This window comes from Uloborus diversus, chromosome 10, assembly GCF_026930045.1.
Source record: "Uloborus diversus isolate 005 chromosome 10, Udiv.v.3.1, whole genome shotgun sequence".
In the NCBI taxonomy this organism is placed as follows: Eukaryota; Metazoa; Arthropoda; class Arachnida; order Araneae; family Uloboridae; genus Uloborus; species Uloborus diversus.
The window spans coordinates 32,135,103-32,279,281 of record NC_072740.1 but is presented as its reverse complement, the minus strand read 5'-3'; the positions used below and the strand labels follow the sequence as shown (position 1 = coordinate 32,279,281).

The window sequence follows — 144,179 nt, the reverse complement described above, 5'->3', positions numbered from 1 at the left end:
TAATTGCTTTATACATCTACCTGAATAAAGATTTTTTTCATTCATTTTTCATAGGCATATTTTCTTATTTTTAGATCGTTTTAGTTTTCTTTCCTTCAAAGGATGTTACTGAACTATTGAATCATTTCGAATGCAGGGGTGTCCATCCCCTCTAAGATCAAGGGCGCACCCTCCCCCCCTAAATATCGCAAAGACTCCCCCAAAAGCAAGAGCCCCCTCCTAAAAATGAGAAAAATACCCCTCAATACAACTCCCCTAAAAATTTCAATGGCGTCGTCTGCGCCATGACCCCCCTGTAGAATGCACGTGAGTAGAGGGAAAAGGCCGGTTCTGCGGCAGGAGGGGCAATCGGGCAATGCATTGCCCCTCCACCCCCTGCCGCCCCCCCCCCTCCACCCCCTGCCGCCCCCCCCCCTCCACCCCCTCCCGACCTTGGGGTTGACCCTCCCCACGACCGGGGCCGCCGCGAGAACCCGTAGAAGGTGACGAGGGTTTTTCCCGCGTTTTAGATATTTTTCCCGCGTTTTCGGACTTAGAATATTTTGAACTTGTTGTCATGGTATCCACAAAGTTTTTACTTTTTGGATGGCAACACTTGTTTGAGTTTCGGTTTTGGAATGGCAACACTTGTTGTCATGACAACCAGAGTTTTTAGTTTTCGGTTGGCAACACCTGTTGCTATGCTTTAACTTATGCGGTGTTTAACGTTCATGGCGCCATCTATTGAGAGGTTTATTTTTATTTTTTTATTTCTACGAATTTAATTATTTTTATTTTTACAGAGTGTTGAAGTTGGGAATCGAACACCCAAACTTTGAGTTAGCAAAAACATATGCTAACCACTATGCTATATTTTTCATTACTCTTTCAGTCTTAATGTGAATCTGTACCATGACAACGAATATTACAATTAAATTAATTTTAAAACCATCAGTTAATTTACTCTTTAGTACTAATCATGGCATATCATTAACTGAATTTCAGCTCATAATTGAAACTATCATCATTATTATTATTATTTTTCATAATAACAAAGTTTTCACTTAAGTAAAGATTTATTTAAATACAACCCATTCGAGATTTTAGATTTATTTCAATGCTTTGTGGACTTGAAATATATTTTAAACTTTGATTTTCTTTTTCATGCATTTCAAACTTTATCCTTTTTATTTTTTCTAACTTGTTAAATTTTCTTTTTTCTTTGTCAAATTGACAAATATTTTTTCTAACTTGTAAAAATTTCGAAGAAATAATTTTCTTAACTAATTTTTTTTTGACTTTCATACAACAAAATATTTTTTCTTATTTGTTAAATTTTCTAAGAAATAATTAACTTAAATATTCTTTCATACATTTTGAACTTTAACGTTTTTTCCTGTCATTTAGCACTTTGATTTTTTTTTCACTATTTTAGCGTTTTTCAATTATTTTCAGTCTTTAACTATTTTCTTAACTTTTTAGTCTTTAACTAATTTCAAGCATTTCAGACTTAGATTATTTTTTCGTGATTTCGATTTTTTTTTAGTATATTTTAGAGTTTGATCATTTTCTCGCTTGTTTTTACTTTATCGTTTTTTTTTTTCCCGATATTTTTAAACTTAGAAATTTTTCACAAGTAGTGACAGGAATCGAACCTTCAAATTTTTCAAAACGTTATCATGTCTTCAATTTTTGCAATCATGTCAAACTTGCAATCAATTTACTCGTAGTAGTAATTAACACTTATCATTAACAAATTTTCTCAGATTTTAAAAAATCAACTTAATTAATTTTTTCCAGTAAGCAAATTGCGCACTCAAGTTACATTCCAACACTGCATATATGTTTCAAGAGTTTCATTGAATTTATCACATTCCATTTAATTAACTCTAATAATTACTTTTTCATTAATACTTAACTTAATCATTTTATCATACATTTATTCCAGTTACAAAATTATGCTTAAAAGTTATTTATTTTTCTTAGCACAAGAGATTTTAACATGTTCCTACTAAAATGCTTTTCACTCTAGTTTGAGTTTACTAAAATAGCAACTCATTTACGATTTAGATTCATTTAATCGTCTTTTGATTCTTTTTTCATTGTTAATATTTTACATTATCACATACGTTATTATTTTTATACATTTATCCATTTAATTTTCCAAAATCTACAATCAATTTACTCTTCGTATTAATTAACACTTATCACTATCAAATATTTTCATGAATTTTAAAAAATTTTCATAGTGATTTTCATGAATTTTATCTTCTTAAATAATTTTTTACTGTAACCAAATTTCCCACTCAAGTTATATTTTATCACTACATATGCTTTTCATGAGTTTCACTTAATTTATCGCATTTCATTTAATTAACTCTAATAATTATTTTTTTATCATCGATATTTAAGTTAATCATATTTTCCTTTCTTTATTTTTCATGCAAACACTCTTGATGGAATAAAACAAAATTTTCAACTTTCATGAATTAAATCCCCTCTGACTATTTTATTTTACTTTACCATACTTTACTATTTTACTTACTGCGTTTTACTATTTATCATTCATTACAGCTTTTCCAAAATATTACTTTACAACCAACTAATTTCATTAACAGAATTTTCATTACAATTTATAAATTTCACTTTTATTTAATTATTTTTACCTACGCTAAAATAAAACACATCACATAAAAAAGTTAAACATCAATGAAGTACCCAAGAAATGTTAAAATTATAAGTCGAGTATCAAAACTTCATGTCAGCAAATTTTAAAAATAGACTTACCGAAAAATAACTTCTACTGAAATTCATTTCAAAACTTGGAATCAATTTACTCTTAGCATTAATAAACACTTATCATTAAGAAATTTTCATGGATTTTAAAAATCAACTTATTTAATTTTTTTTCCAGTAAGCAAATTTCGCACTCAAGTTACATTTCATCACTTTATATGCTTTTCAAGAGTTTCATTTAATTTATCACATTTTATTTAATCAACTCTATTAATTATTTTTTTTGATTAGTATTTAACTTAGTCATTTTATCGCATAGTGTTTTACTTTATTATTTTTTTTTTTCATACAAGCACTCTTGTTAGAATAAAACAAAATTTTCAACCTTCATGAATTAGAATCACTTTGGCTATTTCATTTTCCCAATAATATTTTACTTTAACAACTAATTTCTTTAACAAAATCGATATCATTTATTTTAGTCTTTATCCTTTTCGAACGATACATTCAAATGGACAGCTATACGTTAAATTAAGAAACTTAATCTAAATTTTGACAAATTAAGTTATAGCTAAATACTGACTAAAATTAAGTACAAAAGACTAACCTTTTTGGGGTGAAATCCCTCAAGTACCAGCTATCGCGAAGTTATTTAAAAACAGTGAATGAAATTGTAATAAGTGGATTGTTAATTATAACTCAATCTCACAAAATTACAATTACACGCATGTTTTATTTGAAATCACTGCATACGGCTGGCTGCCCATCGTCGATTTGCAGAACGCATGCCGTGATATCGCAAATCAACTCGGCTGTTGAAAAAAACTACCGTAATCCCACAGCACTTCGGATCGTCCACACTCACCGAGACGAATTGAGAAAATGACTTTATCAATATTGCTATCTACCCCTTTACCGATAACAGATAACAAACCCCACGTGCGAGTATTATTCACCACCTGGCCTACGTCTTTCAAGTGATGTCACTGTTTCTGACCAATTAAAATTAGTTCACGTTTCTCAAATATCAAGCATATAGATCGGCAATAGCCTGATGTCTGGTTTTCCAAACAAAATTTTAGATTTTAATTCGTAGTTTCGAATTAATTTCTTTTTCATTTCAAACTTATAAAAAAAAATTTCCAGCTTGTAAGAATATTTCTTTCAAAAACAGATTTTTGATTCAAAACAGTATTTTTTCAAACTTGTAATATTTTTCTACTTAGAAAATGAAATCAAAAATTTTTGTTTTCTTTAATCATATAAAATGTTTTTAAGAAATAATTTCTCAAACTTGTAATATTTTTCCACTAATTAAAAAAAAATCAATTTTTTTTTTCAATCATATAAAAATAAATTTTAAATCTTACAACAGTAAATTTTTCCGCAAAAATATTTTTTTCAAATCAAAATAATAATAATATTTTTGTAACATATTGTTTTTTTTCCTTTCAATCTTTTTTTTTTTTCAAAAATTTTCAAACTTACAAAATAAAATTTTTTCAACTGAATCTTCAAACGAAATGCTTTAATTAAATTTAAAACTCAATATCACTTTACTCTTAGTATTAATAACCAATAGCACTTAACCATTTACTCTTTGCACACTAAGTATTAATTAACACACACGCATTACAAATAATAATAATAATGTTTAAGATACTTACAAATCATCTACTCAAGCTTTCAAATATCCATCTAGCATGTTATTGTTCATTCGTGTGAGGGAACTTGTAATAAAACTTTACTTATCAACCGAAATTATAAGCGAAAATATCGCATTTTTTAGCACTTAATATAATCCTACAATTAACAAATTGGTTTTAACTTTGAATTTAAGAAAAATAAAAACTATTACACACTTAGTAACATATCTATCGATGTATATTATTTCATGACAAATCACAAATAGGTGAGGATCTTTTATCGATCATGTGACCAACTAAGTTAAGAAAGAGCGTTCTTATCTCATATGAGAATTTATAAGTCTTTAATATTTCTCTTTAATGTAAGTGTATTGATACGTACGAGTTTGTGTATGTGAATATAACTGTGTATTGTTTTCAAACCATTGTCATGTTTAAGCTTTACGGTTCTAATTTTGACTTTCCACTTAGCATTATTTGAAGTCCTTCGCATGTATTAAACTATAGAAATATCACAAAAATTATATTTTCATTCAGTCTTAATTACAAAACCATACAATAAGATGAAGACAACACCGATAGTATAAAGATTACTTACAAGAAAGTGCATATAAAAAATATATGTAAGAGTGATTTCAAAGTATAATCCATCAACCATATTCAACAACTCAATAAAAACACAAGTCTCTTTTAAAATGATAAACACAATTTATTCACACACACACAGTAAAAGACAATTAAATAAACTTACATCTTTAAGTAAAACTCTTCAAAACTTTCAAGCATATTTTTAACATCGATTGCATCAAATAAATCAGACACATGACATTTTAAACATGGACTATCAACATTCAAAGTAACGAAGTCACGAGTCAAGTTTTCCCAATTAACATTAAAAAGAGCCTGTTCGAAAAAAGTGTCGAACTTTCGACCCCTTGTTAATGATTCACATTCATGCACTCTCATGTAAAAAATGAATCCATTTTTACAACCCACACATTCTTTTTAGAAAGGTACTTTATGTTGCATATGAGCTCATCAAATAATCACTTACGTAGAGAATCAGCCAGTTTACCAACTTCTTGTGATGTATATGTGCTGATTTTATCACATCGACAATCACAGGGATATTTTTTCTCAATTTCCGAAAGGATGTACTCTTTTAGAGTATAAGTCATAAGTTTGTCTTTGACACTACGTGAGATACAAGGGGACGCGTAACACAATTTGTCAATCTGGCTTTTCCAAAAGTAGAACTCTATCAGGCATCAACTGGAACACTTCTCGTTTCAGTTTGAACAATCTTTGCACACTAACACAGATGTTACCATTCGCACTCGACTCTCCTTTTTTATAACAAAAGCGAAATCACGGTCTTCGATTAATTTTTGATTTATATTTTTACGTAGGCTTGAAATAAGTGATCTCCACACATCTGGTTCTAAGGAAATACCATCCATAGTTGGTCGAAAAATACCATCTTTCCCACACGTATATCTTCTAATATGCACGCGTGTACGTTTCCGAAAAGTATTCACCAAAAGTGAAAATACAATCACCCAAGTGTATCATATCATCAGGCTGTGGAGAAGCCTCAATGTTCATTTTCATGTTCGTTGCATCCCATCTGTTCATCTTCAGGCTTCAAAGTTTCAGAATGATTTTCACCAGCGTTAGTCATTCTTAACTCTCATAGGATTAGGAGTCACAATACTAAAACAACTTCCTGTGAACTTAAAAAATAAATCAAACTAGGTTTTAACACTAGCTGGTGAAGAAAAATCCTAAGTACATAGAATAAAATTTCACGATCTCTTTCAAAGCTCAGAATCACCCTGAAAATGATTCTCCAAACATCCACTATAAACCAATGAATATTCACTTTAACCAATGAGAAGTGTACATAAGTCTCTTGCTACTGACGTCATAGAATATCACACGAACTTTTGAGCAGAGTTGAGTTGTTTTCCTCAGTATTCAGATTTTTAGAAATGCCAACACTTTGACTTCCAACTTCACCCTGACCTACTACGAGTAATTTTAAGATGGTAGCAGGTTTTCACATCACATCGAATGCCGATGACATGATCAATCACGTGTAATTGATCATGTCAATTTGCATGAGATGCGAAAACGTTCGTGTGATATTCTATGACGTCAGTAGCAAGAGACTTATGTACACTTCTCATTGGTTAAAGTGAATATTCATTGGTTTATAGTGGATGTTTGGAGAATCATTTTCAGGGTGATTCTGAGCTTTGAAAGAGATCGTGAAATTTTATTCTATGTACTTAGGATTTTTCTTCACCAGCTAGTGTTAAAACCTAGTTTGATTTATTTTTTAAGTTCACAGGAAGTTGTTTTAGTATTGTGACTCCTAATCCTATGAGAGTTAAGAATGACTAACGCTGGTGAAAATCATTCTGAAACTTTGAAGCCTGAAGATGAACAGATGGGATGCAACGAACATGAAAATGAACATTGAGGCTTCTCCACAGCCTGATGATATGATACACTTGGGTGATTGTATTTTCACTTTTGGTGAATACTTTTCGGAAACGTACACGCGTGCATATTAGAAGATATAGTGGGAAAGATGGTATTTTTCGACCAACTATGGATGGTATTTCCTTAGAACCAGATGTGTGGAGATCACTTATTTCAAGCCTACGTAAAAATATAAATCAAAAATTAATCGAAGACCGTGATTTCGCTTTTGTTATAAAAAAGGAGAGTCGAGTGCGAATGGTAACATCTGTGTTAGTGTGCAAAGATTGTTCAAACTGAAACGAGAAGTGTTCCAGTTGATGCCTGATAGAGTTCTACTTTTGGAAAAGCCAGATTGACAAATTGTGTTACGCGTCCCCTTGTATCTCACGTAGTGTCAAAGACAAACTTATGACTTATACTCTAAAAGAGTACATCCTTTCGGAAATTGAGAAAAAATATCCCTGTGATTGTCGATGTGATAAAATCAGCACATATACATCACAAGAAGTTGGTAAACTGGCTGATTCTCTACGTAAGTGATTATTTGATGAGCTCATATGCAACATAAAGTACCTTTCTAAAAAGAATGTGTGGGTTGTAAAAATGGATTCATTTTTTACATGAGAGTGCATGAATGTGAATCATTAACAAGGGGTCGAAAGTTCGACACTTTTTTCGAACAGGCTCTTTTTAATGTTAATTGGGAAAACTTGACTCGTGACTTCGTTACTTTGAATGTTGATAGTCCATGTTTAAAATGTCATGTGTCTGATTTATTTGATGCAATCGATGTTAAAAATATGCTTGAAAGTTTTGAAGAGTTTTACTTAAAGATGTAAGTTTATTTAATTGTCTTTTACTGTGTGTGTGTGAATAAATTGTGTTTATCATTTTAAAAGAGACTTGTGTTTTTATTGAGTTGTTGAATATGGTTGATGGATTATACTTTGAAATCACTCTTACATATATTTTTTATATGCACTTTCTTGTAAGTAATCTTTATACTATCGGTGTTGTCTTCATCTTATTGTATGGTTTTGTAATTAAGACTGAATGAAAATATAATTTTTGTGATATTTCTATAGTTTAATACATGCGAAGGACTTCAAATAATGCTAAGTGGAAAGTCAAAATTAGAACCGTAAAGCTTAAACATGACAATGGTTTGAAAACAATACACAGTTATATTCACATACACAAACTCGTACGTATCAATACACTTACATTAAAGAGAAATATTAAAGACTTATAAATTCTCATATGAGATAAGAACGCTCTTTCTTAACTTAGTTGGTCACATGATCGATAAAAGATCCTCACCTATTTGTGATTTGTCATGAAATAATATACATCGATAGATATGTTACTAAGTGTGTAATAGTTTTTATTTTTCTTAAATTCAAAGTTAAAACCAATTTGTTAATTGTAGGATTATATTAAGTGCTAAAAAATGCGATATTTTCGCTTATAATTTCGGTTGATAAGTAAAGTTTTATTACAAGTTCCCTCACACGAATGAACAATAACATGCTAGATGGATATTTGAAAGCTTGAGTAGATGATTTGTAAGTATCTTAAACATTATTATTATTATTTGTAATGCGTGTGTGTTAATTAATACTTAGAGTGCAAAGAGTAAATGGTTAAGTGCTATTGGTTATTAATACTAAGAGTAAAGTGATATTGAGTTTTAAATTTAATTAAAGCATTTCGTTTGAAGATTCAGTTGAAAAAATTTTATTTTGTAAGTTTGAAAATTTTTGAAAAAAAAAAAAGATTGAAAGGAAAAAAAACAATATGTTACAAAAATATTATTATTATTTTGATTTGAAAAAAATATTTTTGCGGAAAAATTTACTGTTGTAAGATTTAAAATTTATTTTTATATGATTGAAAAAAAAAAATTGATTTTTTTTTAATTAGTGGAAAAATATTACAAGTTTGAGAAATTATTTCTTAAAAACATTTTATATGATTAAAGAAAACAAAAATTTTTGATTTCATTTTCTAAGTAGAAAAATATTACAAGTTTGAAAAAATACTGTTTTGAATCAAAAATCTGTTTTTGAAAGAAATATTCTTACAAGCTGGAAATTTTTTTTTATAAGTTTGAAATGAAAAAGAAATTAATTCGAAACTACGAATTAAAATCTAAAATTTTGTTTGGAAAACCAGACATCAGGCTATTGCCGATCTATATGCTTGATATTTGAGAAACGTGAACTAATTTTAATTGGTCAGAAACAGTGACATCACTTGAAAGACGTAGGCCAGGTGGTGAATAATACTAGCACGTGGGGTTTGTTATCTGTTATCGGTAAAGGGGTAGATAGCAATATTGATAAAGTCATTTTCTCAATTCGCCTCGATGCGTGTGTGTGGACGATCCGAAGTGCTGTGGGATTACGGTAGTTTCTTTCAACAGCCGAGTTGATTTGCGATATCACGGCATGCGTTCTGCAAATCGACGATGGGCAGCCAGCCGTATGCAGCGATTTCAAATAAAACATGCGTGTAATTGTAATTTTGTGAGATTGAGTTATAATTAACAATCCACTTATTACAATTTCATTCACTGTTTTTAAATAACTTCGCGATAGCTGGTACTTGAGGGATTTCACCCCAAAAAGGTTAGTCTTTTGTACTTAATTTTAGTCAGTATTTAGCTATAACTTAATTTGTCAAAATTTAGATTAAGTTTCTTAATTTAACGTATAGCTGTCCATTTGAATGTATCGTTCGAAAAGGATAAAGACTAAAATAAATGATATCGATTTTGTTAAAGAAATTAGTTGTTAAAGTAAAATATTATTGGGAAAATGAAATAGCCAAAGTGATTCTAATTCATGAAGGTTGAAAATTTTGTTTTATTCTAACAAGAGTGCTTGTATGAAAAAAAAAAATAATAAAGTAAAACACTATGCGATAAAATGACTAAGTTAAATACTAATCAAAAAAAATAATTAATAGAGTTGATTAAATAAAATGTGATAAATTAAATGAAACTCTTGAAAAGCATATAAAGTGATGAAATGTAACTTGAGTGCGAAATTTGCTTACTGGAAAAAAAATTAAATAAGTTGATTTTTAAAATCCATGAAAATTTCTTAATGATAAGTGTTTATTAATGCTAAGAGTAAATTGATTCCAAGTTTTGAAATGAATTTCAGTAGAAGTTATTTTTCGGTAAGTCTATTTTTAAAATTTGCTGACATGAAGTTTTGATACTCGACTTATAATTTTAACATTTCTTGGGTACTTCATTGATGTTTAACTTTTTTATGTGATGTGTTTTATTTTAGCGTAGGTAAAAATAATTAAATAAAAGTGAAATTTATAAATTGTAATGAAAATTCTGTTAATGAAATTAGTTGGTTGTAAAGTAATATTTTGGAAAAGCTGTAATGAATGATAAATAGTAAAACGCAGTAAGTAAAATAGTAAAGTATGGTAAAGTAAAATAAAATAGTCAGAGGGGATTTAATTCATGAAAGTTGAAAATTTTGTTTTATTCCATCAAGAGTGTTTGCATGAAAAATAAAGAAAGGAAAATATGATTAACTTAAATATCGATGATAAAAAAATAATTATTAGAGTTAATTAAATGAAATGCGATAAATTAAGTGAAACTCATGAAAAGCATATGTAGTGATAAAATATAACTTGAGTGGGAAATTTGGTTACAGTAAAAAATTATTTAAGAAGATAATTTTTAAAATTCATGAAAATATTTGATAGTGATAAGTGTTAATTAATACGAAGAGTAAATTGATTGTAGATTTTGGAAAATTAAATGGATAAATGTATAAAAATAATAACGTATGTGATAATGTAAAATATTAACAATGAAAAAAGAATCAAAAGACGATTAAATGAATCTAAATCGTAAATGAGTTGCTATTTTAGTAAACTCAAACTAGAGTGAAAAGCATTTTAGTAGGAACATGTTAAAATCTCTTGTGCTAAGAAAAATAAATAACTTTTAAGCATAATTTTGTAACTGGAATAAATGTATGATAAAATGATTAAGTTAAGTATTAATGAAAAAGTAATTATTAGAGTTAATTAAATGGAATGTGATAAATTCAATGAAACTCTTGAAACATATATGCAGTGTTGGAATGTAACTTGAGTGCGCAATTTGCTTACTGGAAAAAATTAATTAAGTTGATTTTTTAAAATCTGAGAAAATTTGTTAATGATAAGTGTTAATTACTACTACGAGTAAATTGATTGCAAGTTTGACATGATTGCAAAAATTGAAGACATGATAACGTTTTGAAAAATTTGAAGGTTCGATTCCTGTCACTACTTGTGAAAAATTTCTAAGTTTAAAAATATCGGGAAAAAAAAAAAAACGATAAAGTAAAAACAAGCGAGAAAATGATCAAACTCTAAAATATACTAAAAAAAAATCGAAATCACGAAAAAATAATCTAAGTCTGAAATGCTTGAAATTAGTTAAAGACTAAAAAGTTAAGAAAATAGTTAAAGACTGAAAATAATTGAAAAACGCTAAAATAGTGAAAAAAAAATCAAAGTGCTAAATGACAGGAAAAAACGTTAAAGTTCAAAATGTATGAAAGAATATTTAAGTTAATTATTTCTTAGAAAATTTAACAAATAAGAAAAAATATTTTGTTGTATGAAAGTCAAAAAAAATTAGTTAAGAAAATTATTTCTTCGAAATTTTTACAAGTTAGAAAAAATATTTGTCAATTTGACAAAGAAAAAAGAAAATTTAACAAGTTAGAAAAAATAAAAAGGATAAAGTTTGAAATGCATGAAAAAGAAAATCAAAGTTTAAAATATATTTCAAGTCCACAAAGCATTGAAATAAATCTAAAATCTCGAATGGGTTGTATTTAAATAAATCTTTACTTAAGTGAAAACTTTGTTATTATGAAAAATAATAATAATAATGATGATAGTTTCAATTATGAGCTGAAATTCAGTTAATGATATGCCATGATTAGTACTAAAGAGTAAATTAACTGATGGTTTTAAAATTAATTTAATTGTAATATTCGTTGTCATGGTACAGATTCACATTAAGACTGAAAGAGTAATGAAAAATATAGCATAGTGGTTAGCATATGTTTTTGCTAACTCAAAGTTTGGGTGTTCGATTCCCAACTTCAACACTCTGTAAAAATAAAAATAATTAAATTCGTAGAAATAAAAAAAATAAAAATAAACCTCTCAATAGATGGCGCCATGAACGTTAAACACCGCATAAGTTAAAGCATAGCAACAGGTGTTGCCAACCGAAAACTAAAAACTCTGGTTGTCATGACAACAAGTGTTGCCATTCCAAAACCGAAACTCAAACAAGTGTTGCCATCCAAAAAGTAAAAACTTTGTGGATACCATGACAACAAGTTCAAAATATTCTAAGTCCGAAAACGCGGGAAAAATATCTAAAACGCGGGAAAAACCCTCGTCACCTTCTACGGGTTCTCGCGGCGGCCCCGGTCGTGGGGAGGGTCAACCCCAAGGTCGGGAGGGGGTGGAGGGGGGGGCGGCAGGGGGTGGAGGGGCAATGCATTGCCCGATTGCCCCTCCTGCCGCAGAACCGGCCTTTTCCCTCTACTCACGTGAGTACGTCCTGCAGAGAGATCATCTGGAACTTTTTTAAATGAACGAAGTCGTTCAAATGAAGGAGTTGAATGAACGGATCAAAAAAAATGAACGATCCTTTGATGAACGGATCATTAAAAAGAACGACTTGCCCACCTCTAATTACCATGGTTAAATTTGTGAAGAAGGCTAATAATCTTCAAATTCAAACAAGAGGCAGGCATTGCTTTACCTGAAAAAATGGTTTTGTATTTTTTGAAATTGTGAAGAGCTGAGAGTTAAAGGCACTAATAATTAGGATTGCGGCCATATTACTTATACTTCGCCCCTCATTACCTCCTCATAAACTATTTCCTCAGCATTTGACCCCAACCGGTATAAATAGAATACAAAAATGAATGCGAAAAAAGCATTATGTGTATGGCTTACTAAACGCACTCACTTTCTGTCCTGCGGAAATGGGTCTCTAAATTTCAAAAACTTCATATTAAAAATTTAATTCATTAATTTCACATCATTAAAATTTCAAAATTTAGATAAATATTTTTAAACTTTTATTAATTTACAGAACAGAAACTAACCAGTAAACATCACTTTTGTGCATATTTGAAAGATTTGAAACTAAATCGATGAAAATCTACTATTATATAAAATCTTTATTTTCCCAATACTATTTTTTTTTTTTTAATTTTTTAGAGTTGGGTCACTTTCCTTGCCGGGGTGCGATATATTTGCAAGCGAGCCATGATGAATCATGGTTTTCGTTAATTATCTCCATTCTTTATTATCACAGCTATTGAAAGGGCATCTTGAATCAATGCCAAGCCCTAGCCCCACTTATGGTTCATCGAGATAACATGATACGGTAAAGAAGTATAATATACATAAAGATTTTGTATAGAATAGCGATTGAAGAAAATGTGCTCATTTTTGGCTTTGTATTTATTCGGCTTTTGGTAATATAACTTCTCACGAATTGTTTATTTTTCCAAGTTTACTTTTCAGGATACGAAATGAAAGAAATAATACCATTTTGCAGTGAAATTCAACTCTAATTTCTCGTAAGCTACGAAAATAGAAAGACGAATTTAATGTATATCTACTCCAAGATGTCATCTTGCGCTGATTGATTCCCGGAGAGTTTCCTTTGTAAGACAATATTACCGACTATTTGCGAGAAATGTAGTTGATGCTTAGAAATAATGTGACCGAAAGCTATATTTCCATTAGAAAAAAAAATCACCTAAAAATATTTCTCTTGTTTTTTAGCCTCTAGATTTAGCTGGAGTGTTTTCATTTCTATATACAGGGGAATGTGAGGCAAAATGAAATAGGGAAATATTTATTCTGCTTTTAGTGCCACCTATCTGGTGTCATTTTAACTACGTAGTTGCACATAAAGTCTATTCCAGTCAGGAAAAAAATACCGCCGAAGATAATACAGGCAGTGGCGTACCTAGCATGGGTGACACCCGGGGCGGAAATTTGGGGTATCAACCCCCCCCCCCCCCTCCTAAAAACGCAAAAGGAAAAAAATATTTTATGCAAACATGAAAACATGAAATTCATGGAATTTTTAGAAAAAACTACATTTGTGTAAAATGAAATTTGAAATTGGCTAATGTACAGAAGAAAAACAAAAGTGGGGGGGGGGGGGGTCAGGGGACTTCCTCGGAAATTTTTCAAATTTTTAATCTGAAAAATGTATTTTAGCTTCATATTTTTCGCCAACTTGCAACTCCACGTTGGATGTCACCCCCCCCCCCCCCAACGAGTGACACCCGGGACAGACCCCCCCGCTCCCGTAGCAACGCCACTGATACAGGCAACTTTCAGAAATTGATACTCGTATAGTAATATTTTGTTGTAAGTCAAAAATTATTTTTGTCTTTATAAAATGATAAAGTTCTTGTCATTAACATTTTAAATTTTTTGTTGAGACCTTGTAATATTCGGTGCAGTATTTATTTAGTTAATATTAAGCTTATTTGTGTTTTAAATTTTTTACGATTAGACAAGTACATGCGGGCAAAGTGGATGGGGTAAAATGAAAAATTTTATTTTCTTTACTCATTCAAATATTTACTAAATTACTTACGCATTCATTTATTAATTAATTCATTTACATTACTTCATAGAGTAATTCACTTATTTATTTATTCATTCGCTTATTTTCTTATTCATTCACTATTTTACTCACTCATTTATTTTTCTTCATAGATTAATTATTTTATTTATATTGTATTTCGTTAATTGTTTCATTAACTTTTTATATATTCATTCAACCTTTTATTTACTGATTCATTTGATCAAAAACATTTTTATACTCGAATAGAAATTATTAAATTAGAAAAGTATTTTGTAGTCAACCTCATGGGGAAAACAATTTTAAAAATTTCCACTTTTTTTTTTTTTTTTTTTTTGAAGGCACAAATTTACTGCCAAAAATTAAAAATAATGTTTCAGTGGAAGTTTTATTATAAAATACTTTGTTCTTTCTTTATGTATTGTAATTTTCTAAACAAACTTCCAATTTAAGATAAATAAATACCTTTGTGCTGGAAAGTAAAGTACGAAATAGCAACTTCAAAAAGCCCGAAATGCAGATTACTGCAGACACGTGTTTCGGCGTTATAAGGAATGCCTTTTTCAATGCAAACGAAATGGATTGAAGTTTATGGATGAAAAGTCTTTTCATCCATAAGCTCATTTCGTTTGCATTGAAAAAGGCGTTCCTTGTAACGCCGAACCACGTGTCTGCAGTAATATGAAGTTTGTGTTTTTTGACGTTGTTATTTCTTACTTTAAAATTTCAATTTGTTTATTTTGGAAAAGCTCAGTGATTTTAGCTACGTATTTCAGTTTGCCTCGCATTCCCCTACTTTTTTTGTGCTGATGTCTTCATTTCTTTTAAAATATAGTTTTTATAACCTTAGAAATTTAGTGAAGAGAAGCTTATTCCTTATTTTTTTCCAAACTTTCGCTCTCCTTTAAACAGCAGCAAATTTGATTTTAAAAAGGCATTGTTATCATCCCTTCCTAGAAACTTGTAATTTCGTTATTTCATGAACTAAATTTCTTCCTTCAACCAGTTTTATAAACTGAATTACAAACTGTATTACGATACATGTTTTTTCTCACCCTATTCAAACAAATGGAATCGTTCTTTATTTTGCCAGTAGGAGTTCATCTAATGAGAGCCACTCTATAAAAACACTCAAACTTGGTCCTAAACAGAAAGTATGCTTTGTTATTCTTGACATTGTTCAATCACTTACCTGTAGTTCTTTCAGAAGGAAGAATTACCATTTTGTACCGAAACTCATAACGTGTGAAATAATTGGGTGAAGTTATGCGCCAGGGTGCAATTTCTGTTATGGTTAAATTTATGATTCATTCCATAGTGACTAACGTAACATTCGCAGTTGATTTTCAAACTCTTTTTACTCACACCGGGAGTAAAAATGAATGTGTTTTCGTTTAATATACAGATTTAAAATGTACAAGGTGACTATTTTTCATTTCTACCAAGAATTTGAAGCAAAATAAGCGCTGGCAGGTGTTTTTTCACCAAAAAAGGCATCGTGACTAATGTAACATTTTTGCAAACCTGAGAAACAATGCTTATGTTACGAGGCAATTTTTTCTGAAACTTGCGCAGACATTTAAAATTGGCCGATATATTTGTATGAGGTAAACAATCTATTTTTTAAATCGTACTACAGATTTGTTACAGACGAATCTTTTTTGGCCCTAAATGGTACTTTTCCGAAAAACTGTGTGTGACTAACGTAACGTGACTAACGTAACCATCGAATAACAAGCAATGAATGCATATAAAAAACTTTTTATAATTAATTTCTTGCTCGTATATTACTTTTACACTTTTTAGGAACCTTCTTTGTGTTGTATTATGGTTCTTTCTTTACTTTTTTTCTATATTAGTGTAAGAAATTAAATGGAAGGATTCAGTTCAATTAACTCAATTTGAATGTGCGAAAAAAAATAAACAAATAAAAAAACCTGCTTTTACAAACTGAATAACATCATTCTTGGACTAATTAAATCCTAAATATCTATCCTTTAAAAAATTAACTTTTTGCAAGTTGGTAGTTTCACTGAATTCTAGTTTTCTGCTGATATACTAGTTATCGTTATAAGAAACTCCGTAGTACTTTTCAACGGCATATTATTTTTTAAGGTTTACTGTTTCATCGAACGAATAGTGTTGTGCATCCTTTTGAATTAAAATATAATATTGAGAAAAAAATATTTGAACGTTTTTGCAGAATGCATTTGAATTCCAGATATCACCGCAAATGTTTGAATTTCTAAATTCAAATCATTCTTGTATTTTCTGCAATATATGGCAGCAGCGCTTATCGTCACTGTATCATGTAACATCTTCAAAAGTTTTCCGACGAGCAGCCGTTACTTCATTTTAATAATAAGTGGAGATGTATTTTCTAAAAAATAGAGACATTCTCCTTTGTTAAGACTGTATTTCTATTATCTTAATTCTTAAGCTTGGATTCTTGTGTTGAATGCACATTCAACAGAGTACTCATTTTGCTTTACTCACTTTTTTTTCTTTTTTAATAATTCTTTAAATTGGAAGTATCTTTATAAAGACCTTTAAAAAAGTATTTTTCTAAGCAAACAGAAGGTCTACAATGTAATATTACTGGCATTTTTCACCCTTTATATTTTGAATCAATATAGAATGACTACATATTCAAAATTGTCATGAAAATTTACATTAAATTAAATAAGTTTTAAATATTAGCAGTCATTTTTAAAATGTTACGTTAGTCACATGCAAACTGTTACGTTAGTCACAGCTCAAATGTTACGTTAGTCACACTAATTATTTTATATCTACTGATACTAAAATAAATATTTTGCACTTTTTAAGTAGATATGGCACAGATGTAAGAAAATAAAAAGTGCTGTTTGGTTCAATCATCTGGTTTAGTTTTTAAGCAGAAATTAGTACATTTTCGTGACTAACGTAACGTAAATATTTTCATTGAAATAACCAAACTAATTAAAAGACTTATCTTATAATGTATGCAAAAAGAACAGTCAATTTTATTGGGCCAACATCTATTCATTTAGAATAAACATAGTTCTTTTAAAAATTTGCAAAATTTTTTACATTACACTAGAAAACGTTGACGCATGTTTTTTGCATATGCTAAGCCTTTTCTACAACCTGGCACGTTTAGAGCCAGAAGAAAAACACCGAATAAAATTTTTGCAAACTGTTATTGGATTTATGTACTAGAAAGTATGCTGAATGAAATGATAGGTCACAATTAAGGCTTTGTGAAAAAAATTTTCGGAGGTTGAGGTTGACATTTCTATGGACCTTACATAGAATGCCAAATTCATTACAGTTTCAAAGAAAAAGATTTGTATCGCAATCATTACTGCCAATATTCCTTTGATTTAAATTATCAAGTGTTTGACATTCGATAAAATGAAGGGGGGAGGGAGAGAAAAACAACATTAATTCAAATGCATCTTTAAATTTATTTAGGAAATGGTCTGCAAATGGCCATAGTAACGTTGATTTGTTTTCCCGCGTTTCATATCTATTCAGTTTAAAAATGAATAAATGAATATTTACTTCTGCAAAAGTAAATTAAACGTCGTTATAAAACGTACAAATTTGAAAAAAAAAAAATGCAGACACGTGTTTTGGTGTTAAAAGGAAACCCTGTTTTTAGTGCAAAAGAAGTTAGCGTGTAAAAAAAAAGGTGTCCGCCTGCAATGTTCTGAAAATTAGTGTATTTCATGTGTTGTTCAACTATCTTTTACATTTCGGCGCAAAAAAAAATTAACCCTGAAAAGTGAGGGAGCCATTCCCCCAGAACTTTTGGAAGTGAGGGAGCATTTCCCCCTGAACTTTTTGAAGCGGGGGAGCCATTCCCCCACAACTTTTTTAAGTGAGGGGACAGATTTTACTAATAAGATCTCAAAATGTTTATCTTAACCTTATGAAAGCATTTACAGGTATTAAGAACTATTCTATCTAACAATTTAATCTTAGAAAATTTCTCTAACTTTAAAGTGATATAAAATCAAAACACTCAAAGTTATAATGAGTATAGTCAAAAAATATTTTAGTTGAGAAAGTAAAACTACTTCGAATGTTTGAATGAGATTCGCCGAATATTTCTTCTGGGGGAATGGCTACACTTGGGGGCAAATTTTGTTCGAAATTGCCAAAAAGCTCATTTTTAGGAAATGAACAGACACAAATAAGCAATATATTTCTCCTTTTTTTTTCTACATTTTACTTAAAAGTAAAATTTAAGCATGCTTATTAATTTCAACTTTCTTCGACACCTCTTGCTGATTTGGTTTGATATGTTCATGTAAACTTTATAGGTAGCTTCGGGTGTGACAGTTCTCTCATGTGTTCATAATTGGATTCTGAAGTTCTCAGCCTTTGTTTTTATTAAGAAAAGAAAAACAAAATAGCTCGACGTTTTTATCACAGCAAAGGGTTACGCTTGATTAAAAAAAGCTATTTTCCAGAGCCTGATTTGCAGGGGCAAGCGGGACAAACAACCAGGGCCCTCTATCAAAAAGGGGGTTGTACTATTAATATATTAGCCTTTATTTGTTCATATATTTTCATTATTTCATTTAGAAATACTTTTATTCTTCCTTATTGTCAAAATAATATAAAAGAAGGCCCCGATGAAATGTCTCCCCCATTTATATCACAATCGTGCCCAGTTATTTTCAATAGATTTTATACAAGAATCAATAGACAATTGTAATAGAATTTATGATCAAATATTTATTGATTCCAGTAATACAAATCCATTGATATCAATAGCCTTTATTGATTCATCCAATATACACTCCATAACGATCTTTTAATGGAAATATAGGGGATTTCCATAGACTTATTTTGTCTATGATAAATACATTCCTTCTGGACTGGAATCATGTCTGAAAACATGCAAATTTCCAAGAGCCGCATTTCAGAGCCTGAAGGGACAGGCTCTGAAAACATGTTCTCTAAACCTTCTCCAGAGAAACATGAAAAATAAATAATTTCCATTTTGTTTATACAAACAATTTCCATAGATTTTGTCGACATATTTCTAGATTTAAGTAATTTACAGATTTTATAACTAGCTATTTGTTATAAGGGTCACTCTTCAGAAAACGTAACTTTTGAACGCAAACATTTTTCAATTTCGAAATCTTTTGTTTTCTTTTCCTTTTTTTAATTTTTATTCTTACATGCAAGTGTTACCTACTAGAAGTAACCATAAACCAATTACCCAGAAAAGTTCCAACTATTTTACTCATAAATTTAAAAAAATGCCTTGTTCACGGAAATAAAAAAAAAAAAAAAATACTTTAAATATTTAAAAATCGGGGCCTATTTAATATCAAAGTAGTAATTTTATTAACTGTGCAAACAATCAGTTATTTTAATGATTAGTGGGAATATAATATTAAGTTCTCTTAATTAAAGTACAGCTTAGTTAGTTGTTTCAAATGCATGTTAAAATATAGTATTAGGTACATTTGAGGATATACTGGCAATTTATAATTTTGATAGAATGCCTATTATTGATGTATTTCTCCACCATCAGTCATTTTCACGTCAGAAATAATGACATTGATAAGATCTGTCACGGAGGTGAGGATCTTTCCATTAATATAGGCCTAATAGATACATTTTTCAAGGATTTTTTTTTTCTTCGTTGCTACAATCTGCACATGTTAAGCATATGAAAACATGTTCACTTCTTTTTTTACAGTAATTTACAGCCCTGAAATTCAAGTTCACGGAAGTGAGAAGTCAGAATAACCACACTAATTTTTTAAAGCAAAGTCTATATTCTTGTTTTTAACTTCAAGTACGGCTGAAAATAAACAAGGGGGCTCCCTTGTATCATGGGAAATAAAATTTGATGTCATTACTGCCACGTGTTGATGAGGAATGGCATTTTGAGTTTAGGTAACGGAGGTGAGAGTTTATTGTGTGACATGACTCCTTGTCCTTCTAAAACGAACTAAAACACAATATTAAAAAATTAAATATACTTAAACAATTAGTATTTGTGACACTCGTGAAAGAAATAATAAATAAATAAGTATATACTTTTAATTAAGAAAGTTATTAAGCAACATAAACAGCCACACCAGATGTGTGACATGCCACGGAGGTGAGAATTCACACGCTGTGAACCAAAAATATACTAAAATAAAAATTATTATTAAAAGATTGTTGGCATGTTTAAATAGATACATTTTTGATGAAATTGAAAATCATTGTTAAATGAATTGTTCCTTAAAGTTTTTACTGTTAAAGGCGTGTGACAGAAAAGCTACACTTTTTGAAGAATGACCCATAAGCATTCTCTATAAATGTACAAATGTTCTGCATAACTGGAAAAAATCTAAGGTATTTTCCAAGAAAGAACACGTAATAACTGAAAGCACATGCTGTCTTCGGCAGAAGTTTATCAAGTAGGGGAATATGGGGCAGAGTTAAATAGCGGGACAAATTGAAATGGTGAAATATTTACTCCGCTTTTAGTGCCACTTACCTAGAAATATTTTAACTTTGTACTAACATATGTAGTCTATACCAGACAAAAAAATATTTCCTCTGAAGATCAAAGCATAGGATAATACAAGCAATTTTCAAAAACTGATACTAACATTGTAATGTTTTGTAGTAAGTCAAAATTATTTTGACATTATCAAATGATAAAGTTCTTGTTATTAACTATAACAACATTATTTAAATGTTAATCGGGACCTTCTAATATTCGGTGCAGTACTTATTTACTTAACATTTGGCTTATTTGTATTTTTAATATTTTTCACAATTAGTCCAGTGCATGCGGGGCAAAGTGGATGGGGCAAACTGGAATACTTCATTTCGTTTACTCGATCAATCATTTACTGAATCATTTATGTATTCATTTATTAACTAATTTATGTATATTCTTTCATTTAATGATTAACCTATTTATTAATTCCTTTCACTTATTTACTTATGTATTTACTATTTTATTCATTCATTTATTTTTTCTCATGTATTAGTTAATAAATTAATTAATGTATTGTTTCATTATCTTTTCATTTATTAAATATTCATTTTGTTTCCTCATTATTTTATTCAAAAATATTTTTCGCAATCGAATAGAAATTAATTTCACTCGAAAAAAATTTTATTTTTAACTTCGCCCTATGAAAAGAAAAAAGTGCAAAGTTTTCTACCTTTTTTTAAAGGCACAATTTTACTGCCAACAATTAAAAGAATGTTTCAATGCAAGTTTTATTATAAAAATACAATGTTCTTTCTTGATGTACAATAATTTTCAAAACAAATTTCCAATTTGTTCATTTTGAAAAAGCTCAGTCATTTTAACCATTTCACTTTGCTCCACATTCCCCTACTAACCAAGGACTTATTGTTTTCTCAGCGTGAACACTGCATTGGCAGAGAAAACCCTTTCACAGAATTCAGTTATTTTTATTGAGAATTTACATGTAAAGGGACTTGGCAAAACGAAATAGGTCTCCAAGTTGGCGACTTGGTGATATTTCGCAACAAATTTGGCAAAAGAAGGTAATTATCGGGAACTCTCTCAGTCCAAGATGCGTATTGTTCTCCAAGTAATTATCGCTAAGGCTGCTTGATGTTAAGAGATAGAAGCAAGGTGCATGAGAGGGAGATCGGATGACATTGCCCACATTCCCCCTACTTACCAAGGACTTATTGTTTTCTCTGCGTGGACACTGCATTGGCAGAGAAAACCCTTTCACAGAATTCAGTTATTTTTATTGAGAATTTACATGTAAAGGACTTGGCAAAACGAAATAGGTCTCCAAGTTGGCGACTTGGTGATATTTCGCAACAAATTTGGCAAAAGAAGATAATTGTCGGGAACTCTCTCAGTTCAAGATGCGTATTGTTCTCCTAGTAATTATCGCTAAGGCTGCTTGATGTTAAGAGATAGAAGAAGGTTCATGAGAGGGAGATCAGATGACATTGCTCACATTCCCCTACTAAACCAAGGGACTTATTGTTTTCCTCAGCGTGAACACTGCATTGGCAGAGAAAACCCTTTCACAGAATTCAGTTATTTTTATTGAGAATTTACATGTAAAGGACTTGGCAAAACGAAATAGGTCTCCAAGTTGGCGACTTGGTGATATTTCGCAACAAATTTGGCAAAAGAAGGTAATTATCGGGAACTCTCTCAGTCCAAGATGCGTATTGTTTCTCCAAGTAATTATCGCTAAGGCTGCTTGATGTTAAGAGATAGAAGCAAGGTGCATGAGAGGGAGATCGGATGACATTGCCCACATTCCCCTACTTACCAAGGACTTATTGTTTTCTCTGCGTGGACACTGCATTGGCAGAGAAAACCCTTTCACAGAATTCAGTTATTTTTATTGAGAATTTACATGTAAAGGACTTGGCAAAACGAAATAGGTCTCCAAGTTGGCGACTTGGTGATATTTCGCAACAAATTTGGCAAAAGAAGATAATTGTCGGGAACTCCTCTCAGTTCAAGATGCGTATTGTTCTCCTAGTAATTATCGCTAAGGCTGCTTGATGTTAAGAGATAGAAGAAGGTTCATGAGAGGGAGATCAGATGACATTGCTCACATTCCCCTACTAACCAAGGACTTATTGTTTTCTCTGCGTGAACACTGCATTGGCAGAGAAAACCCTTTCACAGAATTCAGTTCTGCGTGAACACTGCATTGGCAGAGAAAACCCTTTCACAGAATTCAGTTATTTTTATTGAGAATTTACATGTAAAGGACTTGGCAAAACGAAATAGGTCTCCAAGTTGGCGACTTGGTGATATTTCGCAACAAATTTGGCAAAAGAAGGTAATTATCGGGAACTCTCTCAGTCCAAGATGCGTATTGTTCTCCAAGTAATTATCGCTAAGGCTGCTTGATGTTAAGAGATAGAAGCAAGGTCTATGAGAGGGAGTTTGGATGACTTTGATTTGCGATTACCTTACGTTTGACAACAAAGTATTGCGATTATATGAAGAGCAATTAACATTCATTTGAAAAATTAGCAGTGAAAATGTACACATACATTTTTAAATTTGGATGCAAATCGAATGAGCAAATTTTTATGCTTAAGATGGAGTTTGTTTGGTGTTTTTAAATTATAACTCGAACTGAAGTTACAAGTGTTTTAGTTTGAAATGAAATGACTTTTTTCAAGTAAAATTATTAAGTACTAGACAATAATCCGTCAAGTTATGACGGGTGATAATTGCTTCTTTATTTAAGTGCAGCAACTGCCTGTTTAGGGATATTTTAATAGTTGAAATTTTGGGTCGCCAAATGTTGGACAATTTATTGCTCTTTTCCTGGCAAAATCAGCGAAGTCGAAGTACATTAGCTCTTTTTGGTGCTAAAAAAAAACCTGTGGCGACATTTTAGTTTGTGCTCCAGGAAGCATTCCATCTTGCAACTCATCTTTTTATGTTGTTTCCTTTTAAACTACAATAAGGAGGAAACATGCTAGAAGTGAAATAGTTTCTCCTTTTGCTCCAAATTTTATTAATACCACCCATTTTTTAGATTCTTTAATGACCACCACTTCGCCGGGTTTATTATTCAACTTTAAAACAGTTTCAAAACCTGATTAAAACGATACTGTTGGGACCTTAAAAAATATCGTAATAGACAGGTTATCGTTATAGACAGTTTGATTATTCATGCTGACATTTTGCTGGGGCCAAAAAAAATATATTGTTATAGACAGGTTATCGTTATAGACAGTATCGTTGAACACAGGTTTTCACTGTATCTTAAAGATACAAAGGAGCTTTTCAAAAAAAAAAAATATTCCTTAACTAAACCTTCGAACACTCATATTCTTTTCTTCAACGACTTAAGAAAATTGATATTTTAAGAAAAATCAAGGTTGTATTCAAGGTCCATCTCTCCAGTATAGACGTGGTCCATCTCTCCGGATTGTCTGGGAGAGAAGTTCAATACCCCTCCCCACCCCCTCGTAACCTTTCACTGTGGATTTCACGTCGCCATTTTAGGTTATTAGGAAGTCGACATGTACCCAAACATTACAACATCAAAAGCAGTTAGATTACATTTAATACAATAGCTTAGATTGCATAGTGATAATTATGTTCAAAAAATATTCGACTTACAGAGAGAAACAATGGTTTTTAGCTAAAAAAAATATATTGGTTTTTTTTTTTTTTTTTTTGAGAAGCTAACAGCAGCATGTCATAACAAAATGTATTTGCATGCCTAACTGAAATCACGTAATGAGAGGCGCAGTAACGAAATTTTTGATTGGTCCATCTCACACTGTGGTCCATCTCTCCCGGAATTATCCTATATGAGGATATGAGGATAGTTTAGGGCAAACATAACTTGGCAGAACCGTAATGCTGTGGTTAAGATCTGTGTAGCCTGCACAATGCCACGAGGTTAGGTTTGCCCCAACTATAGATCATTTATTTTGCCCCCCCCCCCATTTTCTGTCAACGATATTTTTTTTCAAATCCAACTGATTCTTTTTTTCCCCGTGAACATTATTTGCAGGGATTTTGTTGAGTTCACAGACAATCAAAAAAGAGATACCTTATACTACAACTCATTAATGATTTAAATGTTTTTACAAATAAATGTTTTGATTGTTTTAGATATATATTTTATTAAATATTACAATTATGTACTTATTTCTTACTGCGTAGATAATGTCTTTTTTAATGATTACTCTACGTATTATAGTAAAACTTTTAAAGTGTTTCGATTTATTAGTATTCTTTTCACATGATATCAGGCATGAAAAAAAAAATCTGAAATTCATACAGAACTGCATACAGTATCGTACAGAAATGTATGGAATATTACCTTTTAGAATTATAGAACCGTCAATTATACTATAGAGCAAAAGTTTTTAATCTAGGTTTCGCGGAACCCTGGGGGTTCCCTGTAACCTTGACAGAGGTTCCGAAAATGATCAATATTTGTTTAGTCAAAGGGCCAAAATTTTCGTAAAACTTCATTTCTGGAAAAGATCGAATTTGAAGTAAGTCGGATCTGTATGATAGATTTGTTCCTTAATATTTTTTGGCATGTGAAATGCATTGAAATTAGAAATAAGGCACAGTACCTTCTTTCTAATGTCACCGCCCACAACGTAAGAAATGTGATTATTTTTTCACACCGTGAATTTGAATTAGATCACTTTTCATTCAAATAAAATGTGTATTTATAAAACTTTTCGTGTTAACAAAGCTGGTCTATTTTGTTTACACTTTAAACGACACTGACTGGCGAAGCATAAATGGTAAGTCTAGCCTATGAACCGTGTGGCGTTTGACGTTTTAGGAATTTTATCTAAAATTTAGATTAGAAACTTATTAAATGTGCTGAGCACTATTTTGACATGTATGAAGTAACAGAATTTTATTTGTTAATTTTATTTATCATTTTACTACCTTTTACATATAATTAGCATTAATTATATGTAGAAGAATATTTTAACACCCCGAGTTTGTTGCTTAAACTGACAGAATATAAACCCAGAAAACAGAAATCGTCAATTGTTAGTTAGAAAAGAAAATGTATTCAGAAAGAATTCCAAAATCCAAAAAATGTTTTTAATATCATGTTAAACGAGAACTTTATCTAAAATTAAACAAATATCAAAAGCAGATTCTCTGTTTTACAAAAAACACATATTCTCATCTTAAAAAATGTAGATCTCCTCATCGGTTTAGTATCGTAACTTCAACTTTCCATTGAAGCATGATAGTTCTTTCAGGTGTGTGTGTGTGTGATTCTCCTGTTTTCATTTCTATCTTCTAATTCAATCGAGACACTCATTTCTTCGACATTATTAACACTGCTGCCATCTATTAAGGAATTCAGAAAGTAAACATCAACTTACGCGCACATAACTTCATAATCAGTTGGATTTTTCAGAGAAACAGTAAGCGTTCGGGGAAGTATTAAAAATTCAGTTTATTAATTTAGTCCTATTTGTAAGAATGTTTTTTAAGAAATACTTTTAAAAGGTAAACAACTCTTATTTTACAGCAATAAGTTGATTTAAAAGCATGCCCGGATATGTGAACCGCGGATTCCGCAGTGCGGAGGGGGGGGCACACCACTGAGGGTCATACGGCCCGAGAATCTATGGAATCTTTTAAAAAATAAATAAACAAACGAAAAGATAAATTTTCAAATTTGAAAATATTTTTATGTTTTGGCAAACATTTAAAGAAAAAATGAAACTCAACGCATGTAATTTAAGAACGTCAGTGAACCTTAATTAATAGAAATAACTTACCAGGAGTCACCAAACTATGAGTTGTTTGGACATTTTTCCTAAATTTAAAAAAAAAAAAAAAAAATATATATATATATATATATATATATATATATATATATATATATATATATATATATATATATATATATATATATATATATATATATATATATATATATATATATACACACACACACACACGGAAAGCATGAAAAATCCTCAGTGTTTCAAATATCTTTATGAAAGTCATATCAGCTCTAAAAATTTGAAGCGGGAAAACAAAAAATTTAACTTGATCAAAAGATTTATGTTCATGTTTTGTATCTCAACGAATGTAAAAAGCACACTACACCTAAAAATTAACAACAGTTAATACACGAATTATATGAAACTCAAAAAAACGGATTCAAAGCATTCACAAATTACCAGAAATGCTGTGAAAACTGGTTGAAGCTTTTTAAGAAAAAATGTTGCGACCAGATAAGATGAACAAAAATCCTGTGTGTTTCGGTTCACCACAGAACAAAATCTAAAATGACATTAACACAAATTAAATAAAATTAATTAATGAGGTGAAAAATGAATTAGTAAAAAAATTTCAAGCAGTTGAAGAGCAGGCAACAACCGAGAAAATATTTAAAAGAAAACCCGCATATCATAAAAACATATCCGAACTTTTCAAGAAATTCGGAACGAAAGCTGAATCATTTACAAAGTAAGCCGATTCCATATAATATGGAAACCCTTTTTTAAACCAAAATCTACAAGGAAGAGCAGTTTTGGATATTTTTTTTTTTTTTTTTTTGACTTAAATTGAATTGAGAGAGTGAATGAAATTTGAACACTATGAAGTCATGAGAAACGTGTTTATTTGCTGACATAGCTTATAAATAAAATAAGTAGCGAAATATCAGGTTTAAAAGGTCCACATTACTCGAAAACTTAAAATTATAGTTATAAGAAATAAATAAAAACATTTCAATAAATGAATTCAAAATTAAGGTAGAAATATTGCAGCAATTAAAAATAAACAACAAACACTCGGGTAAAAAATTAGTTGCTTAGGGAGAGGGGGGGAAGGGGGTTGATCCAGTTTCAGGTTAAGGACCAAAAATGAAAAACGCACTCAAAATCCACTTCAGTGTGTTGAATCAAATGAGGAAATACTCTTTGTAACGGGAAATTAGTTTTAAAGCAGTTTTAAAACAAAATTTTCAGAAGTTGAAGTGAAGGAACACTACCATTTGACTTTTATCGGAATATTTAATGCTATATGTGGAACAAGCAATCTGAGAATATTAAAAGTATTTACTGTCAATTTCGAGGTAACGTGTTGAATTAGTAAATAAAATTATGTATTGTAATTGAATTTCTACAGGTTTTTAATATTCTACACTATACTTGTACCTATATTTAACATTTTAGAGAGTTTTAGCGGTGTTAGTGTGAATAAACGGTAAATATCGCGCAGATATTCCAAAAAGCAGCATCTCAGAAATTTTGTATGTCTTCATCATTGTACGATCCCTTTTTTACTTCCTATTACCAAAAAAGAAGTATTGTATTCGCGAAAAAAATTTCACTCAAAGTCGACCTTAATTTCCATTTTACTCACCCCCAAATGAATGTTGAGTTTTTTTTTTTTTTTTCGACTCGACCACACATGGACAAGTGCCTAAGAACGTATAGACACGCGAAATATCCATTTTGATGATTCCCGAGTTAATTACTACGAGTTTTCTCGTGACGTCTGTATGTACGTATGTATGTATGTGCGTGTGTGCGGATGCCCGTATGTTCGTATGTATGTTGCATAACTCAAGAACGGTATGTCCTAGAAAGTTGAAATTTGGTACGTTGACTCCTAGTGGGGTCTAGTTCTGCACCTCCCCTTTTGGTTGCATTCGGGTGTTTCTAAAGGGGGCTTTTGCCCCCTTTTTGGGGAGAAATCATTGTTAATTTCGATGTAAACTCAAATGGTGTTATAATTTGGTGGACACTTAGCGATATATCGCCAGTATTTTGGTCGCCAAGTTTTGTCGCCAACTTGGCGACAAATTTGGCGGGGGGTTTTTTATTTTTATAATCTGGTTTTAATTTGACCACTAGTGGTGATATTTAGAGAGTAAACTATTGAATCACATTAAAAATGCTAATAATGGTGAAATGACATTAAAGTGAAGTAAAAGGAATTCATGTGATGCACACATCAGCTCGTTTCCTCTAATTTTCACTGACTGTCCATAAAAACCGAATATAAATTGTTTCGATTATGTATTAAGACTAGCTGGCTTCTTTGTTTATCTAACTTTCACTTTCTATAATAGCTTTTCTTCCGTCTACTCTTTCATTAACTATGAGCAACTGTCAGTAAAAGGTTTTGTTCCCTAATATTGTGTAAGTGGAAGCAGTTTTTTAATTGGAAGTAATTACTTTCAAATAATAATAATAATAATATAATTTTTTTCTATGATCTCAGTTTTAAATTTGTAAAGGAAATGTGTCCCAGGAGCAAGTCGAGGCCCATAGCCTGGATGGAAACTTCTGAGGGGGCGAGAAATTGAAATAAGTTTTGGCGCAAAAGCACTAATCCAAAGGATCCAATAAAATGTAGCACATGTTTTTTAAATCTAAAGACTATTCTATAATATTACTTGACCGATGCATCGACGCCGATGGTTCAAAAATTTAGCCATTGGCTTCGGCGGCCGAAGCCAATTTAGCATCGGCTTCGGCGGCTGGGGGAACTTGGATAAGCCAATAACATGGATAAGCCGATAAGCAGCTAACTTGGATAAAACATCGGACCATCGGCCTTAAAAAAACATCTAAATGCCGATGTTTTCCAGGGGGGGGGAGAAAAAATTCTAACTTTTAGTTATCTATTTTTTACTGTATAGTTAAAAGTAAGTACAGCATAGGGTCTGAAATCGGACAGCAACGGAACCAACACCAGTTTTGGACTTCGGAAATATGCCGAGTTTCGGATCACTACCGAAATTTTCACAACATTGCAGACACTTATTAAACACTTATTAGAGCAAAAAACGAGGCTCAAATTTGGGAGATCAACCAATGTCGTGGGACAAAATTTTCGAATTATTTTCTTTCCGAACAAAAATCAAAAACCTTGATATTTTCCTGATTTTAGCTCACCTTTTTTAGTTAAACACTGAACAAATAAATACTCGCATATTCTAACGTATAATCTGGCCCTTAATTGAAGATTAAACTGGTGCAAAAGATCAATCATAAGAATAGGGGGGGACGCCGATTTCAGGGTTTGTATCGTGATTAAAATCCCTAAAAAGTCAATATTTTTATTTCTCGCTTTTAAGACCTAAAAAGAGTAGTTTTTTTCACTTAAATCCTTATTTATAATTTTATAGCTCGTCGCCTTAGAAAAATGGTTGCATGCTGTAATTTTACCTTCAGTTTTTTTTTTTTTTTTTAATTTTTTTAGAAATGAAAAATGAAAAAAAAATTACATTTTCTTAAATTCTTCATTCAGCTTTCCCCTCGAGTGTATTGCCATGAACTACTTAAGAAAATTATTTCTCCTCAGCTATTAAAGTGAGCGACTAAAGAAGGCGAAATCAAGAAATTTAATGTAGGGAATCCTAAAATTGTGAAATGTTAAAAAAATTACATAAATGCTTTTATTATTTCAAGCCAATTATATCTATCAGATAACTCTCACTCATTTAACCAAAAAATAATCATCCACAATAGGGAAGTTGCAACCTATTAAATATTTCTATTTTGACTGTTACATATTGTTAACAGACCCTCAAAACCCCGAAATTCACCGACGCCGTATTTTAAAACACAACGACTGATTTTTAATGAGTTTTTTAAAATCCCACGCGCAAAAAAAGCGCGCCTTGAGGTGACGTCACATGGCAGTAGGGAAACTCACTCCGAGGGAGGTTCCGTGTTAAAACTACGAGCACAGAATACGCTCCGCATTTAAAGCCTTGAAATTAATTAATTAATCCGTTAAATACACAATAGAGGCTGGATTCGTGAGAGGACAGTCCAATAATCACCCTGAAGCGACTTCGATGATGATATTTTACTTCTTCAGGGAGGACGAGAGATTCAAAGTTTAAGAAACGCGAGAAGTTAAACGAGCAACGTTACTTGCAAGCGGGGTGTGTGGTAACAATCAGTTTTCGCTTGAAAGTTTTCCGCTTTATTGGCAATAAATCTCTCTTTCTTTCTTTCGTTCTTTTCCGTTCCTTTTCTCTCTTATTATTTTCTGTTGTTTAAATTCCATTTAATTTTATTCCTTATTAAAATTTTGTGTTTTAACTTTGCAAAAAAAAAAAAAAAAAGGAAAATATTTTTTATAGTTTCGATATAAAAAGTGCTTTAATTTATTTTTGAAGGAAAGGAAGGTTATAGAAATGTATTTTGCAGCTAAACTGAAAATGTATTTTTTAAGTATCACTTAGTATTAGTTAAAGTTTCAAGATATTTTTTCATATTTATAAAGAAGTATTAATAATGTTCTTTATTATGATTAAATGTAAATAGTGATGTTTTTACCCCTTTCTATTTAAATTTAATGCGTGGGATTTCAGTTCCTCTGCAATTTTTTTAAATGTCTTATATTCTTATTCAATACGTATTTTTGAAAGTATTATGAATTTTTTTTTATCTTTTTCGACATAATACGCAATAATGAGCAAGCCGGGGGGAAAAACACTGGCCCCGCTCATTTTCTTTCTTTTTTCAAATTAATTCGCAGACGTTAAATTAGCAGTTACTATTTATTTTTGACATGTATTAATTTTTTGAAGGGGGGGGGGTTCGGGCACAAAGTTTGTATGCACCAATTAATGACGCTACGAAATCGTATCCAAAACTTACGATTTTTCTTTCTTTTTACAGTCCAAATAAATAAATTAATTAATTAAACATTACAGATAATATTCATATTAAAATAAATTACAAAATATTACTTTTGTGTTTAGTAATGTTCCAAACATTTGTTTCAAAATAAAAAATAAACAAACTTTTTGTAATAGATGATTAAAAAAACTAAATTATTTTTTTTCAAAATACACTGTTACTTGTCCTACTGACAGGGTTGCCATTGAGTTCCGCTGCTAAAAATAGTTGCAAAATGTATTTTTTAAGTATCACTTAGTATTAGTTAAAGTTTCAAGATATTTTTTCATATTTATAAAGAAAGTATTAATAATGTTTTTATTATGATTAAATGTAAATAGTGATGTTTTTTACCCCTTTCTATTTAAATTTAATGCGTGGGATTTCAGTTCCTCTGCAATTTTTTTAAATGTCTTATATTCTTATTCAATACGTATTTTTGAAAGTATTATGAATTTTTTTTTATCTTTTTTCGACATAATACGCAATAATGAGCAAGCCGGGGGGAAAAACACTGGCCCCGCTCATTTTCTTTCTTTTTTCAAATTAATTCGCAGACGTTAAATTAGCAGTTACTATTTATTTTTGACATGTATTAATTTTTTGAAGGGGGGGGGGTTCGGGCACAAAGTTTGTATGCACCAATTAATGACGCTACGAAATCGTATCCAAAACTTACGATTTTTCTTTCTTTTTACAGTCCAAATAAATAAATTAATTAATTAAACATTACAGATAATATTCATATTAAAATAAATTACAAAATATTACTTTTGTGTTTAGTAATGTTCCAAACATTTGTTTCAAAATAAAAAATAAACAAACTTTTTGTAATAGATGATTAAAAAAACTAAATTATTTTTTTTCAAAATACACTGTTACTTGTCCTACTGACAGGGTTGCCATTGAGTTCCGCTGCTAAAAATAGTTGCTTTAGTAGCCTGTAATATGAAAAAATCTCTAAATAGTCGCCAGATGCAGAAAAGAGTTTCCTGACTTGGGTCAAATCCTTTTTAAAGAAACTTTCTAGTATGATTTCTTGAGTCTTACTGTTAATTAAAAACATAAGACTGACAACATAAAAATAAATAGAAATGCAGTATTCGCGATATTTCCAATCGCGTGAAAACTAACCCTCGTTTATAAAAAAATTTCTCTCAAAAAGCTAAAAAAATTAAAAAGCAACATTTTACTGACATTCATTCAGAATGCAAACAATAGTTTGTAAAAATAGTAGCAGCGGAAACAAACTTTTATAAAGAAACCACAATCGAAAAAAACAAAACTTTTCGTTTAAAAATATGAAAATCAAATTTTTAATCGTAAATATGTTTATTACATTAATTTTTTCTAGTTTTTACAGCGCTTATTTTCAAAAAAAAAAAAAAAAAAGAAAGAAAGAAAGAAAGAAAGCGGTAAAATGTTCCTGTTTTTTATTTTCTTTTCCACCCGGAAACTGGGAGGTGAATTTGTAAGCGAATGTTCATCTCTTTTGCTGTAAGGGAAAAAGAGAAGAGTTTTTATGTATTTTAATCGCTTTTTCACTAAAGAAATCGCCGTGTTTTACATTTGATGTCAAAATAGTGGTTTTTGGCAATATTTTGGGTGAAATAGTCGACATAGTCACCTTTGCTTCAAAATAGTAGCTTTAGTCGCCATTGGCAGAATTGCAAATTTAATCTTAAATTGTTCAATGCGGCTGCTACATTTGTTAATAAATATTTCGCCCCCCCCCCCTCCCCCGTGGGTGCGCAAAACTATGCTAAGATAAAGGTTGACAGCTCTGCAATAGTACCAGGTTGTCCCAAAAGTTCTGCACCATACAAGCATCGAAATAAAAAGCAATGGTATCAGAAACGCAAAGTATTTTATTCAGAAAAATACAGGACATTGTGATTCAGGACAGCTAGCCATCGTTGTGCCAAAATTTCAATTTGGTGATAATACCATGAGACAGGTTTCGAATCGAAAAATTGTTGACAAGCGTGTGTCACCTCGTCATAGTCATTGAATTGTTTACCGCACAGGAAGTGCGTCATGGAACGAAACAAACCGTAGTCGGAAGGGGCAATATCAGGGCTATATGCGGAAGAACCTCCATGCATTCGAGTTCCTCGAGTTTCGCTTGCACTGTTCTGGAGCGACGAGCTGGTGCGTTGTCATGTTGCAGCAATACTCTCTTTCTGTTTGTCAGAGCGGGGTATTTCTGTACAAGTACAGCGTGAACACGCTCCAGTTGTTCGGCATAGAGGTCCCCTGTGACGGCACGGCCCGCAGGAACCAATTCGAAGTGAATAATGCCATGGATATTCCACCAAACACACAGCATGACCTTTTTGGCGAATCTGTCCTGTTTCGCGTGGGCCTGGGTATCTCGAAATGGGAAGATTGGACGCCGACTATTGGGCGCCGGGAACTTTGGGCGCCGAGCATTTTGGGCGCCGGGAACTTTGGACGCCGAGCATTTTGGGCGCCGGGAACTTTGGACGCCGAGCATTTTGGGCGCCGGGAACTTTGGGCGCCGAGCATTTTGGGCGCTGGGAACTTTGGCCGCCGAGCATTTTGGGCGCCAGGAACTTTGGCCGCCGAGCACTTTGGGCGCCGGGAACTTTGGGCGCCGAGCATATTGAGCCCAGTATTCCCGGGGCCTAAAATGCTCGGCGCCCAATGTTCCCGGCGGCGAATTTTGAAACGCTCTCAATGCTTACGTTACGGTAGCTACCAGTTAGTTAACCACGTGACAGCTAATGATCACGTGCTCCAATCAACTGCTTAGAATGGTAACCGGTTGATCATAGAACGCTGCGGTTAGTAACCGGTCGACCGGTGAGGTTCGTCGAACGCAAGGAATGCTTGCGTTCGCCGAGCTCAACTGGTAGCTACCGGTTAATCGATCACGTGACATCTAATGATCACGCAGAGGTTAGCAACCGATTACTCAGTGGTCGACCGGTTAGGATCGCCGAACAAAACCAATTACAGTACATTGGCGAAATGAGAAATAAAAACGAGCGCGTTCTATTAAACAGCATGGTGACCTGGATACATTAAAGCAACCCCGAGTAAAATGTAAACAGAGCCGCACCTTTAAATTGTGAGGTAGAAATTGCAATGCGAAATATTGCTGTTTAAAGTTTAAGTTCGTTTTAATATCACGATTTACTGTTTTTTTGTGTTGTGAAATATTTCCGTTTTCGTAGGGTTTCTTCTGAATCTTAATTTACGTCTGTATTGTTGTTATGTTTATGCCCTTTCCCCCGACTACCAATCACTTCTGAAGTGCTCCAAATTCAAAGTTAATTACAATACAGTATGAATAGCAACCCCCTTCTGCAAGTTTTCCGGATTTTTTCACATGCCATGAATGTAAGGGAAAAAACGGAAACGAACAAGTTCAAAGGGTGCAAGAATGCACTAGCCAAGGGCACTCACTTTGGCTCCCCTCCCCCCTCTAACTTAACTATCACAGATGCTATGAATTCAAAGTCAATTATACAATATTTGCTGTAAACTCCTTAGATAGGGAACATTTTAATATAATTAAGATTTTGGTGCAATCTGCAAATTGTTATCAATTATCAGTTCATTCAGGCAAAATTAACAAGGCCAAAAAAAAAAAAAAAAAAAAATTTTTTTAGAGCTCTGAATAGATTATTATCATTAGCATACAAATGAACTCACACCTATTAGACTATAATGATTTAGTACAGTTAAGGAGTGACACAAGCTCGGAGCATAAAACAATCGAAATGGAACAGCTTACAGTTCCAGGGGCCAATGACTACTGATTGCGAGTAATTGGTGGTAGCCAAACGTGTCATTTTAATTTTTTCTAGGAAATGGGGGGGGGGAGTGTGCAAAGGGCTGACACTGGTCGCTCAAATTGTCACGAGCCCCACAGAGCATAGGAGCAGTGACTCAACATCTTCCCACCCATCCTTTCTCCTTTTTATTTTTTTTTTATAAAACTAAAAACTGAGACAGATGAAGGTGAAATTAAATTAAATGAAAAGGATTATATTCTTTCCTTAGATAAAATGTATTTCTTAGATCATTAAATGGTGGTATTTTTTACAGATTTTCTCACGACATTTTTATTGTTAAATAACTTTATGAACTAACTAAAATCTGCAACATATTGTTCAGAAAAAACCAATAAATTAAAACATCAACAACATAAGAGAAGCACACTCAGATTGTATTTCAGTTACTATTCTCAAGAATATAAAAAAAAATCAACAGTCAAAAAGAAACTCATTTTGAAACAGCGTGTATTATCAACCATGTTAAAATCTGTTCTGCGTCTCTTTCAATGTGAGTTTATTGCGAATGTTTACAGCAAGCAGAATTTTCCAAACATAACAACAATACAGACGTAAATTAAGATTCAGAAGAAACCCTAAGAAAACGGAAATATTTCACAACACAAGAAACAGTAAATCGTGAATTTAAAAAGAACTAAAACTTTAAACAGCAATATTTCGCATTGCAATTTCTACCTCACAATTTAAGGGGGCGGCTCTGTTTACATTTTACTCGGGGTTGCTTTAATGTATCCAGTTTACCATGCTGTTTAATAGAACGCGCTCGTTTTTATTTCTCATTTCGCCAATGTACTGTAATTGGTTTTGTTCGGCGATCCTAACCGGTCGACCACTGAATAACCGGTTGCTAGACGCTGCGTTCTATCATCAACCGGTTACCGTATTAATATGAAGCAAGTGATCATTAGATGTCACGTGATCGATTAACCGGTAGCTACCAGTTGAGCTCGGCGAACGCAAGCATTCCTTGCGTTCGAGGAACCTCACCGGTCGACCGGTTACTAACCGCAGCGTTCTATGATCAACCGGTTACCATTCTAAGCAGTTGATTGGAGCACGTGATCATTAGCTGTCACGTGGTTAACTAACCGGTAGCTACCGTAACGTAAGCATTGAGAGCGTTTCAAAATTCGCCGCCGGGAACATTGAGCGCCTAGCATTTTGGACGCCGGAAACATTAGGCGCCGAGCATTTTAGGCCCCGGGAATACTGGGCACAATATGCTCGGCGCCCAAAATGCTCGGCGCCCAAAGTGCTCGGCACCCAAAGTTCCCGGCGCCCAAAGTGCTCGGCGCCCAAAGTTCCCGGCGTCCAAAATGCTCGGCGCCCAAAGTTCCCGGCGCCCAACATGCGGCGCCCAATCTTCCTAGACCGGGGTATCTTGACCTCGTGGTACCCACTGTTTGCGTGTGTCTGGATATCGGAGAAACACTCACTTCTCATCCCCAGTAACGATTCGTTTCCAGAATCGATCATCCCTTGGGTTTTTCAAAAGTTCTTGACAGAGTTTCACTCTGTTATCGGCCTGCAGTTGGGTCAGCTCATGTGGACTTTGTCTCGGTTGCTTATTCCTGAAGTCTTGTTCAAGGAGCCTCCGGTGCACTGTATTTTTGGATACTCCTATCCTGTGTGCTATCGAACGTGTGCTGGTTTGAGGTTCGGCCAGGACAACAGCTGCCACAGCGGTCCCAATATCCAATTTTGGCCGTCCACTTCGAGGCTGCTCTTCCAGGCTCAAATCGCCAGACGAAAAACGTTTGAACCACCGGGATGCTGTGGATCGATTGATCGTATCAGGTCCTTCAACTGCACAGATTTCCTCGATAGCAACTTTCGCACTTAGCCCTTTTTTCCAGAGAAAACGAAGCACGGCACGTGTCGCAGTTTTTGAATCACACATCTTTCGCGATGTCACACTACTACTAAGGACGCTATTCTCCTCAATAAACATCCACACTATTCTATGACCTCTACTTGTTCCCCTGGTGGCAGTTTTGAGCGCACGCGCATCTTACTGTGTTGTCCGATCCACGTCGCAATCTGCATACCATTGATGGTGCAGAACTTTTGGGACAACCTGGTATATCGCTTTTTCCTAAGATTATTTCGTGGAACGCTAACAAAACGTTTTCCGAGATTTCTCCTCGAACTTGAAGTGCATTGGGGAACAAAACAATACTTGTAAGTACCAGTGCTTGCCATCTTTAATCATAGAAAGAAAGGCAACTTGAAGTCAAAAATCGCAGACAAAGAAAGTCGCTCCTCCTAGGCGCGCTATTGTTAAAACTCTTGCCGCGCTTTCTGTAGATTATCGCCAAACTGTCAAGTGCGTCTTATGCACCACTGCACTGCACTTCAGTCGGTTTCTCCTTGTCAGCTGAAGCCGAGCCCTCCGTGCGGAAGAGCGGATGACGTCACTTCCTATGCCATTTGACGTCACATGCGTTTGAACTTTAAAAATTATTTAAAGAAAAAAAAACTATCTATCGTATCGCAAAAATTTTTTCACCCATGATGTTCTTACATGTTATTCTATCATATAAAAATGAAATTGAAAAATCGAAAACTTCCCTATTAATGATGTTTAATACTCAGTATGTATATTCACGTTCAGCGTGCTGCTAAAAAAAAGCTCTGCACTTGGTGTTAAAGCAGTTGTGTTATAGTGTGTTAAATAGAACTGATTTTTGTGTTGTAATGAATATTAGTTAAAGAGAGATTTATTTGAAAGTTTTACTTGAACTTTTGATTTATTACTATTATTATAATTTAACATCCAGTTTGTCTTTAAAACACGATTGGAAATCATCTTTGGAAGCGTTAGGGGAAGGGATAGGATTTAGGCACTCTTCTGCGATTATTTTTCGAAAGGAAAAATTCCAAATGTGCAATTTTAGGAAATATTTGATGATATTGGGGGGGGGGGGGGTGAGGGTAAAAAGACCCATCAGCAGAAATTTTAAAAAAATGAAGTCTTAAAAAGAAGGTTAAGAAGGCCTTCAATGATGTAGGTGGCGGTAGAGGTTCAGGGGGTGCCTCTCCCCCGAAAGTCTTAAATACCCCAGCTTTGGTAGCAAAAGCAGAGGGGTGGGGTTCAGGGACTCGCCCGAAGCAATTTTCGGAAATTGAAGTTCTAAAAACGCAGTGTTATAAGGATCTTCGATGATATTAGTAGGGCTCTTCCTCCATAGGAAGTTTTTCAAAATAGAAGTTTTAAAAACGCAATTGTAAGCTGTTCTGGCAACGTCAAAGGAAAATATTGGGTTCAAAATATGGCTCTTGCGTAACAATCTTTCAGAACAGAAGCTTCAAAACACAATTTTAGACGGTATACAGACATGTATTGAACTCCTAAAATAATTTTTGAAAAACTTGAATGATGTTGAAAGGGGGAATTTTTGGGGACGCTCCCCGGATTTTTTTTTTTTTTTTTTTTTTAATTGTGGGCCATCTTTTAGTAGGCGTTTGACGAAAAGGAGTTCAGGGACTCTCCTATGCCAGTTTTTAGAAATTTAAGTTCCAAAAACGCAATTTTAGACGATTTTCTTAAGTGTTGCATAGAAAGGGCTATATGGGGATTTGTCCCGGAATTTTTCCGGAACACGCGATTGCAGGTTATTGATGGTAACTTCAGAGGAAGGGGTGGTGCTTAAGTACTTAACCGCAGCAATTTTTCAAAACTGAAGTTCCAAAAATGTAATTTCAGGCCAGGGTTGGGGCCACTAAGGAAAGGATTGAGTTCAAGAACCGCCTCTCTGGGCCCTTCTTGGCTGCGGTCCTATTTTTATTTATTTTCAATAAACATTTTGTGGGAAAACTTCCTAGAGTTTGTTCGGCTTCGAAACTTCCTAGATGTTGTTAATAAAAACGAAGCACTAAACGAATTTTTCCACTAAACGAAGAATGTGGCCCCTAAATAAAGTGCTTTGTTGTACAAGAATTGACTTCCCTGCTACACTAGTCGATGTCTTTTCATACAAATATGAAAAAACCACAGCTAACTCAATTTAAAAAAAAATGCGATATATGCCCTTTCTGAAATAATCGATTCAAATGGCGAACAAACTTGTTCATTGCACACTTTGAAACCTCATAGTTTTATTTTTTCATACTTTTTAAAGCTTTTTAGGAGTTGCAAATCATTTTTTGGGACAAAACAAGCAGTTGCTGCTTGAAACCAACTCTTTACATAGCATTTTACTACAAACGAGCATATGTTGTGAATGCCAGCTTTTTCTTGTTCAAAAAGTTAAAATTGATCTCTGAATAAATATATTTTAACAGTGTAAAGAAGATATTTGCCTTCTTGGATATGGATCATATTAAGAGCGTTAGCATGAGCTATGAGCAATATCAAGCAGTTCCGGTAAAGCCAGCCTCCAGTTGTCATTTTTCTGTTTCAAACCTTCTGAGCGCTTGCTTTATTTTCTTTGCTCTTGTTGAGCTTTTGCCATTCTTGTTCTGTCTGATGTATCAATCTGCTTTCAGAACAGGATATTTTTCTGTTTCTATCATATTTAATTTTCGAAAGAACTTTTAAAAAGAGAATTAAAAAACTATTTCTGACTAATAACAGTAGCTGTTATTCAGTTTGTCTGTAAACCTGTTAGTTTCCACGGCATTCGGCCATCTTAATTTATTGTAGAACGAGATTTTCTCGCTATCGACAAACAGTATTTCAAGCTCATTTTTTCACGCTTATCCGAAAGAATACCATCAGAAAGAAAAACTATTTTTATAGGAAAAAATATGTTCTTTCTGCTGGTAACAACGATAAGAGGCAAGGTGATAAACTTGAGCTACAGCGTATTAAAAATAGGCTTCTTTTTTTCATGTGAACGATTTTGAAAGCCACTTTGGATGCCAAATATCTGTTAGAAAATCAATATTTACGCTTATATACAGTTATAGCCTCTTAAAAACATGTATATTGACAATAGAACTACAAAGTACGAGCTTTTCAATCATTTTTATTTAGAATTTATGACATTCTAAAATCCAGGAAAGTTTCTCCACTGCGTTTTTCTTGCGACTTTGCATGCATGCTACACAAAAGTTAATGAATTCAAATTCATAAAAATACTAGAACATGTTCACAACCAAAAGTACTTTAAGCATCTAAACTTTCAGGCTTTCAGTGTGATAAAATTTTCCACAACCTGCTCTTAAACATGGCAATTCGTTACGAGAGACAGAATTTCGACCTCAATTTTTTATCCTTAAACGAAAGAACACCATTGAAAAAAAAACTTATTTTGAAAGAAAAAAATCTGTTCTTTTTCTAATGGTTTTAACAAAAAGAAGATGCGAGGTGACAATAAACTTGAGCTATAGCACTTTGAAAATAGGCTATTTTCCACTTGAACGGTTTTGATAGCCACTTTGACTCTTTTAGAAAATACATATTTAAGCTCTGCAACTGTAAGCCATTAAAAACAAGTATTTTTACAATAGAATCACGAAGAACGAGCTTTTGAATTATTTTTGTTTAGATTTTTTGACAACTTAAAATCTAGGAAAAAGTTTCCATATCGCGCTTTTTCACAAGTTTACGCGCATGCTACACAAAATCTAACGAGTTCAAATTCACAAAAATACTTGAATAGATTAACGACCAATTGTACTTCAGGTGCCTAAAATTTCAGGCTTCCAGCGTGATAAAATTTTGTGTAAACTGAGTCTGAACTTAGCAATTTGACACAAAAGGCTGATCCGCCATTTTGGATCACATTTTTCGGAGATCCTAGATCCTCAGGATTTTGATCTAGGAAGTTGAAAATTTGCGTAGGTTAGTTTCAAAGACGTCTCTACACCTCTATGAAGTTTCATCCAAATCGGAGATGGTGGAGTGGGGATCCCTAGGTCATTTGACATGAAATGACTCCATTAGGTTTTTGTAATGCTTGGACTTAAACTTGAATTTTCAGCTCAAAATCAGAACCATTGGGAGTGTTTAAGTGTCGCGCAAACTGAACTGTGTTCAGTAGTTGAAATACACTCTGTCACAAAAAAAAAAAAAAAATACAATGACCCAGAAGGAAACGAGCGATCTTAACGAAACTTAAAATGGATGTGACCTATGACAAGGTAAGGAAATGATTACTAATTCAGAACAAAAGATTGTTTTATTAAGAAGTTATGGCACAATAAAGGTTACAAAACCGTAAGTTGTATAGCCTCCTCTAGCAGCTATACACAAGGTCGTAGCCAAAATTCTGTTTCGGGGGGGGGGGGGTCATAAATTTTCGACAAAAGACGAAAAAGTCACCTGTTGGTATGATTTTTGAAGCATATTGCACATTGGTAGACATATGGCAAATGGGGAGGGGGGATCAAAGCAGAAAAAAATTTAAAAATTAGGAAGAAGACGGGGGGAAGGCGCAGGCGGTATCATTGGTCGACTTTTTTTTTGGAATTTTTTCTTTAGAACAGTAATTTTACTGAATTACCAAGAGTTAAAGCTACTTTATCAAAATGAGAGGAAATGTTTTCTCAGATAATTTAAATACATCATTTAGTCAAAATTAAATAATGTACAAGCTTTGTTGGTTCAAAAAAGATGTGTGGTGTCGTAAATGTCGCAATTGTGAACGATTACAATGACATAAGGACCTTTAACTGGCCCTGAAGTTGGATATGAAATTGTAATGTGTACCAACCAATCACTTTTCATGAGCTCTAAAGGGCCCAAATGATTGTTTGTAAGGGAGGTACAGAACTAGGAGTATTTTTAATATTTTGAAACACATGCCGAACTGACATTGGGTTCGGTATCTCATTTTTGACGCACTTTCAAAAGACATTTTTTTTTTTTTTTTTTTGAAAAACAATTTCAGGCTATATTTGGTAGTAAAACAAGTGAAAGGGTTTGATTTGCACGGCGGGCGCTCCCCTGAAAATGTTTGAAGCCGTAAAGCCGCATTTGGGACTGTCCCCCGGAAAATTTTGTTATTGAATTTTTAAAAACGCAATTTTGAGATACATGTTGACATGTTAGGGGAAAAGGTGGTTGCTCTTACTCGGAAATTTTATTGAAGTTATGAGGTCTACACTTGATGACGCTGGGGGAGAAGAGAAGGTTCGAGGGTTTTCAAATTAAAAGTGGTTTTGGAGCTCGCCAACGATTTTTTTTTTTTTTAAATTCTGGCTCTAAAAAGGCAGTTTTAGAAGATTTCTGGTGATATTAAGGGGAGGAGAGATTCTAAGACTCAACACCGGAAATTTTCTTAATTTGTAGTTTTAAACATGAATTTTAGGCAACTTTATTAAAGGGAGGGGGGCTCCCTTTACGAAATTGAATCTTTTTAAATGCAATTGTTTATTATCATCTATTATGCTATGGAAAGGGGGAGGGGTTTGGAGGCTCTCCCCCGAAATTTTTGGAAATTATAGTTGCAAAAACGCAGTTTTAGACGAAATTTGGTAATGATAAGGGGAAGAGAGATTCGGGGCCAATCCCCAGGAATTTTTTGAAGTTGAAGTCTTCAAAAACACGGTTGTAGGACCATCTTCGATGACGCTAAGGGAACCGGCAATCCTTCCCAACTGAAGCTCCAAAAACGTAATTTTGATTGACTTTCAATGAGATGTTGTGGGAGGAGTTTTCGGAAGCTCTCCTCCGAAAATTTTTTGAAATTCAAGCCCTGAAAACTAAATTTACGACATTATTTAATGATAATGGCGAGAGGGGGGGTGGAGAGACCACCCCCCTTGATGTGTATGCTTCTTATACAAATTTACAGTCTACGTCAGATCTTTGCCAAAATTGGCACAAAGGTCTTTTGATCTTCAGGAATTCGTATAGATGAGGGGGGGGGTCGACAAAAAATCCGGGAAACGGAATGTTTACGCATATGGAATAACAATGACTAAATTTTGGAATTAAAAAAAAAAAAAAACCTGAGGTCTAAATTTAAATTTTGATTCATTAAATTTCTCTTTTCTACAAGTTGATGGGAAATAGTTCACTATTTTTTTTCTTTATTTTATCTTGAAAGTTTGATTGTTGAACATGCGTCACTACTTTCAAGGTAGACTGTGCAACGTCACGCAACTCATCTAGTACTTTTATAAATGTAAAATAAAAGAGGAATATTATATTATTGCATCATATAAATGATTGAAATATAAATTAATATATTATACACAAATATTATATTACTTTTGATTATTTTTAATAATAAATGAATAATATCAATATGATTAACACATATAGCTTTTTTTCTACAAATATTGTGGTTTGAAAAATAAATATAAAAAATATCATGATATATATCGGCGGACCCTGATTTTTTTGACACTTCAAGCTAATCTCCATATTCATTCAAGAGAAAATCTGCCATTGGAAGGTAATGGGCAGTACCGTCATTTTTTTGTCATTTATTGTACTTAAGGTTATTGTACAAACTTACTTATTTAGTTTACACTGAAAATACAGCACGAAAAAAAAAAAAGCTTAAATTTCCAACATTTCACTATTTTTAGTAAGAAATCCAAACTTCAAACATCTCAATATTAATTTCGGCAGATACTGCACTTTACCTTCCCATGGCAGAAATGTTAGACATGCCTCATGGCTAGGCTTGCCAGACGTCCTGGTTTTTAGACAAAATTCCGGTGTCCCGGCCGGTTTACTTCACGTCCCGGAAAATGATAAATCTGATTATAGATGACCAAAAACGTCTAAAAATAATTAACTGTGAAGCATCATTTTGGTTAATTACTTTGTCATTTGTAACATTAATATGTAAAATTAATATTGAATTAGCTTGTGAAGGTTTTTACAACAATATTAAAACCAAAATAGTTCTAACCAATGAAAAAGTAGATGCATATTGTTTGTTCAATTAATTTTCTTTATTCAAAGTGTTTCTACTTACTTAAGTAACTTGAAAATATTAACATGTAAGAAATAAAATGTTTAGATTTATCTGCTTGGGTCATGTATTATTACTCCTGGTTTCGGTTCATAATTTAGTTACCGTTAATTCATAGCATTGAGAATGAACTACCCTCTAAAACTCTAAAAACACGCCATAGGTGAGAACCCTTTTGAATACCAACGACACTGAGGGTGGGGGTGGGGGGTTCTCCTCCAGTGTCCCTGTTGAACATTTCAGAAATCTGACAAGCCATGGCTTATGTGGCCACCGTTTTTTTTTTTTTTTTTCTCCAGATATCCATGCAAGAATCGAGACAGCTCACGCCATGTCTGACACAATCTGACGGGAATTTGGTATCTTTAGGTGAGGGTTTACTTTATTTATAAAGTTGACATATTCGACTGAGATGTTTTAGGAGCAATGTCTAAGTTTTAATGGGGTCTTTTGGCGCTGTTGTTATTATTCTGATATGAAATGTTACTTTTTTTCTTTTCTTTTATTTTTTAAGCTTGATTGTTGAATGTATGTTACATGACATAATTTTTATTTTTAACGTAAACCATGAAACGCTGCGCGAAGCAGCTAGTACTAAATAAATATCAGAATTATTCATCCTCAAAAATTCATTCCTTTAAACTGTAATCAAAAATTAAACGTTAGCATTTTTTTTTTTTAATTCACTAACGGGCTGTCCATAACTCATGTCAGTTTATTTTATTCAACAAATTCGCCCCCCCCCCCCATTCTTTGTCCCAAAGTCACCCTTTATCTTACCCCCCTCCCCAGCTCTGCGTGGTGACCGGAGCAGAATAGTCCCAACGTAGTTCGTGCGCATCGTAAAAGGCGGTTAAAATCGTTACCCAATCGAAAGTGTGTGGCACTGTGCTGATGGATGGCATCGGGGTTGCATGATGTGTTAAACGGTCCCCTCGAGGAACCGGGCCAAACCTCGTTGTACTTAGCCTTGCGCTCGTACAGGGTGGCTGTGCGGATGTTGACCGTTTACCATCTCCCAGTTCCCAGACTCTATGGAGCTGGATACTGGCTTAAAGGAGAGAACCAGCACAACCTTGCTGCTGGAGGAGGTGAGGGTGCAGGTTTGCAAACCACCGACAGGAGGGAATGAGGCTGCATGTCTGCGATCCCGCTGACTCTGCAGTAGGGGGCAGGGGTTACTCATTTATGCACCAAAATGCAAAAGGCGCAGGCAGGAGAGGGGAGGCTGTTACATGCATTGAGCTGCAACACTAGAGGAGAGCGAACTTATCGGTCCGTTTTTTGCCCAAGCGAGTATGGCAAAAGAATCGCACTTTTAATATTTAAACTCAAGTTTTATCATGTAAAGTCTTTTGCCATGTATTTTTCAAATCCTTAATATGTTCAAATTGTTGTGGCAAAAGAAGCGGTCTTTTGCCATTAAACAAGATGTTTTATAATGCAATTGGTTTTGCCAAACTCGCTCGAAATTCGGACCGTGAGCCTCAGTGTAGAAGAATGGAAAGTTCTCTCTCCTCTTAGTGTTATAGCTCAATGGTTACATGAGGCAAGTGGGCGAAAGCCACTGGGCCAGCCATTCCTGAGAAGGTAGGAGAAACCAAACCTCATAGACCGGAGGTTTAAATTCCTTCCCCTGCACAAACTGCTGCATCTTATAAGAGTAAGGACAGGTCAACCACAGTCCTATCTCGGTGTGTATGCTTAAGATGGCTGTTGTTAGAGAAACCTTCCCGCAGGAGAGGTTATCTCACGATGACATTGAACATATTCAGCTTGTCTTTCTAAGGAGGACGGACCTGCCGAGGATCACATGCCGAAAATGTAATAGGCTTCTTCATTGCGTCGTCAGCTGAAATTTATTGGGGGGACCATTCTGACTCTGTCATTTTCAAGTTGTGTTAAGAAAAAAATTCGTATATATATATATATATATATATATATATATATATATATATATATATATATATATATATATGAGACAAAAACTTGACATCAAATAGAAATGGGTTTACATTTAATACAATACTTTTAAACGATTACATCTTGATTTACATAATTACACAATAAGAAAAAAAAATTAAATACCAACAAATACATTTTTTCTAGGCTGCACACGGCATACGAATATCCGTGCTATTTTTTGTGATCAATTTCGTCCAAGATGTTTTTGTGAACGTAACATAAAGCAACATGATTCAATCGCTTTCATGTCATAGTCGACCTTAGATACAATTTCAGCTTTCTCAGCGCACTGAAGCTTCTTTCAACTTTAGTGACGAAGGGCGGCACACCAAGAGTAGCCGCACCAAATTTTCAACATTTTGAAACAGTGGACAACTGAATTAACCGTTCTTAATGAAATGAAATCATCAAAACGAAATCCAACTTTATTGAATCAGCCGCTTTATGGAATCAAAGCTGTTTAGAACAAATGATGGTGATGCTATGGGAGGAAAAATTCGGAAGGCCTTCTAAGGAAATTTTTAGAAATGGAAATCTTAAAAACGCCATTATAGGCTATATTTGTCGACGTTAGTGTAATCAAAGGAATGAGACTTTAAGTTGCTTCCGATGGCTTTTTTTTTTTTAATAGAGCGAAATCCATCACTCCTCCGCCCAGTTTTTCGAAACTGAAGTTCTAAAAACGGTTTTAGACTAACTTCGATGATTCGATGATGTTACGGGCAGAGCGATTCTGGAGCTCTCCCCAAAACTATTTTGAAATTAAAGTCCTAAAAAGCGAAGTTTTAAGGAGGTATTCAGTTGTATTAGGTGGAGGGATTTAAACGTTCTCCACCTTAAATTTTTCGAAAATGTAGTTTTTGATTTTTCAGATTTCATATGGGAGCAGTCGGAACCTCGTCCAAAATTTTTTCGTAATTGAAGTCTTAAAAGTGCGACTGTGGACCATATTTGGTGACGTTTTGAGTTCGTCCGTTTTTTCAAAATTGAAGTTCCACAAAAGCAATCTTAAACTATTTTCGATGCTTTCAGAAGGCAAGGCGTTTGGTAATTGTTCCCTGGAAATTTTTCGACATTGAAGCCCTAAAAACGAGGTTCGAGAACAGGAGCGGATCCAGGATTTGTCTCTGGAGGGGGCAAATTTTTTTCCAATTTTGGCGCCCCACCCACCTGGCGCACCCCCCCCCCCCCCGGGCCGAATGAATTCATAAGGAGGAAAAATCGCATTTTTGTTTGTTATCCACATCGTCTTTACTTTTGAACATTCAGCCATTTTTTTCGTTAGGGGAAAAAAATACAATAAAACCCCTCTAATGCAGACACTAACGGGACAATATTTTTTGCCCTCAATAGAGGGGCTTAATAATGTTACTTGCCTTGGAATCGGGGAATTAAAAATTGTCCGCATAAGAGGGGTGTCCGCATTTGAGGGGTGACCGTTAAGAGGGGTTTTACTGTATTTAGTAAAAATGCATTGCGACTGCAAGGTAAAAAATGTTTAAATAAACTAAGGGTACATAATACGATTGTGTATGTAGGACATAATACGATTGGATAGTGGAGTTTCCCAGAACGTGTGACACCTCGGATGTTAATTTGTGCCCCCCTCCCAACTCGCCCAGCCAAAAAAAAAGTAGGAACAAGGTATTGTGATTTATTATTGCAATAAAGTTTCAAACGTTTTCAATGTAAACAATTGTTAAAGTATAGCCATAATAACAAAATGCAAAAATGCATGCGCGGATGCAAGGGAGAGGCGATAGGGGTGATCCTTTGAGGAACTGTCCACCAGCCATAAACGCAATTTCAGTCGATTTTCGATGAAGTTAGCGGAAGAGGTAATGGGGATTCTTCAAACATGTTTCAAAATTGTAGTCTTAAAAAGGTGATTGCACTCAATCGTTATTGACGTAAGGGAAAGTAGAGGGTTCAGAACTCTCTCCGGAAAGTTGAAGTTCCAAAAAGAGCAGGTGCACAACTTGAAATTTTTTTTTTTTTTTCATTTTAAAGGAGGGAAGGGGGGAGAGCATTTTTGAAAATTTTCCCTCAGACATATAGTATATGTAATATATACACACACATACAAAAACTAACAGGACCGTTCGGAGGTCAAAACTGGGAGATGATCTTTGGTTATGTTAAAGGAAGCAACTGTTCGGGAAGTTTTTGCAAATTTATGTCGAAAAACGGGATTATAGAATGCATTTGTGGACGTTTAAGAAAGAACTGGGGTTCAGGAAATGTCGCCTATGCAAATAGACTATTATCAAACTGTAAAAAACACTAGAATACCCAGAATTCTTGAACTACTAGAATACCGATTTTTTTAGTCGATTTACGACACTCACCCAATGTTTCAAAATTGAAGCTCCAAAACGAAATTTTTGACAATCTGAAGATATTAAGGAGAGGAGAGTTCCGCGAAAGGGGGGGGGGGCGCTCTCCTCTGGAAGTTTTTTGAAAGTCCTTAAAACAAAGGTTTTAGACTTTCTTCAATGATGTTAGAGAAAAATTCAGAGGTTCGTCCCCTTAAAACTAGCGAAATTGCAGCTTTAAAAACACAATTTTCTTCATTCTTTATTGATATTAGAGGGACGGATTTCGAAAGCCCCTTTCCAGGAACTTTTCGAAATTGAACTCTTAAAAATGCGGTTGTAGGCTATATTTAATAAGATTAAAGGCCTGGTACTTTTTCGAAATTGAAGATTCTAAATCGCTACTTAGACGATCTTCGGTGCTGTTAGATGGCAAGGTGTTCGGGGCTCTTCCACCTGAATAATCTACAAAATTAAAGACCAGGAAACAAAATTTGAGACATCTGCAATAATTTTCGATGGGGGCTGGGGGGGGGGGGCGGCTTCGCACACAGCATTGTTTTTTTTTTTCAGAAGGGAGGCGGAACAATTTAGCTGACCAAGAGTCTGCAACTGTTAAAGGTTTTTAACTTAAAGATTTGGGGCCGTGGTAGCCCGATTGGTAGAGTGTCGGATTCGGGGCCGGAGGGTCCTGAGTTCGAACCTCGATGGTCGTCATTAAAGGGGACTGGGCGACGTTAAATATGCTCGTAGTCTCAATGTCCTCCAAGTGAAACGATACCTCTGGGGGTGCTAGCACCAGGTAGCTATTAGCTCCTGAACTAGTTCTAAATCCTCATTAACTGTTCGATCCAGTGATGGTGCTGCCATCTATCGGTATATAAAATAATGGAGGCAAGGCACTTAGTATGCAGTCCTCGACATAAATACAGTTGTAGTCAGTTGTGACTCTGAATAGGAATAGGAATAGAACTTAAAGATTTCTTTTGAAAATAATTAAGGTTTTTTCCTAACATTTCTTTTTCTTGCTAAAACAACTTTTCTTTCTCTAAGGCATGTTCAAAACAACTCTTCTTTCTCTAAGGCATGTTCATTTCTTCCTTTCAGTAAGAAAGAATGCTTCTGAAGAAAAAAAAATACAACTCGGCATTCTGGGGTAGGTAGGGGGCCTGTGAACCCCTCCGCTGCTTGCGCATAGGAAAAATGTAATTAAAGGCAAGACTGTCTTTGATGATATTAGGGAAATGAGTTATTCGGCGTCCTACTTCCAGACATTTTCCAAAACTCAAGTCATAAAAACGCTATTGTAAATTATCTTTCGTAATGTTCATGTGCATTTTTTCAAACAGTTTCATGAACGCAATTTCAGACGATCTTCGATGATGCTTCGCAAAGAGAGGTTAGGCTCTCCCTTGGAAATTTTGTCGAAATTGAAATTCTTAAGAGTAATTGTAGTATCTCTTTGATGACGTTAGACGTTAGTGGAAAGGTTTGGATTTAGAACTTTCTCCCGAACATTTTTCGCAATTGAAATTTCAAAAACGCAATTTTTGACGATATTCGGCGATGGCAGAGTGGGAAGAGGTTCACCCTTTATTCCGGACATTTTTAAAAACTAAAATCATGAATAAAAATACAATCGCAAGCCAGCTTTAACGATAGACGAAAAAATGGAATTCTGAAACTTTTAGAAAACCTCTCCCGAATTCCCGAGAATTCGGGAAAAAATCCCGAAATCTCTCTTCCCGAAATTTTTCGAAATTGAAGTCCCAAAAATGCGATTTTTGACAATCTTCGATGATATTAGGAGGATGAATGAGGGTCGCCCCCCGCTAGGAGTTTCCTCCAGCGCAGTTTTTTTTATAATTGAATGTTAAAAAACGCAATTTTAGGTGATCTTCGATAATAGTAAGGGAAAGGGGGTGGAGTGTTAGATGTGTCAGAAATGTTTCAGAATGGAAGACCTAAACCTTTGTTATTAACATATGTAACCAGGATATTTAGTAAAGGTTGAATGATTAAAATCAATCGCTCCTCACTTGAAAAATTTCTGTATCCGCTGTTGAGAACAAGCAATTCTCATGATATTGCGCCCCTAAGGAGACGCAGACGCGCCCTACTCTTCGCTGGTTGAGGGACGGTGAATGAAGTAAAAAAAAAATTAAAATATCTTTCTTTTTCACTCAGTTCCAAAATTGCACCTAAATTTAGAGGGTCACTCATAAGATGCAGATATGCATCCCCAAGGTGGCGCGGGTAGCGCCACAGATTGAGAATCGGTAAATGAACCAAATAAATTTTCCAAATGTCTCTCTTTCTTTTGTACAAAATTATAAAACTTTCCCAGTAGATGTATTGAGAAACTCATAAGTTGCAGATATTGCGCCTCCCGGGGAGCGCTGAGAACCGGTGAATGAATCAAATAAATTTTCGAATCTTTCTTTTGTACTAAATTTCAAAACTTTTTCCCCAAAATTTAGAGCGAAAACTTATAAGTTGCGAGTAGTGCGCCCCCTAGAGGGGCACGGAAGCGGCCCACTTCCTACAGGTTGAGAATCGGTGAAAGAGACAAATAAATTTTCCAAATATCTTTCTTCTGTATCTAATTCCAAAACTTCCTCCCTAAACTTTAAAGGAAAACTCATTAGTTGCGGATATTGCGCCCCTTAGGGGAACGCGCCCCACTTCCCACAGTTTGAGAACTGGTGACTGAACCAAATAACTTTTCTGAATGTCTTTCTTCTGTACCCAATTTCAAAACTTTCCCCCGAAATTTAGAGGGATAACTTATAAGTTGCTAATATTGCGCCCCTAAGAGGGGCGTGGAAGCGCCCTACTTACTATTAGTTTAGAACCAGTAAATGAAACAAATAAATTTTCTAAGTACTATCTTTCTTTCTTTTGTACCTAATACCCCCCCCCCCCCATATTTAGAAGGAAAACTCATTAGTTGCAGATATTGCGACCCTAGGGGACGCGTCCTACTCCCCACACATTGAGAACTGGTGTATGAACCAAATAAATTTCCCAAATGTCTTTCCTTCTTTTGTACCCAATACCAAAATTTCCCTACCAAATTCAGAAAGAAAGCTCATAACTAGCGGATATTGCGCCCCCCTCGAAGGGCACGGGTGCTCCACTCAACACAGGTTGAGAACTGGTGATTGAGACAAATAAATTTTCCAACTGTCTTTCGTTCATTCTGTTTGATATTAAATTATTCGTTCCTACTGGCGCCCCTGATTTTTCCAGGGATTGGCAATTGCCCCCCCCCCCCTTTGTTTCCGCGTCTGTTCGAGAAGCTCTTTAATGGTTTTAGTGGGTGGAGGGGGATTGCGAAGTGTAGCATTTTGAAGATTTTCTAACTTTTAGACCAATAGGAAAAAGGAAAAAAATGGGACAGGGGGGGGGAGTGAAAGAAATGGGGGTAGTTGGACGTAATTACCTGATCAATAGTCAGTAACTTTTTATTATTTTTTATTTTAAGGGTATTTTCAAAATCAATTCAGATTTTTTCCCAACATTAGGCAATTTTTGGAAAGGAGGAGTTCAAGAATCCTCCCATGAAAGGTAAAACGCAATTTCAGGTCATCTTTGGAGACATTTAGACGTAAGGAACGGTTTTAGGAATTTTCCTCCGAAACTTTTCAAAGTTGAAATCTTAAAGGCACAATTTCAGACTATTTTTGGTAGTAACCTTAGTGAAAGGGTGTTGGTTCGGGGACCCTCCTCCAGAAATGTTTTGTAATTGATGTCCGAAAAAGGCCTAAATAAATGCGTTTTTAGGACATCAATTTCCATTGTTATTAAAACCGAACAACTAAAACTTATTTTAAATTTCTTGCAGGGGACGAGAGTTAACGAGAGAAACATTTTGAATACCCTTCTTTTCAAACCGACTTTTTCTTAAAATAACTTCGCTTCCCCAAGATATGTTCTTTTCTTGAGTAAGGGGTACGGATCCCCTGATCGCTTCTGAATACCATTGCCAATTGCCATCTAACGCAGGGTTCCCAAAATTTAACGATTCGCGGCACTCTTTGAAGAATTAAAATTTTCTCACGGCATCCTAATCTAGTTTTATATACATATTATTGTTACCATAGGCACTTTGCGGCACCCATCACCTCTTACTGCGGCACCTAGTTCGGAAATCTGATCTAACGTATTGTAATTATTATTATGACTATATATTTATTTATTCATTTATTGTAGCTAAAAGTTTGGAAATTATTTGTGAGCAACTAAAAACAAAAATAGCTACCTTAATTTTTGGATTTTTTTTTCCCAGATTTTGGAGGGGGCCCGGGCCCCCTCAGCCTCTCTCTTATATACGCCCTTGGTGACAGGCCTGCCTTGAGAGGCACACCCCACAGATTGAAAAGTAATGGCCTACACCGAGAACAAACAGCATTTGGTGTATAATTGAATTCTGTTCAGCGGACGATGGGAAAGAGATAGAGAAATGAACTGCTTTTTTCTGACCCGTGACAATAAGTTTTAAAATGGTTATTTCAATAAAATTTGTTCAGTAAAGCAGAATTATTAATGGATAATTTTCTGTTAAGCTTTAATAACTAAAAGGAGTATTATTTATTCCATTAAAATTTATAAAAGATGAAACATTTCAAAAAAAAAAAAAAAAAGAGAAGAGAAAGTTTAACGCATTAGCTCCGATAGGACTCATAATGTCAAAATATTGACTGTAAAGCATACCTGATTAGCAGGAATTCAGGGGCTACTCGATTGGAGGTCACTGTGAACTTTCATAAACTTTCCTTTCCCAGAAAATTTTGTCTGACGAGTCTTCAAACTTCGAGTAGTTTTTTGTGAAATATTGCATTAAAAAGATATTCTCATCAGATGTAGTGATGTGGGTAATTAGGAATTTTCATTCGAAAAATCGAGAAGTAACCCCATCTGAATAGTATAAAATCGGGGACCCCCTGCATGTATTACACTAAACAGAATGGTACTTAGCTATCACGGTCTTTTGACTTTTTGAAGATGGTTCCGTGGATGTTGATGATGATTTAGTAGTTGAAAATTGCTCAGATTCATTTGATGTAGAAGGTTTGCTACATTTTCCCCGTTTCAAGCCACATCTCCATAGCCGTAATCGAATATGTAAAAAAAAAAAAAAGTATTTTTACCAAAATAGGAGCGCTCTTCAGGTCACCTACTCTCAAGGAAACCAAAAAGACCACATGAAATTATCTTTATTTTTGTCGGAACGTTTCCCAATAGGGAAGCTCCTTTTATTTCAGTCTTTTTTTTTTTTTTTCTTTATTTTCATCTTGCGCTTCTTTTTTCGTTGGTCTATCGGAAGTGACATCAGAGTATCCATCGTTATGCTGGCTTACGATTTGCTTTTGAAATTGTACGTTAAATTTTAGACTCCTCTTTTTTTTCTTTTGTAACGTAACGCTTTTTTAGTCAAATTTGAGATGCCGCAAACACATTTGAGAAACCCGCGCTTCGGTAAGGTACTTTGAAGCCACGTGTTGAATAATGTCAAACACATGACACGTCCTTTCCTTTTCTACCCCAAACTTAACCTTTGGTCTTCTAAATTTTTGTGCATCCTTTGGCCAGAGTGTTGTTGCCAGCTGCAAAAAACCGCCAAAGAGGTCTGGTGTCTCATTTTGTTTGGGTAACATCGGGGTCGCTATAAATTGAATCGAATCGGAGAAACAAACATTGCAAAGCGCAAAACAGAAACCTGGAAGCGCCGAGAAACGAGATAAGAAAGAAAGGGGCAGAAACTCAGATCCCCGTCTGACTTCTGTTGACTTATTAGCACGAAAGTCGTAAAAAAGGGGGGAGGAGAGTTGCCCATCTAGTTTCAGTATCTTAGTTATCCCGTCGTTTCCCCTAAATAGCAACAAATACGCTGGAATGACTTTCAAGCTGGGGAGGCCGGCGACACGACTATGGATGGTTGACATAGCACTCGGGAGGTGTCCCCTTTCTAGCATCCTCCACTGAAGAAGCTAGTGTGCGCAGAGTGCAGAACAATGGTTTGTCACTGGAAGTTCACTTTCCGACTTTCCGTTCACTATACACATCACCTATTTTGTTTTTTTAGTTCATTTTTTTCGATGTTCATTTCGTTTTGATTGATATGATTTAATATGGTAAATTATGTATTATGCAACTGTTTAAAGTCTTCAAAGCAAAATAAATTTCCTCAAAATAATGAATTTTATCTTGACAATTATCGAGGGGGTCCGATTTTCAAACATGGGGGGGGGGGTCCGATTTTCAAACATGGGGGGGGGGGGTCCGATTTTCAAACATTGGGGGGGGGGGTCCGATTTTCAAACATTGGGGGGGGGTCCGATTTTCAAACATGGGGGGCGGACCCCTTGGACCCCCCCGGCCGCGACGCCCATGGGCTTCTTAACAAAATTAGTATTAGGAAGGTTTTTGGTCTTCTTACAGATCTTTACACCTTAAAGCTGCACCTTGCTATATTGGGTGTCAGTAATGATCCAATTTGCAGAGGTTACCTCTTTAAAGAGGAGACTATTAGTCACGCCCTGTGTGACTGTAAAGTGTTTCCTGGCTATAGGTTTGAACCCACCTTGGTCATAATTTGCTTGAACCGTGCGAGATTCATGATATTCCTATTAGGTGTTAGCTGAATTTTGCTTCAGCTACTGGTCTGTTTTAAGACTTCTGTTTGGGGGCTAGTACAATAGACCTCTGGTTGCAGTGCTTGGTTCGGTTGAGCCCCTCTTTAATTCATTTCATACCCCTCCCCTCGTCACATGTCAGTTTTTCATAAGCATATTGCTTTAAAACAATGTGTTTCACACTTCTTACAGTGCCCTCCCTTCTGCTTGTCATAAACTCTCAACTTCATGAACCCTCTTTCTGCCCCTCAAAGTGTGACATCATTTGTGGACAACACAAGTAATAATGTAATTGAAATATTGCTTTAAGTTGCATTTTTCAAGACTGCATGATTTATTTGTAACTACATTAAAATCTACTCCTAATTTTACAATAAAGATTTAGAAGACTTAAAAATTTTCCAATTAATTCTATTATGTTAATTCTAAAGTACTGCTTGAGGTCAGAAAAATGCATCTTCCACTGTTTTTGTCAGACTGCTCGAGTTCAAAGGCTTTTCTTTTTAGTTCATTGCACAGTTTGCCAGCCCAAACTTAATCTCCATTTTGGAATCTTTTGATTTAGATAACTAAACTGGAAATAAATATTTGTAGTATATAGTTTTATTAATTTAAATGAAGTGTAGATTTTTTAAGTGGAGGTAATAGAATTAATTTATTTTTACACAATTACTTTTTATGCTTTAAATGATTGAAAAATATTAAAATTACTTTCAAAAGTAGGAGACTTAAAAGCAACAGTTGAATTGAACTTGTAATTCTCAATTGGATTAAATGTTATACTGTAAGAAACATATAATTCTTTATTAGCTCAAAAAAAATGAATACTGCTTTCACAACAATTTATTATTCATCAAAAACATTCATAAAAGTTTCAACTAACATATAACATAGAAACATACTTTATTACATATTTGGGGGTCACATTCTGGTTACGTTTTCAGAATTTCCTATTTTGTGTGATGTAAATCACACATTTCTTAAGGCAGAAACATGACAAGCTACATGTTTCAATCACAGCAAACAGCAAATTTTACAAAAATTGACTTACAGCTCTCAAAATCTGATTTTAAATAAAAGCACTGTGATGTGAAACAAAATATCTGAATGCTTTGTAAAAATAGGTCTATCCTATTAACAAAAAATATCATTTATTTCCTTTAAAATAACAAAACAGAAATCGTTGTCAATACAGAGAAAAATATTCTGGTGGTTCTTCAGCACAATCGCCCATTGTTAAACGATACATAGCCATTTCGGTAATTCCGTGATAGTGTACACAAGCAGCAGCAATAACTAAAATATGAAATATTTGATGGCTATGGAACTGAAATAAATAAATAAATAAATGAGTAATTGTATAATTACTAAAAATATTTGCATCTAATATAAAATGTCCAAATATATAAACAGAAGAACATAAATCAATAGCCAACTTTAAGAAAATTTTCAAATACAAAAAGCTCACTTGTTTTTTCATTTGTGGCTTTGACATATTTAAATAAAATACAACTAAATACAGTAGAATATGCAAAAAGGTTTGACCATTTACTTTATGTAGTGACCTTTCATACCAATTTCAGTCTTCAAAATAATCTATTATGGACAAGGAGAAGAATACTGAGTTTTCAACAAGACCCTTTGCTTTAAAAATGAGAAAAATAAGATACCGGGTAAGAAAATCAAATGTACTGTAAATCATCCTGTAGATTTAAATTATCACTCACCCCATTTATTCATATGCTTTCAGCTATTATAAGTCAAGGGATATTCTTTCATAAACATATCACCACAGAACAAGTTTCGATATAAGGAAGTATATTGATAAGAAGCAGTTATATTGTGATGGCGCCATATTTCACACTATGGTGCCTGCGCTCTATGATGCCAGGAATGTTTTGGGGCAAAAAAAAAAAAAAATCTATCTCACTTTTTCTCAATTTTAACATGTTTATTCCCAAAAACTTTTACCACTATGAAGGTAACCCAGCTATCTCAACTGACACAGACTATATACCATAGAAACATGACTTAATATGTAAAAGTTAGAAGACATTAGCTAGTAAGAAGAACAGGAGTCTTCATGCTCAATTAAGGAAAAAAATATTGGATGTTATTCAAGTAGCTGTTCAAAAGGTAAAGTGAACACTTACCATTCAATGATCTATGAGAACATATTGAATCTGGGTAAGCAGAAGAAAATGCAAACTGACTCTTATAACTAACATAGCTGATCAAATATTGGTGATTTTGTAACATTCAAACATTATGATAAAAAGAAAAGTTGAAAATTTTAAGAAACTTGGAGAATACTAAAGGTTACATTTTTTTTTTCTTTTACTACTCTTAACACACATAAATTTATTTATAGCTAATTAAAGTCATTATTCTATTGCTGGATACAGCTCTTGTAGATCAGAATAACAGAGATATATCCTACAAATGCTATTAAAGTGATAGATGAAACACACAGCATCATTGATTAGAGGCAAATGTCCTTAGTTAAAGGCACAAAATAAAGTTCAATCAGTTAATGATGGGAATTTTTATAATGGGTATGCCCTTTTACAGAAATTATAATTACATCAGCATAATAATTCAATTTTTACGCAAACCGATACTACTTTAATAATGACATTTCAAATCATTCTGTAGATGTAATTCTAATTACTTTTAAAGCATTTGTCACTTACCCATTATAAGATTCTTGAACTGTATTGTGTTCTCACTAATTAGTGACTGTTGCTTCTCATTGGGGCGGATACAAAAATGATTTTTGAGGGGGCCCATAAATTGAATCCCCCCCCCCCACATACAAAGTTTCATACCAAGTTTTCATGACTTTAAGCGCTTGTTTTTTAGGATCACTTAAGGCCAATTAATATACTTTTAGCTACATAAATATTACGCGCAAATATAGGGGAAGGTGGGGTACCTCGGACCTATTTTCATTTTTCAATTTTTAATTTCATAATTATTTGCCAAATCTAAATACAAATACCTTTAGTCAAAACTTTATGATTTTTTACACAACATATAATTATCTTAAAAATTTATTTAACTTATTTCAATTACATTTTTAAGAAAAAACAGAAGAATGCAATTAGTACCGAGGTACACCACCGGTGGTGTACCTTGGGTCTTAGGATGGTGTACCTTGGATCAATGATTAACAGGTAAAGAAAACATGAGTTTCAGTAAGAACATCACTTTTTATTAATCAGTAAACCACACATAATTTTAGAAATACATATTTTATTTGTTTCAAAGATAAATAAAAATTTAGATCTTATTACAGTTCACTTTTTTAATAAAATAACCAGACGCTCTAGCTTCTGAAAACCATACTAAGGATTATTTTTTTAAGCTACACTTATTTCTAATTAAGATTCTAATCGGATAAGTCAATTCTAAATGTTAACTTCTCGAGCTGCCTTTCAGATCCACCAGTTAGTATTGGGTGTGGTAACTTGAATATGATATCCTTTTTGTCAACTTCATAAATTGTAGGATCTTCTCTGGTGAACTTCTGACAGTTTGGTTCTTTTTTCAGATATTTAATTTCGTGTCCATCATCAGCAATAGAAATAATCTCTGCAGGAAAATATTTGAGTTTTTTTGCCAGCGAATTTCACCAATACAAAAACCACCAATCTGAATATTGACATTATTTGGATCTTCTAGCTCATTAAAATGATCTAAAAAAAATATTGGTATCCTCATATAAATCTTCAATATTCTCAATTCAGACTTTGAGGAATAATAAATTTTTCTTTCAGCTGACTTGGTAGGGGGTTTTACTATCTTAGTTTGCTTTACTTTTTTCATTGCCATTTTAGAATTTTCTATTTCAAGACGCTCTTTCTCGGGTGTGTCGGTCAAAATACAAGACTTTCTTTTAGGTCTCCCCCTATGAAATCGTTTTCTTGGTAGTGTCCTTGGATATGGCCTTATTTCTTCAGGAGTGACAATTCTTGGCAAATAAATACTAGCTTCAGATGTTGACACACCAGTAAAATAATTTTGTGTGTTATTTTCTTGTTACTTTTGCATTGAGAGATCAGTGACATTTGAAAGGAGGAAATCAAAATCTTGAGAAATATTTTCATTCAGTATATATAAGCTAGTGACTTTAAAGACATTAATTATATTTGATAATGTGAAGGACAGTGGGAATGCTCGTCCAACTATTCCAACAAACTGGAGAACATGAAATTTTAGGAGTTGTAATAACTATGCAGAAGTGTGTACCTTGGACCAGTCCAAGGTACACCACTTGTATTGGGTTCGAGGTACACTACTTGTTTATAAAAAACAAAATAGCTGACCATTATGTTACAGTTAGGACTAACTTTGTTTCTAGCACATGGTGTTATAGCTAGAACAAGACTGTATAATGCATGACCTTCATTTCAGAATAAACAATACCGTATATACTCGCGTATAGGTCGATCTCGCGTATAAGTCGACCCCCCCTTTTTCAGAGAAAAAAATCCAGAAAAAATCTAAAACCCGCGTATAAGTCGACTCCCATACTTTCCAAAAACATCGCGAATTATTTTCAAAGAAATTTCAAAATAATGAACACATTTATTTACAAATAAAATAGGAATTAAATAGGAAAACATTTCTAAAAGCCTTCAAACTCGGATTCCGAGTCGGACGCCAAAAAAAAGTTCATTAAAGTCCGCTTCCGTCATCACCGCGTCATCGTACACCTCGGCGGCTGCAGAATCGTCAATGATATCAGAGGTTGCGTTCGACGAACCTCACCGGTAAACCGATAAGTAACCAGTTACTAACCGCGGCGTTCTATGATCAACCGGTTACCGCAGCGGTTACCATTCTAAGCAGTTGATTGGTTGATTTGAGCACGTGATCATTAGCTGTCACGTGATTCACTAACCGGTCGCTCCCGGTCGTGCTCGTCGAACGCACTCTCAGTCTGAATGGCGTGACTGTTGACGATAAATATTTTCATATATTTCACGATATTTTTTAATTGCTGATTTGATCCTTAATAAAGAAGAATAAAATTATCTTTATTTATGTGTATTATTTAGGTTTTTTAAGTTATTATTTTTGAATAAGTTTACTATTTCACACAATCAACTTATCAGCAACTACCTGTAACCGCACATCGGCATTTCTCGTAGCTTCCCAGCTCTCGTTGATCGGAAAAAAATTTTCGGAAAATTTGACCCGCGTATAAGTCGACTCCCCTACCTTTGATCTCATTTTTTGGACAAAATTTCTCGACTTATACGCGAGTATATACGGTATATGTTTCATAATAAAAAATACATAAAAGTATCTGGGAAAACTTACTTTTGAATGGTATATTTCTTTTTTCAATAATACTTCAATCAGATGAGAGATTTCAACAAAACATAATAGTATGCACTGAGACGTCTAGTGACAAATACTTTAACTACACATGTTGCCTTTCAAATATTTTAATAAGCAGAGCTATAATCAGCCTAGGTCCAAGGTACACATATGTCCGAGGTACACCACTTACCCCTACTCTTAATTTGAATGTGGACATAAAATATCTTTACATTTCAAGCGAATTAAATACTAAACCCAATATAATTTCACCGAGCTGCTATAAAATGGTTTTAATTAGGAACATTATCATAATGATTATAATACAAGGGTAAGGTTAAGGTTCTTAAAACAAACCCATACCTCATTTGAGTTTTTATAAATTAATTTATATTTTAATTATAAAATAGTATGTAATTAAGAAAATCATAGCTTCATAACACACAAGTTTTATTGACCAATTCAGAAGCTGTTTCTTTGCAAAAATTCAAAGCAGTAACTGATTTGTTTTTAAAGCCATGAGACATTTGAGGTGACAGATTGATATACTGCCATTTGATGGAAATTCTATGGAATATAATGGAAATTCTATTAATATAATAATAGTTTTGCAATGATTTCTTTAATTTTAAATTTTTATAAGCTGAAAAAAGAAATCTATTATCTCGCAAATAGTTTCCAGAATGGAAATGACTCTGTTAGACACGTCCACACATCTTATTAAAACTCGTAACTACTGATTCCATCAAAGAAGAAATACTGGACAAATTGTGACAATACGTTTTCTCGCATTCGAAACCAGTGTGTTAGATGTATTTTGCAGCTCTGGCCTCTGACTCCAGAATTACTTCTTTAGCCAAGAAAAATGCTTTTATTCAAAATATGCTGCATTTATTTTGTGTTCTTTTTAAAAAGCTAAAATATAGTCAATTAAGAATAATAAATAAAAAAGCTAAATTATTTTGTCCTTGGGGGGGGGGAGGAGGGGATTAAAATCCGCTACTGCTTCTCATTAATGATTCTGTACTTTCTGCACATAAGACATATTTTACATTCATGGTGCATTTTCACCTTTGAGATCTACTGAAATAACCTCACAAGCAGCCATTTTTAAGGAGTTATGCCAGGGATCTCCAACCTTTTTTGCTCAAGGACCACATAGTAAATTTTTGGAGGCAAGGCAGGCCAACAATACAACAATATTTCAGCTCAGATGGTATAGTTAACACTAGCCATCCCTCCCTATCTCACATTTTTTTTTTTTAATTTCAAATAAGTGTTCAGTAGCGTGAGTGTAGCCAGGATTCACGTTTAGGATGAGCTAACCAAGGTACAACAAGATGGTGGTTTTTAGCTGCCCCTTCCCCCAGTGTTTCTTTGTTTTTTCGAGGCCAGGCAAAGACTTGAAGCTTCAGCCCTTTTCCATCTTAATTTTAATTTCCTACTAAAATTTAATTTATTTAAAAAATTGAGTGAATTTATAAAATGTAAGATAAGTTTAATACTGAGAAATTTTATGTGAAATTTATTGCTTTGAAGAAAAGGTAGATACCACAAGTTATGAGTCTTTAAATGTCTTATGCTATCTTTGAATCCGAAGACTGAGATGAGTGGGTCTAGTCATATACCCGAAAAGTTTTCCAAATTGAAGTCTTAAAAACGCAATTTTAGAATTTTTGAAAAAAAAAAAAAAATCCAAAATTTGCATAAAAATTCGCATTTTCAAGCAATTTCAGAAAAATTAAGGAAAAGAGGGGTTGCAATTCTCTCTTTTTTTTTTTTTTTTTTTTCAAAAATGAAGTCAACTTGGGTTATTTATGTTTGGAGAAGTCAAAGGTTTTTCCTCCTCACAAATTAGTTTTGAAAATGCAATTTCAGATTATCTTTGGTGATTTGTGATGTTAAGAAAAATGAGGAAGGGGTTCAGATACTCTCTTCAGAAATGTTTTGGGAATGAAGTTCTATATACACATTTTAGGCTATCTTTGATAGTGCTAGAAGAATGGGCAGAATTCAGGAGTAGTTCCTCTAATTTTTTTGATAGTAAAGTTGCAAAAACGCAATTTTAAGCTATATATGTTGAGAGGTTTGAAAAGGGCCCGTCGGAATCTCTTCCTGGAAAACGTTTGAAATTAAAATCACCAAAACACCATTTAAGGATATTTTTGGTCAAATGAGGGGTAAAGAACAGGTAAGCAACTATCATTCAGAAAAATTTTGAAATTAAAGTCTAAAAAAATGCTATAGTTGGTGACTTTAAAGAGAAAAGTGAAAATTAAGACTCTCCTCTAGGGAGAGGCAGTTGCCCCTTCATGCCTCCCCTCCCCCTCTGGCTATATCATGCTTAGTACTGGTTTTTTAGATTTTTTTTGGCTTAGTTTTCTTTTTAAATGCTTAAAAAGAAATATATAATCAAATAAAAACAAATTTGTTTTTAGTTTGTTAGTTTCCCACGGGCCGGAAAAAATCTGCTCAAGGGCCGGATTTGGCCCGCGGGCCATAGGTTGGAGAGTCCTGATCTATGCCACAGTTTGTATCTCATTTAAAAAATAACAAACAACATAAAAGGTTTCTGTGTGATCAAATTCTGAAAACATTTTTTTAAAGTTTATTTCTTTCACAGCATATTATACTTAGGTTAGTGATGTAGTTTTTCTCCTTTTTTCTGTATGTTTAGTTGGTAGTAGTTTTTTGTAAGCATAACTAAAAAGACCCACTGGAATTTTCTATTCGGTTTGCCTCTCAGGGCACTGTGTGACACTGTACTGAAATATTACTGACTAACATTGAGGATGAATATGACATTAGCTGTTGACCTAGAAGTGGCAAAGTTGATTATCATTTCTGCTTTCCTATTGAACCCGATATGGCGATGATATCGTTAGAGGATAATAAAATTGTGGTTCCTATTGTAAATATTACAGCAAGAAAGACCAATGTCTATACATTCCCAAACAATATAATGAAATTTAATATTTGTTAGAAATGTTTACTTTTCTCTTATTGTTATTTTCTCTATTTTATTCTTATGTTGTAACATGGTGTTCTTTACCCTGTAATACAGTACTTCAGATACTGTGTTAAGCGTTACAATCGACTGGTTTAATTAAAGTGCAATTTACATTAAGTAGTTATTAATAATGTCTAAAAATGTTCCTGCTTAAATAATTTTATACATAGAGGGATTGTTATAGTGTATTTCCATGCCGAAAATAGACTGATTAAAACAATATTTACGATGCTACATTCTAGTTTTTTGTTTTTTTTACTTTAATATTATAACATTGTACCCCACCTTACTCTGTCCCTTGAACAATCAAAAGAAACTCTTCTTACATGCAATATTAATTCAGGAGAATTGAGGAATAGAACTGCTATCCTTCTTCATCTTGGATGTCTTCCAGAAATTAATAATGCATACAGAGCGTTTTGTCACATCCATAATTCCTTCAATATTGGATTTCTAAGGCGGATCGAGCTCAACTGGAGGGGGGGGGGGGGGGCAGGCCAAAGGAAGTCCCAATGGGAGGTCACTGTAACCTCCCAAGATTTTTCTAATTCGGCAGATTTTATCTCATGATTCGGCAAAAATATCATCATTCAGTAAAAGTATAAGTTCTATTGGGTAAAATTATCATTAATCGGCAAAATTTCGAGTTCTATTCAGCAAATTGAGAGTTTTCATCTTACCTAAGATTTAAGTCCAGAACACCCCTGGGCAGGCTCACCATTTGAGCAATCAGGGGAGTAGTTTATTGCCACCTCCCCCCCTCCCTCCAAGATATTGGAAGCAATGTCATTCTAAAATGATAGCGGTATTAACCCAACTAATTGAGGGTTCCCACACTTCCAGCAGATTAAAAAAAATACGGCATTTATATGGCCTTTTCAAAGCAGTTTTAAAAATTTAGGGCCACTTCACACCAATTCCGTTTGATGTCTAAAATTTATTTGTATGTACTTTTTTTTATCTATCATTTATAATTGATGAGTAGTTTTGAAATAGGTTAAAATGCACTTTTTTTATTTGACAGCAGTTAACTTATAACTTAATTTCTACGGGAGCTATAGAGTTATATGATAGCTCATTTTAAAGACAATTACATGTACGTTAATTTAATATGGTTATGTAACTTGAGTAATTGTTGAGATTTTTTTTCCTTAAAATGTGAAGTTCAAAAATTTTAAAGATGGTGTCTTTCGAATTTTTGAAAAAAGCACATGATTTTTATTGTACTTTAATAAATACAGAGAATTTCAGAGTGGGACCATGAAAGGATCATCAGTTACAGCAAAAAATGTAGAAAACATTACTGCAATTTTCGCTAAAACTTTTTAGTTTTGGCTGAATATGCATTAAAAATCAAACGATACTTTTAAAAAATTGAAGGACACTATCACAAAATTTTTTAATGGTTTTATGTTTTGAAATTTCCTGAAAAATTTTTTTTTTTTTTTCAAAAATTATTCAAGTTACAAACTAATATGAATATAATTCTCTTTAAAATGAGCAATTATAAAACTCGTTGCTTTCAGAAAACATGAGATATAACATTTGAAAGCAAAAATTGCCTAACACTATTTGCCGTAACTGCTGAATCACTCAGAGTCCTACTCTGAAACATGTTGGATGTATTCATTAAAATACACATTTAGGATCATAGTTTTTTCAAAAATTTTAAAAGACATTTTAAATTTTAAATTTTGTGAAAAGCTTTTTCTGAAAATTATTAAGCTATACACTAAACTCCTGATTATTCCCGGGGTGGATTACCCACCGGCTTTCACACATTCAAAAAAATATTTTTTTTTTGGCAATGATTAACTGAATGTAGATAAATGCATACATTTTAACTTAGAGCAAAACCTGTTTCTAGACATCACTATTTTTGTTCTTCCTCTTCCCTTTTAATAGCATTAAATCTTTCGTGATCCTCGAAACCTGATTTTTAGATCTAAACTATTCAATGCTTTAAATCCACACTAGATTGATTTTTAGATCTATACGACTTACAGGGATAATCTAGTGACTGCACCTACCTTGATCAAAAAAACTTCCCTCCTTTCTCCTACGCATTTTTGGTGTAACTAGTTTGATATGTTTCAATTAATCTGTTTGCATTATTTGCTCACATATGTGTGAAATCCATTTGCTATAATGAGCGATCCTTTTTTAGCTTTTACATACATTTTTTATACGATGTTATCATTTTAGTTAGGATGCAAATTTTATTGATCTATCTCAGGGGCAGCTCTTGCTGATCTTTTTGGGAGGGGCCATTCAATTTTTTTTTTTTAACAAACTTTCTTTGGATGTTTGTTCTTAGGGTCACCTCTCTCAAACACTCCCGGACCATTGATTTTTTTTTAAATCACCACCCCTCTTTCCATCTTCAAGTTTTTATAAGAAGTTACAATGTAAAACTAACAAAAATAGGGTGAATTTATAAAATTTTAGATAATGTTAATTGGGAAAAAATCTTTATGTGTAATTTATTGCTTTGAAGAAATAGATATCAATTTTTAGTTATCTTTTGTTGCATTGGTAGAGAAGCATGGGAATAAATGGCTCTCCTTCAGAAAAGTTTCGAAATTAAAGCTATGAAACTTAAATTGAGGCTCTCTAAGGTCTCTTGAGTGATAGGTGCTCAAAGGACAGCAGCATTTGTAGACTGTCCTAATGTCTAAAGTTGACATTAATAAATGATGTAAATAAAATAGCTTTGTTTTGAGGAGAGGTATGTAATTTCTCTCCCAATTAAATCTAAATTTCTTTTAAAGTAAAACTCATATGTTAAGTTTTGTTATTTTATAATATTTTTGTTTGTATTTTTTTCTTCTTAAAAAAATCCTACAATCTAAAGGTTTTGGGAGGGGCCATGGGCTCCCTTTAGATCTGCCTCTGATCTATCTAATGCTATTTCATAGACTAAATATTGTCATCTACTTACTATGCAAATTATCCACGAATTTGGTTATCCATGGTTACTGTCCCATCCTATTCCACGGATAAACGGGAGTTAACTGTATACAAAATTAATGTAAGACATGTATCTTTAAAATGAGTTATTATACAACTCTGTTGCTCCCATAACGCTTGATTTAAACAATTTAAAACACAGCAGGCAAGTTTTTTAAAAAAGTGTTGTTTAACAAATTCCAAAAATTTATGAATGATAGATCCACTTATGAAAGATAAATTTTTAAAAAATATACATTGAAAAAGGTCAAAGAGTAAGGTTTCTAAAAGTTTCATGAAAATCTGCGAAGTCAAGTTGAATAATTTTTTTTTTTGTTGATTTTGACACAGAACAACACAAGTCCTAAAAAAAACAGAGCCTTTGATTAATTTTTAGGGTTTTTGACTACAAAATATGGCCTTTAGAGGGGCCCCAACAAACAATGCTTGAAAATAGGGCCTTTATAGGGACTTTTGAGGGCCCGTGAGAAACCTGTAATCACCAATAACTTTCCTTTTTCAATTAGCTTCCAAAGAAGATGTACAGTGAAGCACCGTTTATACGTTTCTCTTTTATGCGTTTTAATCATTTATACATTCTTAATATTGGTCTCTGCAGACTCCAGTACATATTAACGTCTACCTATTACAAGTTTTTTTCATTTATAGGCTTTTTTTATACAGTCCCTTGAAAAACGTATAAACGGTGCTTCACTGCATATACATTTCAAACTCAGCGACAAAGTTACTTAATTTTAGAAATTGAAGCAACTGTCAATTGAAAGGTTTTCTTTTTCTTTTTTGTAGTTTTATTTTAAATATTTTTATTTTGGAAGAGGGGGGGGGAGGCAGCTGCCATCCCTTTCCTCCTCTGTAAAGGCCCATGTTGGATTTGATATCCACTGCTGATCTTGTGATTCAAAGCATAAAAACTCAAAAACAATTTTTATTTGCAAATGCCAGCCAAGAAGTCAATTTTAACATTGGAACTACAGAACATGCTATAAATGAAATTAATGCTCAAAACAAAAAGCATTATAACAAAAGGAAAAAAAAATCTCACCAGTTCATTGAGTAACTGTCAATTTTTATACAATATGCTCTGATTTGTAACCCCGGCTTCAATTTTACGTGTTTTTGCTTGGTACTTCTTTTATCACTAGTCAGATGGTAAGCGTTAAATCAGGATTTCATTGCACACCAAGAGCACAGCTCGCCGCAAACAGAATTTCTGAGCTGATACTTATACTTTGAGTAGTTTTGCAGTCTTTGTGTTAGTGGGCCCAGAAAGAAAAGTTTTTTTTCCCCAAACAAATATTTTTTTAAAGTTTTTATTTTTATTCAACAATGCAATCACCCTTATTATCAACATCTAGTATGCAAATTTCCAATCCCGGATAGATAAGAATAGATTGTTGAAGAAAATTATCTAGAAATAGCATCTTGGATACAAGCCAAATTTACAATGTGGTTTTGTCTCATAGAAAGTGCTTTAGTGATTAGAAGAAAGTGAAATCAGATGTTGCAATTTGTGGCGAGAATATTTTCACTATTATTAGCAGAAAAAGAGTGATCCTGCAACGTGATAACTGCAAGATCACATTACTCAACACCAACCCTTAAAAAATTATAACAGTGTGCATTTTACATAAATTTTAAATTATAAAATTTAACTTACCCAAATGTCACATTTGCCTGGAAAAAAACGTTCAGGAACACGGAGAGCATAAAATAGAGCTCCTATGATATATAGTGTGCCCATAAGACACAGCCAACCAAAAGATGCCTGATATACTGCTCGAAACCAACCTTCAGCAATTAAATAATGAACAGCAGGTACAACACCGCTTAAACCAAATCCCATGAAGACACCTGAAACAAAATTAAAAATCTTGAAAGAAATTTTTGTACTGTGGATCAACACAGGAATATATAGCGAGGAAATTATAAGGAATTGTAGCACAACTTCCAGAGAGCATAAGTGTGAATGGTAAAGAAAGAACTATTTAAGAGTACAAAATCGAGTAAATGGTCAAGATTAAACACTTGAGATATATTTAATAATAATTAATATCAAGACCCTCAGTGGGCACCACATCACCAAAGTTTATTTTGTTATTTCATCAATGAAGAACACTCTGTTTGAACATTGCCTTCCTGGAGGACTTATAAGATGGCTACCCCTCCTCCCCTCACAAGTTCACTAAATAAGAAGAAAGCTAATAGGTAACTAAACAAGAGTTAAACAATGTGTACAATAACTAGCTACAATTGTTTCCAAAAGAAAAAATTGTAACACCTTCTTGCTTCAACAATGTATAATTTGAAAATCTTAAAACTATTTAGGCAAGAAAAATTTAAAAATTTTCAGCAAAAGGAAATTTAAAACACATTGAGAGAGTTTATCTTTTCAACTCATATGATATTAAAACATTGTTAAATATGATTTATCAAATCAATGTTTGATCAAGCTGACAAAAATCAGTCATGATCATTTCCAAAATTAATGAAGTCAAGTTTTTAAAAAGGGGAAGATAAAACATTATCAGCATCTTTGTTTCATTAGCTTTAAAATAAAATTAATTTCATGCAAACATATAATTTCATTTCATTTTGTATTGCTTTTAGAAAGTTAATTATTTTTTATTTTTAAATTATTGGCTTTTTTAGGCATTTATACTTTAAACTGTGACAATTAAATCCCCACTTATGTAATAAATTCACCTCAGTGTAAACATTAGCTTTGTGTCAGTGTTCACTCTTCAGTTTTTAATAAATGTGAATTTATATATATATATATATATATATATATATATATATATATATATATATTAGGGTGGACCTTATTTTTGAAGTTGCAGATATTTTATGCGACGCCCCCTCAATTTGTTCCATTACACAAATAAATGATCCTTGCAAAATTTTAAGTCAATCCATGAATATTAACACGTCCCCCTAGGGCCCCCTTTGAGTTTCGAAGAAAAAATTGCGGATTTTCTCATTTTTATGTAAAAATATTCTAACATTTTATTTTTGAAGTAATTTTGAATCTCAATAGGTGCTGCTACTTCCAGAATGACCATTCTCTCACTTTCATTCTGTAAAATTTAACATGTTACAGAGGGTACATGTACACCAATGGCCTTGTGTCAAGCGTACCGCTCTTCTGCGCTTGTTCCAACCAAGCTGCAGGGGAACGTTTCTTCCGACCAAGATGGACACAAGGGATTCTATAGGCCATTTATGAATGATCTTTGACAACAACAAATTGCCTCCTCCAGGCTTTGGGGTTGTTGATTTACAAAATTCCCTGTGTATGTAATAGGTGTGGCAAATGGAGTCGCAAGGTTTCAATGCTATAAGTATAAGCAATTGCAATTATATTTAAATTCGCTGTTCTTTAGTTATAAACATGCCTAAATGCTTATGCAATTTTTAATTTTTAAAATATAAATTTCGAAAAATCCTTGATTACTCCTAACATTTTTTCCATAGCTAAAATATAAATTTAAAAAAATATCCAGATCGGAACAATGTAGAAATCTGTACTTTAAATTAATTTTCTTCTATTTCAGTACATAGTCCTTAATTATCATCAAATTCTTGCGATTCACAAGATTTAGAAACCAAAATGGGTATCTATCCTAACATGTTGAACTTTTCTTTTCTACAGCTGGTCTACCACAAAGCTTGACAACTATTGATATCTGCTTGCCTTTCATCACTGTTAGACAAATGCTATATTAGGGATAAAGATGTTGTTCATTTATTTACAACCTATGTAGATGCAGTAAATTAAAATCCAAATGACCTAGTGATCAATCGTACATTCCTTAAGAGAGCAAGAGAAAATCTACGAAAGGTAAAATTAAATTTCATGAATTTAAATTTAGATTTTGTAGTTATTCACTGGGATACAAAGCTACTTTCAGATGTAACTGGAAAAGGAACGCCGACAGGATTACTGTGATAGCTTCAGGTCCTAATATTGAACAGCTACTCGGAATTCCTTAATATTTCTTCAGTTGTATATGATAGCTTAGATGATAGCTCTTTATTGCTAACTGTTCTAGCTGTAGTGTTTGATACAACGACTTGCAATACCAACCAAAAAATTGTGCATGCAATTTTTTAGAGCAAAAACTGAACGGTGATATATTACATTTGGATTGCCATGATCATGCACTTGAAATCATACTGCAGAGTGTGTCCTTAAAGTTCTTGCCTTTCTCAGTTCTAGATCAGATATTCAATTATTTAAGCGCTTCAAAATTTTGTGGAAAGATTTCCATCATTCAGAACTTATAACATTTCAATCAAGTCCCACTTAATCAAGTTACCACTTAAATTCTAAAAGACGAAGTTGATGACATATTGTTCGTAAAAGCGGAATTGAGAAAGATTACAGAGAATTCTCATAACTTGTAATAATATTTCCTGGTGAATTTCCTACTACAGGGATATGTTTTCGGCAACCTGGAGCTTATCCCTGAGCCACATGGGTGGCAAAAGGAATTTGTGTTTGAAAATTTTTACATTTGGGAAACAATTTAAATTGACCTTACATGAAAAGAAAGCCCTTCAATGCTGTTTTACAATTAAATGCTGTATGAAGATATGGTTTTTCACAGCAACCCAATCGAGGCTCCTTCGAATAATATGTCTGAAAAACTAGCAGCATACAAAATGACGACAAACATGCAGCAGAAGCAGTGATTGGAAAATTCATTAATCACTTATGGTATATAGGGGATAAACTAGTAGCTTTGTCCATATTGGAAGAAGGAATTAACTTTGAAGATAGGAAAAGACCAGTCCAAAAAATGCTTGTGATATGGAAGACTTGTCTGATGACTGTTTAACAAATTTCAGATAACAGTAGATGATTTGGAATACTTTCTCAATATAGATCTTCCTCTTTATAGAATCAATTACGAGTCAAACTGTTTGATAAGTTACAAATACTAAAAGATTTTTTCCTATTTGATCCTGATTCACGGCAAAATGAAGGAAGCTATTTAAAGGGAAGAGAGATCGTTACAATACTGAAAATTGTGAATGATACAATTGAAAGAGGAGCACAATTAATCGAAGAATTTCACAACTAATTTACCAAATATGAATCACAAAAACAATTTATTTTATAGACCGTCCTAGACTATTGGAAAAAAATACACTATCGACATATATTGAGAAAAGTGTACGATTAAGGCAAGTTTCTAAAGCATTATTTCATTCTTATTCAACATAAAATCTTTAAATGATATAAAGTAATTAAAAAGATTAAGTTTAGTGCTACCTCACTGCAAAAATATTTTGCAAACCTAGGAAAATTGATGTACAGGGTCTGAAGTAAAAACTCAAAGATTTGTGGGAAAATTATCAAAAGTGTTAAAGTTCAACGGCCTAGGGGCACGTGTTATTATTGACCAATCGAGTTCAAATTTTGCACACGTTACTTTTTATAATAGTGTCAAAAAACTAGGGGGCGTAACTCGTTGCATTTGGAATTTTTTTTCCCCATATGAATAAGGATCACCCTAATATATATATATATATATCAGTGTGTGTGTGTGAAAAACATATCTCTTTGATAAAGGTATGAGTTAAAGGTAATACAATATCTACAGCTATGGAGCTACTCATTATTTGGGTGTCTTATCATGAGTGTTGACCCTTTCTCATGAATGTTACCTGTTTCAAGTAATACTCATGAGACTTATAGAAGATTTCTTTGCTGGAATATTGAAAATTAAATTTGGTCTCTTGTTTCCTTAACAAAAAATACATTACTGCCTAATTAGCATTTCTATACTTTAAAAAATATTACAAAATAAATGGGTAACACTCATGAGAGATGATTAAAATACTCTTTACATTGAACACTGTACATTTCAATATATAACATATAAGGAATAAATATATTTATTTTTACACTTGCATAAGAAACAAATATGGCTTTTCTAACACTGTTGCTAACTACGATAAAGAAATATTTCGCACATAAAAAATATTAAATTCCTAGGGTAACACTTATGCGTTGCACTTAAGGACACAAACTGCATTGAAATTTTAAAATGTTTGATGAGCAGTTCAGTAAAATAAATTTCAGCTGTGTTTAACTAACAAATATTTCTTTTTTCTTCAATGCATGAAAAATAATAAAGCTGCTTGAAAATGTACAAAAAAGTTAAAGTTTGTGCAAGCTTTCTAGTCAGGACAAGGAAATTACAATTACTAGCTCACTAAAGTAATAGAATATACTCATTAATTTACAGTCTTGAAAAAATGCACTGAATGCAATGAATTTAATTTAAAACAATGCCTCACTACATGCTTATGCACTGCCAATGAATAAATTTATCTGCATTGAATTAAACGGAAAAACTAAGGACATCAAACTGCCAATCGTTTTGAAAATCACCCTATAAGTTTCTGCATGTAGAGAATTACTTGCTAAAAAACCAAATAAATTCATTTTTAAATTTAAATTGGCAAGTTATGTTTCTTTAAGAAGTTTTTTTATGCCTCAAGCAAATTTTGAAAATTAAGTGTTTCTCAAAAAAAAAAAAAAAATAAATAAAAATAAATAACAAACTGATTAATAACACAAGTATGTTCATTAAACACAAATATTACACAAAATCGAAATTCCTAAGAATTGCACAGGGAATGGTTTTTACTGAGGATGGTTTATATATATATATATATATATATATATATATATATATATATATATATATATATATATATATATATATATATATATATATATATATATATATTAATTTGAATTTTTGGCATCTTGAATTCAAATTATGTTTTTTGCAATCACGAGCATGTGTGTTTCTGTAGGTGCATGTGTGTGTGTATGTGTATGCATGTTGTGTATGTAGTGCTGTGTGTGTATGTAGGCATATGTGTTTGTGTGCAGGCATGAGTGTATGTGTGTGTAGGAGTGTGTGTTTGTGTCTGTGCGCAGGCATGAGTGTGTGTATGCGTGTGTGTGTAGGATATGGACGCAACCTGCAGATGGTTTTCGCAAGAGGAGCAGCATCGTGATGCCGGTCGACGTGATGGGTGCTGGCAGGAAAATAAAAGGATAGGAATTCAAAACAGTCAAATAAGAACAATAAGCAATCGTGATTGCTCAAAAAAATCTTTAAAAAAAATCCATTTTAAAAATAATTCCTAAAATAACTTCAAACACATAAAAACAGAAAATACAAATAAATAAAATAGACATTACCTAATAATGCTGAATTATATTTTTATGGCATGTATGCTGAACCAAAATAATTTGAAGCAATCAACTTTCATCACTAATGCTGCAAATATTTAACTCTATGAAAATAACTCTTTGATGTTCCATCCACGACTAAACTGCTTGAAAACTGTCCTCAGTAAAAGAACAAACCAAGGAAAATTAAATAAAAATAAATAAAACAAGATATAAAATGCAAATAAAATTCAAAGAATTTTAAAACTCATTTTGTTTTATTTATTATTATTATTTTACATGTTTCAGAGAAACCATTTTAACAGGTTCTTAAAACTAATGAAATAATGTCATTGTAACACATTAAAAAAATAAATAAAATAATATTAAAAGACAAGATTTATACTAATACTTTGCAAATTAGTTTTGGGATAACGAAAAAAACCCAATAAGAGATGGAAAATTGCGCTACAGCATTTCAAACTTAATCATTTTGATTCAATTATGCAAAAGAAGAAAAAAATTAATGCATGTGTGAAAAATATTTAAATAAAAAATAGTTCTTACAAAGAGTCAGAAAACTATGAAAATCAGTCATATCAAACATTTTCCCTTAATTAAAAAAAAAAATACTTTGGTCAAAACAAACCAAATCAGATTTTTAAGAATATGCACAAAATTCAGAAAAATTTGTAAAAAAATTGACCATTATTGTTTTTGTCATGGTAGTCATTTAAATTAGTAGATGCTTTGGTTGAAAATACTTTAATTCTGAAATCCTTAGTTTGAAATAAATCATTTTCACTGCTACATAATCATATTTAGTGGAATTAATTTTTATTGGCTATGTACATACGTCAGTCAGAAAGTTAGTTGCACCATTTCCCAAATATATTCGACTATTTTGATGACACTCTGTGACAACACTTCAGATATCTTTTTTATCGTGTGAAGTAGCGGGTTCCCAGAGGCAAGTTTAATTTTTCTGATAATCAGTCGCAAACATGTCTTGATAACTGCTAGTAGCATCCAAATTGGAAATGCTTGCAATGATCTGTTTTTTGAGGGCAAAAAGGTTCAACGGCCAGGGCTGATCTTAGGGTGTTGGCCGCCCGTGTGCAAAGATCTAATGTGCCGCCCCTCAAGAGTAATTTGCATATTTTGACTAATCTTTGACGTCCATATAAATATTTCTTCAAATTTCTATATAAAGTTCTAATTTAAAAAAAAAAAAACGAGCTGATGTGTGCATCACATGACTTCCTTTTACACCAATTTAATGCTATTTCCCTATTATTGCAATTTTAATGGGATTCTCTCTCTAACTCTTTAAATATCACTAGCAATGGCCACATTGAAAGCAGATTTAAAAAAAAAAAAAAAATCGCCAAATTTTTCGCCAAGTTGGCGACAAAACTTGGCAAACAAAAGACTGGCGATATATCGCCAAGTGACCACCAAATTATAACACCACTTGAGTTTGCATCGAAATTAACAATGATTTCCCCCCAAAAAGGTGCAAAAGACCCCTTTAGAAACACCCGAATGCAACCAAAATAGGAGGTGCACAACTAGACCCCACTACGAGTCTATGTACCAAATTTCAACTTTCTAGGACATACCATTTTTGAGTTATGCGAGATACATACGCACATACGCACATACACACATACGCACATACATACAGACGTCACGAGAAAAGTTGTTGTAATTATCTCGGTGATGGTCAAAATGGATATTTCGCGTGTCTATACATTCTTAGGCACTTTTCCGCATGTGGTCGAATCGAAAAAAAAACTCAACATTCATTTGGGGGTGAGCAAAATGGAAATTAAGGGCGATTTTTGAGTGAAAATTTTTTCGCGAATACAATACTTCCTTTTTTGTAAAAGGAAGTAAAAAACAAGAATGATAAACTTATAAAAAGGAAGAAACGTTTTAGAGAAAGAAACTCCTTAGGTACAATTTATATCTTTGAAGAAAGTAATAGATACCAAAACTTACTAGTTGTAAAAACGCATTTTATAGTCTGTCTTCGATGACATCAGAGAAAGGACGGAGGAGGAGGAATCAGGGAAGGGGGGATTGTTCCCAGAAAATTATTGAAATTGGTGTATGAAAAATAGTTTTAGTAATCTTTGGTTGTGTTTGGTTGCAAGGAGAAAAGAGTCGGGTATATTCAAGGTGCATGGAGAAATTTTCGAAATTGACATCAATATCTCAATTTTAGGAACTTTTTCGAGACTTCAGGGGAAAGTAATGTTGGAGTTCTCTCCTAAAATTCTTTCAAAATTGAAATCAATTAGAAGCTTTTTTTTTTTGTGACCGTAGCTTAGGAAAGATCGGCGCTCTTCCCGAAAATTTTCCGAAACTGAAGTTTGAAACAAGCAGTTTTGGGTTATCTTTATTGACGTTGCTATAGGGAGGGAAATTCAATCATCTCCTATCGAAAGTTTTTCGAAATTGAAGTTTAAAACTCAAATTTAGGCTGTCTTTGGTGACGGTAGGGGATCTGGCAGCTTTCCTCCGGTAATTTCTCGGCACAATTGTTTCAAAAACCCATTTTTGGCTATATTTGAAAACGTGAAAATATTCATAACCGAAATATTTTTCAAAACTAAAATCCATTTTAGGCTATTTTTGGGAAGGAAGGGTTTTGGGGCTCCCAAGTGGATATTTCTAAAAGCGCAATTTTATGCTATCTTTGGTGACGTTTACAAAACTGAGAAGCTTCAGCGGATCTTTCGGATATTTTTCGATATTTATATCTGAAAAACACAACTATTGACTTTTGTCCATCTCACTTCAACGATTGATGGGTATATGCCCTAGAGCCGTGAAAAGTTACAAAAGCCAGGCAATTCTCCTCCAGAGTTTTTTAGAAAATCGTATTTTACGCATTGTTAGATAACAATGGGACAAAGAGCGGGCGGGGGTTCAGTGTGTCCTCACGAACTGTTGTTTCAAACTGAAGGGGTGGGATTAGGGGCTTCTAAAGACGCTAATTGAGACTATCTTTTGTAGTAATGTTTGGGAATAGATTTCAAGGCCCTCCATTGCAAAAATTTCGAAAAAGAAATACAAAAAATGTCATTATGCAAATTTTGATCACATTAAGAAGGGCTGTCCTCTGAAAACACATTTTGGATTTTAAAGCCAACATTTTCAGGCTATGTTTGATTAAGTTAAGGTGGAAGGGGTGAATCAAAGATTTAATTGTATCCTTAAGATCGGTGGTTCAAACAGCAAAATTTTCTGAAATTAAAGTCCTAAAAATGCAATTTAAAGCTTTCTTTAGTCTTGTCAAGGAGGTCAGGGCATCCTTTTAACATTAGTGGCCGTAGTGGGGGTAAACATTAGTGGCTGCCCTGGGCCCTGAGTGCTCCTTTTAAAAGGCACCCTTTCATGCTTCAGGAGGGGGAAATTTCCCTCATCTCCTCTCCCCTGTATCCATGCTGAGAACTGGTTTTGTCACAAATTTTGCAACCAATGAACTAAGACAATGTTCCCTAACAATCTATTTTTCTTAAACTATGCTATGCTGTCGGGAAATCGGCACTTACTTTGATAAAATTGAACATTTAAAATTCAGCATATTTATTTGACTTATTTTAAGTTATCTTGTGAGAAATTCTTGAGGAATTTTGCTTGATTAAAAGAACTATATGATGTGGCCTGCGGCCACCCTTTGCACATGCTGCACACCTGCTAGGATCGGCCCTGTCAACGGCTATTCAAAGGCATGGACAGTTGCGTAAAGTGAGTGGTGAAAATACAATGTCACATCATGTTATGGCGAAATAGTGATACATGTTTGAGAGTGTTAGTGTCCACTCCACTAACATATTTGTTTTTTTCGACCCAAAATTAGTAGGAATTGACTGTTTAAAACCAGGACGCATACAAAAAGTTCTTTTTTGTTGTGTAGTGTTATCAGACATTGGAGAGGATTTCTTTGCAGAAGGCATCGAAAAACTTGTACCACATCTTGACAAATGCTTAAATAATGGACGTGGTTACACTGAAAAGTAGATTTTGAATGGAACTTTAAAATACCAATAAGGATATTGTAAAATTTCTATCCTGTTTTGTTTTCTGGAGCAGTGCAACTAACTTTTTTACTGGCACTCGTATTTATCACGCAAATATTTACGCTTGTAAAAAAATATACCAGAAAATGACTAAAAGCAAAGGAGAGCTTGGTGAAAATAAAGTAAATATCATGGTTGAAAAATCTTACATAGATCATTACAGTGCCAAGCATATTCCTAATGTTGAAAATGCATTCTCTAGATTAAAAAAATATCCCTTCATATCAATTTATAAAATATCAATACAATAAAGAATATACATAAAAGTTTTCATAAAGCTTCCTAATTGTTGATTCATTTATTCAGCACAACACAAAAATTATTTCAACCAGTATGGTTACCATTTGGAAGAGGATACAAATGCAAAACTTCAAGATACAGATATTTTAGATACAGACATTAGTCAAGATACAGACTTCAAGAAACATTTTTTTTCAATAGTTTTCAAAAATATCTGATGGAATAAATAAACTTTCGATTTTGGAAGAATATAACAGTAAATTAAAAAAAATGTGTTGCTCAACCATAAAACGTGATTAAACTTACAGCATGGCTGTATATTATCTAAGACTTTCAGAGAGGGCACAGATATGCATCTCCACTAATAATTAGCAACCTATTAAGTGGAAAATTAAAACTTTAATAACTGAAAAATTAATTTTTATCAAATATGCTCATTTATTCATCCTATTAGAGGGGCAACATTCTGTGGAAAACCCAACAATTTCATTCGGTTAAACTTATATCAACCAGAAAGTTATTTAATCAAAATTTTACAATTATAGTGAATGCCAGGTTATTGAGTCAGTGGTTAATTGAAACAGCAGCTTTAATGAATCAAATCCTCAAACAAAAAACAAAATCCAGCGTTAACATTAAAAAAATGCTGGATATTTGGATGAAAAATGTGCTGATTAAATGAATCAATTGTACAAAATTAAACATTTCCCACAATCTCGTGGTGCATCATTAAAAATTTTTCTTTTTTTTTGCCTTCTTTTCATGAAATGATATCCTTATTTTTAGTTTTTACTAATAGTGAAAGGAGGAGGGGGCAGGGTGCTGCATGTTTGTAGTGAGTTTTCTCAGGAGCAATCAAACAAAAAAAAGGGACAAAGAGAGACATGGGGTTTATGAGGCTTCTGTGCTCTAGGCTTTAGCACAGGTAGCTTCAGCATTGTTATAACGAGTTGCAAATTATAAGGATTGTAGATTGTTTAAGCAATTACAATAAGGGTGTTTAAATTAATTACTCAAGATATTTTCCTTTCAAAGCACAAGCTAATATTTAAGTTTTGAAACTGCTTTTTCATACTGCTTAAAATATCTTTTTTTTTTGTTAGAAAACTTGTTGAGTGCCAGATCGTCTGCTGAACTTGGTGGGCACTCGACAACAACAATTTTTTTTTTCATCAAAGAATGAATATTTTGAACAAATGGATACTTCTAATGATACATGAAATACAGTGCCAGCTCAGTCATTTTAGCCGAGGACTGCAGTTTCGTGCTTATTAGCATGGCTTAGGAAGTGATTGAGAAGTCGGTGTATTTCATGTATTTCTGCCTTAGCCCTGGCTATAGGGCGGTAACTTACTGAAATTACAATGCCTTGCCTTCAATCTTTGAGTTGAACCGAACCAATGTTTCGGTCACTCGCCTGGTCAGTGCTAATTCCATATTAGCTACCAGTTTGACACTCTTGGCTTCCTTTAGAGGTTTGCCACCTCCAGCTCAATCACTTCCTAAGCCGGGCTGATGAGTGCTAATAGGCACGAAACTGCAGTCCTCGGTTGGAATGATTGAGCTGGCGGTGTATTTCATGTATTTCTTGTCTTAGCCCTGGCTACAGGGCGGTAACTTGCTGAAACTTCTAATGTTTTGTCTTATTTGACTAAAAATAGATTAAATCCTCTTAAATTGTATGTAGGATTCCACATTTTTGAGGAAATATTTACTAATTTTTGCTTTATTAAATCAGCTGCTTTATTTGATCAAAACTCTTACTGTACATAAATATAAAATTATTGAAACATTTAAGGTTACATACCTGCTCTAACAGAACGAAAACGTGGTTCACTAAACTTATCATATAATGAGACTATAATGGCAGCAGTTCCTAACACAATCACAAGAACCAAGTAGATAAGTTTTGGTTGAAAGTTGCAATAGAATCCATAATACAGCCATGGTACAAATGAGCCAATGATTAGAAAAGCAATTCCACAATAATCTAATCTGTAAAAAAGTAAGGGGTTTTTATTTAGGAGAGAAATAAGCACTAAATTAAATTTGTTTAGAATCCAAGAAAAAAGTTAATTTTCATGCATTTGCACATGGAATAGCTCAGACTTAAATATTATATGTTTGGATAAAAAGTTCTTATTTTAAAAACAAAAGAACTGTTACTGTATACTGCCCCCCCCCCCCCCCCTGGACTGGAAACCATTCTTTTAAGTTGCACCTCTATCAGCCAGTAGCACATAAAACTTTTGATGTCTATTTTCCCATCAGATGGAATAGAGATGGCTGCACCAAAAGCATACAGGCCGAATAGATAATCAGAGTATATTCAACATGACACATAATTGCATAGCATAGATGCTGACTATTTTTTACATCATGAAAAATCTAGGGTTGGGCATAGGAGATGTACATCTTGTCCCTAAGCCACAGTTATAAAAAAAAAGATTAACATAGACAGAGGCATATTTGGATGTGAAGCCACCCTTGGCTTTCAAAATTGGCTTTCCTCTAGGGATTTTAAATTAGAGTTGGGAAAAAAATCGCAATTTCATTTAAAATACTTAAATTGGATTTCTTTTTTAAATTTTAAATCGGCTTTTTTTATTTAAATCATTGAGGGTTTTTAATGAAATCTGGGACAAATTAAATTTGAATTGCACCAATAATCAACTTTGAATTAACAAAATTATAATTGCTAATTCTGAGTGATAAGAATTATCATTTTGAAGCTCTTCATTATACTTCATTTATTTTTTAAATTAGTGATATTTTAATTTAATTAATTATTTTATTCACTAACACTATTCATAAGAATGTTAAACTTTAAAAATAACAAAAGTTTCTGAAATTTTAGAGACACGTAATAATAATAATGTACTGTTCTACAGTTAGCAAACTATCTAAAATTGATTTGAAATGCAAAACAGGCATTTGAATGTGCAGTTAGTATGTAAATATTACATTGTTTGGTTGTTAACAACCAACGAATTGGTAAAAATTGGTTGTTAGAAAATCTCATCTTTCACTATTAAAAACTTATAAATAAATCAATTTTTCTCTATGAAGTTAAGAACTATTTCTGCAATTTAAAGTTTTTGAGAAGAATAATTCCAGCACATTTCTTTCAAAAACAACATTAAAAAATTGGAAAACATATTCAAAGATCTGAATGAAAAAAAAAGTTTTGAGACCTTATCAACAATTTTAGATTTAAAATAAAATTCTTGTCCAACAGATTCAGTGGTTGCACTTAGCGGAGCGACATTGATGTTGACATTTTAGAAACATTGATGTGTCTGTTAAAACATCAATACTTTTACCATCGATGTTTTGCTTTAGATTTTTTTTTTGATGATGTTACATATTTCAACCTAAAATGTCCTTAAAAATCTATACGAGTATATGTTTATGGTTATGATGAAAACATCATTAGTTAGTTATTCCGACGTCTATTACATTAGAAGAAGTGTTCTAATGTAATAGATGTCGGAATAACTCTCTTTGTTTTCTGCAGAAGTAGACTTATATTGCGTATTATTAACTTTAAAATATTTTAAATTTCTCTAATTGATTTGTAATAATTATTAAGTAAACTTACATTCAGTCTTTGTGTTATTCTTGTGGAAATTTGAAAGAACGTACGTAATTATTCCAGTTAATCTGTATTGATGTTTTGGTGCTTAAAATGTATAAGTTATTTATCCCTTTGCATTACTTAATTTGGAATATTTATAGTTAATTATCATTATTCTTATTGGCTTTTCCTTGGAAGTTCAAAAATCATTTGAATTAATAAAGTGATTACTCAGAATTTAGTTCTAGCATCAAAACCTTTCTTGGAGTTTATAACGCAGGAATTATGCATAAAAAAGTTTGATGTTTGGAAACATTGATGCTTTTGTATTTAATTTGCAACCTGACTTGCTTGTTTTTCTTTTTCTTTTTTGGTATTACTTTTAAGGAGGTTGAATATTTTGTATTCAGTTTAAGACTGAATAAACTGTGGTGATATGTGTTACAGTAACTGGATATATTCGATATGCGAGTGTGAGATCAGGAGCTCAAGCATGCCTGAGAAGAAGATAATGTGGAAGAGGAAGTTCCCTGACACCCTTGATGTGTGTAACCAAGCATTGTTCTACTAAAAAATGCTCTCTGCTCTCCCAAGAGCCATACTCTAGAAAAAACTATCCTACAGGTGGAAATATTTATAAAACTGCTTAAAAACGCTATTGAGGTTCCTTATAATCGAAATGCAGCATGGCATATGTGTGATCACTTGGTTTTAATGACATCCTAATAACAGCTCTTGTACTGAGTGTTGATTAGGACAAGGAGCATTGACACCAGAAAAGTAACAATCCAACCTTTTAATAATATACCATCTCATGAAAGAATCCATGAAAGGCCACTCCTATGGCCTAATTATTAAACAAGGCTTTTACTTATTTTGAAATGAGAAAAAAGTGCCGCCCCCTCAATCATGCCGCAATGGGTTATAGCCCAGTAAGCCCATATGTAGATACAGCACTGAACATAGACAAAAGTATTAAAAACTATTCATTATGCATTTCAGGGCTTGCATCAAAAACTACGCTCAAAACTACAAGGGCTGTTTTTTATTCAACCTCTGGTTGCATACTATGAAAGCCAGGTATGTGGCTGGTATGCATAGTAGGCAACATCACCCCCCTTCTATATGCTCTGTCAAAGCTGACTCTAACACGTTATTTCTTGTTGAGCTGCAGCCACATAAACACGACTGTTTCTATTGATTCTCCGGTCAAGTCTGAAGTGTTATTTGTTTCTTGCAGGCAGAAGAAAACAGTGCAGTGGAAATTTATCAAAGAATGAGCCCAGTGTATGGAGATAGCTTTATGATGGATGGTATTGTTCTTGAATGGTATTGAATGTTTGAAGATGGCCAAACTGATACGTATAATGAAGAGGGTTAAGAGCGCAAGTTTGTCGCTACAGACAACCTTGTTCAATGAGTTGACTATGTAGCTAAAGATTATTAAAAGTTTTCCATAAATGAATTATAAATGCATATCACTATCACTCATCCACATATTATATACATGAATAGAGTCACATAAACCTACAGAAAATTATTGAAAGTCTTACTTGCTAAACAACTTTCCAACTTTTTCAGAATGACAGTGAACTGTATGAAAAGTGAATGACATGCCCAAGCAAGCAATGGCACCCGCAAAAAATGTTGCAAATACTATTTTTTCTTGCCACTGAATTTGATTGGATGGACGAGTGAGGAAATAGAGTGCAATAGCTATGAAGGATATACAGCCTGGAAATAAATTGATATTACATTTATGCATAATTAAGGCAAAAATAACATTTAAAAGCAAGTAAAATTTATTTTTATAAATTAACAGTTTCATGACAATATGAGCATTAGCAAAACAGAGTATGTTTGTATGTATTGAAAATTTGTGTGTGTATCAGTACAGTCTATATATTTATATGTTGACTACTTGAATGAGTAGTTCATACTTCACTGACAGCTCATGTCCAAATATTTCTAAGTTATCAAATTAAAATAATTATTTTTACACTTACAGTACGTTTTTTCAGTATAATATATTATATAGAGTACAAAACATGTAATTTAAGAAGGTGCAATGAAGTTTTCATTTTTTATTTCTGTTTTAGTGTGTGTTTAGTTAGTACAAAACAATACATATAAAACACATAGTACTTAAATGGAATATTCAATTGGCTAAGAAATTTTATTTTTAACTCCATCCCCTTTTGGTTTACAAGGGTCTAAAAATGTCATTTTTTCTATTTTTGAGGGGCTGTAATCTATAAAGGGTAAACTAACACACAGAAACAGTTAGATTTTCTTGGCTCATCATACATTCATCCTACACTAGCTGTACCCGATGCGCATTGCTACGCCAACAAAAAAATACATCATTATACTGATTTTCATGACAACCGGTTGAACGGGGCAGAAGTTGCTACTCTGCAGTGCCACCTGGTGGCGGTGTCTTCAATGAGCATATTATGCACCTTCTCTGTGGAAAAATACATATATATATAGCAATTTTCATAATAATCGGTCCAGGTATCAAGTGAAGCCGTGACTATACTCAAATTTTGTACTCACGCAGTTTGCAAGATCAATCAATTGCTAAAAATATCAAATAGAAAAAGTTTTAAATCCCCCCGTTGCATGAAAAGCCATAAAACAATAAAGAAAGAATTTATTTGTTCAAACTCAAGAAAAATGGCAACAGCTAACTTCTTATCAATGAGATCTTTCACGCGAATTAATTTCTGTAGCCGATAATTTTATTCGTATTTATCCAATGGATTGTGACTTAAATTGGAATAAAAAAGGAACTATCAATCAGATTTTTTTCGAACTGGTCTATAAACATTCCCAGTACCAAAAATAACAAACGGTGAAAGTTTCAGCCAAATCTGCCGGGTAGTTTTTGAGTTCATGGGTGACATACAGACAAACATTCATTTTTATATATATAGATAATGAATCATGCCTTTTGACGATGTTTTCCAATTGGCCCTATTTTTCTTACAAAACTTACTGAGCCATTTTGAAGAGAGACATTTAAAGTACTTTAAATGTGGAATGGTCAGTTTTTCCACCACTAAGTAAAGTAGCCAAACTTATGAAGAAACCATAGCAGAAACCAGTCCATTGATTGATCATTCCACTAGTCAACATCAAAAATGCATCCGGTTCAAAAATATCTATTTCGGTAGCATTTAGCCTTGCTAAACAGGAAAAAGTTGAGATTAGCTTTAGTTTTTAAGATGCAGAGTCAAATAGGATAGTGAAATCTCATTAATGCTCCTTTTTCCCGGCAGATAAAAGCATGGGGCTGACTCTTCCAAACTTCAACCCTATTGGGATCAGGGGTGATTGTGACTCCATGAAAAAATACCTGAACTTTTTTTCCAAGAAGAAGTATTTTGATGGGCATATATATATACATTACGTACATGTACACATTATATTACGTATATATATAACTTATATACATAATTATTCGATGGGGCTAACACTTGAAGTTTTAATTGGACTTAACATGTCCATATGCATGGAGAGAATTGAATTCTTTTAATTTTTCTCATTTCTTAAAATTTTTCAAAGAATGTTTTATTTTTCTCCACTGTATCTGAATCCTTAACCATTAATTACATTCATTTACTAAAAGTGCATAAAGATTTCAGAATTAAATAAAGTTTGGGGCAAAAGGGGCAGCATGTATTATGATCACTGTGCAAGTGACATCACACAATTCAGTCTGAGTGGACTTCAGTGAGCCTTCTAAGTTCAGGAGTCTCCTATGCTAATTTTTAGCCCTTAGTTTATAACATTAACAAATTCTGCAATTCTAATAATAAATTTTGCATTTGATAAGTGACAAAATGTTTTAATTCGTGAATTTTCAAAATTACACTTAGATGTCTCACAATTATTTTATTTTCTTTTTCACAATAGAACTGTGCTAAAACAGCTAATATGCTATCCGAGCCTCTTGTAGGGCTTTCATCCAAATTCAAAGAAAATTTTGAATTCCTTAAAATTTCCCACTGTTCATCTTTGATTGTTTTGGCAAGTCCATACTTCAGTTTGTATGAAACAGTGGTTCGACTTAACTTAAGGGAGTTCAATGCTTGCAAGTCTTTTGATAGTGTTTTGGCTAGTTCCACAATTTCTGGAGCTACAGCAAATGAAAGAGAATGTTCAGCAATAAATGAGCACACTAAAGCTTCAGATCGACATTTTCTAGTAAGAAAATCAACAGTTCTGTTGTCTTCTTTCATCTCATAATCACCATCTGGATAAAATCCACCTAATACACCAGCATTTTTTAATGATTCCCGGTTTCTTTTATGAGTATTTGTAGAAGAATGTTGCAATAATGCCTTTACGCCATCATTAGCATATGTAAAGGGCTTGTTGCAAGAAACACAAAAGCAAAATCCAGCCCTATCAATTTTTTTACACCATATTTCCATTTTTTCATTGTAGGAATCCACTCTGTTTAACCATTCCCAATTAAAGTTGTTCTTCTTTCCTACATCGATGAAGCCAATATCTTCAGATTTATCCAGATACCTCATTTTTTAAATGAGAACATGCAAAGTTCAAATGAATAAATTTATCAAACAAAAAGAGTAGCGAAATGAAAAATAAGAGTTAACTAGTAAAATTTAATTAAACACTCTAATTTATATTTATGAGGAGCCTATTAATAACGATAAAGTATAATTAGAATTAGTTCAATAACAACAGAACGCACACACACAAAGATCATAGATCAGAATATAAAATAAAGAAAATATTTGCATACAATAAATTCCTCCAACTGCCATAAAGAACAGAGACAGGAGTCAAAGCTCTTATCACTTTTCTCTTCCTACCTCCCCCCCCCCCCAAAAAAAAAAAAAACTGGTCACCAATTTGATTTCACCCGATTTGATGATTTGATTTCACCCGTTCTCAGTTTGACCATGAAGCAGGTGTGAATGCATCATCTGAAAACTAGTTTGTTTGGCAGAAAAAAAAAAAGGAAAAATGTTAGGAGATGAATCTTTTTCTTTTAGATACATGGCCACAAATTAGAATAGCTGACCTCAGGAGCGGAGGAAAATCGTTTGCGGCAACCCTTCCCAAAGGGGAAAAATATTCTTTCAAGTAACCGTCTTTCCTCTTCTTATCTAGCCTTTATTCTAACCCCCACCCCAGCTGTTCTTCGATAATTACCATAGAGTTTGCAAAACATGACCGTGCTTTATACCAAAACAAAACTTCTTCAATTTGGACTTTCCGTGTGCGTTTCATTAAATATCACAATAAATTTACAAAAGTGGGTTTTCTGAAAATATAAGAGGTCCGGTATTTTCGAAGATGCAGATACCGGAATTCAAGATGAAAATAACGAAAATCCAGTAAAATACCGGAACACAATCACCCCTGTGGGGTAGAAAATCTCACTACATGAAACCAAAATGGACTGCAAGAAATTCGCCTTTAGTAGATTCACACATTTCTGCTTGCACCCATGCTCATTCTGCTGGGAATAATGAAAAACTTTAGGGGAAGCTATGAACAAAGATGGTTTTCCAATATCTTAGAGGGAAATTTCCAAGATATATTGAAGTTAAGGTTAAGGAGATAATTTTCAATGGCCCCTCAAATAGGGCTCGACCGATGGCATTTTTTGGCCGATGGGCCGATGCCGATTGTTGGCCGATGGCCGATTGTTTTCCTCGAAATGGCCGATTGCCGATGGCCGATGGCCGATGCCATTGGCCGATGGCAAAGAAAAAAAAACCAAACAGAAATAAATTGATAAGATTGTCAGGGATTTAAAGGTCATTGATTCATTTCACTTTACTTCCTTTCTACAAATAAAGAATTGTAATCACAAAAAAAAAATCAGATTTCGACCTAAATTTCTATTTTACGATTACCCAATCTATACTTCACAAGTTTTTTCGCCACATCTGTACATGCATATGTACCTAAGAACATATAGATGACCGAAATATCCATTTTGAAAGCCTCCTCAGCTGATTATCGCAAGTTCTCTTGTGATGTCGTCATGCGCGTAAAATTGCGTCACTCAAAAACGTTATGAAATAGTAAATTGAAAACTCATACATACGTAGTATGATCTAAAAGTTCGAGGACAAATTTTATAAATCCTTACCCTGAATAGTTCACATTACCGAAGCACATCTATCTACAAAATAGTCAGCTTGAACGACTATGCACTTCTGCCAACGTTCATGTAGCTTTTTTAAGTACTCCTGGAAGAACATTTTTCGCAACCTCCTGTAAGGCCTCTTGAACTGCTGCTTTAACTTCATCGTGGGAAAGAAGGCGATTTTCATGTTGAGGATGCACGGTTTGATTGGTCAATACTCTGATATGACAAACAAATAAAATAACGTTTCGTCGGAGATAGCTCCATGTGATTTTTACCTGTTCCCAGCAAAAAACATTTGCATGGACTCCGCTTTCTTCCGCCAGGAGAAGATAAATCTGCATCATAGAAGGTAGAAAAAAATGGCTCCCAGGCGAGTTCCCAAAAGTTAAATGAACACTGGCAGAAGTACATAGTCTTTCAAGGTGACCTTTTGAAGGTGGATGTGCTTCGGTAATGTAAACTATTCTGGGTAAGGTTTTATACAGCTTGTCCCTGAACTTTTGGATTGTACTACGTACAATCTGTATAGAGTGTAATTATGCTTCTTCTTCTTTTGACTGCTGTATGATGAAAGAGAGAACAACAGCCAAAAAAATAAAAAAAGAAAGAAAAAAAGGAAGAAAAACGAAGAGACTGTTTAATAACCAACTGATTTTTTTTTTTTAAATTGAACATTCAACTAAGATTTCAGTAATATTGTAATAATGTATGGATTTAGGTACATTAAACATAGTTAAAAAACGTTAAATTATGTTGTTTAATCATTAAAAAAAATAAGAGTAAAACTATGAAACCGTCAACAAATTACGCAATTAAAGTGGAAAAATTGCACGTAGACAATTTTTAGTCATCAAATTAACCAAAAAAAAAAAAAAAAAAGGTTACAGATAAATTACAATATTAAGTCAAAATAGGAATATTTTTATACTTATTTAAAATTTATGAATAGAAAAGTTTGCATTTTTTATAAAAGCTATAACAGTGACATAAATTTTGCTGAAAAAAGAAATAGCCATGAAAAGAGCGAGGTTCTTTAAACGCCGCTACAATAAACAAACTCAATATTTACACCAACTTAATAACTGAATACATATACCACTTGATCTGATGTTTGCACACGTAATATTGAACAATTTGATTGTTTAATCTTTTATGAAGCTGTTCAAACAAGGTCAAATTAAATTTTTCAATTTAACAATTTTCTGAAATTTAAAAAATTGCATAATAGAAAATCCTTGAAACTTTTCTATAAAAAACGAAAATATCTTATTCATTGGTTTTATATAAATACATAAAAATAGCTACTTATAACAGAAGAAAATTGATCACTATTAATGATGCAAAAAAGATGGCGCATTACGAAATATAGGTGAAACAAGTATAAGAAATATGCAAAATGACATTTCTTGACTAAAATAAATAATCGCTAAATATTTAAGAAATGCTTGAAACGACGAGGGAGGGGGGGGGGGGGTCACCCACTGATTTTGGAGTAACTCACACTTCAGCCTCATTTTTACTTCATTTTACAAAAAAAAAAGGAAGTATTGTATTCGCGAAAAAAATTTCACTAAAAAATCAGCCTTAATTTCCATTTTGCTCACCCCTAAATGAATGTTGAGGTTTTTTTTTTTTTTTTTTGAACCCGACCACACGCGGATAAGTGCCTAAGAACATATAGAACTCGAAATATCCATTTTGACAATCCCCGAGTTAATTACAACGAATTTTCTCGTGACGTCCGTATGTATGTGCGTATGCATATCGCATAACTCAAGAACGGTATGTCCTAGAAAGTTGAAATGTGGTACGTAGACTCCTGGTGGGGTCTAGTTGTGCACCTCCCCTTTTGGTTGCAATCGGGTGCTTTTAGAGGGGACTTTTGCCCCTTTTTTTGGGGGGGGGGGAATCATTGTTAATTTCGATGCTAACTCAAGTGGTGTTATAATTTGGCGGACATTTGACGATAATTTGTCAGTCTTTTGGTCACCAAGTTTTATTACCAACTTGGCGACAAATTTGGCGATTTAAAAAATATATTTATTATTTTTTTTAATCTGGTTTTAATTTGGCCACTGTTGGTGATATTTAGAGAGTTAACTATTGAATCACATTAAAATTGCCAATAAAGGGGAAATAACATTAAGTTGGGGTAAAAAGAAGTCATGTGATGCACACTTTAGCTCGTTTTAGTACAGAACCGCTACCACCAACGCCTCAAAAGAGTTTCTGAATCTACTTCAGCACTTCCGAAGAAAAAATTCAAAAGTCCCTTTGATTTCCGAATTATGTCACTATTCAAAACGTCTTTAATCAATTTTTTACATTAATGCTCTAATGTCTTCCTAAACAATAGATAAAGTTTGAAAAAAAAATCTCTAATTTTATGAATGGTATTAGTTTTAAACAACTCAGAAGTACAACTAGAGTTTACTTTCAGAAATTGAGGGAGTGGGAGGAGGTGCACGCAAGTGTTCTCGGAAATTAAAAAAATAGTCATAAAAAATAGAATTCAAAATAATCATAAACATTGAGCAGAAAAACCATTTCAAAACTTCCGAGTTTGCTTTGACGTGCAGTGGCGGATATAAAATATAGCAAACGTTGCAATTGCGCGAAAGGCCTCATAACCACAGGGACACCGTAGGAGTTACAAAAATGCTTCTGATAAATGTTTTACAACTTCTATGATAATAGGGCCCCAAAATGTATTTCGACGGGCCTTAAACTTGTAACTCCACTGAAGCGATACATAAAAGACTGCATTACTGTGATTCATGTTACAAATATCGAAAAATTAAAAATTACCGTCGGTTCAACGGGAATCTAATAAAATGACACAAAAACCGGTTTCGCCATCTCATATTTGTTTCCATGACCCCTAAATTGGTAATATATCACCAAATGATCATCAGTCTGAGACGCTATATTAGTTTTGCATTGAAATAAATAATTAATAGCCACAAAAAATGAGTAAACATGCTTTTCAGAACACGCGATCGAAAACAAAAAGGGAAGTACACAACTGGAACGTACGCCCACCCCACATGCGAAAATTTATCCTTCTACAGCTTACCATTTTTGAGTTATAACTTATGAGAGATACATACGTACATCCAGCTGCAAGAAACAAAGCAATAATTAATTTGTTTGGTACCTAAGAATGCAGTACAGTAGACTCCCGATTATCCGCGAGCGGTTTATCCGCGGGACGGATTATCCGCGAATCAATCAACAATCACGAAAATGTATTTTCGCAGTAAAAAGTGAATACCAGTGGCTGTTTTTTTTTTTTTGAAAAATTGTAAATTTACACTCAGTTGTTTTTGCTTGATTGATTGATTTGATTTGATTTTATTGTTATTATTATTATTTTTTTATTTATTTATTTATTTTTTTTGTGCGTTCTTCATGGTACATACACTTGTTTGTTATTGATGTTAAGTTCGGTTGTGCAAAAATACAAAACATTTGTTATTATATATTTTTTCACTGTTTGCAGAAAGTGTTATACATCAATACACACAGTTAAGAATTTGAGATAGGACACTTTTTACCTGATTTGTCCCCCATTTTAGTCTTTTTGCGGTTATCCGCGATTTTTATTATCCGCGGCACTTGTGCCACACAATTCCGCGGATAATCGAGAGTTTACTGTATTAAAAACTCTTTCAGGGGTGACTGATAAGGGTGTCATACAGAAATTTAAGTAAACAATTTTGTATGAAAACAGTAATTCCCTTTACTTTGTATTAAAAAGTAAAACAGCAAATGTCCTTTTTTTTCAAAAACATCGGCCAATTCCATCGGCTTTTCGATGTTTTTTAAGGCCGATGGGCCGATGTTTCCTGCAAGTTAGCATCGGCCGCCGATGCCGATGGCTAAATTGTTGAACCATCGGCGCCGATGCATCGGTCGAGTCCTACCCTCAAATACCCGTAACTGTGAAAATCAGTTTCTAAAAAAAATTGCAACTGAAGAAAAAAACACCTAAAAAGCCTTTAAATTTGTATTACAAGTATTTCTAAACAGAGAAGACAAGGACTAAAAACAGTAGGTCAAAAAATCCCTACAGAAGTTTTGTTACCATTGATGAATGATATATCTCTGAAACTCTATTTTGTTCCTCATCCAAAATATTTTGCTTTAAAAACTGTGAAGCTATGAGCAATGAGCATGAAGAAAGGTTTCACCGAGATATCTTTACAATGGAAAGCAGATATCAGGGTCAATGGGCTGAGTTAATGCTCACTAAATGCTGCTGAACTATTACAAGAGATGGTCCTTCTTTGTTGTAAAAAAAACAATCGAAAATGAAGGGTTTCACAGCAATAGGCCCAAAGCAACCACTGCTTTCGGAAAAATAAACATTGTTTAATAAAACAGGAGGTATTTAATAATTTACTGCACAGGATTTTTTTCCCCCTTTTTAACTTTACCTTTAAATCAATGTATGGTTGTTGTGCATCTTTCTCCAGTGTGCTTTCCAGTGGGCTTTTGTGTATTTTGAAAACAAGAGCTCATAAAAAAAAATCCACTACCATATTTGTTTTTCTTGACCCAAAATTAGTAGAAATTGACTATTTAAAACCATGATGCAGACAAAAAGTTCTTTTTTGTTGCCTAGTGATTTGTTATTTTGAGGGGTTTCATCTTTTTGTCACTCATGCATACAATTCATGCATAATGTGCAGCGTATGCAGCACATGGTCATATCCTCCACCCAATACAGTAAAACCTGTGAAGTTGACCACCCTTGTAAGTTCACCACCTGTCTAAGTTGACCACTTTTTCCAGGCACGGAATTAGCCCTAATCATATAAATCAACCTTTGTAAGTTGACCACTTGTTTAAGTTGAATACTAAAGTAGTGCACCGAAAGTGGTCAACTTACACAGGTTTCACTGTGCCATATTATAAGGACACAGAAGTGCTAAGAAGTCGAACCACTACCTTAATGCTCAACATTCATCTTTCAAGGCTATCAAAACACAGGAAAAAATGATGAAGCACAGCAACATTTATCTTTATGAATTGGACAACTACATAAATTAGGCTACAATAACAATGAACAACTTTTTTTTATATTTATAGCTTACAGTGAACCATGTAGAAGCAAAAATTGCAACAAAATAAGACCAGGCAGTTTTTTCATCCCTATTCTGTAACAACTTTTGCCTGGTCATGAAAAACTGCTTGTTGATCAGGGTGGTGACAGGAACTGTGAAAAAAATTTCCCTGGCTTTTCCCTGATTTCTTTGATTAAGTTCACCAAACTTCCCTGGTGGTTAGTTGAAAATATATTTTGAAGTTGCTCTTGTTTTTAGTAAAAGTAGTACATTAAATTATCTACAGGGAAATATTGTAGGAAATCTATAACAAATACTTTACTTTCAGTAATCATTTAGCATAAGAATGCTAAGAAATTATTAAAACCACTCTTAAAGATGTATCTGATAATTATAAGACTAAAAACGTTTATATGGAAATAACTTTGAACTAAACTTTCAAGCAGTATAATTATTGCTGCAAGAATAACAAGTAATAGTGAAATTATAGAATTAATGTAGTTTTACTTACTTAACTAATAGACACATTTATGTAAAACAAATTGAAACTTTTTAACTACCCGTCATATTGAGCAATCTCTCTAATCAAGAACTTAGGTTTTAACGAATGAATGCAGCATTTTAACTGTTAAAAAATAATAAAAATATTTACTTATGTGCACAAGGTAATTCATTTTCAAATGATTTCATTATTTGTGGAAAACAATCTTAGATTACTTTGTAACAAACATTGAAATGCAAAAAACAATTAATTCCAAACTATATGCGTATATAACTTGGTTTTAAAATAAAAGAATTTTTAAAGTCTGAAAAAAAACCCATTGTATAATCTGATGTGACAACAAATAATACAATGACAAAAAAGCCGATTTTGATTTAACATTCAATTTTAGCAATTAAATTAAAAATGCAAAGAAGCAATAACTTTTAAAAAATTTTCAGCATTAATTTTAAAAAACAAAGAAGTATGCTAATTACTTCAAGACAATGAGTAAAGGCAAAGGAGCTAAGACATTAATGATGGCTTTCTCTTTGCCTGTTGGGTTGTTTATTTCACGTAGAATGTAACGTGTGAAAGGAAATTTCAAGCCACATTAAATAAATAACTTTACAGGCACAGAAGCAATCTTAAGAAGTTTATCCTGTGTTTAATAAGTTTAAGATTCTATACTTTGACATTGAGAAAAAAAGATGCACCAATAAGCGGCAGTATATAATTGTACCTCATTGATTTACTTTTTTTTAAACAAATAATTGGCAGAAAATGCATAGGGAATTTGGATACTTAATTTTGCAAAGCAAAAATAATTTTTTTCTCCTTCATTGCATCAGTTTTCCCTAATTGTTTATTTTTTTTTTTTGGAAATTTCCTGATATTTCCCCGATTAATAAAAATTCCCGGATATTTCCCTCATTAATAAAAATTCCCCAACTTTTCCCTGACCTGTCGCCACCCTATTGATAATGCTTTATTATCAGTAAGGATGTCTAATGATGATGAAATCAAGATCTAGGGAATTTTTAATACGCTACATCAAAAAAAAAGGGGGGGGGGGGGGGGGGCTTTATACGACCTTATTTTGGCAAATCCATCTAACATATATAATGATAACAGGGACAATTTGCGGCACCCCTTGCTCTTCTTACAGCACACCAGGGAGCTATGGCACCCAGTTTGAGAAACCCTGTATTAGACAATAATACAACATACCTAACAGATGAGTCCAAATATTTCCAGTTTCAGTATGAATCCTAAATATTGATCTGAAGCATGCATTAAAAGATGGAAGTGGGGGTCGGTGTCCTCGAAGCAAAAAATCATTATCCTGTAACCATTTAGGCAAAGAACTAAAGTGACAAACCTGTGAAAAGAGGCATAACAATAAGTAAAATCGTCTAAATCACATAATTTCCAGAACACAAATGCAAAATTGCATTGACTGTAAAAGCTAACTAAAGCAATTGTTTATTGATATATGAATAGAATAAGTCAATAGTTTAGAAATCTTCATTGCATCTAGGTAGGGATGTAATGATTATTGCTAATTACTCATAAATCTGTTAAATGTTTAGCTTCATGCACATAAAATATTCGATGCTTCAGAGATGTAGAGATTAAAGAAGTTGTGCATTTAAACGGATAATGTACTTGTACATCTTAAAAATCTAATTCACATTAGATAGAAGAAAAACAACTTTATTTTTGAGTTGAATTAAGATTTTCATGGTGTTTCGAAAATTTTCTTTTGTTTGACTAAAACTTAAGACATTTACTAAAACACACAAGACTGATGCAAAGAAAATGTCTGCTAGTAAATGCAGTGATTTTTATTGAAAAGACATTCCCTATTTATTCTTTAACAGTTTCCTTTTCTCTGAGTTTGATCCACAGAGAAAGGAGATTTTATTGAATCAACAAGAAGTCATACAAAGTACGTGAAAAAGTATGCATTTTTAGACCATTTAGATTAGGCAATAAGATAGTGTAAACGTCATAAACATCACTTGATGGGCAACCCTCAATGAAGTGGTTGCCCGTTACTCCACTTGCAAGTGGTTAATAAAAGAGCAGTTTGAAATAAATACTCTGAGTGAATTACACATATTAGATTCTCAAAAACAAATTTAAAAACAATGATAAAAAGAAAAATGCAAGGCTAAGAGATGATGGTAAGAGATGAGCATAATCGGAATGAAATTACAACTTCTGTAGCACATATTAATAGGAGAAACATACATGGACTACAAAATATTCAGTTGAGGGCATTATGATATCAAAACTCAGTTCAGCTAGTTATTTCAATAATTTTCTACATTAAAGTATTTTCACCATTTACCTATTAATTTTCTTATGATTCAGTTAAACAGTGACTGTCGATGAATTTTCTATTTGTATGGAATGGAAGCTAATAAATTTTAGCAGTATCAGCTCAAGCAATATACAATGTATTAAAACCATCACAGAATTAAATTTCATAATCTAGCAAACGGCCAGCAAGGTGCACTGAATATTAATATTTAGTTCAAAACATTTTTATTTAACCAGGCTTTTGGAATATAACTAAACACTTTCAGTTTGCCATACCAATGCTCCATATACTTTACCATCCTGCTGTTAAATAATTTTCCAGTTTGTTCATTTTGAAAAAAGCAACTTACCTTGTAATTATTTCACTTTGTTCCACATTAACCTACATTAAAAAATACTTGAGCTTTTAAAGCAAAGTGACTAAAACAAATTTAAATTGAGAATACAAGGCACTAATATGCTGACTTACCAAATTTTATGTATTCCCCAAATCAAGTATTAATAAAAATGTATGCAAAGCGTCAAGAAATGAACTTGAAAATGAAACATCAACACAAGACTGACTTAGATTTCTCTATTAACTTAAAATTTCACTTTTGTTATTTCAACTACAACAAGGATTAGTAGATTAAAGTGTAGAATCAAAGTAATTGATCTTAATTTTAAAAATTTTGAAGATTTCGCAGTTAACGATTAATCTAGCAAAATTAAAACGAGAATCAAATAATAAGCACATAAAGGTCTTACTTTCCATGCCTCTTCCCAGACTTTTCTGACAAGATGTTCAGCTTGCTCGGCTTCTTCAAGTACTTTCCGGACTAAATGCTCAGCTTGTTCTGCAGCTCGAGCAGGTAATGACATTTCAACTATGTCTATATTTAGTTCATCATCATCTGCTGATAACTAAATTTTTTTAAAAAAATCATATGTTAAAAGATTTTAAGTCATTTTGTCTGCACAAATAAGCACACAAATGTACAAATGCACAGCTCTCAGATAATAAGCTTTTATAAGATTAAAATAGATGCTAACAAAATTTTAAACATTAATTACTTTTTGCACAAAATATTTTATAATATTTTCAAGGTCTTTCCAAGCCCTTATTGAAATTTTTTTATGATTAACCATTTTACAAACATGAAACTAACACAAGAAAGAAAAAAAGGAGTACACTTGATGTTTGCTTGACTTTAAGCGCCTTTAATTTAAAAACTCCCATGATTTTATGAACAGCTTATCAGTCCCAAAATGTTCTTTGTTGAAACAATGCTTTTCAATTTTGTGAACACTTCATGTGGTCCCAAGCACTTTATAAAATCAAGCGCCAAGCTTACTTTTAAATTTTTAAAGATAATATCTACTAACTTATCTGTATACTCAACTAAGATTTTTGGATAAAAATTATCAGGTCCAGGAGCTTAGACACTTTAATTTTTTTCAAATAATATAGTACATCCTCCCTAGAAAGCACAAAATCCTCAAGTTGTAATTAACTTATGTCTGATTCATATCAAATAATGAAATACAGTTTGTCTAAAACACTTCAAAAAAGTTACTAACAATAACAGCAATATCCCAATGCTTTTATAATATAGTAGACCGTCGTTTTATGCAGGTTTATTTTACACGGTTTTGATTATACGCGGTTTAAGATTTGACACCTTTACTTTATTTTACACGGATGAGTTTCGGTTTTACATGGATGCGGCAAAGCAAACAGATAAAATTTTCCCCTCTTTCAAAATCCAAACTCCTAAAGATCACAGATTACACGTAATAAACTGCATTTTGGCTTGATAATAATTGAGCTTGGGCCACTGGAGACATTTTATGCAATTGGTTCAAGAGCTCTTTCAAGAAGTGATACCAACAAGGATACCGACATCGGTGACACACAACCAAAAACATTCACATTGAAAATTTTGAGCCACTCCTAGACAACAGAAATGATCTTTATGATTTGTTAGTTAAGCAAGATTCTATCATGGAAATGATGCAAGTGGTCATGGATGCATTAATGCTCTGCAAAGAATTAGAGAAAAACTCTTAATGACTGCCAAAAGACTATCATTGCCAGCTCCTCTTTATAAACAGAACACGAAATTAATCTATGTTTTCTTTATGCATGTTGTGCATAAAATAGATATAAGTACACATTAAGCTTATTATACAACTAGTCATTAGTAGAAAGAAGTAGTTTTTTTATCTATGGAACCAAACCCCTATTTTAACATGACTAGCAGGTCCCAATTTATGCGGTTTCGATTTATGCGGCATTTCTGTGGAACGTAACCCAAGCATAAAATGAGGGTCTACTGTAATCTCATTCTCATCTACCAGTACGTCTATTTGACTGACACAAGATTTTCCAGAATTAGCATAGGCAATAACTGCTTAGGATCCCTATCAATGTTATCCACAAGCCTTTATTCTCATCCTTTTTTTAATCTTTACTAAATACAGGGGCGCCCCATGGGAGGTCACTGTGACTATACAAAAAAATTCCTTGTTCAACAATTTTCACACAATTTGGAGACATAGTTACAATTTTGAAACTTTTAAATGCTTAAATGTTCCTTTTTACTACATGTAGGGGGAGATGGGGCACGTTGGTCCGCTTTTTTACTTTTCATTTTTTATCTTCTCAAAAAATTCAGTGAGCTGTTAGATTTTTTTACAATAAGTTTCCCTAAACATTTCCCATCATCTCAGATTTTTCCGAAAATGTTGAGTTGATTAACTTTTTTTTACATAATTTTTTTACAGAATCTTGTAAAGTGGACCAACGTGCCCCACGCATGGGGTTTGTTGGTCCGCCTCATGGGACACATTGAACCCCCGCTTTAGGAAAACTACTTTTATTATAATTTAAATGATAAATATGATTCAATACTGTAACTAACTTATTTTCTTTTGGGTGTTTAATGAAAAACATAAAGTAACGATCAATATAACATCATACCTGCCAACCTCCGAGAAAAAAAATCCGGAAGATTTTTTTATTTTTATCCACAAGATTTTAAGGCAAAATAAAGTCAAACAGAACCCCTATCCTCTTTTTATTTAACAATATATTAGTTATGAATTTCATATCAATTGAACTTACTTTCGTTTAGTAAATATTACTTTTATTGCTTTCTTTAAAAGTTTGGAAATAACATTTGGTACTCATTTAAAAAAAAGAACAAAGCACAAACAGCTCGAACTGAGAGAACGAGAAGATAATCGGCGCCGAAATTGAGCCCCTAGTTGCCAGGCGCGACGCTTGCTTTGATTGGATCCCAATGAAGTCATGCGCTGTATCACTCCGTGACGTCATAATCTTGCCTCACTTCTGCCATTCTCCTACGGCAACCTTTCCTTGGCTACTTGGCCTAAAACGTTCCACAAAAGAATCGTAAGCGCCAAAATTGGCGAGATACAATTTTTTTCCTACAAAACGTGAAAAATCCGGAAGATTTTGCTCATAACCGGAAAAACGGAAAAGGAAATAAAGATCCGTAAAACTTCCGGGAAATCCGGAAGGCTTGGCAGGTATGTAACATGTTAAAATGATTTTAATTGATAAAACATCATTAACTAAAAATAACAATAAGCATTCCCCATTAGTACACAATTATTTTTTAAAGATTAAAAGAAAAATGAAAAATATAATATTCATGAGAAAATTAATGCAGACTAAAGTTAACAAAAGATGTGTTAAATGATATCCCGGAATATAAAAGTATGACTTCCTGACCCTGGGTTGTGAATAAGTCATATGTCACATTTATGTACAGTTACATTAATATTTGCTGGGGACAAAAAGCTATTATTTCTTCATTGCATCGCATGAAACAATTCCAAAAAGAAAAGAATCCTATTAATCTAATACCATACATTTCAAAGGAAAAGTACAATAAAAATGACATCTTTAAGTTAGTATACATTTGTGTTCAAAAACTAAATATAGAAAATGAAATTAAATAATTTTAAGAAAAAGCTTGTGTTTTTCTTCTTTCAATCAATCATTTGTTTAAATTTCTTTCTATGTAAAATGCTTGTTTGGCAAAAAACTATGTTTAATACAGGAACTTGATTATAGCATGTATTACATATTTTATTCTTTAAAAATAAACCTCTGCAAAAATGTAGTAGAATATTTAAAAATATAAATAGATAAAAGGTGTTAATTAAAAGTGTCTTATGGTAAATTTAATATAATTTTTGTTAAATAATTATGAAATATACTTTCGCATCCCTATTATTTCCAAACATATGTAACATGAAATGAATGTTTTAATTTTCATTAGAATATTGTTTTATAATTATTGAGACTTAAGAAAAAAATAAAAATTTTAAATTACTTGGGGTAGGTTCGTAAGGTCTGACGTGCCCCGCAATGAGGTGAACCAACGTACCCCACATTCTTGATCTGAAAAAATGATCTCAAATGGGTCAATTCATTTGAAATCATCTAAAGAAAATAAAATTTGTAGCTAAACATTTTCAATTTTCCAAATTTTTTTACCACATATTTTCCTTTTCTAAGTGAGTTTAAAAGTAGTATTGAAAGAAAACTTTTTAGGCTCATAATTTTTTTTTGCGCGCCATATTAAGTTTGCTTTAAAGCCGTTTTTTGACCAAAAACAAGTTTTACGCTAATGCATCTAACTTGGTTAATTTTACAGCTATCAAGACAAAATAAAATCCAGCATCATCACAATGATGCCCTAAATATTTTCTACTACTCAATACTATTTAAGAGGTGGGGAAAATGAAGAAAAAAATTCACAACTGTAAACTGAAAATTAGCATAACATAAGAGTTTTATTGCTACAAAATAAGTAAAAGGAAGAGAGTCTCAGCTCTAATTTTGTTTTCTTGCATAGATATAATGTAGGACTACTTGTTGTAGAAAATTTAAGCTTGAAAACTTATCTTTTTTTTTTTTTTTTTTTTTGTACAATTTCTCAAAAATGGCAAAAATCATATTTTGTTGAAGTTTTGAAGTTTAAAGTGAAATATCTCAAAAAGGGACTGAGCGAAAAAATATGAAATTAATAAAAAATAACACTTTTTTATGATATGAACAGTTTGGAGACAGTTTCAACTGGTACCAGAGTTACAGTGCATCAAAGTTGGCCAAAAATTGCATTTATACATGCACAAAATCTAACATTCATTTATAGAGAAAATCCACTTTCCAAATATTTAACAGCAACATAAGTTCCTGTCATTTAATAAATTAAATTAATGCAATAGAAATCTGCACAAAAAATAAAGAAATGAAATAAGAAGGGCAAGCATTATAAAGAATAATATAAATTATAATATAATGGAAAATGTATTTGTAAACATTATACCTTCTTGTTTATATTATGTGATTCAATAAATTAAATTCAGGCAATAGAAATTTGCATTAAATAAGTAAATAAATACAGTAGAATACCATTATAATGCCAACCTATATAACGCAATTCTCTGTAAACCGCACAACTTTTCAGAAGTAAACAATAGGTTTTGACGTTTAGAAAATGAATCTGTTTTGCTTTGCAAACATAAAAATTGTTAGGCAAATTAAATTTTGAAACAGTTTTTCATTTTCCATCTTAATTTAAACCTTTTAAATTAAAAATAGTATTTAGAGTAAACAGAAAATACTAGATGGCTCTTGAAAATACAGCCATTATGCAAACCATGAAGTTAGCTGATGTGCAGGATGATCCACTTTCTTTTGATTGTGAAACAGATTTTTTTTTTTTTTTTTTTTTGTGAATAACTAATTGTAATATTTGCTTTAATACTCATTGCAGATAAAACTCATTCTGAAATGCTTATAGATAGATTCTGAATATTAGTTTCAAAATTTGTGAAATGATCTTATATAACGCAAAAACCTGTATAACACAAAAGCTCTGGTCCCAAGGTGTGCGTTATAATGGTCTCCTACTGTAACACTGTTCGGCAAAAAAAAACCTTCAAAATGCTTCTGACATTTCGTCAGCTGATTCTTATGTAAAATGACCCTCTTAATCCAAATACGACCTCTGTTTTCCCCCTATATGTACTAATTTTCTTTTAAAGGCCCCCAAGTTTTTTTCAATTTTCCTTAGTTTCAAAACATTTTTTTTTGGGGGGGGAGGGGAGGTGAAAAGAGCTTTATATTAACTGCTAACATAGTTTTGGCAGGCAAAAGAGGTTCAAAGCTTGAGATCATGGACACTGATAGCAAAAGGGGGGACTTGGGAGTATACCCCCCAAAATATTAGAAAAATCATGAAAAAACATCTTCTTATTCTGTTTTTTTTTTTTTTTTTTTAAAAGATGTTTTTAAAAAAACATTTCAGTGCAGAATGAGAGTGTAAGACTCGCTTCTGTGACTCCCATGTCCAAAAAATTTTTCCCAATGTAAAAAAAAAAAAATAAAAAAAAAAAAAAACTGTCTTGTGAATGTTGCACGTTGCATACAAGTTGAATCGAAGGTCTTCATTCAAAAAGACATTCTTCTGGCTGATTCTTATGTAAAATGACCCCTTGTTTCTAAATACGACCACATTTCCCCCCATCCTGCCCCCCTTTTTAGAACCTCCCCCCCCTCCTCTTATTCAGAGCCATTTTCTTTTTAATTTGGAGGGGGAAAAGAGCATTACAATAACTGTAAACATTATTCTGAATGGCTAGAGATGTGCAAAGATCAAAACTCTGTTGCATTTGTAGCAAAAAATAAAACTTGCCTCCCCCCTCAAATTAAAAAAGGGGGGTGCTTTTCTACAAAAATCGGTATGTGTAGGAGGAAAACGGAGATCATATTCGGATTCAGGGAGTCAATTTGCAGAAGAATCACCCAGAATAGCCTCAGAAGCATTTGAGAGTTTTTTTTTTGCTGCACAATGTGTTTGGGGGGGGGTGCCCCCATGTTTTCCTTTTTGCTACATAAGCACCAGATTTTGAGCTTTGCACATCTCTAGTCATTCAGAATAATGTTTACGGTTATTATAATACTCTTTTCCCCCTTCAAATTAAAAAGAAAATGGCTCTGAATCAGAGGAGGGGGGAAGGTTCGAAAAAGGGGGGCATGATGGGGGGAAGTGTGGTTGTATATGGAAACAAGGGGTCATTTTACATAAGAATCAGCCAGAAGAATGTCTTTTTGAATGAAGACCTTCGATTCAACTCGTATGCAACATGTGACATTCACAAGAGTTTTTTTTTAATTTTTTTTACATCGTGAAAATTTTTTTGGACATAAAATTGAATCATAGAAGCGAGTCTTGTACTCCCATTTTGCACTGAAATGTTTTTTAAAAATATCTTTTTTAAAAAATCAGAATAAAAAGATTGTTTTTCGTGATTTTTCTAATATTTTGGGGGGTATACCCCCCAAGTCCCCTTCTTGCGATCGGTGTCCATGATCTTGAACTTTCTTTGAACCTCTCTTGCCCACCAAAACTATGTTAGCAGTTAATATAAAGCTCCTTTCACCTCCAAAAAAATAATTGCTCTAAAACTAAGGAAAATCGAAAAAAAAACTTGGGGGGGGGGGGGCCTTTAGAGAAAAATTTGTATGTATAGGGGGAAAACGGAGGTCATATTCTGATTCAGGGGATCATTTTACGCAAGAATCAACCGATGAAATGCTAGAAGCATTTTGAAGGGGTTTTTTTGCCGCACAATGTAATTGTTCAGTCTTGAAAATGAGAGAGAATTTAATTATTGTGCCAGTTAAGTTGTCTTCAACAATTAGTTTACAATCATCTGCAATACATTTTAATTTATAGCTTGCAACAAGAGCTTATGTATAGTTGCTATGGTAACGAAAAAAATTTTATGAGTTTTAACCATTTTGTATTTTCATGTTGTGAGTTACTGTTGACTTAGGGAGCTAATCTCTTAATGACTAAAAATTGTTTCAGGGAAGAAAGCACAAAATAAAGAGAAAAACTGCACCAAAATTTCAACATTTTCAGTACTTCGAGAAGATTATAAATTTAACATATTAACTGATGAAATGAACAAATAGTAAATTTTCGTAACAATCATATCCAACGAGATTAAGTTAAACTGTTGAATTTTTCCAATTAATGGCACAAAATGTTATGTATGTATAATGCAATATTTAGCCAAATATAATGCACTATAACTCTAGTACCAGTAGAGTCTCAGTCATAAAAATTCTATCCTATTTTCATATCATAAAAAGGGCACCTGTATCAATTTCATACATTTTCACTCAGTTCCTTTTGAGATATTTTACTTTAAGCTTTGCCAAAATACAATTTTTGCCATGTTTAAAAAATTGTACAAAAAAAAAAAGACGTTTTCAAGCCTAAAACTTCTACAACAAGTTGTCCTATATTATATCTGCCAGGCTTGGAGTAATCGCTGATAACATAATCGTAATCTGAGTAATCAATTAGGTTTTTGTGTAATCATAATTGTAATCTGTCAATAGGATACTCCCGTAAACGTAACTGAAATCATAATCAGGATTTTCATGCGCAATCATAACTGTAATCTAAGTAAAATAATCCGTAATTTCGCCTTGTAATCGTGTAATCTTGACTTTCTAAAAGTGAAAAAAAATTAAGCCACCCTTTTACTAATGTATAGAAAGATAACATAGTTCAATAGTAACAAAGAGAACGACTTCTTTCTTTAAACGACTATTCAGTGATTGTCCCCACTGATCCCCCTCCCCACTCGTCTGATTGCAAACGAGTCATAAATTGAGCCCTATCTTAAGTGTTTAGTACAATTAGTACCCTGAGGGCACCTTTGGCAGTTCCTGCCAGTCTTAGGGCTTCTTGGGAACATCTTCCCAAATCCTTACAATTGGGGTCATTCATCAGTTTCCCTTTCATCTGTCAATGTTAGAAATCAAGTGAAGCACATTGCCGCCTCAAAATCGTATTTTAGCAGAAAAAGTACAATGATATCAAAAGTACAACTAAGTTTCGGGCAATAAAAAGCTTTTGGTTTTTTTTTTATACTTTCATGAGAAAGTAGTGAATGACTGAAAAAAGATTTTGTCAAAAGAAAACCGAATTTGCATTTGTGTTTCAGCGATTCTTTAAACACTCTTGCCTTCACACGTATTGCATTTATTTTTTGCTACATGACATCTACTCTAAACCCTGGTGAATGAGATTTTTTTTATATGTTTTCAAAATAATTTCTCTCATAGTTTCATCTTAAATGCATGTTTATATGTTTACAACTGATATTATCTCTAATTAATGAGTATGTATGAAAGCAAAAAGTTTGCGTTGATAGATTTTATAAAATTTGTTTGCGTTTATTGTATCAAGGAATTAACACAAATTCTGAAATTTAATTATCTTTTTTATGCCAAAATTTTAAATTGAGAAAAATTGCACTTCACTGCTGCATTAAAACTGCGAAATATTATTAAGGTCAGTTGGGGTAAGTGCGGTCTTGGGGCAAGTGTGGCTTAGGTTAATAATCAGAAACCGGGAATATCTGCAAGGCTGCTGTCATCTGGGTAGCTTGGTAAACGTTATTACTTTGCACTGCGTGCGTTAGATCGCTCTACTTGAATGGTAACTCTACTCCCTCCCTGGTTTCCTAACTTTTCTCATTCCCACTACAGTGCCATGTTGTTATGGTTCGAGAAATCATCGTTTCTTCTGTTGTTGTTCTCACTTTTTTGTGCTTCCAAAACGTAAGTACAACTATTTCATGTCTGCTTTTCGTATTTTTGAAGCTGAGATTTATTATTTTTTACTTTCAAATCAATTAATTTTAGGGCTGCACTTGCCCCAGAAAATTATACGACTGGGAAAGTGCGGCCCGAAAAAAAGGGGCAAGTGCAGCCTCGTATTTTTTGGGGCTGCACTTTCCCATTAATCTGGCAATGTTATTTTATGACAGATATAATTTGTTCGCAACGATTTAATGAAGCATTGTAATTAATTTGCAATTCTTCCGAAATTATTCGAGGAGGAAGAAAGTGACGATAATGAAAATATGAGTTTAAGGGAAGATTTACATGATGAAATGACAGAGGAAGAAATGATTGCCACAGAGCAAAAACAGCAAGAAGATATCATTCAGTGGGGAAGGCATCCAACGGAGAGAAAGGTAGGCGACTGGTTTCTTGTGAGATTTTCTACAAAAAAGATGACTAAACATTTTGTAGGGCAAATTACTAATATAAATGATGATAATTTCTCTGAAATTAAATTTTTAAAGTTAAAAGCGGCTGGAAATTATAGCACTGTGTTTAGTTATCCTTCAAGAGACGACGTTAGCGAGATCCAAGACGATGACATTGCATCAATCCTTCCAAATCCCTCTTCAGATCGTAGAGGAAATTTGATATTCCAAGTAACGTTTTCAGAATATAATATAAATTAAATTGTTAATTACTATACTTATTTATTGTTAATTACTATACTAAGTGTACTCATACAAAAAAATATGTTCAAGTTCGCCAAAGACATGTTACCTTTTGTCAGTTGTATAGTTACCTTTTGTATTATTAAGTTAATATTTTATAAGTTCGTTGATATTCAAGTTTTAAAGATTATTTCTTGGTATGCAAGTTTTGTTTTTGTTTTTTTAAGCTTATTAGCATAATAAAAGTTATCTTTCATGTTCCTTATTTAATTTAAAATAAAAACTCCATAATTTTGTTTAATAATCCATTGTTTCTTGAACGTTCTTCATTTTACATTGACAGGTTTCGTTAGGAAAAATGTAATAACTTCCCAATGAATAGGTGAAAATTAAAATAAAAAAATCGTTTTTAATCAGGAAAAAATACTCTATTGATTGCACTTGCCCTCTATTTTCTCAAACGGTTTTAAAAAAAATTCAGATAGGTGATGCTCTTGCCCCACTTTTATTGAGAAAGTGCGGCCCTAGAGCACAATAGTTTAAAATGTTTTTTTTTCAACTTTTTTACCTGCAATGATTTTAACAGGCTCATGTCTCGGGAAACACACTAAAACAGGTAACATACGAAATAAAAATTAAAAAATTTGTATCAAGTCTTGTAATGTCTAAGCCTTAATAAAGTCGAACTGTACAATTTAAGGGCTGCACTTCCCCTCACTCACCTTATAAAATACTCATTTATGCAAAAAAAAAAAAAAAAAAAGGCTGTATGACTAAAATGTGGAAATCATGTTATGCCTAATCTTATTTTTTTATGAGTGTTAAGTTGAAACCTTTTAGCACATGTAAAAGTGCAATTTCTATAATAAGTGATTGATTCAAGAAAGAAATCAAAGCATATGTAAATAGCTTATCAAATGATCATAAATTTGATCCTGTAGAGGTTATAGGGGTGTAACACTCATATGTATCCTTTTGCTAAAAATACTACCCAAGTATTTTTTTAATTTCTGCGTCATCTGCTCCAGTTTAACGATTGTTTAGTATTGCTGGAAAATTTTTCACTTTTCAAAGAACCAGAAAAAAAAAAAAAAGACATCTTTGAAGTATTAACAGGGGTCTGTCCAAGATTTTTCACAAGGTCCGTTTTTTGTGAAAAATCAAATAATTTTGTGAAAAATGAATAAATTTTGTGAAAAATCAAAAAATTTTGCAATTTTTTTTTTTTTTTTTTTTTGTTAAAACGAAATTTTAGAATTTAGAGATGGCGCAAACTGCATCAATTAAACTTAAAGTTGAGTGTTTTCCTCTTCTACGTCGAGATAATCATTCTGGATTTTTTTTCTGATATTTGGCGGGGGGGGGGGGGGGGGGCATCGCTCTTTCAAGTATCAATATTTATCTACCATTCTACATTATGTTAAATTATACTAGATATATTTCTGTACAGTACTTAAAATAATTGTAACAAAAATATAAATAAATAAAATAAAATTCAGAATAGGGTTCAGCATTCAACTTTTTGACCCAAGACACTCTTAAAAAGCACAGAATTTCGTTTAAAACTTATAAATTCCGTGATTTTAACAAAAATAAAAAGATATTTCAACTGTTTACCTCTTAACAAAGCATAATAATCATTAAAAATTCGAAAAATCGGATTCCCATAGCGGATGCAAAGAGATCGCAATTCTCAAAGTGAAGGCATCAAAAGTATAAAAACGGCTTGTAAAAGAAATATTTTTGATCAAATTATTTTAAAATTGCATTTTAGAGTCCTATGATAAACATATCATTAATATCTGTGGACACAGTTGACGCAAAAAATAAAATAAATCATCTATTTAGCATTTTAATTTTTGACTCATAACAGAAAATGGAATTTTGCTTTAAAAACTTGAAATGAGAGTTCTAACAGAAATAAAGAGACTTTTCATTTATTTGAATCCTAATAAAGCGAAGTTAGTTTGAAAAAAGAACAAATTATGATTCTCATATCGGATGTTAAAAGATTGCATTTTTCAAAATGTAGACATCTAAAGAAAAAAAAAACGGTAATTAAAAGAGTTTATTTAAAGTTAATCATCCTTGTTAGCATCGAAAAATCAAAGCCCATATAATTTTCTCCCAAAATAACAATTAAACATCGCACGCCACCCTAAAAACGCAAATATTGACAAGCTGGCAAAATGATGAGAATATTTTCTAATCAAGTCATTATAAAGGTTCAACGCCAGATGCTAAGTGGTGATAATTTTGAAGTTGGTAACACTATCTGAAGCGATCATATTTTTTTTCTCACCCTTACTATTCCTTTGAAGTTCTAAGTTCATTTCGCAGATATATATTATTATTGTTTATTAAATCATGAGGGGAGAAAAGTGCTTACCAATTCCTTTTCAGAAACGTTTACAAAAACACTAACACTGCTGCTAATTAGCTGTGGAAAACAAACAACCATCATATTTATTTGGCAGTAGTAGCAATTATTTATCGCTTGCAGGAGCATCCCAAGAGTGCCGATTTTTTTTTTTTTTTTTCAAAATTAGCCGATTTTGTATAAGCTGATCCCTCTAATTTGACTTAAAAAAAGGTTCCAAAAATTATCGATTTATACACAGAAATATGCGTTATTTTGCTTTCAGATTTGCTCTTTCAATAAACAATTTGACAGATCGGATCTTGTTTATCAGAATTTTGTGAAGGGTCTGTTTTGTTTGATCGGGATTTTGTGAAAGGTCCGTTTTGTTTGATCGGGATTTTGTGAAAGGTCCGTTTTAGCTGATCGGATTTTTGTGAAGGGTCCGTTAACGGACCCAAATATCCTCTGGCCAGATCCCTGATTAATTACACTTAAACGCATTTAATTCCTTTTTTCTTTTAATTTTCAATAGTTTAGTTCCGTATCTTTTATTTACACTTTTTGCGTACCATATTTTCCTGCGTATTATCCGCAGGCGGCCTATAATCCGCAGGTCCTAAAATTGGCCTGAAGAAAAAAGCTTCGTATAATCCGCAGCAGCATATAATCCACAGATAATACGATGTAAAAAATAAAGTTTGAATTTAACATACCATTTGAGCAACTAAACAAAAACGTGAAAAAGTAATCACTTTTAAGACATAATCAAAATTAATCTGAAATATAATCTAAAATTATAATGATTTCTTCTTGAAATCTTGATTATAGTACGCTAATTACTTGAAAAATAAAGAGTCAAGACAAAGGAGCAAACGGTCTAATCTTGTGCAAATGGCTACCTATTTCACTGTAATCTTGCTTATTTTACATGACCTGAATCGCCAAGAGGAATATTCAAGCAACGTAAAATAACCAACATACAGGCAGGCAGCGAGGAAGGACATGCATGCTTCGTAAAATAAACAACATTCAGTCCACGTACAGTCTTGATTGGTGAATCCTACTGTAAAAATATTGAGGTTCAATACGTTGGTGTTAAGGGGAGGAAAAAATCACAGATAATCCGCGGCTGTGTATAATCTGCATCTCATAAACTTTGCCTTATTTAGCAGATAATCCACGGATTATACGCAGGAAATATGGTATTTTATTACATTGCAGTTTTTCTGCATAAAGAACCATATGAGGATATCTTTTTTGAATAGCTGTGTATTAAATTAACTGATAATATAATAAATAATTGAGACTGCAATGCTGAAATATACCACACAATTTTCAGAAATTATAAGCTCTAAAATGTTGAGGAATTTAGCGGTAAGTTATCGCCCTAGCCAGGGCCAAGGTAGAACTACTGCAATGGCAAAATAATAACAAACAGCTGAGTCAAAAACAATATGCACTGTGTATACATCTGAATAAGAGCGTGCCTATACCTGTACGGTCATTGTAGACTTGCGTAATGTACACAATTTGAATTTTCTAGATATTTTTTATCTTTCATGCACGGCTCTTTTCCTGCAACAGCTCAATAATACAAAATAAATAATCTTTAAGTTAATACTACACGGTAGTTGCAATTATCTTTTTAATATTAAATCAAAAATCATAATTTTTAACTATCACGTTGTTGATGCAAATGAGTGATCCATATATATTATAATACAAGTCTGTAATGGTAATCAAAATCATAATTGTCATATTATAATCATAATCGATTACATTTTCTACATAATCGGATAGTTGCTGTAATCGTTATTATGTTTTGCCAGATGATTATATTCATAATCGTAACTGTAATTCCCTTTTTTTTGTACCCGTAATCATAATCGTAATCGATTACATTACCTTGTAATTGACTCCAAGCCTGATATCTACACAAGAAAAAAATATAAAGCTGAGTTTCTCTTCCTTTTAATAGTTTTGCAGCTCAAAAACTTTTATTTTATAATAATTTTCAACTCACTGGTTATTTTTTTCTTCATCTTTCTCATCATTTAGGTAACCATTTTGTGAAAAATTCATATCTGTGGCATCATTCTGATGATGTAGGATTTTATTTTGCCTTGATAGCTGTAAAATTAACCGAGTTAGGAGCATTTAGGCAAAACTTGTTTTGGGTCAAAAAACAGCTACAAAGCGGACTGAAAATGGCACATAAGAAAAAACAGTATGAGCCAAAAAAATGTTCTTTCAACTCATTTAGTAGTGAGAAAATAACTGGTAAAAAACTTTGGAAAATCAAAAATGTTGAGCAACACGGTCTGGGGGATTTCTAGTGGATTGACCCATATTTATTTTTCTTCATGACAAAAAATAAAAAAACTGCAAACAATTGTGAACTAAACAAACTCACTTTAAAAAGGAGTTAAATTTGTTTTTCTGCAATCTTGGTAAAACCCATTTAAAAAAAAAATAAAGTTGCAGTTTTCTAAAAATTACTCAGCACTACTAAAATAACACTTCCTGGAATAAAATTTGGTCAATATAACTGTACAACGTCATTTCATTATAGGATTTGTAGGGCCATAGGTGCTATTTGTCAGTCATAAATTAAAGGGGGGAAATTATTAACAGTATTGAAATAATTGAGACCACACAGTCCAACGTACCCCATCTCCCCTTGCTTATATGTGCATAATTCTACTTTAGCAATCAGTAAAAGTGCGAGTTTTTGGAAAATGAGAATTTCTGTCCCCATAAAAAGTCAAGCTCAGGATGCCCTTGACTAAATCCTCAATTACATTAAAGTCAAGAATCAATGTGCATCAACCTGATTAGTTTGATCACCATTTTAAAAATTAATTTTCATGATAGTACACCATTTTTTGCACTATAAGCTTTAATTTAAAACATGACTAGTCTTTGTTGAGTGTTGCATTCCATTGAGTTAGGCTATGATCAATAACTCAGGGGTAGAAGTGATCGACTTGTCACACATAGGACATTTTTCACAAAAAATATAGGACAAATATAGGACACATTATATGAATAGTTTCGCTATGAAAAAAAGATATAATACATATATATTATTTATTTATTCTCATCAATGATTTTATTTAAAAAAAACCCTCAAACAAAATTATAACTTACACCTGAAATGACTTTCCTGTAGTTGAAAGAATAATTTTTGAAAAAAGTGTACTTTGTAGACAAAAAAAAAAGTTAAATTTATTGACAATGAACACAGCAACTCACAATTTTTTCAGGGATAGAAGTGTCACAAACATAACTTATATAAATAAATAAAAACCGTCTTTGCGTTGAGAACTAACAGGAAATAACCAATGCTTTGTAGCACAAATATAGATATTTTGCGCTATAAAATTTCACAAAAATAAAAGATTGCAAAAAGACTATTAGAACATTCCGATCAGAAAATGCACTAAACACAAATATACCTGCGAACACAAAAACCGAAAATCACGCTGGAAAACAAAGCAAACTACTGTTGCCAAACGCAAAATTCTAAAACCAACTTCAGAATTCGTTCTCGAAACTCCACCCACTACAGTGACGTCATATTGCTGTAGCCAATGAGAGAAGATGCCTGGTGCAGGATTTAGTGAGTTGCGTTTTTTTAATTTGAAATTCGTTTGCACACGTACTTTCGACGAAAAATCCGAAGTCAGATAGTTTGTTTACTGTTGTTTTAAAGAAATAAATTGGATAAAAAACAGGAATATAGGAAATATAGGACATTTTCCAAAAATATAGGAAATATAGGACGATTTTCATGCTTTTTTTTGAAAATATAGGAAATATAGGATATATAGGACCACTTCGACCCCTGATAACTGTATAAGTTAGAATTGAATTGTGCAATCCTAATGTACACATTTACAACAGTGAGATTCTTGTGCTTTATCATATGATAATGACTATTTATTTATATAATTATAAATATGATATAAAAAAAACTATGATTATGATTACATAATACTAAATGCTAAAAATCTGATACATGAACGTAGACCCTTCTAGAGTTTTTTTTAAATATTTCTAATACTATACCTCAGAATCTGATGATTTATACCGATAGATATAGCATATTTAAAAAATAAATAGTAAACATTTTTTCAAAAATCACTTACTTCACTGTCATTAAAATCATCATCAGGTGAAGGAGGCAACATAAAATGTGCATCACCGATGCAAGTATCATCCAGAAAAACATGAGCTGTAGGTAAATCTAAACTGCCAGGGTCAGAAGTAAACTGTCGCTCCCGACAAAGTGTATTTGTACTAAATAAGTCACTCAAATCCATCTTACTCAGTATCTTTAGAAAGCTTATATCCCTATACAGAATAAAACACCTACTTTAAAACATTATAAAACAAGCAGTAATTATGAAACACACATCAACCTTTTGTAAGTCATAAAATCATGTATGTTAAGGATACATATATTTTAAAATGACTTTTTAAATTACAGCATTATAATTTATCAATTTCATTCACAATATTAATTGTTTCCTCTTTAAACCTTTTGCTGTGCAACCTACAATTTTCACTGACAATGTAGAAGTAACAAAATTTGCTCCTCCCGTGCAAGACATAATTTTAAAACCTTATACATACTCCACTATTTCATTGTTTATGCATTTCCTTATGTTTTCCAAGTATTTTTGCCTACTGCTTCACTATTTTGCAAGCCACACATGTCCTCATTTAATAAAGAAAGGATTTCACTGAAAGTTTGCTGTTTGTTGTTCAAAAAGTGAGGGGGGGGGAATATAATGAAAACTTATATTGTAGTAGAAAATATGAAGTAAAACTTTTCCTAAAACCTTGCTATAAAATTTATCATACTAAGCCAATTTTGAACTTAATTTGAGAAACTTTAATATGTATTTTATACCTATTGTTTTTTTATACATATAAACAAATATGCATGTTTTAACGCAACTTCATTAAGAAAATTGAGCTGGTAAACTTGTATTTTAAAGACAAAAGATTAATGGCTGTCAATAAATTGAAGTTACTAAGTGTATACAGGGTGTTCCGTTTTAACCTGCAAGACCTTTATTTTCGCAACCGTTAGTCCTAGATGTATACTTCAAATTACAAAAATCTTCAAAATCAGATGCAGAGTTAAGATGTTGAAAGTTTGAAGTAAAAATAAAAATAATTCAAAAAATACAAAATTTAACTTTTTATACGGGCCCCAGGTCCCCTTAGTTATACTTAGGGAAATTTTCTCCACTGAAAACTCCACTGAAAGTTTGACATTAGTAGTACCAATATTCACTGAGCTACGAAACACAGCCTTTTGTGACTTACACCACTTTACACTCGCCATCAGTAATACCTTTTTGAGGGAAATATAGCGGTTAACAAGGGTTTTAAATTATATGTGTGCATAGAGTGTGATTTTTTAAATTGTTCAAGGTTGCTTAGTGTGCTTTTGCGTATTATGGCATAACATTTGCATTTATTTTGAAACAGCAATGAAAAATATAAATACCTCGTTGTTCTTACTTTAACGACCTGACATTCCTCTGAAAGGGCGATAAGTTCCAATCTCAACTTTTGCATGGTCTCTTAAAACTTTAAACTTGAATATCTCCATGGGTTTTGGTCGCACAAATGTCAAGTTTTTTTTTTGTGTCAGTAATAGTCTTCAATGAAGATTATTTCTCTAAATCTTAATTAGGGGACCTGGAGCCCGTATTAAAAGTTAAATTTTGTATTTTTTGGCTCATTTTTATTTTTGCTTCAAACTTTCAATACCTTATTTCTGCATCTGATTTTGAACAATTTTGCAATGGGAAGTATACATCTAGGACTAAGGGTTGCGAAAAAAAAAATGTCTTGCAAGTTAAAACGGAACACCCTGTACATTCAGCAGTTCATCTCTTCAATGAGTCAATAAAATGAGTACCAAGTGCGCTTAGGAACTAACTGCTAGGGTTTCCGCGTTCGGCTGACCACCTAACCGAAACATCTGCCTAGCACCCCAGAGCCCTTGGTCAGGAAGGCTGAGATGGGCACAATAGGCCTAAGCCCCCCATGGGCTGTCGTGCTATTGGGTTTGGTTTTAAGTGCAACAGTCAAACCACGCTATGACAAACCCTCAGTCGACTGGATTAAGAGATGGTTATGACCAAGAGTTCATTACATCCGATTTTTCGCAAATAAGTCCACACCTGCTAAGAAGCTTCTATAATAAATGTCTTTATTTTGCAAATATTCAATTAATAAAAAGGATGACATAAAAGTAAAATATTATTAACTATTGTATTCAGCAATTTTAAAACTTTTGAAATGCATCTTTTTATTTATCCATAATATGGGAAGAAAAATGCTTATTTTTGGTTGCAAGCTTTTATGTACATTTCATTGATTCTTCTGTCAACTATTGTAAACAAATCTACCACTTGTTTATCTAGTTTTTGTCGTACAAATTCGCTCAAAACACCGAGTGCTGCCTTAGAATTGCAATTCTGCTAAATAGTGACTACAATAAATTTAGAAAGGAAAAATTCCTTGCAAATTGAGAGTACATTTTCGATGCTTTCCTATTTCAGAATAAATTTAACTTAATCATCTAAAGAATTTTTTTTCCTGTTTGCCTAATTTACTAAGGTCAGTGCGGAGTAAACAATGCTATATTATCAGAGGAATAAAAGGTGAGGAGTGTACTGGTGAAAAGGGGATAACTATTGCAAAGATGATGTTTGCTTATGGCAAAATTGGTTAGGAATCTAACTGAGAAATTATGAAAAGGTGAAAATTTTAAACATTTATGGATCGCAATAGTCAATTCTACAGTGTTTAGCGTTCGTTACAAATGTTTGAAAATACATTAAAAACATAAGTCATCAGCTGGGGATAAATAAAAGGCTCGCTACAACCGGGGGATTGTTATATCTCGGGTTCACTATACGGGGTTTGACTGTATATGCAGGGTGTTCCAGTTTAACCTGCAAGACCTTTATTTTCGAAACCATTAGTCCTAGATGCATACTTCCAATTGCAAAAATGTTGAAAATCAGATGAAGAGTATGATATTCAAAGTTTGAAACTAAAACAAAAATGATTCAAAAAAAATATATACATAATCTTTTATATGGACCTTAGGTCCCCTAACTTATATTTAGGAAAATAATCTATATTGAAAATAATTTGAGCACAAAAAGTTTGACATTTGTACCACCAATATTCACCAAAATATGAAATGCAGTGTTTTGTGACTCACACTTTTTTACTCTCTCCGTTAACAACACCTTTTGGTTGGGGGGGGGGGGGCTATAGTAAGTTAACAAGGATTTAAAATTATATATGTGCATAGAGTGTGGTTTTTCAAATTGATCGAGATTTTGGAGTGTGCTTTGGCGTGTTATGGCATAATATTCGCATTTATTTTTGAATAGCAATGAAAAATATAAATACTTTGTGTTTTTACTTTGACAACTTGTCATTCTTCAGAAATAGCGATAAGTTTCAATCTCTTCGTCTGTATAGTCCCTTAAAACTTTGAACTTGAATGCCTCTTGAGTTTTGGTCTCACAAATGTCAAGTCTTTTGGGTTAGTAATATTTTCCAATGGAGATTTTTTCTATAAAAATAAGTTAGGGGACATAGGGAACGTATAAAAAATTAAATTTTGTATTTTTTGACTCCTTTTTATTTTTGCTTCAAACTTTCAATATCTTAACTCTGCATCTGATTTTGAACATTTTTGCAATTGGAAGTATGCATCTAGGACTAACGGCTGTGAATATAGAGGTCTTGCAGGTTAAACCGGAACACCCTGTATATATATATATATACATAGTAGAACCTCGTTTATCTGTGCTAATAGGGACCGCTAGCGCCCCGGATGTCTGCAATCTCGGTTAACAGAAACTTTGTATAAAAACTTGTCAGGATTGCAAATTTTTAAATGTATTAATTAAAATTACAATAGAATATTTTTAAAAGATGAAAATGAACATACGAAAATTAATGTTTTATAGAAAAAACTAAAATAGGAAAATAACTTGGAGTAAAATAAAAAGTTTTTTTACAATGCTAAGTTAAATATTGAAATATGCATCGCAAAAAAAAAAAAAAAAAACTAATTGCGAGAAAATATTTTTATTTTCAAACTAAAAATTGGTATTTTATTAAATTTACATTATTTGTTTAAAAAATCTGTCACTTTTCTTTGTAAAGTCCCGAATTTCCGTTAATAGCTGCCCGATCACGCAAAAAAAAAAAATATTATTAGCTTGGTTAGCAGAAACTATGGTTCATCGAGGTTCTACTGCATTTTAAATTCGTTTTCATCTTTCCATCATCTTCATGTTCACACTATTTAAAAGGAAAAGCCACAAACTGGAACACTATTCCCACACTTTGAAACATTGCAATTGACTTTTCAAAAACCCATTCTGTAGATTACTTCTTTCCCAGTTTAATGAGCATTTTCAGAAATGCTTAAAATTCTGTTCATTCAAAAAACATTTCGTTTTGGCTTGACTTCAGAAGGAGTGCCCTGCCCCTGCACTCTACAAGCATTTTTGAGATTGTAAAAAATGCAGCACCCCCAGAGCTATGACCCACTAAAAGTTGACTAATGACATACTAAGTGTGGGTTGTGATCTGCAGTTTTAGAACCACTGCTCTATAACTTAGCATAAAGCTGGAAATTTACCCATAAACAACTTCAATTTCTTCATAAAAGTAGCACCATAAACTTAAAAAATTCAGATTTGATTTGTTGTATAGCATTAGGTTTTCACTTTTAACCAGTGTTGTTGTTAGAAACAAAATATTTTGGGGAACTCACCAAAAGAAAAGGAGGTTTGAGGCAAATTTATATTTTATTTGCAATAAAAAACCAACTATGTATTTCAAGGGATGGTGTAGCGCCGCCTCCCCCTTCCCAGCTACAACACTATATGCAATAATAACAATACAATCCTGTACAAGACTCTTAGTCAACGAAGAACATTAATTTTGCTGTAAATATGATTTTAAAATAAATACTTAAAATGGAATGAAACGAATTAAAAAAAATAATAATAACATCATCATTTTTTCCTACTAATGTAAATGTGAATTATTAATCAAGTCTTTGGCATTCAATAAATTTGTTATACCGGTTCGGGCTATTTCATATTCCTCTTCCCAGGGAACTGATGTGATATATCCCACCCTTGGCGACTTTTTCCTGTTGGCGCCAAGAAAGCGTCGCCAAGAAAACTGTTGGATATAATTTGAGGTTAATGGCCTACAGCTAAGCTGAAAATTAGGCAACTCATTTCCAACTAAAAATTTGAGGTAGTGGTCTGCCCGAAGAAAATAAAACATGAATCATTCTTTACACTGAAAAACATTTATTTAACATATATTGAGAAAATGATTACAACACAATGATTTGTTCCCCGAAGAAAATTAAAAAAAGGGATCTTACAATAAGTCCATGCATGGATCAAAAGTCCTGTCGATGTTCCATGGTGACACCTCACCGGTAGATGGACGGCATAGCAATTTCCACCAGAACTGCAGGCTGGTCAGTTCGTACCACGTGAGCAACAGTTCACCACATCAGAAAAAAACATATCGAAGATGGACACGATCCTCTTTCCCCGGAAAACAAACGACCCACATCAGGGAAAATTATAACTTTTCACTTTGATAGACGTCATCACAACACGCGCTTTCCAGACTGGAGACATCAACAGTGCATTATTCAGGAAAGACCAGACCTCACCTGAGAGGCCAGTAGCGAAAAATTTATGATGACATTGACAAACACATTCACAGCACACCAACAACACAAGACGAGGAGACGAGTAAAAGAAAAGTAGCGGTGCCAAGCGATCGAGCAACGGCCGGTCTGCGTATTTATAGCCAGATTCGGCCTTTCTCGAAACAATGTGACGTTACATTATTTGCATATTGCCAGAACAACACAATCCGGTGTTGGGCTTAAAAGCCTTTATTCTGTATCTTGGAGCGCTTTTAATTTAATTACAAATGTTAAAGTATTTTTTGAAACTTACCTCCGATATGTTTTTGCCACTCCGCGTCTTGTGTCCCAGCGGCGGATAACTGAAATTGATTCGGGCATGATCGTGCAACATCGGAATCATCCTATGACGTAACACCCGATGGTTGAGATGTTTTTGGCTACTTTGAGCCGAAAAAACGAATAGAAAGATTGTTAAATCACTCAATCAGGAATAGTTGAGATGTATATCTCCAATGCAAAGTAGGGTGTGTCATGGGATGACGTATCGCGGTCATAGAACGTATAAATAGGTTGATCGAAATATTTTCAGTGCTCACTTTTTGTTTGTGTTTACTCCCCATTGGCATCTTGCCATTTTTTGTTGACCAATCAGGGATTGGTCTTTGAAGGTTTGGCAACCATGCTAGGTTGTTGATTGAAGTTGCGGCGCGCTCGAACCGTTGATGATGCAACGTTTTTGAATTCAAGCTGGGCTTGAGATAAGTTTTATTCAGTGTTAAGTGTTGTTTAAGAATGTTCTAAATTACTCCGGCTAATGGAGGGAAAAATGTCAACATTGCTGAAGACGTTCGCAGGAGATGAAGTTCATTGCCATTAGGCATAACACTTAACCTTGGCCAATACCTGAATTGATTTACCGGTGCTCCTGTGGTGGTATGGGACTGTCATCAGTTTGAAATCATCGATGTCCTTCAGAGTGACCTTCATGATTGGATTTCCTAGACGTTCCTACCAGAGTTCCAGAAGGTTCCGGTGTGATTCCTGGGCGTGCACAAGTTTGTGTTCCGGTATTTGAAAAGGTTCTTCTAGAACTAAGCAAGCCTATCGGCCGGTGAATGATGGAACTGTTTTCTTTGATTACACTTGGTAAAGAAGTCTTCAGCAATGTAAACATGCGCATTTAGCGCTGGAAGGTGACATTTTTACAATTTTTTCTAAAAGGTTTCGCGTTTTTCTAAAAGTGTTTATTTAATAATTTAACTTTGAAATTTCTGTGATTATTGGGGGTTTTGTACACTCTAAATTATTTTGGTATTTAACAAAAGTTTATTGTTGTATACTGTGATATTTTAATAAATGTTATTTATTTAAAATTACTTTGAGTATGTTTTATTTCTTACTGGCAGACTGCACGGCTTTTTGATGTTGGGGTTCTGTAAACCTTTTATTTAGTTCTATGAACTTAAGGTAAAGACACATTTCCCAACAAGTGGTAGCAGAGTGCGTGGTTGAGTCTGCCCGTGGGAAATAAAATATTTTTTGATAATGGATAAAGATTATAGAAATATAGAAAAGTTGGGATCCCATAATTGGGCCACCTGGTCCAGAGATATTAAGATGGTCCTTATTGAAAGAGATCTATGGGAAGTAACCTAAAAGAAATTAGAGGGGGAAAACATTCCTGCACTTGACCGGAAGAAATGTGGTCAAGCTTTGGCAATAATTTATTTAAACTTAGAAGGCGACGTAAAAAGGCTGATAGACGATATAGAAGACCCAAGCGAAGCTTGGAATACACTGAAAGGTAATTTTGAACCCCCATCTCTGGCCAGGATGGCGACATTGTGGGAGTCCTACTTTTCATGTAAACTAAATGAAAACGAATCAATTGGGTTATTCGCTGCCAGGTTGGCGGGAATCCATAAACAACTTGTTGATAATGGTTATATAATGGAAGAAAAGATTCGGACTTTTCAATTGATTAGGTATCTGCCCTCCAACTTTGACAGTATTGTCCAGGCTATTTACCGGTGGGACGCAAGTATGTTTACCTTCTCCAAAGTAAAAGATGAGTTATTAGCTGAGGAGGGTAGAATCAAATATTTGACTAAAGAACCTGATACATCAAATTCGGCAATGAATGTTATTTCTAAACCCAACAGACACGGAGTGGCAAATGAAAGGAGTAAACCTTTTTTTAAAAACAAAATTTGTCATTATTGTAAGAAAAAGGGTCATATTGCCTCGCGGTGTTGGAGCAGGAATAAAGATAGGCAAAATAAAAATGTAAATAATAAATCTAAATCAGACGCTCAAGCTGCTGGCATGTTTTGTTCAGTGGAAGAATCTGACGAAATCTCGGCTAACTCTACTATTCCAAAATGTGAAAATTCCTGGCTTTTTGATTCAGGAAGTACGGCACATTTTTGCCGGGACAAAAATTTGTTCACAGAATTAAAGCCTGTTCAAAATACCCAAATGGAGGTGGCAGTTGGTAATATTAAAAGCAAAGTAGAAGGAATAGGTAGGGTAATTTTCAAAATAGAGTCAGATAGGAAGCTGATAACAATAACTTTAAATAATGTATTCTATGCTCCAACATTGCGCCGCAATTTACTTTCCGGATCATGTATTGACCGACAAGGTTTTAAAATAAGATGCTATCCGGGTAAAATTTGTGTCTTTAATAAAGAAAATGTTAAATTGTTTACTGCAGTCTTAATTAATAAACTTTATTATGTTAAACCAAGTTTTTATGTAAATTGTGAAAATACCAATTATGTTGATACCCCTACTGTTAAGAATCACTTTGAAAGGGCCAATGCTGTGAATGTAGACATGGAGCTGTGGCATAAACGTTTTGCTCATACAAATATGGACACTATTAATTTAACAAGTAAGTTAGGAGCCACCCAAGGTCTTGAAATTAAAAGGGGGCCCAGATTTGAATGTGAACCTTGTAAATTGGGTAAAAAGAGAAAATGCTCTTTTAGGTCTGTTCCTGAGCGTCGGTCACAAGTACCTCTTGATCTAATTCACATGGATCTGGCCGGTCCTTTTCAGACTGAATCCTTAGGGGGGAAAAGATACATTTATTGTTTAATTGATGATTTTTCTCGCAAATCTTTCGTATTTTTCTTAAAGAGTAAAGACGAGGCATTCAATGTTTTTTTGAATTTTCAGAAAAGAAATGAGAGGTTTCTTGATAGGAAAATTAAAGCTGTTCGTTCCGACAACGGGAGAGAATTCGTTAATGATAAATTTGAAAGTTATCTCACTAGCCAGGGGATAAAAATTGAGAGGACTAACACTTATACGCCTCAGCAAAATGTCGTTGTGGAGAGGTATAATCTCACGATTATGAATGGTGTTAGAGCAATGTTAAGAGATTCCGGGCTAGGAGAGGAATTTTGGGCAGAAGCAGCTATGTGCTTTAATTACGTAAGAAACAGGACTGTAGTCGGAAATGAAAAGAAAACCCCTTTTGAGCTTTTTTGTGGGAATAAGCCTTCTGTTAGACATTTGAAAGTATTTGGCTGTTTAGCCTACATAGGATTACCAAAGTCTAAATTAAGGAAATTAGATATGAGAGCTAAAAAGGGGATAATGGTGGGATATGCCATTCGGACTCGAGGATACCGGATTTGGGATCCTAACACCAGAACTATAACAGAAACCATGAATGTTAACTTTAATGAGAATGTCAAATGGGGGGAATCGTTAAATAGATCCAAATCAGAAAGAAATTTTAATTTTATCAAACCTATAAGTGAAATTGAGTTGGATCAAAGAATTAAGGAAAGTACCAAGGGAACTCCTTGTAATAAGGTTAAATGGATTAGGGAAGTGAAGAAGAGAAAAACGGGGAAGAAAAAAGATATCTATTATTACACAATTGCGGGGAATAAGAAAGTTCGATTGAGATCCCCAAAGGAAGTACTAAAATATTGTGATGACCACAAAATAGAATATGACCCCAAATTTTTTGACTTTTCTTCCAAAAATCCTGTAAGTGGGGAAGTTTCTAATGGGGATCAACCCCAGGAAGAAATTGTTACTTCTGATGAAAGTGAGGAAGAAGTCCCTGAGGCTAGTTTGGTTGAAGTATTAATTCCCAATTCCTATAAACAATGTTTATCCACCCCCGAGCTGAAGAACTGGAGACTTGCTATGGAAGATGAACTAGAAGTCATCAAACAGAGAGGTGTGTGGGAACTTGTACCTCCACCTAAGAATCAGCCCATTCTGGGGAACCGGTGGGTGTATGATTTGAAGAAGAATGATCGTGATGAGATTGTAAGATATAAGGCAAGGCTTGTTGTAGGCGGAAATCGCCAGATCCCTGGCGAGTCTTATTCTGAGGTCTTCAGCCCGGTGGTGGAATTTTCTTTAGTAAGACTATTTTTCACAATTTTTGTATCTTTATTAAAATGGTGTCATTTTCAAATTGATATAAAGAATGCATATTTATATGCTGACCTGGAAGAAAATATTTTTATGAGGCAGCCAGAAGGTTTTATAAGTAAAATTCATCCTAACTATGTATGTAAACTTAAGAAATCCTTATATGGACTACACCAGTCCGGGAGAAATTGGTTTCATGAAATTGATGGTGTTCTCCGGCGATTCCAATTTAAAAGAATAATAGGATGTAATTGTGTTTACGTGAGGAACAGTGAAATTTTCCTGTTAATATATGTGGATGATATTTTGATTTTTGCCAAGAATAAAAATTTAGTTAAAAATGTAATTGATGAAATTAAAACTGTATATGATATTAAAGAACTGGGGAAAACAAGAAAATTGTTGGGAATTGAATTTATTGAGAATGATGGTAAAATTTTCATTCACCAGATTTCTTACATTTCCAAAATTTTAAACCTTTTTTCTGAGTATAATGTGCCTATATCTACCCTTCCAATTTCAAGAGGTACGGTTTTGTCTAAGGATGATTGTCCTAAGACCGAGTACGAAATCAAAGAGATGGAGAAACTCCCGTACCGGAATTTGCTAGGGTGCTTGGCATACATTGCCGGAAAAACTCGTCCTGACATTTCATATGCAGTTAATATATTTTCACAATTCCAGGCTAATCCTGGTAAGAAACACTGGGATTTTCTTTTAAGATTATTAGGCTATTTGAAATACACCTGTAACTATAAATTTAATTTAAGTGCTATTAACAGTATCAGAATTAGAGGTTTTTCAGATTCTGATTATGCTGCAAATCGTGAGGATAGAGTATCAATGGGGGGTTCAATAGTTTGTATTGATAAAGTTCCGATAAGTTGGAGAACCTTTAAACACAAATGTGTCTCATTATCAACCATGGAAGCCGAATACATCTCATTGGGAGAAACGGCTAAAGAAATAGTTTGGTTGAAAAGAATAATTGATGAGATCAACAACTTAGGAATTGAAGGTTTTCAACTAAAAGAAACTGTAATTTTTTGTGATAACATTGCAACTATTGATTTTTCGAAATCCCCAATTGAAAACTCAAGAACTAAACACATAGATGTCAGATATCATTTTCTGAGAAATTTAATTGAACAAAAATTGTTTTCTATTGAATATGTTAGGACGAATGTAAACATAGCTGACATTTTCACGAAGCCATTATCTAAATATAGTCTAAACTCCTTATGCAGAATTATTTTTAATTGGGGGGTGGAATGTAAAAAATAAATTTTTTTCAAATTGTAAGCTCATGTGTATGTTTCTATTGTATATAGTATTTAAATTGTTTCATGTATGTAATTAATAAAAGGTCTCCAAGAGGGGGGAACATGTTGGGCTTAAAAGCCTTTATTCTGTATCTTGGAGCGCTTTTAATTTAATTACAAATGTTAAAGTATTTTTTGAAACTTACCTCCGATATGTTTTTGCCACTCCGCGTCTTGTGTCCCAGCGGCGGATAACTGAAATTGATTCGGGCATGATCGTGCAACATCGGAATCATCCTATGACGTAACACCCGATGGTTGAGATGTTTTTGGCTACTTTGAGCCGAAAAAACGAATAGAAAGATTGTTAAATCACTCAATCAGGAATAGTTGAGATGTATATCTCCAATGCAAAGTAGGGTGTGTCATGGGATGACGTATCGCGGTCATAGAACGTATAAATAGGTTGATCGAAATATTTTCAGTGCTCACTTTTTGTTTGTGTTTACTCCCCATTGGCATCTTGCCATTTTTTGTTGACCAATCAGGGATTGGTCTTTGAAGGTTTGGCAACCATGCTAGGTTGTTGATTGAAGTTGCGGCGCGCTCGAACCGTTGATGATGCAACGTTTTTGAATTCAAGCTGGGCTTGAGATAAGTTTTATTCAGTGTTAAGTGTTGTTTAAGAATGTTCTAAATTACTCCGGCTAATGGAGGGAAAAATGTCAACATTGCTGAAGACGTTCGCAGGAGATGAAGTTCATTGCCATTAGGCATAACACTTAACCTTGGCCAATACCTGAATTGATTTACCGGTGCTCCTGTGGTGGTATGGGACTGTCATCAGTTTGAAATCATCGATGTCCTTCAGAGTGACCTTCATGATTGGATTTCCTAGACGTTCCTACCAGAGTTCCAGAAGGTTCCGGTGTGATTCCTGGGCGTGCACAAGTTTGTGTTCCGGTATTTGAAAAGGTTCTTCTAGAACTAAGCAAGCCTATCGGCCGGTGAATGATGGAACTGTTTTCTTTGATTACACTTGGTAAAGAAGTCTTCAGCAATGTAAACATGCGCATTTAGCGCTGGAAGGTGACATTTTTACAATTTTTTCTAAAAGGTTTCGCGTTTTTCTAAAAGTGTTTATTTAATAATTTAACTTTGAAATTTCTGTGATTATTGGGGGTTTTGTACACTCTAAATTATTTTGGTATTTAACAAAAGTTTATTGTTGTATACTGTGATATTTTAATAAATGTTATTTATTTAAAATTACTTTGAGTATGTTTTATTTCTTACTGGCAGACTGCACGGCTTTTTGATGTTGGGGTTCTGTAAACCTTTTATTTAGTTCTATGAACTTAAGGTAAAGACACATTTCCCAACAAGTGGTAGCAGAGTGCGTGGTTGAGTCTGCCCGTGGGAAATAAAATATTTTTTGATAATGGATAAAGATTATAGAAATATAGAAAAGTTGGGATCCCATAATTGGGCCACCTGGTCCAGAGATATTAAGATGGTCCTTATTGAAAGAGATCTATGGGAAGTAACCTAAAAGAAATTAGAGGGGGAAAACATTCCTGCACTTGACCGGAAGAAATGTGGTCAAGCTTTGGCAATAATTTATTTAAACTTAGAAGGCGACGTAAAAAGGCTGATAGACGATATAGAAGACCCAAGCGAAGCTTGGAATACACTGAAAGGTAATTTTGAACCCCCATCTCTGGCCAGGATGGCGACATTGTGGGAGTCCTACTTTTCATGTAAACTAAATGAAAACGAATCAATTGGGTTATTCGCTGCCAGGTTGGCGGGAATCCATAAACAACTTGTTGATAATGGTTATATAATGGAAGAAAAGATTCGGACTTTTCAATTGATTAGGTATCTGCCCTCCAACTTTGACAGTATTGTCCAGGCTATTTACCGGTGGGACGCAAGTATGTTTACCTTCTCCAAAGTAAAAGATGAGTTATTAGCTGAGGAGGGTAGAATCAAATATTTGACTAAAGAACCTGATACATCAAATTCGGCAATGAATGTTATTTCTAAACCCAACAGACACGGAGTGGCAAATGAAAGGAGTAAACCTTTTTTTAAAAACAAAATTTGTCATTATTGTAAGAAAAAGGGTCATACTGCCTCGCGGTGTTGGAGCAGGAATAAAGATAGGCAAAATAAAAATGTAAATAATAAATCTAAATCAGACGCTCAAGCTGCTGGCATGTTTTGTTCAGTGGAAGAATCTGACGAAATCTCGGCTAACTCTACTATTCCAAAATGTGAAAATTCCTGGCTTTTTGATTCAGGAAGTACGGCACATTTTTGCCGGGACAAAAATTTGTTCACAGAATTAAAGCCTGTTCAAAATACCCAAATGGAGGTGGCAGTTGGTAATATTAAAAGCAAAGTAGAAGGAATAGGTAGGGTAATTTTCAAAATAGAGTCAGATAGGAAGCTGATAACAATAACTTTAAATAATGTATTCTATGCTCCAACATTGCGCCGCAATTTACTTTCCGGATCATGTATTGACCGACAAGGTTTTAAAATAAGATGCTATCCGGGTAAAATTTGTGTCTTTAATAAAGAAAATGTTAAATTGTTTACTGCAGTCTTAATTAATAAACTTTATTATGTTAAACCAAGTTTTTATGTAAATTGTGAAAATACCAATTATGTTGATACCCCTACTGTTAAGAATCACTTTGAAAGGGCCAATGCTGTGAATGTAGACATGGAGCTGTGGCATAAACGTTTTGCTCATACAAATATGGACACTATTAATTTAACAAGTAAGTTAGGAGCCACCCAAGGTCTTGAAATTAAAAGGGGGCCCAGATTTGAATGTGAACCTTGTAAATTGGGTAAAAAGAGAAAATGCTCTTTTAGGTCTGTTCCTGAGCGTCGGTCACAAGTACCTCTTGATCTAATTCACATGGATCTGGCCGGTCCTTTTCAGACTGAATCCTTAGGGGGGAAAAGATACATTTATTGTTTAATTGATGATTTTTCTCGCAAATCTTTCGTATTTTTCTTAAAGAGTAAAGACGAGGCATTCAATGTTTTTTTGAATTTTCAGAAAAGAAATGAGAGGTTTCTTGATAGGAAAATTAAAGCTGTTCGTTCCGACAACGGGAGAGAATTCGTTAATGATAAATTTGAAAGTTATCTCACTAGCCAGGGGATAAAAATTGAGAGGACTAACACTTATACGCCTCAGCAAAATGTCGTTGTGGAGAGGTATAATCTCACGATTATGAATGGTGTTAGAGCAATGTTAAGAGATTCCGGGCTAGGAGAGGAATTTTGGGCAGAAGCAGCTATGTGCTTTAATTACGTAAGAAACAGGACTGTAGTCGGAAATGAAAAGAAAACCCCTTTTGAGCTTTTTTGTGGGAATAAGCCTTCTGTTAGACATTTGAAAGTATTTGGCTGTTTAGCCTACATAGGATTACCAAAGTCTAAATTAAGGAAATTAGATATGAGAGCTAAAAAGGGGATAATGGTGGGATATGCCATTCGGACTCGAGGATACCGGATTTGGGATCCTAACACCAGAACTATAACAGAAACCATGAATGTTAACTTTAATGAGAATGTCAAATGGGGGGAATCGTTAAATAGATCCAAATCAGAAAGAAATTTTAATTTTATCAAACCTATAAGTGAAATTGAGTTGGATCAAAGAATTAAGGAAAGTACCAAGGGAACTCCTTGTAATAAGGTTAAATGGATTAGGGAAGTGAAGAAGAGAAAAACGGGGAAGAAAAAAGATATCTATTATTACACAATTGCGGGGAATAAGAAAGTTCGATTGAGATCCCCAAAGGAAGTACTAAAATATTGTGATGACCACAAAATAGAATATGACCCCAAATTTTTTGACTTTTCTTCCAAAAATCCTGTAAGTGGGGAAGTTTCTAATGGGGATCAACCCCAGGAAGAAATTGTTACTTCTGATGAAAGTGAGGAAGAAGTCCCTGAGGCTAGTTTGGTTGAAGTATTAATTCCCAATTCCTATAAACAATGTTTATCCACCCCCGAGCTGAAGAACTGGAGACTTGCTATGGAAGATGAACTAGAAGTCATCAAACAGAGAGGTGTGTGGGAACTTGTACCTCCACCTAAGAATCAGCCCATTCTGGGGAACCGGTGGGTGTATGATTTGAAGAAGAATGATCGTGATGAGATTGTAAGATATAAGGCAAGGCTTGTTGTAGGCGGAAATCGCCAGATCCCTGGCGAGTCTTATTCTGAGGTCTTCAGCCCGGTGGTGGAATTTTCTTTAGTAAGACTATTTTTCACAATTTTTGTATCTTTATTAAAATGGTGTCATTTTCAAATTGATATAAAGAATGCATATTTATATGCTGACCTGGAAGAAAATATTTTTATGAGGCAGCCAGAAGGTTTTATAAGTAAAATTCATCCTAACTATGTATGTAAACTTAAGAAATCCTTATATGGACTACACCAGTCCGGGAGAAATTGGTTTCATGAAATTGATGGTGTTCTCCGGCGATTCCAATTTAAAAGAATAATAGGATGTAATTGTGTTTACGTGAGGAACAGTGAAATTTTCCTGTTAATATATGTGGATGATATTTTGATTTTTGCCAAGAATAAAAATTTAGTTAAAAATGTAATTGATGAAATTAAAACTGTATATGATATTAAAGAACTGGGGAAAACAAGAAAATTGTTGGGAATTGAATTTATTGAGAATGATGGTAAAATTTTCATTCACCAGATTTCTTACATTTCCAAAATTTTAAACCTTTTTTCTGAGTATAATGTGCCTATATCTACCCTTCCAATTTCAAGAGGTACGGTTTTGTCTAAGGATGATTGTCCTAAGACCGAGTACGAAATCAAAGAGATGGAGAAACTCCCGTACCGGAATTTGCTAGGGTGCTTGGCATACATTGCCGGAAAAACTCGTCCTGACATTTCATATGCAGTTAATATATTTTCACAATTCCAGGCTAATCCTGGTAAGAAACACTGGGATTTTCTTTTAAGATTATTAGGCTATTTGAAATACACCTGTAACTATAAATTTAATTTAAGTGCTATTAACAGTATCAGAATTAGAGGTTTTTCAGATTCTGATTATGCTGCAAATCGTGAGGATAGAGTATCAATGGGGGGTTCAATAGTTTGTATTGATAAAGTTCCGATAAGTTGGAGAACCTTTAAACACAAATGTGTCTCATTATCAACCATGGAAGCCGAATACATCTCATTGGGAGAAACGGCTAAAGAAATAGTTTGGTTGAAAAGAATAATTGATGAGATCAACAACTTAGGAATTGAAGGTTTTCAACTAAAAGAAACTGTAATTTTTTGTGATAACATTGCAACTATTGATTTTTCGAAATCCCCAATTGAAAACTCGAGAACTAAACACATAGATGTCAGATATCATTTTCTGAGAAATTTAATTGAACAAAAATTGTTTTCTATTGAATATGTTAGGACGAATGTAAACATAGCTGACATTTTCACGAAGCCATTATCTAAATATAGTCTAAACTCCTTATGCAGAATTATTTTTAATTGGGGGGTGGAATGTAAAAAATAAATTTTTTTCAAATTGTAAGCTCATGTGTATGTTTCTATTGTATATAGTATTTAAATTGTTTCATGTATGTAATTAATAAAAGGTCTCCAAGAGGGGGGAACATGTTGGGCTTAAAAGCCTTTATTCTGTATCTTGGAGCGCTTTTAATTTAATTACAAATGTTAAAGTATTTTTTGAAACTTACCTCCGATATGTTTTTGCCACTCCGCGTCTTGTGTCCCAGCGGCGGATAACTGAAATTGATTCGGGCATGATCGTGCAACATCGGAATCATCCTATGACGTAACACCCGATGGTTGAGATGTTTTTGGCTACTTTGAGCCGAAAAAACGAATAGAAAGATTGTTAAATCACTCAATCAGGAATAGTTGAGATGTATATCTCCAATGCAAAGTAGGGTGTGTCATGGGATGACGTATCGCGGTCATAGAACGTATAAATAGGTTGATCGAAATATTTTCAGTGCTCACTTTTTGTTTGTGTTTACTCCCCATTGGCATCTTGCCATTTTTTGTTGACCAATCAGGGATTGGTCTTTGAAGGTTTGGCAACCATGCTAGGTTTTTGATTGAAGTTGCGGCGCGCTCGAACCGTTGATGATGCAACGTTTTTGAATTCAAGCTGGGCTTGAGATAAGTTTTATTCAGTGTTAAGTGTTGTTTAAGAATGTTCTAAATTACTCCGGCTAATGGAGGGAAAAATGTCAACATTGCTGAAGACGTTCGCAGGAGATGAAGTTCATTGCCATTAGGCATAACACTTAACCTTGGCCAATACCTGAATTGATTTACCGGTGCTCCTGTGGTGGTATGGGACTGTCATCAGTTTGAAATCATCGATGTCCTTCAGAGTGACCTTCATGATTGGATTTCCTAGACGTTCCTACCAGAGTTCCAGAAGGTTCCGGTGTGATTCCTGGGCGTGCACAAGTTTGTGTTCCGGTATTTGAAAAGGTTCTTCTAGAACTAAGCAAGCCTATCGGCCGGTGAATGATGGAACTGTTTTCTTTGATTACACTTGGTAAAGAAGTCTTCAGCAATGTAAACATGCGCATTTAGCGCTGGAAGGTGACATTTTTACAATTTTTTCTAAAAGGTTTCGCGTTTTTCTAAAAGTGTTTATTTAATAATTTAACTTTGAAATTTCTGTGATTATTGGGGGTTTTGTACACTCTAAATTATTTTGGTATTTAACAAAAGTTTATTGTTGTATACTGTGATATTTTAATAAATGTTATTTATTTAAAATTACTTTGAGTATGTTTTATTTCTTACTGGCAGACTGCACGGCTTTTTGACGTTGGGGTTCTGTAAACCTTTTATTTAGTTCTATGAACTTAAGGTAAAGACACATTTCCCAACAAGTGGTAGCAGAGTGCGTGGTTGAGTCTGCCCGTGGGAAATAAAATATTTTTTGATAATGGATAAAGATTATAGAAATATAGAAAAGTTGGGATCCCATAATTGGGCCACCTGGTCCAGAGATATTAAGATGGTCCTTATTGAAAGAGATCTATGGGAAGTAACCCAAAAGAAATTAGAGGGGGAAAACATTCCTGCACTTGACCGGAAGAAATGTGGTCAAGCTTTGGCAATAATTTATTTAAACTTAGAAGGCGACGTAAAAAGGCTGATAGACGATATAGAAGACCCAAGCGAAGCTTGGAATACACTGAAAGGTAATTTTGAACCCCCATCTCTGGCCAGGATGGCGACATTGTGGGAGTCCTACTTTTCATGTAAACTAAATGAAAACGAATCAATTGGGTTATTCGCTGCCAGGTTGGCGGGAATCCATAAACAACTTGTTGATAATGGTTATATAATGGAAGAAAAGATTCGGACTTTTCAATTGATTAGGTATCTGCCCTCCAACTTTGACAGTATTGTCCAGGCTATTTACCGGTGGGACGCAAGTATGTTTACCTTCTCCAAAGTAAAAGATGAGTTATTAGCTGAGGAGGGTAGAATCAAATATTTGACTAAAGAACCTGATACATCAAATTCGGCAATGAATGTTATTTCTAAACCCAACAGACACGGAGTGGCAAATGAAAGGAGTAAACCTTTTTTTAAAAACAAAATTTGTCATTATTGTAAGAAAAAGGGTCATATTGCCTCGCGGTGTTGGAGCAGGAATAAAGATAGGCAAAATAAAAATGTAAATAATAAATCTAAATCAGACGCTCAAGCTGCTGGCATGTTTTGTTCAGTGGAAGAATCTGACGAAATCTCGGCTAACTCTACTATTCCAAAATGTGAAAATTCCTGGCTTTTTGATTCAGGAAGTACGGCACATTTTTGCCGGGACAAAAATTTGTTCACAGAATTAAAGCCTGTTCAAAATACCCAAATGGAGGTGGCAGTTGGTAATATTAAAAGCAAAGTAGAAGGAATAGGTAGGGTAATTTTCAAAATAGAGTCAGATAGGAAGCTGATAACAATAACTTTAAATAATGTATTCTATGCTCCAACATTGCGCCGCAATTTACTTTCCGGATCATGTATTGACCGACAAGGTTTTAAAATAAGATGCTATCCGGGTAAAATTTGTGTCTTTAATAAAGAAAATGTTAAATTGTTTACTGCAGTCTTAATTAATAAACTTTATTATGTTAAACCAAGTTTTTATGTAAATTGTGAAAATACCAATTATGTTGATACCCCTACTGTTAAGAATCACTTTGAAAGGGCCAATGCTGTGAATGTAGACATGGAGCTGTGGCATAAACGTTTTGCTCATACAAATATGGACACTATTAATTTAACAAGTAAGTTAGGAGCCACCCAAGGTCTTGAAATTAAAAGGGGGCCCAGATTTGAATGTGAACCTTGTAAATTGGGTAAAAAGAGAAAATGCTCTTTTAGGTCTGTTCCTGAGCGTCGGTCACAAGTACCTCTTGATCTAATTCACATGGATCTGGCCGGTCCTTTTCAGACTGAATCCTTAGGGGGGAAAAGATACATTTATTGTTTAATTGATGATTTTTCTCGCAAATCTTTCGTATTTTTCTTAAAGAGTAAAGACGAGGCATTCAATGTTTTTTTGAATTTTCAGAAAAGAAATGAGAGGTTTCTTGATAGGAAAATTAAAGCTGTTCGTTCCGACAACGGGAGAGAATTCGTTAATGATAAATTTGAAAGTTATCTCACTAGCCAGGGGATAAAAATTGAGAGGACTAACACTTATACGCCTCAGCAAAATGTCGTTGTGGAGAGGTATAATCTCACGATTATGAATGGTGTTAGAGCAATGTTAAGAGATTCCGGGCTAGGAGAGGAATTTTGGGCAGAAGCAGCTATGTGCTTTAATTACGTAAGAAACAGGACTGTAGTCGGAAATGAAAAGAAAACCCCTTTTGAGCTTTTTTGTGGGAATAAGCCTTCTGTTAGACATTTGAAAGTATTTGGCTGTTTAGCCTACATAGGATTACCAAAGTCTAAATTAAGGAAATTAGATATGAGAGCTAAAAAGGGGATAATGGTGGGATATGCCATTCGGACTCGAGGATACCGGATTTGGGATCCTAACACCAGAACTATAACAGAAACCATGAATGTTAACTTTAATGAGAATGTCAAATGGGGGGAATCGTTAAATAGATCCAAATCAGAAAGAAATTTTAATTTTATCAAACCTATAAGTGAAATTGAGTTGGATCAAAGAATTAAGGAAAGTACCAAGGGAACTCCTTGTAATAAGGTTAAATGGATTAGGGAAGTGAAGAAGAGAAAAACGGGGAAGAAAAAAGATATCTATTATTACACAATTGCGGGGAATAAGAAAGTTCGATTGAGATCCCCAAAGGAAGTACTAAAATATTGTGATGACCACAAAATAGAATATGACCCCAAATTTTTTGACTTTTCTTCCAAAAATCCTGTAAGTGGGGAAGTTTCTAATGGGGATCAACCCCAGGAAGAAATTGTTACTTCTGATGAAAGTGAGGAAGAAGTCCCTGAGGCTAGTTTGGTTGAAGTATTAATTCCCAATTCCTATAAACAATGTTTATCCACCCCCGAGCTGAAGAACTGGAGACTTGCTATGGAAGATGAACTAGAAGTCATCAAACAGAGAGGTGTGTGGGAACTTGTACCTCCACCTAAGAATCAGCCCATTCTGGGGAACCGGTGGGTGTATGATTTGAAGAAGAATGATCGTGATGAGATTGTAAGATATAAGGCAAGGCTTGTTGTAGGCGGAAATCGCCAGATCCCTGGCGAGTCTTATTCTGAGGTCTTCAGCCCGGTGGTGGAATTTTCTTTAGTAAGACTATTTTTCACAATTTTTGTATCTTTATTAAAATGGTGTCATTTTCAAATTGATATAAAGAATGCATATTTATATGCTGACCTGGAAGAAAATATTTTTATGAGGCAGCCAGAAGGTTTTATAAGTAAAATTCATCCTAACTATGTATGTAAACTTAAGAAATCCTTATATGGACTACACCAGTCCGGGAGAAATTGGTTTCATGAAATTGATGGTGTTCTCCGGCGATTCCAATTTAAAAGAATAATAGGATGTAATTGTGTTTACGTGAGGAACAGTGAAATTTTCCTGTTAATATATGTGGATGATATTTTGATTTTTGCCAAGAATAAAAATTTAGTTAAAAATGTAATTGATGAAATTAAAACTGTATATGATATTAAAGAACTGGGGAAAACAAGAAAATTGTTGGGAATTGAATTTATTGAGAATGATGGTAAAATTTTCATTCACCAGATTTCTTACATTTCCAAAATTTTAAACCTTTTTTCTGAGTATAATGTGCCTATATCTACCCTTCCAATTTCAAGAGGTACGGTTTTGTCTAAGGATGATTGTCCTAAGACCGAGTACGAAATCAAAGAGATGGAGAAACTCCCGTACCGGAATTTGCTAGGGTGCTTGGCATACATTGCCGGAAAAACTCGTCCTGACATTTCATATGCAGTTAATATATTTTCACAATTCCAGGCTAATCCTGGTAAGAAACACTGGGATTTTCTTTTAAGATTATTAGGCTATTTGAAATACACCTGTAACTATAAATTTAATTTAAGTGCTATTAACAGTATCAGAATTAGAGGTTTTTCAGATTCTGATTATGCTGCAAATCGTGAGGATAGAGTATCAATGGGGGGTTCAATAGTTTGTATTGATAAAGTTCCGATAAGTTGGAGAACCTTTAAACACAAATGTGTCTCATTATCAACCATGGAAGCCGAATACATCTCATTGGGAGAAACGGCTAAAGAAATAGTTTGGTTGAAAAGAATAATTGATGAGATCAACAACTTAGGAATTGAAGGTTTTCAACTAAAAGAAACTGTAATTTTTTGTGATAACATTGCAACTATTGATTTTTCGAAATCCCCAATTGAAAACTCAAGAACTAAACACATAGATGTCAGATATCATTTTCTGAGAAATTTAATTGAACAAAAATTGTTTTCTATTGAATATGTTAGGACGAATGTAAACATAGCTGACATTTTCACGAAGCCATTATCTAAATATAGTCTAAACTCCTTATGCAGAATTATTTTTAATTGGGGGGTGGAATGTAAAAAATAAATTTTTTTCAAATTGTAAGCTCATGTGTATGTTTATATTGTATATAGTATTTAAATTGTTTCATGTATGTAATTAATAAAAGGTCTCCAAGAGGGGGGAACATGTTGGGCTTAAAAGCCTTTATTCTGTATCTTGGAGCGCTTTTAATTTAATTACAAATGTTAAAGTATTTTTTGAAACTTACCTCCGATATGTTTTTGCCACTCCGCGTCTTGTGTCCCAGCGGCGGATAACTGAAATTGATTCGGGCATGATCGTGCAACATCGGAATCATCCTATGACGTAACACCCGATGGTTGAGATGTTTTTGGCTACTTTGAGCCGAAAAAAACGAATAGAAAGATTGTTAAATCACTCAATCAGGAATAGTTGAGATGTATATCTCCAATGCAAAGTAGGGTGTGTCATGGGATGACGTATCGCGGTCATAGAACGTATAAATAGGTTGATCGAAATATTTTCAGTGCTCACTTTTTGTTTGTGTTTACTCCCCATTGGCATCTTGCCATTTTTTGTTGACCAATCAGGGATTGGTCTTTGAAGGTTTGGCAACCATGCTAGGTTGTTGATTGAAGTTGCGGCGCGCTCGAACCGTTGATGATGCAACGTTTTTGAATTCAAGCTGGGCTTGAGATAAGTTTTATTCAGTGTTAAGTGTTGTTTAAGAATGTTCTAAATTACTCCGGCTAATGGAGGGAAAAATGTCAACATTGCTGAAGACGTTCGCAGGAGATGAAGTTCATTGCCATTAGGCATAACACTTAACCTTGGCCAATACCTGAATTGATTTACCGGTGCTCCTGTGGTGGTATGGGACTGTCATCAGTTTGAAATCATCGATGTCCTTCAGAGTGACCTTCATGATTGGATTTCCTAGACGTTCCTACCAGAGTTCCAGAAGGTTCCGGTGTGATTCCTGGGCGTGCACAAGTTTGTGTTCCGGTATTTGAAAAGGTTCTTCTAGAACTAAGCAAGCCTATCGGCCGGTGAATGATGGAACTGTTTTCTTTGATTACACTTGGTAAAGAAGTCTTCAGCAATGTAAACATGCGCATTTAGCGCTGGAAGGTGACATTTTTACAATTTTTTCTAAAAGGTTTCGCGTTTTTCTAAAAGTGTTTATTTAATAATTTAACTTTGAAATTTCTGTGATTATTGGGGGTTTTGTACACTCTAAATTATTTTGGTATTTAACAAAAGTTTATTGTTGTATACTGTGATATTTTAATAAATGTTATTTATTTAAAATTACTTTGAGTATGTTTTATTTCTTACTGGCAGACTGCACGGCTTTTTGATGTTGGGGTTCTGTAAACCTTTTATTTAGTTCTATGAACTTAAGGTAAAGACACATTTCCCAACACCCGGTAAACACACAGCTTGCAGGCTGCACAACTCTTATTTAATTTGGCATTCAGCACCAAACACCTCAACATGGTTTCCTCACGTGACCAACATGTGCTCTGTCGGAAGTTTACCGACGTCTGCCGAATGACGGCAACCAATCATAGCGTGCCACATGTTTTTCCGAACACTTCCGATTCAAACTCGGACATTTGAGTGTCGGTAGCAGGTGGATGGGATTTCCCGCGCAAGGTTTTCTCCGGGAATGGCAAAAGGTAAGTCACAAAATGTTTTTTTTAAACAATATTGGTGAAATCCTTCAAGAACCAAAAATAAAGGCATTTAGCCCAACAAGTTCCCCCCTCTTGAAGGAATTTCATCAAAACCACATTATATACATTAAAAACATTTAACTACATTCATGTTATATTTACAAAAGATACATTTGAAAAACAGTTCAAAAATTTGATACGCCCCCCTCATTTAATCCCAATTAAATATAATTTTACAAAGTTTATTTAAACAATTCTTAGATAGGGGTTTAGTGAAAATGTCCGCGATGTTTACATTTGTCCTCACATATTTAATCAAAAAAATCTTTTGCTCAATTAAATTTCTTAAAAAATGGTACCTTACATCAATGTGTTTTGTACGGGAATTCTCAATGGGAGACTTAGAAAAATCAATTGTTGCAGTGTTATCACAATAAATAATTGTATCTCTAAGCTGGAGGTTTTCAATATTTAATTCACTTATTTCTGTGATTATCCTCTTCAGCCAGACCATTTCTTTTGCAGTTTCACCAAGTGAAATATATTCTGCTTCCATTGTAGATAACGCAACACATTTATGTTTAAATGTCCTCCAATTAATTGGGACCCGATCAATACACAAAATTGATCCTCCCATTGAGACTCTATCTTCCCGATTAGCGGCGTAATCGGAGTCTGAAAATCCCCGTAGATCCACACTATTGATTGAGCTTAAATTCAGTTTGTATGATATTGTATACTTTAAATACCCTAGCAATCTTAATAGAAAATCCCAATGCTTTCTTCCGGGATCTGCTTGAAATTGGGAAAAAATATTCACCGCATAAGAGATGTCAGGCCGGGTCTTTCCCGCTATGTATGCCATACAACCCAACAAATTTCTGTATGGGAGCTTTTCTGCTTCCCTTTTTTCTTCCTCAGTTTTCGGGCAGTCGTCCTTCGACAAAACTGTACCCTTTGAGATTGGGAGGGTTGAATTTGGCACATAGTAATCGGAGAATAACCCCAAGACCTTCGAAATGTAAGAGCTTTGGTGAATAAAAAGATTATTTTTATCTTCCACAAATTCAATCCCCAGGAGCTTTCTGGTTTTCCCCATTTCTTTAATATCATACATACTTTTAATTTCATTAATTACCTTTTTAATTAAATTTTCATTTTTTGCTAGAATTATTATATCATCTACATAAATAAGAAGAAAAATATTTTTGTCTCTATGGTATACACAATTACATCCTTTTAATTTTTGAAAACCAAAACCACGAAGAACACTGTCTATTTCTAAGAACCAGTTTCTTCCGGACTGGTGTAGTCCATAGAGAGACTTCTTCAATTTACAGACAAAGTTAGGGTGGCTTTTACTGACAAAGCCCTCTGGTTGTCTCATGTAGATTTGTTCCTCTAAATCAGCATACAGGTAAGCATTTTTTACATCAATTTGTGAGTGACACCATTTTAAAAGACATATAAAAATAGAAAAGAAAACTCTTACAAGTGAAAACTCAATTACTGGACTGAAAACTTCAGAATATGACTCAATTGACTGACGGTCCCCCCCTTACAACTAATCTGGCCTTGTATCTTACAATTTCACCCCTGTCATTTACCTTGAGGTCGTAGACCCACCTGTTTCCCAAAATTGGCTTCCCCTCTGGTGGGGGTACAAGGTCCCACACCTCTCTTTGGTTAATGACATCTAATTCAGACTCCATGGCCAGTTTCCAGTTGTCCACCTCGGGGGTAGCCATACATTGCCTATACGAATTCGGTACAGAAATTTCTACCAAACTTGCTTCTTCACTTTCTCCCGAACTCTCACTGCCGTCACAGATTTCTCCTACTGTTGGATTTTTAGATGAAAAGTCAAAAAGTTTTGGTTTATACTCTATTTTATTTTCACTACAATATTTTAAAACCTGTTTTAGTGAATTTAATCTTACTTTATTTTTACCGGCAATTGTATAATAAATATCAGTCCTATCCCCGGTCTTTCTCTTTTTGGCTTCTCTAACCCATTTAATTTTTTCACAGGGAGTTTGCTCAACACTCTCCTGGATTTCCTGTTCAAGTTGAACTTCACTTATAGGCCTGATAAAGTTAAATTTTCTCTCATTTTTATTTTTGACTTTTAATTCCCCCCATTTTTCATTTTCATTGAACTTTACGTTAATAGTTTCTGTGACTGTTCTGGTTTCAGGATCCCAGATTCTGTACCCTTTGGTACGTAAGGCATATCCGACCATAATCCCCTTGGTAGCCCTCATATCTAACTTTTTTAGTTTAGACTTAGGCTGACCTACATAGGCAGTACACCCAAAAATACGTAGGTGCCTCACTGAAGGTTTACGCCCAGAAAACAGCTCAAAAGGGGTCTTGTCCATATTTCCTATTACTGTCCGATTCCTCACATAATTAAAACAAAGAGCGGCTTCAGCCCAAAACTCATCCCCCAATCCAGAATCATTGAGCATAGACCTCACACCATTCATTATGGTTAAATTATATCTTTCTACTACCCCGTTCATTTGCGGGGTGTAGGAGTTGGTCCACTCTATCTTTATTCCCTGATTGGTGAGATAGTTCTCAAAATCTTTGTTAACAAATTCTGTTCCATTATCGGAACGGATAGTCAAAATTTTTGAGTTCAGGAATCTTTCAGTCCTTTTTTGAAAATTTACAGAAACATTAAATGCCTCACTTTTTGCTCTTAAAAAGAAAACATATGACTTTCTTGAGAAATCATCTATGATTATAAAAATCCCAAGGACTCGGTCTGAAGGGGTCCCATCAGGTCCATGTAGAGCAATTGAAGTGCAGAATTAGTACGCCTTTCTGGCATAGATTTAAACGAGCACTTCCTCATTTTTCCCAATTGACAAGGGTCACAATTGGGTTTTTGCCCCTTCTTAATCTCTAGTCCTTGGACTGCACCAAGTTTACTCGTTTTGGTGATACTTTCCATATTTATATGGCAAAATCTCCTATGCCATTTTTCCATATCAACACTGACCATATTGGCCCCTTCAGACGGGTCCTTGGTCTTAAAAACTTTTGTATAATTAACATTTTCACAATCAATATAGAAATTTGGTTTAACATGATAAAGTTTATTTATTAAATTTGCTGTAAATAGTTTAACATTTTCTTGATTAAAAACACAGATCTTTCCGGGCAACCATTTGAGCTTATAGCCCTGTCTGTCTATACAAGAACCAGAAATTAGGTTGCGTCGCAGTGTTGGAGCATAGAAAACATTATTAAGGGTGATGGTAACTAATTTTCCATCTGATTCAATTTTAAAAATTACTTTCCCAATGCCCTCTACTTGGCTCTTCACGTTTCCTACAGCTACCTCCATTTGTGTGTTTTGTACAGGCTCTAGCTCGGCAAACAACGACTTATCTCGACAAAAATGAGATGTGCTGCCGCTATCCAATAGCCATGTATCCTCACATTTTGGGTAGGTAGTGTTTGCAGAAATTTCGTTTTCATTTACTGAATAAAACATTCCTGCCTGAGGGTCTTCTTTGGTTTTGAATTTAAAATTCTTATCCTGTTTTACTTTGTTACGGCTCCAACACTTCGACACAATATGCCCTTTCTTTTTGCAAATGTAACAAACTTTATTTTTAGCAAGAAATTTACTCCCACCATTTGCCATTCCGGAGTTTCCGGGTTTTGAAAACATTGCCGAATTTTCTACATTAGGCTCTTTGGCCAAATACCTAATCCTACCTTCCTCAGCCAGTAGTTCGTCTTTTACTTTTGAGAAAGTAAATCTCTCTTTTTCCCATCTGTAGATGGCTTGAACAATACTGCTGAAATTTGGAGGTAAATGCCGTATCAATTGAAAAGTTCTGAGTTTTTCTTCCATAATATATCCATTTTCGACTAATTGGTTAAAAATTCCCCCCAACCTTGCAGCGAATAATCCCACCGTTTCACCTTCTTGCATTTTGCAAGAGAAGTAGGATTCCCATAGTGCGGCTACTCTGGCCAAAGATGGGGGTTCAAAATTTGCCTTAAGGGCTTTCCAAGCTTCACTAGGATCTTCCAAATTATCAATTAACCTTTTTATATCCTTTTCTAAGTTTAAATAGATGATGGCTAAAGCTTGGCCACATCTTTTTCTGTCAGCACTAGTTAACTCCCCTTCTGCTTTCTTTTGGGTAATCTCCCATAAATCCCTTTCTATGAGCACCATTTTTATATCTTTGGACCAGGTAGCCCAATTATGGGAGCCCAACTTCTCAACATTTCTATAATCTTTCTCCATAATAAAAAATGATTCAATTCTCTCTGGGCAGGTCAACCACACGACTCTGCTACCACCTGTTGGATATAATTTGAGGTTAATGGCCTACAGCTAAGCTGAAAATTAGGCAACTCATTTCCAACTAAAAATTTGAGGTAGTGGTCTGCCCGAAGAAAATAAAACATGAATCATTCTTTACACTGAAAAACATTTATTTAACATATATTGAGAAAATGATTACAACACAATGATTTGTTCCCCGAAGAAAATTAAAAAAAGGGATCTTACAATAAGTCCATGCATGGATCAAAAGTCCTGTCGATGTTCCATGGTGACACCTCACCGGTAGATGGACGGCATAGCAATTTCCACCAGAACTGCAGGCTGGTCAGTTCGTACCACGTGAGCAACAGTTCACCACATCAGAAAAAAACATATCGAAGATGGACACGATCCTCTTTCCCCGGAAAACAAACGACCCACATCAGGGAAAATTATAACTTTTCACTTTGATAGACGTCATCACAACACGCGCTTTCCAGACTGGAGACATCAACAGTGCATTATTCAGGAAAGACCAGACCTCACCTGAGAGGCCAGTAGCGAAAAATTTATGATGACATTGACAAACACATTCACAGCACACCAACAACACAAGACGAGGAGACGAGTAAAAGAAAAGTAGCGGTGCCAAGCGATCGAGCTACGGCCGGTCTGCGTATTTATAGCCAGATTCGGCCTTTCTCGAAACAATGTGACGTTACATTATTTGCATATTGCCAGAACAGCACAACCCGGTAAACACACAGCTTGCAGGCTGCACAACTCTTATTTAATTTGGCATTCAGCACCAAACACCTCAACATGGTTTCCTTACGTGACCGACATGTGCTCTGTCGGAAGTTTACCGACGTCTGCCGAATGACGGCAACCAATCATAGCGTGCCACATGTTTTTCCGAACACTTCCGATTCAAACTCGGACATTTGAGTGTCGGTAGCAGGTGGATGGGATTTCCCGCGCAAGGTTTTCTCCCGGAATGGCAAAAGGTAAGTCACAAAATGTTTTTTTTTTAACAATATTGGTGAAATCCTTCAAGAACCAAAAATAAAGGCATTTAGCCCAACAAAAACGATGTATATGTCATACATCGTTCTTAGCAATGCTTTTTTAGCGCCAACAGGAAAAAATCAGATAAAAAACATGATCAAAGCACTTCAGAACACAATATATATATAAACAACATAAAACCACAACAAAAAACATCACGAATATACGCTTCAAAAATACCAGAAACTAGAAAGTTTTTGAACACAAAGAACAATTACTAGAAAGTATTTAAAATGCTTAAATTGACAAATGACTATAACAGCTCACCAATGAAATATGTACCAATAGAAATAAAAGCTGTTTTCCAACATGCATTTCATCAAACAAAAACTTTTCTCATACTCTGCTAAAAAAGAGCAAAGCGATTCAAATTGCGATGTTTAAAGCGGAAAAGTGCTTAGTTACTCAAATTTCGATGTATGAAAAGTAGAAATGTATCAACAGAACATCCTAAACATAAACAATACAAAAATACCATACATTTATTTACTATCCAGACATGCTTTCAAAATACCTATTATATTTTACATAAAATAACACCTTTATATTTTTATAAAATGCTGGAGTCAACTTATTTTCAGAAATTCAGTACCTAAAGGAGGCACGTTAATAGAAAATGTCCAAATAATTTGTGGCATCGATAAGAATCAACTTTTATAACAAAATAACCGTACTATTTTTGTAAAATTAATTTACACACAGTAACAATAACGTTAAAAACTACAAGAACCCCTCAAGGATTTGTAAAAACAAAGAATTTCGGAAGTGAGAGTTTTTTTTTAATTCTAAAATAAAGAACTTACCTTTTTATGGCATAAATCCTCACACTCAGTCTAAAACAAAACATCGTATGACAAAGACACGTTACAGATACACACCACGTTGGAGTTAACTTTTAATTAACGTTTAAGTTTGAAGAAACTGGCATTTTTTAATGTTTTTACTTCAAAACACAACTACTGATTTTAAACTAACACAAAATAAGCTTTCCTGTAAGGTACATTGCACGAAACAACACGTATCTCTCCTGTGCGAAAACGAGTAAACAACCCAAGTAAACAAGTTTGAACAAGTCTAAGATTGCCTTCAGGTTGCCAAACAGATGTCAGTTTCGCCAGGGTTGCCATGCTTAAAAAATTATCGCCTCAATGGCAAGAAAAATCTTTCAATTTTGTGCAAAAAATCGGATGTCGCCAAATGGGGGGGTATATTACATACGTACCCTTCCCACTAAGTATAAAGTGTTGCCACACATGTGTACATAACAGCGTTTAAGCCAAGTTTAAAAATTATTCAGCAAAAAAGCTAAAATTGAGGAAAAGTCTTTAACAAAATGCTAAAATTCAGGCTTGACATCTTTGAAGAAATAAATGCACAATAGGTGATATCTTTTAAAAATTTGAAATAAAAAATTCAGAAATGTTCTTGGTATTGAGGGAGCAAACTTTAAAAAAAAAAAAAAAACAATAATGCATTTATTGGGGGGATAAAATGCCCATTAAGACAGAATATTGTTCAACTTAATGACAGTTTATGCACGTTAGATATGATTTATAAATATGATTAAGTTCAATATCACTTCCTCTCTTTGATTGTACACCTTTGTTCCCCCTTCTTTTTAACCGACTTCAAAAAGGAGGCGGTTATCAGTTCATACCGTATGTATGTTTTTTTTTTTTTTTTTCGTCCACTCACAGCGTCTCACCTAGAGAACCGATTTTGACGATTCTTTTTTTAATGGATAGGGGATGGCTCAACTTAGGTCCCATTACTTTGCTTGACCATATTTGTCCTTTAGAAAAAAAGTTATGGGCAAAAAACAACAAATTTCATGCAATTTCCCTATTAAATGATTAAATATAAAACCCATTGTAATGAAAGTTTGGTGCCATACGACAGTAACATTAATAGTAATTGTAGTGATAATTTTGAATGAAGGCTTCTCTGAAGCAAGCATCAAGTTTCTTCAGGGGGATATTTCGATAATCGGGAATCTGGCGCTATCGTCTCATTTTTGGCATAAATAATTTGATTTTGGTAATCCTGCTGATTTATAGTAAGCCTATGTGAATTATCGAAATCTTCCCTTCTTCAGTGCTATTGCTCCATAGTGGGGGTAAACCTAACCTGGAAGCGAGGTGATGCAGTGATTAGGATCTGCGTAGCCTTCACAATGCTACCATTTGGTTTGCCTCAACTACACAGTAGTATTTTTATCATTATCATCTATGCC

The 144,179-nt window shown here is 33.6% G+C and overlaps 1 protein-coding gene across 1 annotated transcript; it reads right to left on the bottom strand.

Annotated features, from left to right (window-relative positions):
• Nucleotides 1-56,110: 56,110 nt before the first annotated feature.
• On the bottom strand, nucleotides 56,111-112,766 carry LOC129231549 (adiponectin receptor protein-like). The gene is made up of 7 exons (XM_054865902.1): nucleotides 112,563-112,766; nucleotides 96,456-96,611; nucleotides 94,611-94,761; nucleotides 83,245-83,425; nucleotides 79,922-80,109; nucleotides 68,243-68,436; nucleotides 56,111-56,604 (listed from the first exon to the last, which is right to left on the bottom strand). Exons 1-7 carry the CDS (start codon nucleotides 112,734-112,736, stop codon nucleotides 56,464-56,466), a joined length of 1,185 nt encoding a protein of 394 aa, XP_054721877.1. The 5' UTR covers nucleotides 112,737-112,766; the 3' UTR covers nucleotides 56,111-56,463.
• Between the last annotated feature and the right edge of the window lie 31,413 nt (nucleotides 112,767-144,179).

Excerpts from the sequence above, each read along its gene's own strand:
- LOC129231549 (XM_054865902.1), bottom strand. The coding sequence starts at position 112,736 with ATGGATTTGAGTGACTTATTTAGTACAAATACACTTTGTCGGGAGCGA. Across the intron at positions 96,612-112,562 it reads ATGATTTTAATGACAGTGAA|TTATCAGCAGATGATGATGA; the intron begins GTAAGTGATTTT and ends AAAAAAATTTAG. Across the intron at positions 83,426-94,610 it reads TATTTGGACTCATCTGTTAG|GCTGTATATCCTTCATAGCT; the intron begins GTATGTTGTATT and ends ATTTATTTCCAG.